Source organism: Camelus bactrianus, chromosome 14, assembly GCF_048773025.1.
Source record: "Camelus bactrianus isolate YW-2024 breed Bactrian camel chromosome 14, ASM4877302v1, whole genome shotgun sequence".
Classification (NCBI taxonomy): domain Eukaryota; kingdom Metazoa; phylum Chordata; class Mammalia; order Artiodactyla; family Camelidae; genus Camelus; species Camelus bactrianus.
The window spans coordinates 6,300,030-6,427,015 of record NC_133552.1 but is presented as its reverse complement, the minus strand read 5'-3'; the positions used below and the strand labels follow the sequence as shown (position 1 = coordinate 6,427,015).

The 126,986-nt window shown below is 47.3% G+C and overlaps 2 protein-coding genes and 1 long non-coding RNA gene across 4 annotated transcripts; all 3 read right to left on the bottom strand.

Moving 5' to 3' along the window:
* Positions 1 to 4,301: 4,301 nt before the first annotated feature.
* Positions 4,302 to 24,609, bottom strand: TEX26 (testis expressed 26). Its single transcript, XM_010951621.3, is given in 7 exon segments — positions 4,302 to 4,885; positions 7,716 to 7,877; positions 9,581 to 9,757; positions 15,125 to 15,281; positions 16,494 to 16,659; positions 21,682 to 21,766; positions 24,357 to 24,609. Coding segments are annotated over 7 exon segments (951 nt in total). The 5' UTR covers positions 24,499 to 24,609; the 3' UTR covers positions 4,302 to 4,823.
* A 3,305-nt stretch (positions 24,610 to 27,914) lies between these two features.
* On the bottom strand, positions 27,915 to 44,174 carry MEDAG (mesenteric estrogen dependent adipogenesis). 2 transcript variants are annotated; one of them, XM_074378009.1, is made up of 5 exons: positions 43,317 to 44,128; positions 36,426 to 36,535; positions 33,535 to 33,647; positions 32,821 to 33,106; positions 27,915 to 30,596 (listed from the first exon to the last, which is right to left on the bottom strand). In XM_074378009.1, the coding sequence occupies exons 1-5, from the start codon at positions 43,991 to 43,993 to the stop codon at positions 30,472 to 30,474; spliced, it is 1,311 nt and encodes a 436-aa protein (XP_074234110.1). In that variant the 5' UTR covers positions 43,994 to 44,128; the 3' UTR covers positions 27,915 to 30,471. The 2 variants fall into 2 exon arrangements, with proteins under 2 accessions (XP_074234110.1, XP_074234111.1); XM_074378010.1 differs by having other exon boundaries at positions 30,455 to 30,596; positions 33,059 to 33,106; positions 43,317 to 44,174.
* Positions 44,175 to 52,144: 7,970 nt separating this feature from the next.
* Positions 52,145 to 109,940, bottom strand: LOC141579744 (uncharacterized). The gene is made up of 3 exons (XR_012511640.1): positions 108,781 to 109,940; positions 59,534 to 59,709; positions 52,145 to 55,160 (listed from the first exon to the last, which is right to left on the bottom strand). It is a non-coding gene; the product is annotated as an uncharacterized LOC141579744 (long non-coding RNA).
* Positions 109,941 to 126,986: the final 17,046 nt, after the last annotated feature.

Here is a 126,986-nt window from a genome sequence, read left to right as displayed (position 1 = left end):
AGGGGAACCAGACATGGCCCAGGGAGGCCGCAGTGAGTTTTCAGCTGACATCAGATGCCCGTGGCTGGAGTTGGGGGTGGGGAGTATCCCTGAAGTGAGATCCACTACCCTGGGAAAATACTACATTTGCTAACGTGTCTGTATTTTCCACTCCACTCTTAAATCTTTAAGAAGTGTTACTCTGTCTTTGATTTTGGTATCTAATATAACACAGTGTCTGGCACAAGAGACTTGAAAATATTTTAAAATAATGTTGAATGAAGGATAAAATTTAAACTCTCATAATCATACACCTTGGATTTTCTGGAACAATCCCAATTTCATGAAATGTGATTATTTTTTAAGATGATTCTCTAAATGAATGAATAATTTCACTTTATATTTTGTAAAGCATTCTGTAAAATTTCATTCAGAAATCATATTCAGTATACTTGGCCACACACTCTGCTTCTGGTTTCGGTTCAGAAAGCCCGGCTGCCTGTGTAGGTTATATTCTGTTTGGCCTCCAAATGCCCTTAATACCCTCCTCCAGCCCCCTCTGTGCCACTGGGGGCTGAGCCTTTGGGCTGCATCTCCCTCAATACCTTTCTAGTGATGCGCATTGGGTCTGGTCAGTGGGAGCCATTGGCAGGAGCTCAGACTGTATCAGAGGGAAGGAGAAGCCAGAATGGAGTATTTCTTCCCCGTCTCTCCCTGTTTTGTGTCTCTGGCCAGGGCTCTATCGCTCCCTGACCACAGCCCCCAGGGGACAGTGGCTCCCCTATGCATCTGGGTCTCACTGAGCTCCAGTCACACTGTCCATTCAGGCCCAGAGCTGGTAACAGCTTCCTGCCATTGCTAGTCTCTGCAAACCTCACCCTCAGAGGTATTCCTTTATTTAAGTCCCATCATGTGAAACAGGTCGGGGTGGATTCTGTTTCCTGCCTACACCTTGACTGAACCATCAGCTTAAACTTAGCAGGTGCGACTGCTGCTCCCCTAGGTCCATGGGGCTTCCTCTTTGCTGTGCATCAGAACCATCTGGGGAACTTTAGAGCAGACTGCTGCAGGTTCCATCCCTAGATTTTCCAATGCAGTTGGTCCAGGGAGCAGTCTGGGCATCAGGAGTTTAGAAATCTCTCCAGGCTCTTCTATTGTGCAGCCGAAGTTGAGAAGCATTGCGCTGGCTGGTACACCTCCCATACAGACGGGAGATTTTTAGCACATGATGAAAACTCGACTACATAGTCCCCATTGTGATGTTTCCCTTTTTATTATTTTTTAACAAATTATTGCAGTCTTCAGTTTAAAGTGATGTTACTCTTCTACTCTTCCATTCCTGAAAGCATTTTTTAAACAAAATAGAACAAGTTTAAACCTATTTATAGAACCATTTTTTTCAAGAGGTTAAAAACAAAGAACAGATGTTTCTGGAAAGCCTGGAAACCTGCTCGATATACTTTTTTCTGATTGGATGTGTGTGTGGTGGGATGGAGGGGGTGAGTTTTGCAGGAGGTTAGAAGGAGAATCAAAAGAGCTATCAGGGGATACCGCAAGGGAAAAAATTTCAGAATCGTTATCTGTGTTGAAATGCTGCTCTCTTTGAAATATAATAATGAAGGTACGCGTGCTACATAATTAACGCACGTCAACGGCACTGACTGATCCGGTCTTGACAATCTGCTCTGAAAAAGGAACCACATTAAAGCACTCATTCACAATCTTTGGCATATTAAAATAAGTAGTGGCCACTGGCCTCCTGAGAACCTTTGAAGTGTTCAATGTTTAAAATGCCTTCACCATTTGGCAGGTTTTAAAATACAAAAGAGCCACAGCCACACTCTCCTGTCTTAAAAGACAATCACTGTTTAAACAGTACACATTTGTCAGTGATGACCAGGCTTAATATTTTTCAGAGGGAAAACGGATTCTACCAAGCCTTTCACTTCATCTTGAGGGTTCTAGAGAAATCTCATCTAAATAAACACCGTGCCCTGGATCACTTAGCTACTGCTACAGTAATCTCAACAAAAAGCACTATTTCTCACGCACAGTCTGTGGGTCACGGTGGTAGGTCAGCTGGGGTGCCTGTACAAGCCCATTTGGGCTGCTATATTGAAACACCATAAACGAAGTAGTTTATAAGCAATAATGTTTATTTCTTATAGTTCTGGAGGCTGGAATTCCAAGATCACGGCACCAACAGATTTGCTGGTGGGTGGGAACCTTCCGGTTCAGCCAGCCATTTTTCCCCTGTGTCCTCACATGGCAGAAGGGAGCTCCGTGGGGTTTCTCTTATAAGGGCACTGACCCCATCCATGACTGCTCTGCCTCACGACCTGATCACCTCCAAAAGACCCACCTCCTAATACCAGCCTCTCACATCCTGCTGGCACCAGTAGGCAGCCCAGACTCATGTCTGCTAATATCCCATTGGCTAAAACAAGTCACATCACCAAGCTCACAGCCCAAGGCTCGGGGAATATGGTCCAGCTGTAGTAGGAGGGACTGCAGAGTCACACAGCCGAGAGTGTGGAGATGGGGAGAGGTGAAGAATCAGGGACAATAATTCAGTTTACCTTGGTGCCTAAAGAAAAAGTCTGTCAAGTAGTGCACCCCAATACTGTGTTTATAATAATATTTCTGGCTCTGGAGTGGCAGTCACTTACCTGTTCTACAAGTCTGTTTGTAGGATGGCTTTCTGTTTCCAGTCCGGTGGATGGTAGCACTCATCCATAGGCTGTCTGCTGCAAGGCAATGGAGATGATGCTGGCTTTCTTTTAATTGAAGCACAGTTGATTTACAATGTTGTGTTAGTTTCTGATGTACAGCCTAGTGATTCAGTTATATATATATATATATATTCCTTTTCAGATTCTTTTTCATTATAGGTTTACTACAAGATATTGAATATAGTTCCCTGTGCTATACAGTAGGACCTTGTTGTTTATCTATTTTATATACAGTAATGTGTATCTGCAAATCCCAAATTCCCAATTTATCTTCTCCACCCTCTTCCCCTCTTGGTAACCATAAGTTTGTTTTCTATGTCTATGAGTCTGTCTCTGTTTTATAAATAAGTTCATTTGTCTTCTTTTTTTGGATTCCACATATAAGTGATATCATATAGTATTCTTCTTTCTCTTTCTGGCTTACTCCACTTAGTATGACAATCTCCAGGTCCAATCATGTTGCTGCAAATGTCATTATTTTATTCTTTTTTATGGCTGAGTAGTATTCCAGTGTGTGTGTGTGTGTGTGTGTGTGTGTGTGTGTGGCAACTTCTTTATCCAATCATCTGTCGATGGACATTAAGGTTGCTTCCATGTCCTGGCTATTGTAAATATTGCTGCTGTGAACATTGGGGTGCATGTAACTTTTTGAATATGCCCAGGAGTGGGATTGCTGGATCATATAGTAAGTTTATTTTTAGTTTTTTAAGAAATATCCATAATGGCTGTACCCAACTACAGTCCCACCAGATGGTGGATTTTTGGGGCTGTCCTGCCCTTAGAATACCAAAACTGTCTCCAAAGAAGAAATGAAAGATATAGGGGAGGGTCAACCAGGTGAAGCAAGGGGCTACTTTAGGGTGCTGAAACAGTTTTCCCAAGCCCGGCAAGCTATTGCCCCATCTCTTCACGTGGCTGCCTCTTTCTCCTCTTAACCGGTCAGCTTAAACGAGGCCTCCCCACAGGAGCCCCCCAGTCACCGCACTGCTTAGATTTGTGTGTGGCACTTACATTTTGTAACTATACTGTTCACTTTTGCTTGTTTGTGATCTGTCCCTTCCTCTAGAACATAAGCCCCATGCATGTCTTTTCACTACTAGTGAATTCCCATTACCTACCACACTGCCTGACACATAGTAGGTGTTCAATAAATATTTATTGAATGAAAGGCTACTCATTTTTCAGTATTTGGGTCAAGATCCTGTTGGAATATGGACTATGCCTTGGAGAGTGTTATGAGGACAGGAAGCCCCGCAGCAAACGTACTAAACTAAGGAGGAATTCATATGAAATTACTGGTTGGCTACAGCTACAGTCCCCAATACTCCAAGAAAGACATAAACGGCAAAAAAGAAAAACTAAGGGGAAAAAAAATACCCCAGCATGAATGGCAACATGAGTACCAACTGAAATATAATTCAAGGTCAAAATCATTAACAGGGTCAAAGGAGAGCAACAGGTAATGGGAAAAAGTTACTCCATGAAGAAGCTCTGTGTAAGTCATAAGCATTGATAAACAACACAGCAGCCAAATCTATACAGCAAAAGTCCCAGAGATACGAGGAGACAGCGATGAAAACACTTTTCTTGTGGAATGTTTTTAATATTATGGTCTCAGATCCTGACAGCTCAAACATACAACGAAGGCAAAGATACAAGGGACTTGAAAAACACAATAAACCATACATTTTTTTCTTCTGATAGTCATGTAATACACAAAGTAATCTCCTACTTGGCTACTACTTGGCATAAAAAACACTTTGCTAATTTTCTCAAAGCAGAGATTTGTTTTTTAACTTTCAAATAGAAAATCAACACTAAAAAGTTTTTTTTAAAATCCTCTAATTATTGAAAAATTAAGAAATCTCTTCCACGTAATTCTTGGTTCAAAGAGGAAATCAAAACTGAAACCATAAATTGAGTGTTCAAAAGAGAACAGGAAAAAACATTATATTAAAATCTCAGCCTTAAATGATCTTATTGTTTAAAAATAAAACAAAACACATTTACACGAAGTTATATTTAGAACAATCTAGATCTTATTTTTCCTTGATTATTGAGAAAATAACCCAGTTATTTTCAGATTTTCTTCATTTGAACTATTTTCCTTTTTCATTCCATCACTTTGTTGACGTCACAGTGAGAGCGAATAAAGCGATCAAGAATCTGTCGGTCTGAAAATTATGAAGAAAAACAGGATGAAAATTTCCATATAACTATTTAACTGCTAAAGAGAGAAATCCTAGGAAGCAGGCAAATATCTGATAATAGTACTGTATATACGAATTTGATGAGACCAAAATAATCAAAGGATAGTGTGTCTAATAGCTAAAGGCACAATTGTGTAATTATTGATTAAAAAGAACAAGTAATATTCAAGGGTTCAGCAAAGCTTGCTGGAAGGCGCATGGATTTTGGAATGAAACAAACTTGGCTTTCAGTTCTGGGCTGACAAGTATAAGTGACTCACCTGCCACATCCATTTATTCATTTCATCTTTGAATACAGGTGATGGTACTCACCTAGCACAGTTGCTGGGATGGACAAGGCAGGCTACGTGTGATGCACCTAGACAGTGCGTGGTCCCTATAAGACACTCAGGAAATGGTACAGCCTTACCCTCTTATGACTGGGTGATGCCAGGAGACACAAAACAATAGGGTTTTCATCGAAGCCAGGGTTGCTTATCTGCCCACCAGTGTTAGCAGGCTTTGAGATCTTTGAGTGATAACTGACCATAGGAAGGCCTTCAACTCCCTGGGCCTCCGTTTGCTCATCTGGAAATTGATGAATCTTGTCTAATTCTGAGTATCTATGGTTCTCTAATCCTAATTACGTATTTTTAAATTGTATACTGTAAAACTTTGTCACTCCTAGCAATTGTCATCTGTGCAGCCAAAACTAAGAGAAAGGAAGATTGTGAGTGATAGATAGCATGTTGTCATGGTCAGTGTCCTTGGTACCATGCTCAGGGTCATGAGTGCCAGCTGAGGGCTAGACATCAGGGGGGTGTGTGTGTGTGTGTGTGCGCGTATGTGTGTTCCTGGTGTACTCTCCAGTTACTTTTGCATTTATTTCTTTCTGTGATCTCACATTTAATTTTCAACCATGCCCACCCTTCTCCATACCTTTCCTGACCCCAGACTTTTCATGAAGTGAAACGCACTGATCTTGCCTGTTCAGGCTGATGGGTTGACACCTGCATATGTGTAACCCACACCCACATAATGATATAGATCATTTCCACCATCCCAGAAAGACCTGTCATACTCCTGCCCCAAGACAGCCTCAGTTCTGATTTCCTTCATCATAAGTAAGTTTTGCCTGTTGTAGACTTTCGAATAAATGAAATTATATGAAATGTATTGTGTCCAGCTTCTTTCACTTAGCATAATCTTATTGAGGTTTATACATTTTGTTGAATACATCAGTAATTCACTCTTTTTTATTGTCTGGTAGTATTTCATTTTGTGAATATACCAGTTTATTTTTCCATTATCCTGCTGATGGAGATCTGGGTTGTATCCAGTTTGAGACTATTAAGAATGAAGTGATTATAAAAGTTCTCGCAGAAGTCCTTCTGTGGATGTATGTTTTCTTTTCTCTTGCATAAATATCCAGGAAGGGATTTGGGGTCATGAAGTCGGAATATGTTTGACTTTATCAGAAACTGTGAGATCTGTTTCCAAAGTGCCTGTGCTATTTGGTACTCTTACCAGAGACGTACTGCTTTGGATTGTCAGCGTTTGCTATTTTCAATCCTCTTCATTTGAGCCCTAAAATGCCTTTATTTTAAATCTCATACTGGAGTTCATTTTAAATGAGCAAAAAAATTTTTTTCTGATACCAAAGATAAGCGTGAAAGATGAACCAGGTTTGGCATGAATTTATAAAAAAGATGCGATTGTGTCAAATTAAATAACTGTTCAAAAAGGCTACCAGCTGTAATTCAGATGCCACCCGTATTCATCATGTTACAGAGGCAGATTCACGCCCCTGGGGTTTTGTTGATGCTGTTCTCCCTGCTTAGGAAGGGCCCTGCTTCTCCTGCCCCTTCATTCTTGACACTTAAAGGAAGCCTCTTCTGAGCAGCCTTCCCTGATCCCTGGTCGACCCACAGGGTAGGGAGTACCCCCTCTGCAGGCTTCTGATATACCCAGAGATGGCTTCGATTACGAGCTTATGACGTTACAACTACGTCTGTCTCCCACACCCAACAGTGAGTTCCCTGACAAGAAGCATTTTTTATTTATCTTTGTATTAAGCGCATATGATAAGGTATTCAATCAATGAAGTTTATTGAGTGACTAAATAAATGTCTTCTGAACAATACTGAAAGTTACACCAAGGAAGAAATACCCTTTGGGTAGCCATATTCATGGGAGTTTTAACTGGAGGAAGAGATGGGGAGGGAATGAGAGCTGAAAATTTCTGAAAATCAGATTTCAGATAATTTTGCCTTTCAAGGGGCGACAGGCTGGGAGATGACAGTCTTCACTGATGGATAACAGAGCCTAGAGGGCGAGTTGTTGAGTGGTGTGAATCACTGAGAAGAAAGCTGTGTTTAAAGCAGAACGGCCTCTGAAGACACCGAGTTCAATTTCCTCGAGTGATAAATACGAAAACTAGCCATACAGAGTTATTGGAAACAAAATATTTACCCTCAGGTACTCCTCCTTCCTTCTTTCCCAGCTTTATTTGTGGCTTTCTCTAAGCCCACCCTCACCCCACTAACCTGCCAACTCCCAGCCCCCATCTTAGGCCACTATGCTGAAACTTCCCCTCTCTTCTAAAATGTACCTGTTCTGGGCTCCTATACTGTCCAAGAGGAATAACCCAGTAAAATGATTTAAGTTGAGGTGATAATAATTCAGCCGCTTGTATCTGCCAGGCTGTTTATTCTCTTGCATCCTCACTCAGCCCTCCGCTGAAAAGCATTAGCCTCCATTCTGGACACTGGAAAATGACAAGGGGTTTCGGGCACAAGTCAAGACCTCATCTTACCTTTGTAGGAAACACTCTGAAGGTACTCTGTGACTTGAGAGGGAGTAAATGAGTTTAGAATTGTTAAGAAATCCAGGTAGGCTTTCCCGTAATCACTTTGGTACGTGGTCTGCTTCTTCGTGCGCTCCTGATTCCTCAAGTGGCTGTACAGGACAGAAGGGACTAGAAGAATGCAAAGGAAGGAAAGAAAAGGAGGCTGTCACTGAGCAGAGAATTTGTGCCTTTGTTTGTGGGATGCACCTGAGAGCCCTGAACCCAACTTGGGACTTAATCAGCATCCTTAATGGTATTGGAAAGGGTGGAGCTATATGAATGACATCTCCCATGACTGGTGCTGTGCAGAGCTGCTGGGATTCAGGACTGTTTCTGGTGGGAGTGGGAGTGGTTAGAGATGATGGCCAGAAGATTGATTCTGACCACTGTTTTCAGAAAAGAAGTTGTCCCTGAAATTGGCTCTGCTGCAGGTCAGCATGTTAGGATGGTAGCATGCAGGTCAGCATGTTAGGTTGGTAGCATTCACCACCTGCTGAATAAACAGAAGCTTCCTTCTCTTTCATGCCATCTCCTGTGCAGATGTGGACTGACAGACAGACAGGCCTCCTTCAGGGATCTAGGGTTCTCAGGATGGACGGTTTGGAAGGATGATAATATTCACCGTTAGCGTTCACTGCACATCCCCCAATGGAGGGACGAGGTGCAAGCAAAACCAAGCCCATACATACTTGGTCCTGAATATTGCTCATTTCAGGTGGGTTCTGATAGTCATGGAGTCATCATGAGAAACAAACAATGAAGACCTAACGTGAGTATCTAATTTCTGCAACCTGCAACCTCTGTCAACTTCAGGGATGTCTTAAGTACTGCTTTCAGGTGTAGGCGTCCCTTTTAGAGGGACTGTTAACCAGTAGGAGGGACCAGGCACTGGTGGGGACTTGACGCTATATCCTGAGAAGAGTGTTTGTAGGGTCTGGAAATGATTTAAGTGGAGAATATGGAGGGCATATAGTCAGGTTTTCACAGGATAGTAAATTCATAATAGTTAACCTCTGTGGGAAGAAATAGAACCAATGGCCAGAGGTTTAGCAAGGAAAGTTCCAGCTGTTGAGAACTTTCAAACAGGTGGCGAATCCAAGCACGAAGGAGCTACCTTGGAGAGTGGGGCAACCCCCGTGAAGAGTTTGAACAGGTACAGTATCACCCTTGGGCAAGGATGGGGGAGAAGGGGCTCATACATTACTTCTAGGCTGCCTTCTAACCCCAAGATGCTCAGCTTCTATTCTGTGGTTTTGTCTGTTTAAAGCACTACTTGATCTCAGCTCCATGCCAGGAGTGAATCACTGTCTCAAGACTGACATCAAATTATCCTCTTAACCAGGAACTTGAAGGTGGCTTGGTCATGGAACTTTTAAAAACTTTTCTGTTGAAAACAATAGGAATGAGGATCATAAAAGAGCACCTAAGTAGAATGGTTGCTAAATCCCAAGATGCCTGAAGGATGTGCCATGTGGATAAACTTCCAGTGAATAACTGACAAGTCTAATTGGATTCCCATCTAAACTTTTCCCCCATCGTTTTATAGCCGATAAATCCACCCTTTTATTTGATGAGGGGAACGTGTCCCCCAAACCCAGTGACTGTCCCTTCCAGGCAGAAGATGTACTCATTTCACGGCATAAGCAGTCAGTTCTCTTCTGAGATTTATTCAGCCCCCGGGTTTGAGGCTTGGTGCCACAGTCACAGTTTTAATTCCATGCAGGGATCACTGGCATTCTCCATGATAGTCTATGAATTTGTTTTAAAAGCTACAAGTGTTGTAAATCAACTATACTTCAATTAAAAAAAAAAAAAGCCACGAGTGTGCTTACCTAGACCTTGAGAAGCAATGGATAGGCTTGAGTGGCATCCGTATTTGAAACTAAAATCCTGAAACTCAGGAATTTTAGCTGGAATTTGGTAATTCCGTCGAAATTCAGTGTCTGCTGGTTGGGGAAGTAACTTTTTCCTTTCTAGAAACATCTGAGAATGCTGCTTAATCTTCTGAGCTGGGGTGGGGGTACAAACAGAAGGCAATAATTACTCCTTGTATGCTATTTCCAAATAGCATCGTATTTTCATTCTGCTTTGCTTCTGGCGGTAGCTTCCAATTCATCACACTGAAACCCACTCTTCTTACATTTAGAGGTATGGTCAATGTACTTTTTATGGATATTTCAACCAAGAAATAATTTTCTGCTTTATCAGGCACAGGAAGTATACGCTTAAATGATTAAAAGCAGTTTCTAATGCAGAATTTCACATCAGTTAGGAGTGCTCTTTTGCTGCTGAAAGCATGCCTCCCTCCAGTGGTCTTGCCTAGTCCCTGGGCCAGGGGTTGGGGAGCAGAGGGAGAGATTTTAGATAGGCTATGGTTGCCATATAAAAATAGGATGCCAGTTAAATTTGGATTTCAGATAAGCAGTGAATAATTTTTTAGTGTAAGCATGGATGAGCACTTATTTTTTATCTACGATATATCACTATTTAAATTTAACTGGATGTCTTGTATTTGCATTTGCTAAATCTGGCAACCTGAGTTGGGGGCAGAGGAAAAGAGCCTTGCCGATGGAGGGTTAGGTAACAGCACTGTCATTAGCAGATGAGGCACTATTTTTTGAAATAACTGTGCTAATAAATATTCATTAAATATATGATCATTAAATACCTCTGAAGCACTGACTAAACACCAGTTTCCACGAACACTACCAGATTAGCCAAGGAGAGAGTCATAGAATGAGTTCACCCCGAATTCTTGCTGCAAAATGTTGGTTCAGACACACATCACACAACACCAACTTTAATCACAACACCAACTTTAATGAGTATCATGAGCAGTGTCACTACAGTGCTAATTACTGGTGACACTAACTCAATTCTTTTTCCAAATTAGTTTTTCAACAGGTCTTTCCAGAATAAACTCAAATGCACATTGTATATCAAACAATATGTGATGTCATCTACTGGCACCCAAGTGCATTTTAATATTGATTTTTAAAAAATGACCTCTGTCTAGATCAGCACAGTGGGTAAGAGTTTCACTACATGCCGCCTCTTAATTTAGATGACTTAGGAACACAGGACGTGGCTACCGAATGGCCTTCATAACGACCTCATAAACCGCCCGAGGAGAGGACAAGGTTACAGGGAGGAGAAAACTTGAGGGATGAAAAATCAGGACATTCCTTAAGATATTTTGGAAAGTCATCTGTATTGTTTCCGGGAAGCACCACCTATAACTTGGTTTTTGTAAATTACTCATAGCTTTATTCATAAACCAGTTCCTGCTGAAATGCTTAATGCCTATCCATCTCCCCCAGCTACCACTCAAAAGAAAATGTTTTCAGTTCCTATATGTATTCTGTGCCAAGGTTAAAGGTAATTAAGTCATCATTCACCTCAAACTGGTATGATTAGAGAGCTACGTACAGGACACACAGATATGGAATGTCATATCTTGCAGCCGTAACACTTGGAACTGTGGTTCTCACCTGGAGATGATACATCACAATCACCTAGGAAGGGTTTTCCAAAATACACCCACTGAACCTCATCTCAGACATTGAGAATTTCTAGAAGTGGGACCCAGGCACTTATATTGTGAACAAGCTTCCAGTTTGCTTAAGAATCACTGACTCTAAGCTTTGGACAAGGTGCTGCAGAAGCCCGGAGACAGTGTGATGGGCTCTGTTGGTGGAAGTGGAGGAAGACGAGCATCAAAAGGCAGACGCAGTGGAAGGCGTGTTTTGACGATGGGTCGACACGGAAGCAAAGATGCACAGTGTGCTCGCCAAATGTGGTCTAGCTGGTGGAAGTGTGAGGCGCCCAGGGCAGGGAGGAGTAGCTGAGGGTGAAGCAGGAGAGGCGAGTTAGGAACCAGGTTGTAAAGGGTCTTGAGATGCTGGTCCAAGTGGGCAAGATGGACCAGCAGAAAAGACAAAAATCAGGCTTTAGAGTTACTGTGAGCTCCTTTGAAGATAAAGATTAAGTCTTATTCTTCATTGACCCTCAGTACTTATTACAGTAATAGACCTCATTAAGTATTTACTAAATTAATGAGTGAACAAAAGAGAAAAAATGGAAATGTAATTGCCATGAGTTAGCAATTAATCTGAATCACACTCTAGTGACCGCTTACGTGATATATGCTTAAGGTAACTCTAAGTTCTTAGTCCTTCTCAACTAATGGTTTTATTATCTTTGTAAAACTTAGTGTTAATGAGTTCCTTCAGGACTATTAAGAGGAGAAGTTCCTGAAGCAAAAGGACCTGACCAGCACCCGAAGTCCATGTAGGGGTGTTGAAGTCTGGATAGAGAAGATAACCTGACCCAGTGGTATCCATGCCCCTGAGGCCTGGACTCCTCCCGGGGACCAGCCCCGCCCCTCAGGAGATCAGCACCCACTGGTTTTTTTCCACTTGATAAAGGTGATACTGAGTAGTTCTAACCAAAAGGGAATAGCTGGCCCTTTAAGATTAGGCAGGACATCTGCAGAAAGGCCCCTTCCAAAAGTAAATCTACAGCAAGGACTGTTCAGAACCACTAGGACCATGGACACATAATCTATAGCCAAGTGAGAGCTTAGTTCTGCTGTTTTTCTCTGCTCTTCTAATTCATCAAAGCCAAGTTCTTCAAGTCTGAATGTGGAAATAAGCACCTCAAGTGCGCCTCACCCATTTGCCTTAATTCAATAATGAGGATACAAAGACAAGACACAGTCCCTGTGCTTCAGAAGCTTAAGGTATTAGAGAAACAGATACAAAAAAAGATAATCAGTATATTATTTGATAAATGCTGCAGAAGAGGTAAGAATGGGGTCTAAAAAAAAAAGGCAAGGCCACCAATTCAAACCTGGGGGATCAGAGAAGGGAAATAAATCTAACATTTAAACTTAGATTATGGACAGGTGTCAACTAAAAGGAGGAAGGGAGAGGTCTTCATGGGGAGGAGGCAACGTGTGCAAAGGGCACGAAGCTGCAGGGGTGTCGTGAACCTGGAAGGCAGAAGGCAGTTGGTTTCAAAAAGCGTATGGGGACAGACAGGGGCCAGATTATATAGGGCTCATCTTAAGGAATTTAGCTTTTATCCTGAGAATGATGTGGGGCCGGGGGTGGAGGGCTCACTGAAGGATTTTAAGCTGGACAGTGATGTCAATTTGCATATCTGGAAACTCACAACGGTGCTAGGGTGGACAGTGGACTAGAGGAGACAAAGCTGGAGAATGGAGTGGATGAGAAGTCATCCAAGGAGAGATGATGGTAGCCTGATCTAAGGCAGTGGCCGTAGGGAGGGAGAGAAGCAGATGGAGGTAAGAGATTTAGGAGGGAGTCCTGACGGTCTTGGGTATTTATCCGCACATGGGGAAATGGTGATTTGTGCATGCTGAAAGGATGACTTTGATTGGAAACTCAAAGACATCTTTTAAGAATGCTGACATTTCAAATGTTTTTCCATGACCCTCAGTGTTCATCTGCAAGTATGAAGGTCTTTTAACTCCATACCCATCTAGCTTCAAAACATGTACTTCCATACATTCTCTCCATCATTCAGCATAATTTACAGATCACCTTCTATACACCAGACTGGACTACATACTGCACTAGACCCTGAGTGAATAAAGGTCTTTGGGGTGCTTACTGAATAGTGGAGGAAAGAGTAAAACAAAAACAATAGAGAGGGGAGGACACTAAGCACGTGCTCAGTGGTAGAGCACGTGCTTAGCATGTATGAGGTCCTGGGTTCAATCCCCAGTACCTCCAGTAAAATAAGTAAGTAAGTAAGTAAACAAACAAACAAACAAACCTAATTACCTCCCCTGCCAAAAAATTTTTTTAATTAAAAAAGAACTGCAGGAAACAATTACCATAATTGAAGGCATGAGTCTCTAGATTGAAAGGACCTCTGACTGTCTAATATAATGAATGCAAAAGATTCTCACTAATGTATACAATTGTGAAATCTCACAATGTCAGGAATAAAGAGAGGATGCTAAGAGGTTCCAGTGGGAAAAATACAAAAGAATCAGGAATCAAAATGGCGTCAGTGTTCTCCATAGAAATCCTGGATCTCTAGAGTCATTTGGAGGGATGCATTGAGGGAAAATGATTATCACCCTAGAATTCTATATCCAGCCGAACTATCAAACATGTGTAAGGAAGAAACAAAGATATTTCCAGATTGGGAAGAACACAGTCAAAAAAGTCACTCCCATTCATCCTTTCTTAGGAAGCAACTGGAAGATGTGCTTCAGCAAAATGAGGGAGAAGAAGTAAGAAAAAGAAACATGTGGATTCAGGAGGAAACCAGATCCATGTGGGCAGAGGCCAAAGAAATGCCCAGAATGATGAAATAAGAAGTCCCAGGGCCCAGCTGGGCAGCAAACCTACAGAGCAACCAGTCTAGATAGGAGGGGAATGTCGGAGGGTGTCAGAAAGATCATCTCCAGGAAAATACTCAAACTGATAAAATGTTTGAAACCATGTTTGGAGAAAATCTTGGTAAATGTGTAACAAAGTATTTGGAAAAAATAGTGACAGGCACATAGAAAACTAAGCATATTTTAAAAAGTCAATTATTAACTGATAAAAAACAAAATAAAAAAGGAAAACTGAAAGGAAACAATCATAAAATATCATTTGGCTCAGTGGTATATATTTACATAATCATGATATATCACATCATTGTAATCATAATATAAACACTAGCAATTGAATTAACCCAAAATTTGTAATATAATTATATTGAGAGGATGGATGGAGGGGGAGTGAGAAAGAATTATAGGAGGGCCAAATCCTCAGTTACTATAACAGGAAGTCAACAATAATGTCTAGAATTGATGAATCAAAAATAGCAATATAAGCATATGATTTTAAATATGGAGGCTCACATAAGAAGAAATAGTTGAAAGAATGGAAATTGCCAATGGGAGTAAAACCGGGAGAGGAGAGGGATGGGTCACGGAACTGCTATTTCCTGTGAGGCTTTAGGTAACTATTTACCTTTATGCATGTATCAGTTTAATAAAAGTAATTTTAATTTAAGTAATTTAAAAATAGTAAACAGCAGTTAAGAATTGAAAACAGCATGTTTAACTCGACCTTGTCCTCTTCTCCTGGCTCATTCATCCTTGTCCTTTGGACAACAAGCCTTTTCTGATCTTCCTCCCCACCTTAGCTGGATGTCCTACTGTGTACCCACAGCACCCTGCACTTCCCACAACGTGCACCTTTTTCTGTTCAACTGTTGTTCACTCAGTTGCCCTTTTCCGTGTCTATACTGTGAGTTCCTTAAAGGAAGAGACTACATCTGTGTTGCTAACCACTGTGACTCCAGTGCCTAACACATTGCCAGGGAGAGGGAAAAAAATGAACATTTACCTTCTGTTCTGTCCACAAAGTCTCTCCTTGTATGGGAAATAAACTGATTTAGTATTGCTTTCCTAACCTCGTCCATTGAAGCAGCGATTTTCCAAGGGAAGTAGCTCTTTACTCATGCTGTTGATTGACCTTGAGGTAGCGTCCAGAGAAAGAAGTCCTATCAATATAAACAAAATTTTCAAGAAAATCCACATAGGTTCACCTAATGGACATATCCTCAACCAACATGTCTTCAGCTGTGCTCACATTTCCCCCCAAGCCCTTCCCACCAAACCCAGTCCCCCTGCAAGTGCCAGCTCAGTGAACAGCATCAGTTCAGACCCAGCCATCTAAGTAAAAAACAAAACAGGAATATCATCCTGCATTCATTCCTCTTCCTTTTTACATCCTTTCAGTCATCAAATCCTGACCATTCTGCTGCCTTATTATCTATTGAATGTGTCAAGGTGAGTCCATTCCAGGTGGCACCATTCCAAGTGGCAGCCAAATAAATGCAACCCTTTCCTACAACTGAGCATTGCCTTTTATGATGGTAGAAGGGTACACAGCACCAAGAAAACAGAGAGAGGGTCAGTTACTTCCACCTAGAGGAGAAGGGAATTAGATATGACTCTCTCTAAGCTGAGCCTTGAAGAATCTATGAGTTTCTTTGGTGGACAGGAGAAGAGCATCTGGATAGTCAACAGAATGATGAAGGGTCTGGTGGTTTGAGAACGCTTCATACCAAATACTTGCACGTGCCTGTTCACAGTAGCTTTGTTCATAAAAGTCAAAAGATGGAAACAACCCAAATGTCCATCAATAGATAAATGCATAAACAAATGGTTGTGTGTACATGCAATAGAATATTATCCAGCCATGAAAAGGAATGAAGTACTAACAGATGCTACAGTGTGAATGAACCTTGAGAACATTATGCTAAGTCAACACACAAAAGGTCACATTTTGCATGATTCCACACATTGAGTGTCCAGACTATGTCATCCATAGAAACAGAAAGCAGACTGGAAGCTGCGAGAGACTAGGGGAGAGGGAACTAGGGTTTCCTCTTGGGGTGATGAAAATATTTTGGAGTGAGATAGAAGTGGTGGGTGCAGGACGTGATGAATGTACTAATTGCCAGTGATTTGTTCACATTAAAATGATTCATTTTATGCTATGTGAATTTTACTTCAATTAAAATATTTTTTCTTATTCAGGGGGATAAGGGAGATGTAGTTAGAAATAACTGTGAGAAGGTGGGCAAAAAATAGTCAAAGAAGGACCGTAGCTGTAGGTGATGTAGGATCTTTGGGATATAGTCACACTCTCGTTCTTATGGGTTATTGATACAATATTAAATTCAAAAGACATGTAGATATTAGCTCACTTTACTGAGGTGAGATTTGTGGCTCCTGGTTCCTCTTGAAGTCCCAGTGTTGATAAAATCTTCTTTAGAATATGGTTTCCAAACATACTCTTCATTGTACTGTGTCTGGTTGTGAATAGGATCCCTAAGTGAATACACATATCTGAATCTTCTGGTGCCTTTTTGACTACAAGGAAAGAGTGGAAATTAGAGTAAGTGATTAAATATCAAATCTCACCACAGTATACTTGTCAAATAGTTTTTAAAAGCTTGGTTGGCTTAAGACTTGATGCCAGAAACCATTTAATTTCCAGATCTCCCTAAAAAGAAGCAATCCTGTATCTTAGGATGCTCCTAACAAAAAGTATGGGAGTTCTAATATGAACTTAAAAGAATAATCTGAAATTTATTAACTTTTAAATTAATTTTTTAAAAAGCTGAGTACTCTTCCTTAAAAACAGTACTTCAGTGTAACCAAATACTCGGTGAAGAAAAGTTACTCTCTACAGAAGCATTCCAGTTAATAAAAGGAAGAAATATAAGAACTAGGATACCACTGGCTTGCAAGTCCCCAGTGAAATAATGCAACTAGGCCATGATCAGCCACTGCCACTCACATTTCCAAAAGAGGGACCAGCAGAGAGTGTGTGCTCTGGACACACATACACAACACCACCTATTAAATATTTTTGCTAAAACACCCAACCTGAATCAGATGAAGTCTTTGGAATACCACATTACAGGAAATACATGAAAAGGATATTTTAAAATGACATGAGAGGGATGAAGTTAGAAAGATCTGGAACAATGATCTGTTTCTTCAACAAAGAAATTCTTGGGGCGGGGGAAGCAGAGGAACCTGCAGATTAGATGAAGTAAGAGAATGAAATGCATAGACCATGTCTGGATTTAATTTCTAAACAACTGTTGCTTTTTTTTTTAATTATCAGGCAACTAGGGAAAATTTTATTGCTGATTGGCTATTGGATATTAAGGAATTGCTTTTTTAGGTGAGATAATGGTATTGTTAATTTTTTTTCTAAAGAATCCTTAGGTCTCAGATATACATAAAAACATATTTAGAATCGACAGGATGTAATGTCTGGAATTTGCTTCAACATTATCCAGGGGGAAGGCTGGATGGAGGATGTACATAAAAAAGTCCACGTGTTGTTGATTATTGCAGCTGGATGATTGCTGGGGATTTATTGTATATTCCTTTGTGTATGTCTAAAATATTTCATATTGACTTTTTTTCAACAAAGGGGGCTTTTTTAGATTCAGGTTACATCTGTAAGAAACCAAACATCTGGAAAGTGGGATACATCTGGATGCCGGACTGTCTCACGTGTCTCTGAGATATGCAGATTCAAGTAGGACTGTGGTCCTAAATCAAACTGAACTCATCCAAGGTAGATGAAGATTTTCCAAGGAGAACACAGCACGATTAGCTTTAAAGGGATCGATGATCACATCTCCATTTCTCAGTATACACTTTCCTAACATGGATCTACCGGAGAACAAAGCTGCATCTCTCTGCGGGTCTTTTCTTTCCCTCACCGCTTTCTCCCTTCCCAACTTGACTAAAGATCTCACTAAGGTGCATTTTACCCCTGGGTGTAAGCCTCCAACCGTGAGAGGGGTGCCTGGCAAAGGGAAACTATGTTATAGTGATTTCAGGGAACCCCCTTGTAATCCAAATTCCGTACACCTGCCTAGGGCTTGCTGTTCTAGGTCAAGAGTGAAAGGTGGGCTATAAGCAGAGCATTACGACCAGTGCGGGGATGTTCTGAATGTAGGTCCGCTGTAGACTGGTGTGGCTAAGAATAACGTCTCATTTTCCCAGTCCTAACAATTATAAAATGTTCATCCCTCTTTAAAGAGAAGCTTAAAAAGCAGAGCAGAGAATATAGAACATAGAACGCTTAAAATGGTTCTTTGCCCCACATATTTAAAAGTAAGCATTTTTTCCAGCTTTTTGAAAATCCCTAGGATATGTCATTAGCTGGAAAGAAGGGCACCTCTGAGGAGACGAAGCAGTACAGGGTGGCAATGCTGATTCTTTTCCATGTAACTGGAATCTTTTCTAAGACAATCAAATTTTTAAAGATTCACTGCATAAAACTGGTACATAAAAATCTTGTGATCTTTATTTTTTCAGATTTTGTATTTATCATTCAATAAGGTGTTTAAATCTAGTGTTTTAACCCAAACACATTATGAAATATTTACTCCCATATAGCCAGTCCTCGTTTTATTTTATGATGTAAAATATTTAACAATACATGAAAGTATATGCAGATTTGCCAGACTATTAATATTCACCATACATAACCTTCTCTTTCATTAAACGCATAGTAAATGTTTGATATGGTGTCTAAAGAAATCAATGAATTGTTCCATTCATGTTTATGAATGATATTATTTAACTATTTCCCAAAGTCAAGCACCAGAGTTCTACACACATGAGAATGTAATCAGCTAAGGAAACTCATTTTTTTTTAAATCATATTCACTTCTCAGATAACTTACATATTTAGCTACACACTTCGTTGCATTATTTTTATTACTTGGACATAATTAATCATGTTAGATCTGAATCTTTTTACACTTCTGTGTAATTTTAATAATCTTCTCTAAAATATGCATTCCATAATTTATTAGTGGTTTTCATAATATTCCTCAAAACATATATTACGGCCAGTGGGGGATGTTCTGAATGTAGGTCCACTGTAGACTGGTGTGGCTGAGAATAATGTCTTGTTTTCCCTGTCCTAACAATTATTAACATTTATTTGAGCAGGAAGTATAGTCAGATTTTTATTTTAACAGGAAGTAAGCTTAATTTCATTTATTTGGACAATAAGGACTGATTTTACCAGCTAGGTAAACATGATGTAAATTGTATGAGTTGAATCTTCACCTCGAATATTTTGATAAAAATACATTAAAGGGATGTCACAACAAAAGCATTTTTACTAAAAAAAAAAGCACAGATTATATTGGGAAATGTTTATTGAAATTAATGTTCCTATTTTCCAAGTCCTTTTTGAGTACATAATATTAAACAAGTTTCTCCCAAGTGAAGGAGTAACAGATGTAATTTAATTATCATTTGATAAGACATGCCTTTTTGGCATATTTCTCAGAAAATAAGATAGGGAATAACTCAATAACTGGATGACAAACCATCTAATTATTTGCTTTCAATAAAACTGAAGGCGCACCCAACCAACCGTCTGCTGATCAATCATTAAAAGCTGCCTTGTGATTTTTGGCATAAAACTCACAAAGAGTTCAGAGTATTGAATGACAGTACTATACTAAAACTCGTTTCATTCACATTGACTTAATTATGTGAACAAGGTTTCTCAATAGTAGCATTTATAAACTGAAAAAAAAGAAAGAAGCAGGAAAAAATTGGTGCAGAATGTGGTCTCATTCCAAAAATAATAACACTCAAATCTGGAGACATAAAGTGATTGAAAACAAAACAACCCCATTTATCTCATTAAGATGCAATTCCAAAAAAATTCACTTTTTGCATTTAGTAATTATTAACATTTGTAATGTATTTATTGCTTTGAGCAATTCTGTACCAAAAATAATTGTGATGACTCAATACTTAGGATCATATAACATGTTTAAAAATTAATTTCAATTAATATACTGAAATAGTTGCAAAGAAATATAATGGAGTGATCAATAAATTGCTTTCAAACACAAAATATATTAGAGCAGGGTAAAATTCTATGGAGGAAGTGGAGCGGGAGTAACAACAGTTCAAGAAGGAAAGAGAATGAAATATATTTTCTATTAAAGAAGAGCTTGTTTGTATGTATTTTTTAAAAGGACCAGAGTGAGTATCAATTTGCTTAAGGTGGTTATATTTATATCCCATTGCTTATGTTTAAAGAAATGATTTAACGGTTTTGTTTTAAAATGTCAATATTTAGGAGGGCCTGGAAGTTTTATGTTTTACAACTATTTTAATTTATGATGAGAACTTAACTTTTCTGTGAACTTAAAAAATACATGAATTTGAAGACCACTGACCTAGACTCCGTAAGTACCCATTTGGTTTTGGCTTTCATCCCAAATGTTTCTTCTTCAGACAACTGTTACCATCTGGGAAGCTGGAGTAATTGTTACTGTCAGATGATAAATCTCCCAGTTAGGGGACATAATGTGACTCAGTGGGATAGCCAATAACTCAGGAATCAGGAGTCTTGCAGCCCTGAACTTTTTGGAATTCTGTCTTATATTATGCTGAGGAAAAAAATGAATGAAAAAGTTTGAGATAACTTCCTCATGCTAGTCACCTGTCTAGAGCTTTTAATGCACCCTCAGAACGACTACCTTAGACAGGAATCACCCTTCCCACTTAGCCAACCATAAAACTGAGCCCTAGATGGCTTGTTCCTCGCCTAAGGCAGCAGAGAGAATATGGATTAGAGCAGGGAGCTGAGGTTGGAACCCATTTTTTCCTGACTGCACCGCCTCTGTCTTTCCAAGACTCTGTTTGGCTTCTCAATAACATGAACGTTTAAGGTGAAAAGAAGCTCCATATTGGAAACAATTTACAGAGTAAACACGGGCAATGAAGGTCCCCCATGCTGAGTTCCCCCTTACCACCGATGCAATGAAGGACAGCAGCTTTCCACACCCCGCCCTCCCTCAGCCGCCAAGGAGCTTAGAGAGACAGCGGATGGAGAGAAATTTCCACCACCCTCGGTTCAAGTGGAATTGGAGGAGAAGTTGCTTTAGGAAGCAGTATTTGGAAGAATGAAGGTAAGGGTAAGGGGACTGTGGCCTTGTTCTAGCCTCCAAGACTAGTGTTAGTGATGGGAGTGCTAACAGTGAATCACTTATCTATTCATTCCATCTGCCTACTATACACCAGGTAATGGACTCAATTCATGCTCCATGTTTAGGTAGCACAATTCTATCAGTAATATACTGTCTCTAGAGTAAAGCACAATACACAGTGACTTTATGAAGGATTCGTGTGTTAATTTCCTAATTTTTCTGTAAGAGATTGGGACACTGGAGGGCAAACCCTCTCTGATGGTTAGAGGAGACCTGTGTGTGCAGTGGGTCTTATCCAAGTGTATTTTCTATAAGCCTTCTCTGATTGCTCTCTGTTGGTTTTGGATTCTGAGCAATAGAAGACAAATGAACAAATGAAAGACTCAAAAGAGGGATGTACCGAATTAAAGCAGGCGCTGCTCCAGTCTTAGGTGTGAACGCAGTCTTCATGGTGGTAGCATAGGAATCCCAACTGGTATCAGCTGCTAAAAGTACAATAAAACAGTCTTAAGTGTGGCAAACTAGCATATTTTGATCAATGGTTTTAGTAATTAAACTAATTTTACGAGAGGCAAACATTTTGTGTAGGAATTTAGAGTCTAAAAGAATGCGCACCAACTTGTGACGTCTGCTAGGAAAGAGGGGAAACTCAGTTTAATTATCTGAGTTTCCTCCCTCTACTGTTTTTCTTGAGAATTCACATGAGCTATTTTAAAGAATTTAAGCAATACATGAAAAATAAAGAAGATAGTTCATTTGAAATTCTATCATCTTAAGATACTATCAATGTTTTAGTGCCTGACTTTTCATGAGTCTCGTGTAAGCATGCAAACTGATTTTACACAAAAGGGGTCATGGCTTACGTGCCAGGTTCTCTCCTGGACCCTTCTCCTTGCTCCTGCCTCTCCCTGCTTGTTATCCGTCTCCACCCCCCCCTCCGCATCCTCCCAGGCAGCCCACGTTAAGGACTCTGCATGTTTCTCTCCAAATTGTTATACTTGCTGATATAATCAGATACAGATGGATATAGAAGGATATCAATACATTAGCGTTTGGTTTTTAGTTCTCACCATTGTGTTTTACAAAAATGGGCTCATCTCACACAAAGTGTCCTTCTGTTCTGTCACCTAATGGCATCATATGGGAAACCCCTCTAACCCGTCTGGTCCAGCTCTAATTCATCCTTTGCGTAACGGTGCAAGACTCTGTGGTATAGACGTTCTTTAAAGCCGTGAGAGTGGATGAACTCAACAAGGGAAGGAGTGTCGTTAGAGGAGGTGACGTCTAAAGGCTGAAACCCAGGGTCCCCCAAGTTTGATTTCGGGCTTCTGGCCTCCAAAATGTGAGGAAATGAATTTCTGTTGTTTTAAGCCACCAGTTTGTGGTAATTTATGGCAGCCCCTGGAAGGAATACAGCACTTAAGAGCCCAGTCGATAGTAATAATTCAGTAGCAATTAGCTCAGAGTCGTCATCATCAGCCTCATCCTATTTTGAGACAAAAGCTGAGCAGCGACCCCTCAGGCCTGCCTTCTGGAGGGTGACCCTTCCAGCAGCGGAAGAGGAAGTAGCACAGAGCAGCCGTTAGAGACTCAAGACTGGCTATGAAGGGGCAGACTCCCCCAGGGGAAGCGGAACTCTGGAGGCAGAATCAGTGAGACCTGGTCATCAAATTGAAGTGTCAGTGAGGCTGCCCTCCCTTCTACTTGGAGCAGCTAGGACCCACCCCTCCCCACAACTGAGTTTCTAAAGTCTAGGAGGACAAGGGGTGTAACTGCGCACATTTTGAGCTTGAAGCCCTTTGGTGACATCCAAGTGCATCTGGTAGACGGATGGATATTTTAGTCTGAGAATTAGGGAGAGTGTCTGAGTTAGAGGTAAAGATTAGAGGGCTATTCATAGCACCTGTATGTAGACTTGAAGCCCTGTGGCAGGATGTGGCCGCTCACACGAGGCTGGTAAACCAAGAAGAATAAAGCTTGGAGTACTCCAGCTTTTCCAGACAAGAAAAGGGTGAGTGAGCAGACAGTGAAAGAAACCAAGACAGGGTGACTGGAAAGAGAGGGCGAGATTCAGGAGGGCTGCTGTGGGGCCAGTCCTGGGGAGGAGGCTCTCCACCACTGCCCCCCGCCCTGCCTCTCCTCTTTGCCTTGACGCCATAGAGAAAGTCAGTGTTGTAAATATTTTAGTATTAATTATTTTCATTTGCTATCCTTAATTTACAAAAGGATGAATGGAATGAAAGTATGCATTTCACTCATTCCTGGGAGACTGCAGTTCTAGGGAATTTGCAATTGAACAGTCCCCACTGCTCTGCAGCCTCCAGGGAGCTACAATCACCCAGCTAGAGGGCTGTGGTGGGTTATTATTGCTGTGAGGAAGGCCAGGACGGAGCTGACTACACAGTAATCATGCCACTAGCGTCACAGCTAGAGTGGCTCTGCCCTGGCTGACACAAAAAGCTGAGTTAGTAAACCAGCTGCATTTGCATGCAGAATGAGCATCCAAAGCACTCCCTCTGTCGAATACAAAATCACTTTGAAAGAAAAATCAGTGAAGGTTAGAAGCGACAGCTGAACAGGCAGAGTTCCCAGCCCCTGCTACAGACATGTGGGGGACGGGGCGCTGCCTCTGCAGACCCACCGGGAGGTCGCCTGTCTGCGTCCTGCACCTCCCACCTTCCGTGCTGGTTCCCAGATCCTGCCTGGGACCAGGGCTCCCGCTGCGTCTGCTCTCTTCAAAGCTCCTGATCTCCGTTCCTTCTTTGTCTTTGGCCTTGTTCTCCTGAAGGCACAAGTCCTTTTCTCCTGTCCCCTCCTGGGCATTTCATGGAGTATTTAAAAGCACCTGAGCGTTTTAGGGAGAGGTTTGGCAGAAGGTTTGGCATAGAGCTGGGAAGAGACAAGGTCATGAACACTCTCTCATTCTCCCTGACTCCCAGCCGCTCTTTAAAGTGAGTCCCACCCGTAAGAGCCAGGCACACACCCTTAAAGACGCAAGCAGCCTTGCCCAGGGTATCCCATCCCCAGGAGAGGCCCCGCCCCCGCCCCGCCGGCTGGCAGGGTCCGCAGACTTACTTGGCTGGATCTTGTGCCCATATTGAGAGGGGCACAGAGTCTCGGGCCCAGGCTGTGCCATTCTTGCCCCAAGAGGCCGTCGCGGGGCCCCTTCCGCCAGCTGGACTGGACGCTGCGCGGCTGCTTTGTGACGCGTCGCCATGGAGACGAGGTCGGTACAGCCGCTCAACCAGGGGGCGCGTGGAGCGAGGTGCAGGGCGCTTAACCAGGCCGGCTGGGGGACCGGGTTCGGAAAGCAGAAGGATGTGTTCCCAGTAACATGAATACCTTACTTTCGTGTACTTGTATTGTTCATGCAATGAGCTTTCCTGCGCATTGTCTTGTGTATCTGGGGAGAGGAGCACGGGGAGATTAGACTGAAGTGAGCACAGGAATTAGGAGAGGGAGGAAGGTGAAAGAAAAGTGTGCTTGGAAAGAGGAGAGAGCAGGGATGTTTGTGACACCTTTCTCCTCCCAAGGCCACGTTCCTGGCACCGAAAACCGTGTTTTGTGATTATCGATTGAACTGATCTTCCGTCCCCACAGATGAAACTGTCTCCCACCCCCAAGTATGTTAGAGTTTTCCCAGCATGTGGAGTGCCTTTTATATTCATATTATTGGCACCTACCTGAAAATCTGACGCATAGTAGGTGCTTAGTAATATTGAATGCCTCCAGGTTAGGACGCAGCTATTACCCACGCGGGTGCACAGAGAAGACAGAAGTGTGCGTTGGAGATTGCTGGCAACATGTTTAGAAAGCAATTTACAACCATCCCTTATCCTTTCAAGGGGTTATTCTAACATAGGACCTTAGGGGAACAGTGAGGTGTAACGAAAGGGAGTTTATCAAAGGAGACAGAATAGGCATCAAAGTAAGGATCCCACGAATATATGCAAGGAGTTTCTTCAAAATGAAGCGCTACTAGCGTTTTCTGAGAGTCCTATCCATGTAATGGAATGAATACAACACACTGAGACTCTCAGATTTAGAGCAGTGAATAGTGGGACACATGAAGAGACCTAGATTTCTGTAGATGTTATTAGAAGGGATGAGTCTAAGTTAGGATTTGGTAGTGGCATCTAAATTAAGAAAGTAACACCCAATAACGGATTATCGTCTGGAAATAGAGCTAATTGGCATGGCATAATTTAAGAGAACTATATTTTAAAAATAGCACAGTGAGTACATAGAATTTTAAAAGTGAATTTTTATTAATATCCTACATTTGCCTAGTCTTAAGCAAGCCGTGCAATGGTGGGGTACGCACTGAATGAGAGTCAGAAGATGCATCACTTTCTAGCTGGGAGCCTTGCGGAGAGAGCAGATGCTGCTCGGAGCCCCAGCTCCCTTGTCTGTAAAGTGAATATACGAGAACGTACCTCACTGGGCTGAAAGGTGAATAATTCTAATGACAATTTATAACTCTTCAAGCCACACAAACCAAAGCTATTGCCCTTTTGTCTTACTGCTCTTCTGATCTCCATCCTTTTTAGAATCTTTCATTTCTGCTTCAGAATGGATTGCTGGGATGGGTCCATTGCATTGTGAGCAGTACAGCACTCTGCCTGCCTTTGGATTTGGATTCCTCAGGGCAACTCTGTTCAAGGATTAAGCAGAATTCTTTTCCTTTCTTCTTCCCCTCAACAAGTACTGAGCACACTCAGGGCAGTACCCGGTACCACGGGAGCCCGGGGGGCGGGTCCTGGAAGAGGAGCTGCCTGCACTGAGTTCTCAGGTGAAGAGGAGGAGGGGCCACAAGGCTGAGCAGGCACCCAGGAGGCCGGAACGGCCTGCGCCTGCGCACGCCAGGGTCCCTGACAGCCCGGTCCTGCCAAACTGCAAAGGGGCCAGAGAGCTGAGCAGAAGGCCCTGAAGCCTGGGCTCCACCTGGACACACAGAGAAGGCACTGAAGTGGGTTAGACGACAGAGCGGGGTCAGGTCGGTTAGTTTAAGTAAATCTTGGGCTCTTCTCCTGGAGCAAGAGAAGCGAGGTTCCGTATCCCACCAGAGTGAGTCAACCATACAGGTACAAAGACATCTAGGTCACCAAGATGGCTCTTCCAGTGTTTTGAATTAATCAAAACCAACTGAAGGTAGTTACACTGAATGGGTTAAATGTTAACTGGTTATTTCCAAGTGAAATGATTACAATAAATTTCTCTCTGCCACGCACACTACAGAGGGAATGTGATGAATAGTAGAGACGGGGTGGGTGGTGGCAGAGGGGACAGCAAGGATAGAAATTTGGGCTGTGAAGGAGGAAAGTCTAGCTGGAAAGAGGGAGTGGGTCAGGTAGACAGTTACTACTTGAAATGAGGGAGGACTAGCCAAGATCATAGGCCAAGGGGAAGGAGCAGGGAGAGAGAGAACGTGATGCTCCAGGAGAGAGCAGGTGGGGTCTGGGCCCGGGGAGGCAGGTGTGCCAGGAAGCTGCTTCCCACACTGAGTGCACCCACTGCCACCCGGGCATCTGACCAGAACACAGGCCAGTGTGTCAGCTCGGCCCGAGATTCTGCTTTTCTAACTAGATCCCCAGGTGATCCATAAAGTATGAGAAGGGCAGGTAGGTCTAGCGCCTTGTCCCAGGGCCGGCAGTCTGGGTACCACCTGGGAAACTGCTAGAAACGCAGCAGCTCAGGTCCCACCCAGACTTCCTGCGGCTTAACCGCCAGCAGACTCCTGGGCACATTCAAGTGTGAGGAGCTCTGCTCCAGGTAAAGGGAGAGGCAAGTTTGTCTCCTGAATGAGAGGGAGAATGGGGAAGAGTTGATGGGAGACTGGGTGGATGGCTGCGTCCAAAAGCCCAGAAATGGTCACAGACCTTCCTTAGCGATGCCACGTGCTTTGGATACAGATTTCCTGAGTGAAGTTTCTCTCTCTGGCTTGCTTGTTACATTTGGGGCAAAGACTTTCTATTACTATGTAGTATGTGCTTTTATTCAAATGTCTTCATGTTAAAAAAAAAAAACAAAACTGCCTTTTCTTTTTGTTTTGGCTGATTGATTAATTCATAAAACATTTTCTCAATTTCTGTGATAGACTGTATTATTAAGGGTTCTCTAGAGAAACAGAACCAATACAGTGTGTGGTTGTAGAGAGAAAGAGATTTCGTTTAAGGAACTGCCTCACACAGCTGTGGAGCCTGGCAAGTCCTAAAGCCGGCCAGCAGGCCAGAGACCCAGGGCAACTCCAGGCAGATCCGACCTTGCAGTTCAAGTCTGAAGGTCATCTGTGGAGAATTTCCTCTTGCTCAGGGCAGGTCAGACTTTTGTTAAATTCAGGCCTTCAACTGATGGGAGAGGCCCACTGGCATCGTGGAGGGCCATCTGCTTTACTTAAAGTCCACTGATCTCAATGTTAGCCTCATCCAAAAACACCCTCATAGAAACATCAAGAATAATGTTTATTGAGACATCTGGACACCGCAGCCCAGCCAGATTGACACATAAAATTAACCATCAGAGATCCGTGTCTTCCTGAGGTCATCTGGTTCATATCTGCCACTAAGAGGGGTTGAGGTTAAGCAGTCCATGAATGAATGCTATCCTTTCATTGAAAAAATCCAGAGAAGAAAATTCTATAATATTCTCTATTTTATTAGGACAGCCCAGTTTAATAGAGTAAATTCTAAGCTCTGCTTGTAGCTTGCCATTCTCCAAACTCGCTTACATTTTATCCAAATAAAGCCATGAGAGCAAGTTCAGACCTTGATTCTATCAAAACCTCATCAATCGTGTATAAATGTCACCTCCCTCCTGGGCCATCTCTGCTGTCTCTGATTCTTGTGTTCTGCTCTTCTCTGAACTCTTAAGAGTAATTACTAACACCTTGCATTGTTAGTCCTCTCAAGTTTATTCAAGCCGTGAATATCAAGTGTGAACAGTCATTTTAAATCTGTTATACCAGCATTTATCCATCCAAATGAATGTTCTCTTCTTCAAAGTAATCATTTATTCTAATGACACCATGATTGCTTAAAGCATTTTTGAAATTCTTTAGAAACTCCCTTCAGAAATTGATGCACATTCTTTTGAATGTCTTAAGTAGGGGCATAACTTTGCTCTTTGAAGATAGACTGGGTATTTGAAACAGTAAGAAGAAACTTGAGCTGATAATTAAGGTAGGCAATCAAGTCTGGCAATGTTATTCTTTGGCCAAAAATCAAACTATAACCATGAGGTAATAAGGAAAAAACTCCTTCATTCTGTAGATAATGTCTGGATTTGCATTCTTGTTGGAACAAATTAATACCTAATATACCAGCCTCAGTGCACTGCACACAGCAGGCACTCAATCATACCTGTTGAATGAATGGATGATTGCTTAGGCCATTCCTGTCCTATAGATTTCTAGTGGTCTTAGTCTGTCAAAACATCGGAATCAGGCCACATATATACCCAGATCTCTTCTACCCAGGAACATCTGTCCCAATAGACTTTTCACCAATTTTAAAGATTTCCCAATATTGCTTCTTTGTGACATTTGCTAATGAAATACGTTAGCACAGTGTACATTTCTTTAGAGGGAGTCGATAAAAGTTTGCTGAGTGACTTTCAAATGAGTGACTGCTGAGTCAACTGAAAAACAAATTTTAATGATAAAAGAAACCTTTCAGATCTTTAGTCCATTCCTGGAGTGGTTCCCAATGGTTTCCCCAAATTTAACTACTTTTGAAAAATCTACTTTGTCAGTTTTTGTGAATAGAGTTTCTATTTCCTTTGGGAAGCATATAATATTTGATATCCACCAGAGGTTTGTTTGCTCTGGTATAACATTTATGTTCTTATTCATACTCTCCATTTTGCACTCAGTTGAGTAACAAATGTTTGTCCTCTTCTGTTATTAAGGAATAGTTCCCTTTTCTGAAACATCAGTATCAATTTTTTTTTCTTCAAATACTTCATAGACCTGCTCTTCAAAAGGCTCCTCTTCAGAAAGTAGCCGTAAGACCACAGTTCCTGCTGTAAGTTAGTAAGTTACAAGGCAAGCACACCCCCTGCGGAACCCAGGGAGGATCGCACACGCTTGGTCACAAAGTTAATCGATTCTATGCTGAATGCTAAGGAAACATTTAACTGCACAAATATAGTACACAACATTTCAAATATAAGTGAAAGGCCAATTAGTAGTGCTATCAAAACGTATAATACAGAAATATTTTTTAAAAGGATAGAAAAATTATACTCAGGACCCATACATCTTCCTCATTATAACACATGTAGCGATTCATTCGTGCAGGTTTTTGTATGTAAATAGGATGATTTTTTTTTTCTTTTTGAAGAACTCCACTGTAGCTATGAGATGAAAAATGTATTGATGTAACAACGTATTATGGTAATGGTATAGCTTTCTTCAATTTTGCTTTTAGTGTTAGGAAACTAAAAGCTTATAAAATACCCAACTGACATAATGTGCTTTTAATAAAGAGGACACTGCTGTATACATTACCCTTCTCCTGTCATGTCTGGTATCACATCACCTGGCCTCTTTCTACACAGGCCACGTTGATAAAAGGGAGGCCAAGGGAGTTCAAATTGCAGGCAGTGGGGGGTGGGGTTACCATCCTATCCACCTGGCCAGTCCTCCAGCAAATCGTACCTTGAACGTTTCTCCTAAGGTGTCCTGTGGGCAGGATGAAAAACAGACTTGCCTTTCAATGAAAGATGTTCTGGCTTTTTGCCCAGCCAAGTTCGCAAGAGAACAGCACTGCGAACCCCATGCTTGCTGGGTGTGGGTTCAGACAAGGATGTTCCAAGCAGAGGGCTGAACCCAAATTTATGAAGCATCACAGGGCAAAACCCAAGTCAGACGGCTCCCACAAAGGCTGCCCGGGAAGTTCTCAGGACGCCAGGGTGTCAGCAAAGTGTTCAGGGTGGCAGGACCTGCCGCTCCCTCTGCCTCTTTGGAGAAGTGTTAAAAGGAGAGGACACCACCCCCCGCCCCAGGCCATGGGGCCAAAGCCCCCCCATCCTGAAGTCAGCTGCCAAGGCACTGCCCGTGGACATGGAAGAGAGGGGCCTCTGTAGGAGTGGAGGGCGGAAGTGCCTGCCTCCCACCTCTCTCTCTCGTCCCCTCAACCTAGTTGTGGCGCAGGCCCGGGGAGCAGGAGGAAGCCCCGAGTGTCCAGTCCAATCAGATAAATTGGTTGGGTGTCTCTTCAGATTCCAGAACACATGGAAATGGCAATTCTGTCAAAAGAAGCTCCGCCAAAGATGATCTGGGTGACAGACTACAGTTAAAAACTTCATCTATTGAACCTGAAAAAGGTAAACAGGGCAGGCGTTATTACCATCACTGGGAAAACAAAACCATAACCCAACAGTGCCTTAAAACCCGTGCAACACCCAGCGTAACCATTTCAATAATGAACAGCGAATCTGGCTTCCCAAGAAAAACTCAGAAAGATGACAGAAACGTGTTGCTTTCTGTTTACCTGCAGGATGTGGATTGTCACCTGTTTTCTCCAGGGCCTGGAGATGCAGGTACCCTTTCTCATTTGATGACAAAAGGCCCACAGGTGGGGGACAGATGCCGGGACACAAGTCAGTTTTTGAGTGGAGATGGAGCTGGGCTAACTGATCACAAGGGCAGAGCCGGTGGAGCTGTCTGCTGGGAGGCGGTGGGGGCTGCTGTATCGTGGCTGGGCCACCTGTGGTGCATAATGATGGCTCCGTGGGCCTTGAAGTGTCCTTCTCACTGCCCTGGAGTGGAAGTGGCCCCAGGGCTGGCTCAGAGGAAACTTTGCAAGGAAGCACTGCCCAATTTCACGTGCCCCACAGTGTCCCCAGGATGTGAGTGGACATCCGGGCAGCATATAGGATAGAGGGTGAGCAATGGTGAAACAGTGAAGCGCTGCCCAGGCTGCGGTGGCCAGTGGGTGAGGCTGGAGGGCGTCACAGGAAGGACCAGGCATCTGGGATGGCTGCAACCAGGCAAGGCAATCTTCCCCAAAAAGGAAGAGCGTATAACCACCCACATGGCTGCCATGGAGCAGAGCAGAAGGGCATCTTTGTAGGAAACAACCAGCAGAGGAAGCTACAGCAAGGGGTAGGGGGTGGGAGGGGGAGGAGGAGGAGGGAGACACAGAGAAACTCATTCCAGGATAAGAGCGAGCTAGGAGTAAGCATTTTTGCTAGAAACACTGGAAGAAAGGAACTGTCATCAAATACAATTAATGAAACCTTTGGGTTTTTTTTTTTTTTAACTTTTTGAAAACTGCAGGTTCATAGAGACTGGTGTTCTTTTGTTTGCTTGTTTTTGTTTGTTTGTTTGTTTGTTTGCAATTAGCAGCAGGAGTTCTGGTTCAAGGACATTGTCTTTCAGCCCAGACTAGCCTGGGACAGAGAAGGGCTCAGCAAAAGACAAATCCAGACAAGACCTGACTGATGCCACCTCCTTAACCACATCAGACTAGTCCTGGGTGGAGGCGCTGGGTATTCAAAGCTAGAACACACCCCATGTGATCTGTAGCATTCTCAAGAGTTCTTCTTCTTCTTTTTTTTTTTTTAACAAGTTTTAAAAACGTTTATTCTTCACTGGTGCCTCATTTTTTTTTTAATTGAAGTATATCCAGTTTACAGTGTTGTGTCAGTTTCTGGTGTACAGCATAATGTTTCAGTCCTACATACACATACATATATTCTTTTTCATATTCTTTTTCACTATAGGTGACTACAAGATATTGAATATAGTTCCCTGGGCTATACAGAAGAAACTCATTGTTCATCTATTTTATATATGGTAGTTAGTATCGGTGCATCTCAAACTCCCAATTTATCCCTTCACCCCGCCTTCCCCCACTGGTAACCATAAGTTTGTTTTCTATGTCTGTGAGTCTGTTTCTGTTTTGTAAGTAAGTTCATTTGTGTCTTTTTTTTTTTTTTCAGATTCCACCTATGAGTGATATCATGGTATTTCAGCCATAAAAAAGAATAAAATAATGCCATTTGCAGCAACATGGATGGACCTGGAGATTGCCATTCTAAGTGAAGTAAGCCAGAAAAAGGAAGAGTTATTCTTTTGTGGTCTTACAAACTCTGGAGAACCCTTCCAAATATTTTTGAAGATAGATGTCTTGACCAGGTAGCTTCCTCCCCCAACCAACACTTTTCCTTAACATTCTGTTGCGCTGAATAATCACATGAGGAAAGCATTATTCTTTTATATTTAAATTATTATTAACAATACTTAAATGAGTTTAACATGTATGTACATTAATAATATATTTTAAAATTATTTTCTAGGTGCACTGCACAATAGAACTGCTGTCAGAAGACTTTAAGGAGCCTAAAAGGAAAAGTCACTGTGCTGCTTTTTGGTGGTAAACATTTCTCACGTCTTACTTCCTGAAATATGTGATATTACACTCACCCTTTATCAAGAGGCTTTATCTTTTCAATTAACTGATTCTTCTCTCCCATGATACTATTCTCCCCTTTTATTTAACCGTCTTCCTCAGGTACTTGAGAGCTTTTAACATACCTCTGGAAGTTACACTGAATTTTCGGTCAGAGAAACTGCTCCTTCGGATTAAAGGCTCACTCATTTTTTCCAGGAATAATTTAATGGTCTCCTTCTTTTCTGGACTTGTACTTGACAAATTCAGGACTTTTCCATTCACTTTTACAGTGGAATTGCTGAGCCCAAACCAATAGAAGAAATCAAATAACGCATCAGCCTTGAATTCATACGCAAAGCTCAAATTTTCTCCATTAACCACCTTGTTTCCTGGAGGGAAAAAATTCTTTACTGCCTCTTGAAAATCAAACTGAAAGAGAAAGAAGCAGTTAATGGATTTCATGGATTATATTACAGACATATTTTATTATAGAATTATATTATAGAATTAACAATGGCCAAAATATCCAAAATATAGCACCTCTTATTTCTCTTTCATTCTGATGTATTTTTAAACATTTGCCTTGATTTTTTTTTAAACAGACCTTTGCATTTGCTTCAAATTCCATGTAAAGACCTTGAACTGCTCTGTCAAATTTATATTTATTCTTACCCGTGTCTAATAAATGGCTAGAAACTAAGCTCATTTTCTTGGTTGTGTAATGAAGCAATGGAAAACTTCTATGCCTGCATTCAGTTAAGTTACATTTGAGCTCCAGGGACTCAGCCCTGGCAGGTAGAGAGCACAGATGCCCTCTGTGCATTGACAGCCCTGGATTCAGACAGACTGACGCTCACCTGAAGCCGGTAGCTTTCTCCAATCACTGAGGAAATGACCATGTCCATCCCCTGCTCCAGCTGTCTTCTTATCTTGGGGTGCCTTGTATTCACAAGAAATGCATATGTTCTTTCTAGAAATTAGGACACAGAAGTCAAAGAGAAGGGTGCATGTGTGATGTAAACATACTTCTGACAAAGCAGTGATTCCCACCGTGTTTGGAGATTTTATGTGTTTATAACTTCCCTTGCTGCTCCCTCAGGACCTGGCTGCAAAGCCTAACCCATCTCTAGGAATGTTTCTGAGAAGTTTGCAGATGTAAATGTGAAGGAAGCTCCAGGATCTTGTAAAGGCAGCTCAGAAAACCAGCTCCCCCCAGGCTGCACTTTGTTACTCTTGTCTCAGAAATTGAAAATTCCGTTCCCTAATTATCACAGATGAGGATTGAGTCGCCGCTGCACGCATCCAGTGCGGGGAGCCAAAGTGAACACGGGTCCCCGCCCGGCTGGGTAAACAGTGACTTGGCTCTCACCTACGCTTCCTCATTTGCAAAGCAGAAAATCAGCAAAGTCCAGGGAAGGAGGCTACCCCGTGGCTGCCCCTCCCTCTTCCTTCCCTGCCCTCCCCTAGAGCCCTTTGCCAAAGGGCTAATCTGGGTTCTAAGGACCGAGGCAATTTGAGGGTGGTTCTCCTCCACACCCAACTCCAGCAATACTAGCCCATGGGAAAGTCTCTCCCGATGTTTAAATACTAACGCGTCTATGTTCTGGAAGTTGTTTTTTGTTGGTGTTTGTTTGGTGGGTTTGGTTTAGTAATCCCTTAAATCCAACTCTGTCCAAATCTATATAATCTAAGCAAAAGGAAGGTTGTTCACTCACTAGGAAATTTGCAATATTATTAACCAATAATCTCTTAACTTTTCCAGCCCCCAGAATCAAGCTCTATGGCCTTCATTACTCAAGCATTTTTTTCTAGGAAGATATATAACACAGGATGTCACCCTTTGTCTAAAGGCCATGGACCAGCCATCACATGATTTTGGAAACCGAACATTCTGCACTGGTTTTGAGCGTCAAACCTGTCGTCCACCAAGAGCAAGCGTTACGTCCTTGGGGAATACATTTTGAACTTAACTTTTGCACTAACCTTATTCATCTTATTTTTCCTACTCCGCTTTTCCTGTCTCCCAAATCATTTGGGGGACACTTTAGATATAAACCACCTTATATCCTCTTTGAGAAAAGATATAAATAATCAAGTAAAACAAGCCAGCTATTTGATACCTTGAGTTAACTTTCACATAAGCCAAATCAAGACCTTTGAGCTCATTAGACACTCGGGGCCACCACGCTCCACAGTTGTGCTGGTTGGGCAGGTTGCACACTGCACAATTCTAGAGGATGCCAATCACTTTCACATTGTCTATGTGTATATTTCTAATGACAGACTTTTGGGAAGGATCAGTAAATTGTCTGGCGTTAATGGTGGCTTTTTCTAAATTTGCACAAGAGTATATTTTGGGATAGAAGCAGGGCTGAACATGTTGCATCACAATTTTCATAACTTAACCTTAACCATATTAAGAGTCTATGTCAGAGAATTTCTTCATTTCATGGCTTTCCTTACAATTAACCAGGACTGGGTTTCAGTGCCTCCTTCCACAAGAGACACAACTGTGTACTTCTGAAGGCCACCCACAAATATTCCTTCTACCACTCCCTGTACTTTCATGAAAATGTTAAAATGGAGAGGTCTCTTATTCTTTCTTGAGATTCCTCCTGAGAGATCGATGCAGGAGGTGTACTTGATACATCTGTGAATTGCATTCTTAGAGAATTCACTGGCTTTCTAGTCACCATCAAGCCAAATAAGATCAGGGGCTCAGAGGCTCTAACAAGCATTGCTTGTTACAGTGCGATCTGTTCCCAGCCCCTCCTGCAGAGAAGGACATCGTGACTTTGAATGATGAAATGAGCAGGGAATCTGAATGACTCTGAATGAGACAGCAGAGAGTCAGCTCCACGAATCTGAATGAGAGGGCAGGTTTGAGGAAGTCTGTTTGGAATTTGTAGATCAATTCTTATTCCCTTGGGCTCATTTTAAGAACGTTATTTAGAAGTAAGTTTAAGACATTCTAACTCTATCACAGAGCATTATGCTCATGACTTTCACCATATATCACTTCAGCAGGAGGTAGAAGTTAAAAACTGAGATTTTTCATATTGAAATTTGAGTTAATATAGTTGTTATCAGTTAGTCTGATTTCTTGGAAGAAAACGAGAAAGAGATATGTCTAAAATTGAAATTTGAAGGCTATAACATGAAATATAAAAGCATCGAAATCATTTACCTTCTTTATCTTAGTTTTCTCCTTTATAAAATGGGGAGAATCCAGGTCCTTTCTCAGGCAGGATGACCATTCATCCTAGCTAAGCCTGAGTCTCTTCCAGTTTATACCTCTGTAGCAGCATAATTATTAACAGTACCTGCTTTCACGCTCAAAAACGTTCTCCTTTGGATGATATGCCCAGCAGGGCTGTTGGCAAATTAATGACATCAGAGCATGCCTGGCACACGTGTTTGGGATGCGGTAAACAGTAACACAGATCATCCTCTTCATCACTCCGGTCATCTTTGCAACCCCTGTAGGCTCAGAAATCACTCCCTGCTCAGACAGGAAGCATGAAAGAAAACTCAGGAGACAGATGGCTTCAGCCGGAGGATCATTCAGGGGTTTGCTCTGCAGGCTTGTGCTGGGCTTTCGGTGGCCTAACATGGCAGGCTTCTCATTTCCAGCCTGGCACGAGCTGATGTCCACCCTGCTTTCTCCAGGCCCAGCGTCTGCCTCAGCAGCTGACCACAGCCCACAGCCCAGCAAGGCAGAACCAAGCGCAAACATCTACAGACCTACCTTTTGAGGCGTCCTTTTGGGTTTGCACGTTAATAAAGAACAGCATTGGTTTGCTCAATATAGTTTCCCTGTAGTCTTTATAATCACAGTAGTTGGTCAGTTCCACATACCTATGAAGAAAGCAGAGAAGGCGGCAAGTGCAGTGAACCCTCCAGTCACAGTCAGGAGGGGACATGCTGGACAGGTGCCTGCAACATCCAGACTTTTTGAAGAAAGTCCCCTAACGTGTGCCCTTAGGGAGGCAGCCACATCTTGTACCAAATGCATAAATCCTTCCCCCTGGTCGGCAGACAGATCTGCATGCAGCCAAAAGGTGTCCGTGGTCCTGGGGGCACCTGGCACCAATGCTTGGCTCTCAGAGGCAGTCTTCACCAGATGCTGACCAGCACCGTCCACCTTGGGCTGTAAGAGTTAGTTTGAAGCTACAGGAGTGCTACGTCTCTCTGGACTGAGAATGACTTATACTCAATCAGTGGAATTCACTGGGTGTGCTCAGTGCAGTCATCCTGACTAACTGGTGGGTCTGAAATTTTCCTCTCCTTCTCCTCCCCTTTTCCCTTCTCTAATTCCAAGATAAACCCAGCACCCCCCCCAGATTACGCAATCGACCAGTATTCACCAGAATCGAACTAATTCACCTCTCCCTGACGGTGAGCGTGTGCAGTTGAAAAACAAAAACCAAAATAATGTTAGATTTCTGTCCAGGGCCCTATTAAATTTAGCCTCCTTGGTTTTAGTTCATTATTCCAGCCCAGGAAGAGCTTCTGGCTTTTTGACTCTTTCCTCCAGCACGTCAGCTTTCTCTCCCCACTCTACACATTTTCCAAGCAGTCTGCATCTCAACCTGCACGGTTGATAAACAAGACAGATGCGAGCGCAAATTGTCTTCCTTCAAGAAGATGGCTAATTGTCTAACTGAGCCCAAGCTCAGAAGCCGAGTGGACCTGGGCAGGCCGAGTGGTACCCAGCAGGCTGCGGGATGTCAGCCACAGTCCCTCTTCCAGACCACACGGCTTCCCGTGGACGGCTCTGCTGTGCGGGCTGCATGGAGTCAATGGGCTGCTTTCGCCACTACACCCTGAGCTGGCTTGTCCCGGGCGGGACAGCTCCCGCTTTTCTTTCCAGCCTGTGGTCCTTCCAGAGCCTGACATGAAAATCACCGCCTTGGGGAGCCCCCACAGCAGGGAGTTGTGGCCACACTGTCCTCTCAGCCTCCCTCCCCATCGCCCACTTCCCACAACCCACTTAGAGGGGCCGGAGCCCAGGACAGTGCCCCAGGCAGGGGTCAGGAGCAGTGGAGAATACCTAACCCCCAGCCAGAAAAGCACAGCTTCTGCTCGCAGGCCTCCAGCTTGGCTTCTTGGAAATCTGTGTCATCATTTTTTTCTGGGATTGTCAGATCTGATTTGAGATCCTTTAAAACCTAACCCCCACGGAGCATTTAAGGTGATTCTGCCTTCTATTTCCCCAGGCATTTAAGGTGGTCTCCACCTCCCAACCCTGGGCACCAGGGGTGGCCAGGGGGCTGGTCCCCTGGGGAGGGGACACAGGCTGATGCATCCAGGGGAGGAGAGGGGATGCAGGGGTTGATGTTCAGGGCTGCAGGTGCTGAGGGCTGGAGTAGGGGAGAGGAGGTGCCAATGGAGAAGAGGCAGGGGACCTAGCTGCGTTGGAGGGGAACGGATGGTAAGACAGTGCAGACGGGGTGTCGCATGGTTCTTCTTATGTGCCTCCTCCACCCTCACCCTGACCAGGCGGAACAGTGCGCGCTGAGACAGGGTGGGGCAGCCCCTGAAGGGGAGTGTCGCTGTGCTCCGCATCAGCAGAGAGAATTTTCCTGTTCTTTGTCCCAACTGACCAACTGCCAAGAGGTACTGGAGAAAGGAAGCAGAGGCGCAGGAATCAGAAAGGGAACCACCGTTTGCTGGGTTCATTCATTCTCATTCATTCATTCAACAGCATTCACTCAGCACCAATTATGTGCCGGGCATTGACATACAACTTACATATCTGAGGGGCTTAGGGCCCAGAAGATGGGGATGGAGTAACAGGGCAGCGGCACAGGGAGGGGCTCCCTCGTGCTCCCTACCCCTCTGCCATCCATCTATGCAGCTGCCAAGGACCTGGCACAGGCTGGCAAGAGTGACCTGGGAGGGGGGTGAGGAGAGAAGAGTAAGGTCTGTGGTTGCAGAGGGCTGCGGGGATGGGCAGAGAGAGAAAAGTCTTGTAGTCAAAGAGGAAGAAAAGGACGAGTCTGATTGGAGTGAACAAAGAGATAGATGCATGATGCCGGCTGGAAGTCGGGTACCACCTGTGAGCCATCCAAAGCAATTTTCACATTCTCCCACCTTGTTTATCATGGAGTTAATTTATAGTCATTTAAGCACTTAATATTTTCCTCAAGGAGATTCCTCTTCTCTCTCAATATCCACAGTCTAACCATCATTCTCCAGCACACGCACACGATGTGTGTGTACCGTACATCCAGAAAATCTGCAGTTTTGATTACTACTGTGATGACACAAATAACAGTGCGATCCTTGCCTCTGCCTACAAAATCGACTGACATCTGATTGGAGGTATCATCGGCAGGAAAAAGATAAAAATTGCAACTTGGAAATGATCACTGGTTGGGAAAATAATCAGTTTTCCCCAGAATTCTGTAGAAGGCTTTTTTGAATGCTAAGGGCTCAGAGAGCTATTTGGCCTGATCAAAGGAGGAGGACTGGGCAGGGGGAGGAGGAGGGAGAATCTTCTGGATAGTCACATATTGAGTTTAATGCATACCTATACATGCATCGCCTCTTTTGGAGTCTGAATTTAATAAGATATCCTGAATAATAAGACTATGCTCAGCATAATTTAATCTTCCTTTGATGATTTAGAGGCACGTTTAGGATCTTAACGGGGCTGTAAACATCATCACAGAGCATGGCAGTTATCACTGTACCACAGATGCAGGAAAATGCTGCTCACATGAGAGCTCTGATAACAGAATTTACAGACAAGAGGCTGTGGCAAGATCCCTACTTAACTCTCTATTTAAACAAGGTCACAGATCAGAAATACCTCCTTAATTCATCCATTCTCAGCCTCCAGTTATGGTCCAATTGTTAAACATCCCAAAATTGCAGCGAAATAAATAAATGTGAATATCCCTTTGGAATTCACTGGTGTGAGATTTGGATAAGTATGTCACTAAAATACAAAAAGACTGAGGACCTAGTTGTTAAGTCTCACAGGTCTTAAAGCACCTGACATTCAACCCCCGATTTTATTTTAAGATAAGCCTGGCCAGACTACATTAGGGACTAGTTATCTCATCTTTAATCATGCATATTTCTAAATTATGAATGCAAATACTGCTTCTGTGTCCTGGATATTTATGATATTTGCTGAACTTATCATTAGGGATGAGACACAAACAGTTTAAGAGAGTTCCTTTAAACTCTCATCTCTTCATTGATTTTATCCTGGCCCCCAAATGCTGCTAGGCTGAAACTTTCTACGCCTGGCTTTAATCCGAAGACTGAAAGGCAGAACAACGTAATGGAAAGCTTGGTGATTCCAGATAAGAAGATCTCATTCACGTCCTGACTGACTGGCTGTGTGAACTCGGTCCCAGAGCCGCAACTCACCACGACCTTGAGTTACTTAACCCATCTGGACTGGTTCCCTCCTGTAAAAGAGATATAGCACTGTTGCCTTCTACTTGATGATTTAATGCAGTGCCAATAGCATAGATGTGCGTACTTGGGCTGATAGTAAATACTTAACAAACATCATCAGTGTCTTTAATTCTGGCCAACTCAGCTGGCCTTAGGGTGAAGCTCTGTAAGCTTCTGACACACAACCAGCGCTGTGTTCATGTGAGTTGCCAGGAAAGGAGGACTGTATGAGTATCTGAAAAATAAATGAGTAAGAGGTTCTCCTTTCTTGCTCCAATTTCTTTCCTCATCTTTTCAGTTTGGGAGGCAAAAGAGAACAGCTTAGCCAAGGCAATGTCTGAAAGATGGGACCAAGAAAGCACTTTGAATTTTTGCTTCTCGCAAATCAGGAGTAGCTGAAACATCACTCACCCTTTAGGATGTCTACCCAGCATTCTCTGCAGATTTTACATCATCTCTAGCATGACTTGAAAAGCTGCTCCAAATTTCCCTGGATCCTGACAATTTAATGTTCAAATAGGAATTCAAACCCATGGCTTCCATCTCTGTGTGTGTGTGTACGTGTACGTTCATTTTTAAAAAATATGAAGAGAGTAGCAGAGAAAAGGGGGAATATACAGGAACAGTCCTTGTGTAAAAGGCCCAGAAACTGCTTATAGCTACCATAATCCTTTGCTGTGACACTAAGCAGAAGTTTACAGGAACGTTCTGCCCTTGAGAGTACACAGGACGGCCCTGCTGTGTTTCCCGGGTTAACTCACTAGCTTTATGCAAAGCCTCCCTTTTGCTCTCCAACAATTCCTTCTGTTCACTCCCTCGCCTTCTTCTTCTGCCCCTAGTCTAGTGAAATAAGCCAAATTTTCAGATTTATCACTCTCAGGTCTGTGACTCTAATCAACAATACACACATTCATTTGTGCAATAAACATTTACTAGGCACCTACTATGTGCAGGGCACTGGGGACACAAGATGAAAAAGGAAATAGTTTTGCTTTCCTTTTTCAGAAACATATAGTCTATTGGGAAGACAGATAAGAAGATGCACCATTTCAATGTGAAATGACAGATGTATGTAAGACCTTGTTGCTTAAAGTATGATCGCTGGGCCAACAGCACAGGCATCATGTGGGAGCTTGTAAAACTGCAGAATCCTGAGTCCCTCTTCAATTTTATTCAATCTAAAATCTGCATTTTAACAAGATCCTCGGGAGACTTGCAAGCTTATTTAAAGTCTGAGAAGCACTGGTATAAGATGTGGCCTCTTTCAGGGAGGGAAGAAGGAAATAAGTGACTGCTTTGGAGCAAATGTTGAGAGAGGAAGTTGTATGCTCCCTCCAAAGCCAAAGACAACTGCTTAAATCTGGCCAATTTGAGGAGCAGCAACAAAGACACCTGAATTCTGACTGCACCTCACTCCTGATCCATGAGGGCAAAACCTCCCACTGCTGTCCACAACTGTCTTCCTCCTCTTTCTAGAAGGCTCTCTCCATTCAGATGCGGTTCCCTCCCAGTCATCTTTCAGACCTGCACACCCAGTTATAAGGGGCTACTTCCTCTGCCGCAGCATGTCCTCTGGGGGGAAGACAGGTTCCTTCCAGCTCCCAAACTAGTCACAGATGCTCTCTGCTGCTCCTGGGGGACAAAGGCCCTCACTTGATTGTGTAGACTATGAGAACCTTGTATTTGCTGATCCCTGTTTGAACCCTGGTCTCTGTCACCTGATCATTTTTATTCTAGACTCTAAACTGCCAGGGAACCATGCTGTTTAATTTTCTTCTGTGGAGGAGGTGTTCAGAGCAAGAGTCTAACAATCAGACTTCAAAACCATTTGAAGTTTTGCAACACTGTTTGCTGAGACTAGGGGAGCTGACTCTTGTCAAAGGTCTAACCTATAGCTTCAATTAATTCTGGACATTTTTTACTTTTCATACTCTGTTCTCAAATACAATATTTATCTTCTTTTAAAATCTTTGCAAACTGATTTCTAACTCATTTCTTCCCATGGTCCCCTGCTTATGTCTTGGAATTTTCAATTCACTAAGAAAGGACGAAGAAATTTCTTGCTGGGAAATGGCTTTTCAGGCACTCAAAGCCCTCGCTATCTTTGTGTGGAAAAGCAAGTTTTTCCCAGCAGCTTTGAAGGAGGCATTTTAAATCTCTCTCTCTCTCTCTCTTTTTTTTTTTTTTTTGCTTGCTCTCCTGGCTCCATCCCCCACCACCGCCTGCTGTCTTCCCCAAAGCAAAGGCCTTCCCTTTTAATAGCTGGCCGGCTTACTCATCTCTGAATCAAACTCTAGACTGCACTGCCCGCTTCCTGGCACTCAGCTCTGCCGCAAATTTAAGACCTGTCCGCGTGGAGCCGCCGATCCCCCCACCCACACGCTGTGGCCTCTGGTGGCAAGAGGCGCCGCAGAATCCAGCAGTGAAGCTGCCTCCTTTACCCCATCAAAGCCCGCTCCAGCCTGACTACATCCCTGGTGGCTTCTTGTCTGGTAGGAAGTGCTGCAGGCACTTTGTCCACAACACTTAGGCATCCTGCGCACCCTTCATCCAATTAAGCTCAGCGCACGCAAGCTCTGCCCCAGGGTCCATGGAAGCAACACTCATTGCACTTACTTTCCCAGAACTGAACTGCCCACTTGACAACCCACATGGCCCTGGGTTGGACTTCACGGGGCTTTGGTCCCTTCTCAGCCATGGTTTATTGATTTTTTTTTTTTTTTAACTAAGTGAGGCCAAAGACAGGAAACTTTAAATTTCTGCCCTTGGGTCTCCTCACTAGATAAGCGAGCATCGCACAAAGTGGAACATCCTCTCCCCTCCCCTTCCCCCCAGTCTAAAGCCAGGGTGTGAGTCTCTCCTTAGCAAAGGGTGTGCCCCAAACTGGAGCTCATCAGACCCAGTTAAGGAGCCAGAAAGGGAAAATCACCCGCCAGTTCTGTTTTCCCCACCCTGCCCTTCCCCACGCGCCTGCCCTGATGCCCACCTGGGCGGCTCACATGGCCGCAAAATGTCAGTGCAATGGGCAGAAAAACCAGGGCGGGGGTAGGAGGGCTATGCACCTCCAGGTGACGTTAGCAAAGAGCAAAATTTCGAAGTCTGACTTAGGAGGGAGGTACAGGCTGGGACTCGGGAAGCGAGGCCAGGGACGGGGCCAGTAGCGAGGGGGCAGGCCTCGGCGGGGGCCAGGCGGCGGGCCGGGGCGCGCGGCGAGGCCACCCACCTCCTGATGTAGCTGCTGAGGCGGCAGAGCTGCCCGTCGAGGCGCACGAGGCCATCGCTGAAGACGTTGAAGCCGCCGCGCGCGGCCGCGGGCTCCGCGGGGCCGGGCACCACGAGCTGGTCGCCGCGCAGCTGGAAGGCGCCGGGCTGCAGGCGCAGCAGCTGTGCCAGCGGCAGCAGGGCCAGCTCGCAGTCGCACGTCCACAGGCTGCGCAGCTCCCCCGACGAGATGGACGTCAGGCTCGGCCTGGCTGCCGGCGCGCTCGCCGTCCCCGCCATGGCCCTGCCCGCGCTCCCGCCGTCGATGTCCCAGGGACGGGCCGGCGCCCCGACTCCGTCCGCCCTCCCGAGCTCGGGTCGCCGCTCGGGTGCCGCCCGCCTGCCCGCCCGCGAGGAGCGAAGCGCCGCAGGCACCGAGGGGAAAAAGCGTTCCCGGCACCGCGCGGCCCTTTTATCCGCCGCCGCGCCCCTCCCGGCCCTCGGGCACGACCCCAGACGCTCCGGGCGCGTTACAGCATCTCGGGGTTTGGCACGCGCCCGGAGGGCCGCGCCCGCTCGCAGCCGAGGGTTACTCATCCCCCTGGGGTGCTCCGCTCCACGCCCGGGGCTGGGCCCGCCCCCGCCTGGACACTGCGGGGCGGGGTGGGGGCGGGGGACACTGCCCGGGGGTGGGAGCATCCGTCCCAGGTGCGGGGTCTGGCCGGCCGTGAGAGCGAGAGCGCGCAGCTCCCGCCCATGCCCAAGACACCACACCTTTGCACGCCGGTTGGAGAGAGGCGCGCGCCCTTCTCTCCGCTCCGTCCCTGGGCCCTTGGGGTCGTCGGGGCAGTGCTGGACCTCTGATCTCCACTCCTACGCCCCGCGCCCAAGTTGGAGTCAATTGTCAGTATCTCCTAGCCTCAGTTTTCTGCTTTTTTTCCCTCCAGATCATTCCCAGCAGCCCCCATCCCCTCCCCACCCCCCCCACCCCTCGCCTTTCCCCGCAGTATTTCTTACTCTGGATGCCCTTCCGTGTAGAAATCCCACTGCTCATTGTGTCACTTTTCCATCAAGGCTTCGTGAACGTCCCATGGATTTCATCACTTTGCTCTGTTTGCTTCTCCCGCGCGGTGGACCGCAGGCGCAGTATGCCCAGCGGTGGGCACAGAAAGGACCCTCCAGTCCTCTCCCTCCCCTGCCTCCGCAGAGGCTGAACCCTTGAGCCCGGGAATATGCTCACATTCAGCCTATAGATATTTGAGGGCTAGCTGTGTGCTGCTTCTGCGGACATGCCGAATGTGATGAAGTCTCCTGAGGCCTGCAAGGAGGGCTTTTCCCACTCCATTTAATTGAACAACTATTTCCAAAACACCTGCTAGGAGACAGACAGTAAGCTAAATTCTGAGAAGAGTAGGATGAATAAACACACGTCCTGCCCTTGCCTAACTTACCGTCTAATAGAGGGATTGGACAAGCAGTCCAGCGGGTATAATGCACTGCATGAAAATCTCTGCTTAGGAGAAACCTGGATTTGTAAGGGAGAATCCAGCCCAGTGCTGAGGAGCTGGGGAGGCCTCCTCAAGTACTGGAATTTAGGATTGACTCTAAGCTCGATCCTAAAAGTTGAGTAGAATTTAGAGAATATCTTTCATTTGTCTTCATATGCCCCTACCAGGACCCTGCTATAGGTTTAATCATGTTGAACAAAGAATCTTTCTGTCACATCTCATTAACTCTCAGAATATAAATGAGCTCCATTCACTCCTTTCTCCAGACATGGGTCCCTTTGCCCCAGGACCCGTCCCCATGGCTGAGTCTCTCTGAACAAATCCATTTTGCCCAGCATACACTGATACTGAATCTCACCCCAAACCTGACCTAGTCACTGCTGTGTATGAACCAGGCACCATCTTAAGTTCTGATGGCATCAAAAATAAAATAAAATAGAGAACCCGATCAAGATGAAAACTCTAACCGATGCACAGACCAAGCCCTATGAGAGCAGGGTCAAGTGGCTGGTTCCACCTGGGAGGAACCAGGATGTATTCTCAGAGGAGGTGACAAATGAGCTGGACTTTGAATACAGCATAGGAGCACCATCAAAAAGTTGGGAGAGACCTGAAGATCGTCATTCTAAATGAAGTGGGCTGGAAAGAGAAAGAAAAATGCCATGTGACATCACTTACATGTAGAACCTAAAAAAAAAAAAAAAAAAAAAAAAAAGGCACAAATGAACTGCTTATTATTTATAACTTAGATGATTGATTTCTTGAATATGTGTAAGCACATTTGACTGTCCTGTATGATTGGATTACTGCATTCTGTTGATTCTTAATTTGTGGTTGCCTTTATTCCTTTGATAACTATGTAAGTTTAAAAAGCTAAAGCTCTAATCTGTTCTTAGAAACAATGAACAGTATTCACATGCAATATAATGTATATGTGCAGTCAAACTGTAATAATTCTAGCTAATAAAATGGAAAAAGAAAAAATAGAAAGACCAAAAAAGTAATAAAAGACAATGAACAGGAAAAAAAATATTGGGAGAGAAGATTCTAGACCAACCTATGCAAAGAGAGAAAGTATGATCTTTTTGGGGAGGAGTGGAAAACGTGTGGCCCAAGCAGAAAATGCCTATTTAGGGTGAGAGGGTGAGTTTTGTAAGAGATGAGACCAGAAAGCGTTGTTGCCAGTTTGTGACAGACCCTCTGAGTTGTCTAAGAATTCAGTTTCTCAGGGCAATTGGGAGCTCTTGAATGTCTTGAAGGAAGGAAATGTTATAATTATGACTGAGTTAAAATAGATGCCTTCGGTTATGGTCACATAGAAGAGGTCTTGGAACAGGCAGATTGAGGCAGAGAGACCAGGTAGGACACTGATGTAAGAGTCCAGGTAAGGTATAATGAGGTTTGGAACTAGTTCACACAGCAGGTGTAGGGATGGAGATGACAGGATGCACTTGGGATATTTTTGAACAAGAGTCAGCAGGATTTCATGAGCTGATCAACAGAAGAGGAAAGAATGAGGCAATGAAGAGGGAGACATTTAGTCTCTCTCTTGGGTACATAGATGGTGATGGCCATGAATAAAGTCAAGGGTCATGGGAGGAAGTGGATTTGGGGAGGGAATAGGAGAAGTTTAGGTGGAGACATTCTGATTTGAAGCTACGTTTGGAACATCCGGGTGGAAAAGCCAAGAGGGAGCTAGTTTGCTGGGTCTGGAGTTTTGGGGAGAAGACAGGGTTAACAATTGAAATTTGAAAGTCATTAGCTCAAAGACAAGGATAAAAGCTAAAGAAGTGAATGAGAGCATCTAGCTAATAAGTGATGGGGTAGGAATCTGAACCCAAGCCTTTTGTTTACCTCCACAAATGTTCGTTGAGCACCTGCTGTGTTTCAGGGCCAGCAGTTTGCTGCAGATTCCGAGATGAATGAATGGAGGATGGTCCCATTCTCAAGTAACTGGGAGAAATGCAGGGATCAGCACAGCTCATCTGATGGCACCACGGCCAGACTTGTTGCTGAAGTCTACTTATGTTTTGCTTATAGCATGTCTCTGATCTACTGGTGGAGTACATGCCAAGAACAACAACTGCTCCAGAAAGAAGTTGCTTTCCCAATTATAAGGTCAATGAGGGCAGGTCCACTGCAGAGCCCCACCCAGCTCCACATGGACCAAGCTCAATACTGTTTTATCACCCTTAATTCTGCACTGTTTGTGGATGATTTGGCTTTGTTGAGGGGTGAAATCTAACCAAGTTCTGTCAGAATTATATGCACTTGGTTAAGATGAACATAACGGCCCCTCCCATCAAAATCTGGTTCTGTTGCAGTGAAGTATCAACACTTATTACTTGCATGAAGAATTAAAATGAGCTTTTTCTTTGCCTTTCTATAGTTTCCTGATTTTACAATTTTCCTGCGTTTTCCAAATGGAAAAATGATGTTGAACATTATTTAAAAAAACATTTTAAAGATGCTTTCCTGTGATGTGTTATCTAGAGGTTTCATTTGATGCATTTTCAATAAAACACCTGCATTTCTTTGTGGATAATTTATGTATTGCCAAAATGCCAGAGAAAGATAGGAAAAAGTGAACAGAAAAGAATAGCTTTATTGTGAGTAATGCCAGCCATTGCTAATCAGTGGAGAGGTATAGAAATATTTTCATGTGTGGTTTCTTTCCAACCAGGCAAACAATCAAGGCTAGTAAATATATTTTGAGCCTTTTTTACATTGTTCACCTGTTTGCACCATTGTGTTCACAATGTAGAATTTTCATTCCGCTGTTCTGCTTTAAGACTATATGTATGTCATGTTTCAATATTTGTCTTTGTAAGTATTATTTTAAGCCACTATGTTATTTTCTATCAAGTGGATGTACTATTGTTTATTTAGACATTTCTTTGCTCTTGAGCTCTTAACTTGTTTCCAGTTTTTCCTTATTATAAACAATGCTGCAATGAATATCTTTGCACTTTAACTTCTTTTGATATCCAAACTCTCGAAAATGGAATTATTGAGACACGTGATCTGGCAATACACAAGTCTCTTGAAACATGTACCATTATTTTCCAAAAGAATTGTACCAAACTGTCTTCTCACCAGCAGTGAATTCTCATGGTTTCAAGTCTTTGGCACTCAGGGTATGGTACCTCGTAGCTATTTACATTTGTAGTTCTTAGATTACAAGTGAAGCTAGCAGTTTGCTGTGATGCTACCATATAAATTTAGAGATTGTTTTTAGCAGAACAATCACCTATAGATGAGTCTGTGGCTCTGTTTGCAGTTAAAACAAGAGAATCAGGATCCTGCCATTCTGCATATGTTCCCTTTGGGGTGACTACGCTTTGGTGACTTGAGCAGATTACAGGCTCAGTGACTCGGTTTTGGAGGTCCACGTCAGCCAGGCCCAGAGACCCTGATTCCAATTAACCAAACTCACAGCAGACTGAAAGTCAATTCTCCACCCCCAATACCCCCAGCCTTGGATTTTCTGTCAGCATACAAATGCCTGCAAGTTTCTTCCTCTTAAACGAAAAATTGCTTTTGGAACATTTTTACATCCCATTTCTCTTTTTCAGCTGCTCTTCCGTCTCTCTCCTTCTCTCTATAGTCAAACCCCCTGAAAGGATCATCTACATTCCTGGCCTGCTGTTCACTCTTCAAGATTTTACAGCCTGACTTCTACCCCATCACACCACTGAAACTGACCTTCCTGCGTCCCCAGTGGCCTCCGTGTGGCCAAATCTAATAGATGCCTTCTGTCCTAACCTCACTAGACGACACTTGTCCCTGCAATTCTCTCCTCCTTTAGCTTGTAAAGAAGTTGCACAGACAATGAAAAGTGCAAAGGTTTTAGCCAAAAGCCCAACTCTGACACTTACTAGCCATCTCGTCTTCACCTCTCTGGTCCTCAACTTTCCCATCTCTAAAATGAGTGCAGTACAGGCTGAGGCAGAACAGCAACGTGGTTCTGAGCTCGGACCTTGGTGCCGTATCACCTGGATTCCAGTCCAGTTCTAGCTCTCTGATCTCAAGCACATCACTCCTGTGCTGCCATTTCCTTGTGTGTGCACTGTAGGGCTTTGTGAGGGTTTGACAAGGTATCGCAAAGTATTCCGAACAGTAAGGGCTCTTTAAGAGTTTGCATTATGCCTACGACAGGGACTTCTGTAAGGGCTGCATAAGATTCTGTCACAGCGTCCAGCACAGCACCCAGCACACAGCAGACCCTCACTTCACAGGGACCAGCTCCCTGTCTTCTCCCTGTCCTCCTCTCACTTCTCAGCCTGCTCCTTTTCGTGAATCCCAGGGTTCTGTCCTTGGCCACCTTCTCTTTCCTTTTTGTTCAAACCCTGGGCTCCAACTTCTTGGCCCCATGTTAGCTGATGATTCCCGAATCTCTGGCTCCAGGCCCAACCTCTTTTTAGATTCTCAGACCAACATCCCAACTCCCTGCTAAAAGTTCCCTGTGGTTTTCCACTGGCACCTTTAACTCACCATCTTCCTCTCGCCTCCAGATGTGCTCCTTCCCCCCATTCCTCATTCCAGGAAGCATCTCCATCATTCTGTTCAGAACTTGGGAGTCATCCCACCTCTCACTTCCTCCCTCCACCCCCACCCTCCTCTGCTGTCCCTCCGCCCAGTCCTCCTGGCCAACTGGCTGCCTCCCCCTGCAGATTCTTCCACAAATCTCAGGAATCTCCTGCTCTCTTCTCATGCCTGCTGCTGCTCTTCATTTGGTCCTCCACCTCTCTCCCCTTGGACCCTCGCAGCAGCTGCCATACCAGCCTAACCTGCCTCCGCCCTCCTCCTCATGGTTTCTGGATGAATTGTGTCCACCCCACCCTCTAAATTTGTACACAGAAGTCCTAATCCCCCAGTACCAGAAAATATGATTGTATTTGAAGATAGGGCCTTTAAGGAGGTAATTAAATTAAAACAAGGCCATCCTCCAATAGGACTGGTGTCCTTATAAGTAGAGGAAGAGACACCAGACAGTCTTGCACGGAAGGATGGCCACATGCTGCGAGAAAGCAGCATCCATGGGCCAGAGAGGCCTCGGGAGATACCTGAACTGCTGACCCTTGATCTTGGACTTCAGCCTCCGAGCGGTGAAAAAATAAATGTCTGTTTATTCAGCCCCCTAGTCCGTGGTACTTGGCATGGCAGCCCGAGCAGACAGAGACCCTGCCTCAGCCTCATGTCCACACCCTCTGCTCCAGGCTTGTGGGGCAGGCCTTGCTGCTCCCTGAAGCACAGACAGACCTTCCCTCAGCGCTATGCACGGGCTCCTCCTACGACACTGTCCCCCCGCCAGCGTTACAGCGCCTTCAAGACTCACCCTTCAAGACACAGTTTACACCTCACCTCCTCGGGGCTCAGTCACTGCCCTCCTGCCTAATCCCCGGGACAGACAGCACCTGCTGTGTGTGCTCCCATCCAGGCGGTGTGCGTTGATTTATTCGTCTGTCTCTCCCACTAAACCCATGAGAGGGAGAAAAAAAACTGTATCTGATGCTTTTTTTTATTCCTAGCGCAATGTGGTTTCACAGAATACATCCAAGTTATCTTTGCTGAATGAATGAATCAATGAATGAAAGGCAGCATCGTGTCATGGATATATAGAAAGTTCTTAGACTGGTACCTGACACATGATATGGACTATTGAGTGTTTGCTCAATAAATGGCAAAAACATACTGAGCATGTTCTGAATCACTTCTTCTGTGACTGTATCTGTTGAAGTCTTAAGAAAGCTAAAGTAGGAACATATGGGAAAATAAAAGCCCAGATTTGCAGAGAGATTTAGCCATGCAAATCGGTTCAGACTCATGGTTATTGCACTGATTCCTGACAACTTTAGTCATGGCTGAACTGGAATGGAAAATTTTGCTTCCTCCCCTCTCTGCTGATCTCATCGGGCTCTGGCGGTGTTAATCTCTGAGTTCACTGCTTCTCTGAGTGCACTGTCTGCCCAAATAAACACTCCCTCTCAGCCGCAGCGTTCACAGGCAAGGCCCACCCAGGCCAGTTGGTTCATCCTGTTACGTTCTTTGGAGCTTTGGTTAAAACTCTTTAATTGCTGGCGGGGCACTGAGTGATGTGGGCCCAGAGGTGAACGTGGGCTAGGATGCTGCAGTGGCCGGAAGCATCTGGCACAAGGACAGCATCCAGAGGAAGCGCAGATGATCTGAGGCAGGAGGTGGCCCTGCTCCTGCACTCATTGACCCAGTCGTTTGTTCACTCCACGAACATTGGTTAAGCCCCTTGGTCCTGGTACATTCTAGGGGGGGTGAGGGGGCGGGACGCAGACTCCACAGAATCAGTAGTCACCTCTGGTCTTAGACCCTGACCAGAATGGCCAAGGCGCAGACTTAGAGTTTGGACAGACCTGAGTTCAGATCCTGATTCTTCCACTGGTGAGCTCTGCATGAGAACGGCTACACCAATGAGCCCGGAAGACGTGGGGATGCCCTTAACCCCTCCCGTTTCTGCGAGGAGTGGGCAGGAGAGGAGGGTGTGCAAAGCCTTTGGCCCTGGCCCAGGCCCAGGCCTGAGAGCTTAGCAGCCTCATGCCGCCGTCACTGTTGTTACTGAAGAATCTCAGCGGCCCCTCGCTGGAGCTGGTGAAGCCAACACAGGTTCAGAGACAGCAACCCCGAGTGTGTTCTCGCTTTCTAAACAATTTAATACCAGGAAACACTGTACTATTTCTAAGCCCCTTGGTATTTGTTACAATCTCAAGAGCCAAATGATTTGAGTCAGGAGAGAAAAATGAGAATTTTCCTCTTACCAAGATCCCCTGGGATTTTGAGAAAACACGGAGCAGAAGTAATAAGGTTCTTGGCTATGCCGGGCTGACAGCGGTGGGAAGAGGGTCCCAAACGTCAGGCCTGTGGAATGCCAGGCCTGGCGCAGGAATCCTTGCAGAAGGGAAAAAGGACAGGCACAGGATGTTCAGAAGGAAGAGAAATTTAGCAAACAAAACATCACACATTTTGTGTCTTTGTGAGACTTTACCATCACAGGCTTAGTAGGACAGTGGTTGGAAATCAGAACCGGCCCTTCATTAATCCTGTTTTGGCCTGTAAGTTCCCGAAACAGCAGATCAGCGGGGAGAATGAATATTTCCTCACCATTTCTGACAACTCTACAGCTTTGAAAAACGTGTTCTTCGTTACCACTAAGTGATGTGTGTTAAGTGCAGAAAAATCAGAATACGTTGATCTGATTTTTAAAAATTAATAAACAGATATCTTCCCTCTACCGTTTCCCCCACCCAGAGGTAAGCACTGAAGGTGGGTCGGTGTGGGCTCCCCAAGCCTTTCTTAACCGTGTAAAGTGAGGACACAAAACACACTTTTTCACCCAGTGTAGCCCGGCTAGTCGTTAAAACCAGGCACCTTGGAACCACAGGACTTGGATGGGAATCCAGGCCCTGCACCTTCCCCCTGTGGGATGTTAGGTAAGTGTGTTGCTCTTTCTGTCTCAGTTTCCTCATCTGTGAAGTGGATTTCTTTACAGCACCCACTTCACAAGGTTGTAGTGAGGATTAAATGGATTATTCCACGTGAAACACCAGGACGGTGACTGGTACTGTTCCGTGCTTGTGTGTGTGTTTTCATTAATATATACATGCACTTTGGCCAAATAAAATTACATCAAACTATTCATGGTATTTGGCAGCCCTTTTTAAAATAATTACATAAAACCCTATATTGTCAGTATTTTAAGTTATTTCTTCTTTTTCACTATTATGAAAAAAATACTACCATTTACATTTTTTGCACTTGGATCTTTGGCAGCTTGTCCAATTACTTGCTTAAAATTCATCCCTAGAAACTGGGTCTGGTGCTATGCTGTTTGTCAAGGATTTTGGTACATGATGCCCAATTGCTCTCCAAAAAGTTTTACCACTTTAAATTCCCAGCAGCACAGCATGAAGGTGACTTTTTCCCCCCAAATTCTTGCCAATACTGGATACTTTCAGTCTATTTCATTTTTTCCCCATCAGGTTGGGGAGTTTCATTTTTTAAATTTTTATTTATTTTGTTACCAGAAAGGTTAAACATTTTTGTTTATGTTTATTGGACATTTTAATTGTTTCCACTGGGAATTTGCTATTTGTGTCCCTTGTTAACATATGGATTAATCTTTACTTTATTGGATTGTAAGAGCTTTTTATATATTAAAGATTTTCCTTTTATTTTTAAATTTATCATCTACCTTTAGACTTCGTTAAATACCAAAGTCTATCAAACTATGTTTTTCACCATTCAGGAGTTGTGTGTGTGTGTGTGTTTTAAGGACTCAAATCCAGTAATATTTTCCACTATGACTTTTGTCCTGAAAGTCGTAGTTATAAAATCCTTCTCTATCACCACCCCTCGAATTATAACAATATTCTTGTTTGTTTCTTTCTCAAATATTTATGATTTCACTTTTATATTTTAAAAATTGAGTTTATATCAAGCTTAGTTTGCAACTTGTATCCAATACGTGCAGTTCCTCCTAGAGACTCAGCAATTCTTCAAAGTGATCGTTATCCAAGTTGGTTGATTTCTTTGAATATTAAATATTCTCCTCCAAAAAGTGAAGATAATGATGTCTCCTCTGCTTGTTATATTGTGAAGATACATGTTTTGAAAGGTATTAAGTGATACAGCAGTTTACATGATTATCAGCAGATTCAACCTTAGGATGTGAAAGGCAGGAGACATAGACGTGCAAGGTTTGAGAATTTCTTCCAAGACCTTGAAGAGAAGTGAGAATCTTCAGTTCTAAGTTTCCCTGATTCTGAATGACCAATGAGCTTATTCAAAGTTCCCAAGCCCAGTGCAGGGTGGCATCTGGGATTTTACAGCATAAAGGTATGGTTTAAGCATGTCAGTGACACTTTATACTTTTAGAGCATCACAGAATTGATTTTATATACTGTCAAAAAAAAAAGCAAAATTCAAGTTTTGTAACTTAAAGAATTAGGAATGGTTAGTTATCAGGTATTTTCAGCTGGAAAAAAACATGAATTTCCTAAATTGCTTTGATTCTCTGTAAACCTCATGCCAAATGTATTAGTATAATGCAAGACTGCCACTTCGGCTGCGCAGTATTTGCAGCCTGTTGTTTTCTCTAACCAGAATAGTGCAGATAAGGAACAGGTCAGAAGTGATTGGCAGGGCCGCCCCACTCCACCTCAGTGCTCTAGGCTCTGTTCAGAGCTGCCTCCACCCACACCTTAGCCTCACACCTGGAGTGGGCCTGCTCCAAATCCATCACCCGAGGGGGCGGGGGTGGGAGCCAGCAGCCACCCATCAGCCTGCCTCCTCCTTGGTCCTTAACAGGAAAAAATCAGGCCATTGACAGCTGGCGTGGACTCAGCTTCAAAGATGAGAGACCTTACCCAAGGGGAAACATCACAAGTTTATGACTAAACAGTTGAGACACTGTTGTTAAGGGTTCTGAAAGGCTGCCGAGAACCTGCTGAATAACCCTCAGTCATCCATCTCTTTTACTGTTAGTTTGCTCAAGGTCCTGCAAGGCAATATCAGAAACATGAGACACTTCGAGTGGTATTCGAGGATGTGACCAAAGCCTCCCTCGTTTTCTCAGATGAAAGTAGTAAGTTCAGCAGTAAGAGGAACATGAGGGCAATGTTCCACCCTCATCATGCAGCTATGATTGAATTTTGAGTCTCTGAAAAGTACCAGGTGTTTTTCATTTGCTTTTTCCTTTCTGTGCTATTAGACATTTTCTGAACATAAATTTTTTTTTTCTGATAAGAAAAGCAAGAAGTAAGTGCGACACTTTTTTAATGAGTCCAAGTTTGTCCCACTTATGTAAAAAGTACAAACTAACAGCTACCATTTCCTAGGTGCCTGGAATTTGCCAGGCATTTTACACACACGTATCTCACTGTTAAGGGACATGTTATCACTGCTTTCCAGGTGAGGAAAGGACTGAGGATTAAGTGCCCGGCCTGAATTGTCAGAGGAAGGATTCGGACCTGGCTCAGCCTCGCTCGGGGGCATTTACAAATCTTCCCACTGCTCAGGGCTGACTTTCCCAAACTCGACCATCAAAATGCATCCAACGAGCAGCTCCCTTTTCTCTGCTCTCAGGCAGAACAGGAAAAGAGGAAACAAAATCTTGCTGCGTTTTTAAATCGTGAAACCGTTTTCATCCGTCGATTCTGTGAATGTCATTCTCTGAGGTTTCTGAGGAGGGATGAGGATGTAAATTTATGGTTGTGTCTTTCTTCAGGTCTCCATCCATCCCTGGGGAATCACGGCTCATGCTCTTTTCCCAGCTAGTTGGCTAGTGCCTCGTTCCCGCAGGGCAATCTTCCTTCCACGTTCCTGTTAATCTAAAATCGGACAGAGTTCCAAATTTATATATTGCCTTCTCCCGTTATGTATGGATTTTCAATCTACTGTGATACATACTAAAATAGTAAAAGTCCACCTTGATGGCCCCCAGAGATTTGAATGAGCGGACCCCCTAACATCCTGTCAGAAGGAGACTCCGACAGCGAGGAGACAATAATTCAGTGTCTATGTGGTGTTCGGCTGCACCGAGCATGGGCAGCATACAGCCACAGACGTGTCTTTCTGCTCAGGAGGTATTCATCCTCAAGTTCAGTGAGGTGGAAACCACGGACATGTGCAACAGAAAAGAGAAAAATTCAAAACTCATGGATCCTCTCTAGCAAAACATTGCAGGACTTGAAATAATCTCTTAAAGGTTTGAAACTTTTAAAAGAGCATAAGAATATTAAAGACTTCAACAATTTTCTCTCTCTTTTGCACTTTGTTGAGACAAAGAGTATTTAATTTGAACACTTAGTCTCATGCCTAGTACATAGCAGGCATTTGGTAAAAATTTGTTGGAAAAAGGAATGAATAATTAATACAAAGCTTACTGCTCATTTTACTATTTCAATTATATTCTTAATTTTATTTCTCTTTTAAAAAGATTTTTTTAAATTCTTTTCATTTGGGCAGGGGAGGTAACTGTGTATATTTATTTATTTATTTGAATGATGGTACTAGGAACTGAACCCATGACCTCATGCATGCTAAGCACGCACCCTACCACTGAGCTGTACCCTCCCCCCAATTTATTTCTTTATTCAGCATGTATTAATCCAGTTGACGACACTATAAAGGACGCTAAGAATACAGCATACTTCCTGTCCTCACGTAAGTTTTCTACTTAACCATCTGTTTAACCTAGGGCAATGCCTTCCTGCTCCCTTTCTTCATGGAAGATGAGAGGAATTACAGCCTTTCTGAATATCCCTGTGGAGATGTTGTGAAAACCAAGTAGGATAAGATGATTTGTAAACTGCTAAGTTGTGTACTAATATGTCATAGATAAACTCTCTCACCTTGAATGCAAGTAATAGAAAGCTTCACTCAAAATGGTTTAAACCATCAAGGGAATTTGTTAGCTTAAGTAACTGAAAATGCTGGAGATAACACTGGCTTCACACAAGGCTTGATCCAGTAGCTCAACAATGTCACCACGAATCCAGTTTCTTTCTAGCTCTTTATTTTGCCCTTTTCAGTGTCAAATTCTAAGACTTCCGTCAAGGTCCCCTATAGCTTCCGGCAGCTCTCAGGCATGGTACTTCCTCACTGTGGTCCAGGACAGAACAGAGAGCATCCCTGCCCAGCCTTTCCCCCCAAAACCTCAAGATCCATCCTGATTGGGCCTCCTTAGGTCACATGCCCGTTTGGTAACCAACATCTGTGTCCAGAGGAATGGAAGGCACTGATTGGCTTAACATAGACTACATGCCCCCAATGCTGATGATGGACCTGAAATCAGCTTCCCCGGAACCTCATGGATCCCCCAGGAGAAAGTGATTAGCTGCTGGGTAGAGAATGAGGATGGAGGGGAATGGATGATGAATATGCAACCAACTAACTGCTCAAGTAGCTGAATTTGAAGCAATTGTCAACCAACAGTGCTGCCTGAAATCCATTTTATAGTCCCAGGTGAACTAAAAAAACAAAAACAAAAACAAAAACAAAAACAAAAACAAAACAAAAAACTGAAAATTTGGGAAAATTAGAGGCATGAATTGACATTCTATGATGTATGTAAGGTCAGAGAAACATAAATAGTGTTCTAATAAATAAGATAATTAACAGATTCATTGACATAATCACCATTTTACTCCAAATAATAGCCATATAGTTTAAGTGAATTTTTGACATTTATAAAATTATTAGGAAAAAAATGAGTGTATGCCTGTCTGATAATAGATACTTCCAAAGATTTAAAAAAATTTTTCCTGTTTAAATATCTTATTCAAATCACTAGTCAGTTATGATGATTTCCCATTTCTTTAAAAAAAAATAAATAAAACCTCTAAATAATTTATCTGAATGAGGCCAGGCCACCCCGAGGTCTGAGTTACCTAGTTATACACCCAGAGTTTCACATAAAGCAGCTATAAAGAACCTCTTCCACAGGTGGAACTCACAGCCATTATATTCACTGCAGGCCATGTTTTCGAGGTTGGTCTATGTTGTAGCATGTGTCAGAATGTCCTTCCTTTTTAAGGCTGAATAATATTCCATTGTGTGTATGGATGACATGTTGTTTATCCATGCATCATCAATGGACATTTGGGTTGTTTCAGCCTTTTGGATATTTTGAATAATACTGCTGTGACCATTGGTGTATTTGTTCCAGTTTCTACTTTCAGTCCTTTCGGGTATATACCCAGAAGTGAAATTGCTGGACCATGCAATAATTCTGTGTTTAATTTTTTGAGAAACTGCCATACTGTTTTCTGCAGTAGCTGTACCATTTTACATCCCCACCAGCGGTGTACAGAGTTCTAGTTTCTCCACATCCTCACCAACACTTGTTATTTTCTGGTTTGTTGAGAGTATTTTAGGGTTTTGGGTTTTTGTTTTTTTTTAACAGTGGCCCTAATGGACAGAAAGTGGCATCTCCTTGCGGTTTGGATTTGCATCTCCCTAATGATCAGTGATATTGAGCACCTTCTCATGTGCCTGTTGGGCCATTCATATATCTTCTTGGGAGAAATGTCTATTCAAATCCTCTGCCCATTTTTCATTTGGGTGGTTTTCCTGTTATTACTGACTTGTAAGAGTTCTTCATATATGCTGGACACTGGTCTCTTGTTGGATATACGATTTGCAAATATTTTCTCTCACTTCATGGTTGTCTTTTCACTCTGTTGATTGTGTCCTTTGATACTCACGAACCCTTTCTTGTAGCACTAGGAACCCCCTCCCCACCTGCGTCTGGCCCCTCCTCGCAGACCCTTGCCCAGCCCCACAGGATCAGCTGGTATTGGGGGGCGTCCTGGGCCCTGTGTCCTCCTGCCCCTCGGGGCAGGCCCTGCCCTGGTGGCGGGCTGGGGGTGGGATGGCTGGTGCTCCAGCTCCCTGTGACTCCAGCCGCAGCAGTCCCCGGCCCTCTCTTAAAACCCCTGAAGCTAAAGACACCATCCTACCAGGAGAATTTGCTGGCAGCTTTTTAAAAATACAGAAATGGATTGTGCACTTATTTCAGGGACAAAATTATTTTAAAGAAAAAGCTACCTGTATATTATGCAATCTAGGGATTGTAATAACTCCTTTGCTCCAGCCTGAGGGGAGGGGCTCTGCAGTAGAGTGATTGGCAGCAATGGCGCAGGATAAAAGCCAAGTCTCTGCCTGAACCCTGCAAAGGGAGAGAGCGAGCCAGGATGCGGCAACCGAGAGCGAGCCTCTGCTGTGGGTTCACGGTGATTTTGGCCTCCACTGGGGCGAGGAGAGAGCTCAGCAGAGGGTGGGAACTAACCACTGAGCTGAGCTTAATGGCTGTGATCCGGGCTGTAACTTCCCTTCCCTGAGCCTCAGTCTCTTATATGGAAAATCGAATCAATAATTGTTATAAAATCATACGTTTTTGTTATACGATGCAATTGACACAACCCTTCATATGCATTATCCAATTTAACAAAGCACGACAGAGCACAGCACTTGGCCAAGAATAAAATGCTTAACATATGTAAGGAATTCTTTTCTTTCTTTGAAAACTGCTCGGGGTGGTTCTGCTATTGTTTGGTTAAGAGAATTATACAATTTTGAGACATGGTTCCTTATCTTGTGTAGACTGAAAGGCAATTAAACAAGTTTTCATGTCAGAATCTGAGGTAAGGAGAAGGCTGCTTCAAAGGGTCCACTTGACAAAGTGAAAAGCCTTTGAGGAGAAACAGAGAGCAGTATATAATTTCCTTCTGGAATATCTACTCCATATGGCCCACAGCAAGAATTTCAGACTCCGACGTGGAGGGATGGAGGCAGAAGTAAAACATCAACTTCTTCTCTCTGACTCTTCTCTCAGCCATTTTCTGACAAGCCTTTGGGAACCATCCATTCTTGTAAACAGAAACCAACTGGGAGGCTCCAAAGATGTTTGCCTCCGTGTATAGGGGTTGTTCAGTCGTGAATCAATGATTTTTTCCAAGAGAAGGCGCCAGCAACAAAAGTCGGTCATAAAAACGATGTGAAAGTTTAGTGTTCTCTTCGTGGACCCCCCTAATCCCAGTTGCCAACAGTATAGACCGCGCTGTAGGACACAGGAAAGTGAAGTCAGCCACTCACAGCCCAGCAGCCAGAAGGCTCCCGGGCAGAATATGAAAGTAACAGCCAACATATCCGCACGTAAATCAGCACCACCCTTGCCACCATCACCTCCTTCACTTCTCACCGTTGCCTGTTCCATACACACCGCATCCGAATGTCTCCATTTTAACGCCTCCTCCACCGGTGTCATCGTTCCCCTGGGCCCAGGGGTAGAGAAACCTACCCCCGGCCCATCGTCTGCTTCCACTTGTGGTCCTTCCCCAGCCTGGACCCTCAGCGCGCAGCAGGACAAATGCAGTCCTGCAAACAAACAGAATTTCAAAATAACTCCCATCTTTCACTCTCTTTCCTGAAAACCACGGGGGACCGGTAGATCTAGCCCACAGCATACTTGGGGGAAGTGTCCCCCCCTCCCCCCCAGTGCATTTCTAGCCTGCCACACAGCTTCCCGGAGGCAGGCGCGGGCAGCGCTCTGCTGGGCTGTGGCCGGAGTGTCAGGTGGGCGCAGTGGGTGGAGGCCAGGAACACTGTCCTCGCAGGAGGGACTGCACCGGCCTTGAGCTCCCTTCCTTCCTTGACCTCCTCCAAGCTTTCAACCTGGGAGTCATGGCAACTTCAAAGTCTGAGCTGCCGCCTAGACGCCTGGGGCGGGGGTGGGGGGTGGAGCGGGGGCAAAGATGGCAGTACAAAGGGAAGCTTGGTCTGAAAGACCTGGAGGCCACTAAAGAAAGTTCTCCTGACCGCCTTCCCACCCCAGCTGCACCCCTCACTATGCTGCCATTGAAATCTACTTCACCAGAGCAAACACGGTGAAGTGATCAGCTCCTGCCAAGGAGGAGTTTACAGCAAGCCCTCTGCATGGTCATGCCTCCCTCAGAGCATCACAGAGCCACAGCACTCCCTGGAACTCGGCCTGGGTGTAACTGAGGCCCACCAGTGCGCTCACTTCTGAAGTCTTTCTCATTGCATCCTTGGGGAGGTAAAGGGAACAGAACTGAAGAGGGTCTAGCAAAGTTGGAACTTCTTAGTTTAAGTAAATTTAACCTCGGTTCCAAGGACAGATATTACCATTTGAAATGAGCATTTGATGTGCCTGGGAAGCAGTGGTGTAATATGTGGTTTTTAGCGTTAGTCACCTTCCTGCTGGCAGAAACAGGTTAGAAGTCCAGAAATAAGGATATTACAGAACTGGACTGTATAGTTCACAAAGCCACAAGGGAAAGGGTGGAGGAGCCTTGCTTAAAGGTCACAAAGCATTATTTCTACTTTAATATTCACAGTCCAAGTGAAATAAACTGAGAGGTTAAGATCTAAGTGAAAATTAACTGACGGCAGCTGTGCCATTTGGACTCTGAGTCGCGCTTGCTGTAGAAGAACACAACCCGCCTTAGCTGTCTATCATTCCATGAGCAGAGATTAAAAAAGAAATGGCATTAATAAGAACAAACATAGAGAAAAATTTCTAATTATTGGCACAGAATGGCAAGAAAAGCTGGTGGAATCCCCTTCCTTGGGAATTCTTAGAACAAGACAGATGTGTGAGTCAGGTACAGATGCACCTGTAAACCATTTTCTTTCCCTGGGAGTGTGATTCTGCGTTGCGTGTAACCCCTGGTTCTCCAGGCCACCATAGTCCGAGTCACTCCAGGGGTGCAGGAGTCAAGAACCATGCTATTAGCAACCCACTGGCTCTGAGCTCCCTCCTAGGCTCTGAACTCCTCTCTCCTGGCTGAGTCTCTGAGAGGTCACATCTTCTCCCTGGTGACTAATAAAGATTTCTTGTCTTGTTTCCAGCTTGTGACTTAATGGGCTTAATCTGTCACCACTTCTGTTGCTGACAGTCACTGCTGTATCTGTATATTATCTCTGTCTCTGACCATTTTCTACCTGTAGATGCTGGCCTTCCTGCAGTGAATGCTCACAGAGGGGGAGGTGCTGCCTGCACCAGTGATTCCCAGTAAAAAGAGGGAACCCTGCATTCTCAGTCTGTTATTGAAATGCCCCTGGTGGAGCCACACAGGATTCCCCACAGTTAAAGGAAGTCTGGGAGCACTTTCTCCAGGACACTCGACACATGTCTCTCAACAGTCACCTGGAGTTCAGGATGCATGCTGAGAACAACCAGTCACTTCTGCACCAGACACCACGCCAGCTGCTTTACGTATTGATCAGTTTCTAGCTGATCTTTGCTTCAAGCCCACGAGGTACGCACTCTTATTGTTCCTATTCTACAGATGTGCAGAGACCCAGCACCTCAGCTCTCTGACCTCAAGGGGAGAGGGTAGGAGGTGGCTCGGGCTGCTCTTTGCTGCACTGCCACCACCAACCCTCGCTTTCACCATCCTGTCCCGTCAAGTGTCCATTGGGTCATCAAGGCAATAGTTCCCCAGCGGACATCACTGGTGTGCCAGGTATGTACATGGACACAACAGGCCTCCCTACTGTTGCACTGCTGATAGCTTTGGTTTTCTTTTAGTTACAGTGCAATTCAAAAATGTGAATAAAAGCTCAAGAAATAGGAAATGCAGTCTGACTGTGTAACTATAGTTTATGTGGTTAATATAACTACAATATATGCAATATAATATAACTGCAACTAGAATAAGAAGAGCTAAGATATTGAGTATTGAATATCTCCGTGCTCTGTTCTGTGAGGACTCAGCCCTCATTACAGCCCTAGGAAGTAGGGACTATTATTATCCCCATTTTGTAGACACAGAGAGGTTAGGTGACTGGCACAAGATTGCACAGCTCGTCAATGAGGAAGCCAGAATTCGAACCCAGCAATAGTGAGGGCCTGTTCCTTGCAAGTGCCAAATTCAGCAAGGCTTTCAATCTTCTTGTATGCTTGTTTCTTATCACACTTTAGAAAAGAATACATCAAACAGACCGGAATTAAAATGAGAAGTAGCTAAGAGGAGGGGCTGAAATCCAGGGAGGGCTGTGAAGTCCAGCCTATGTGCTTGGTCCCACTTTTCGGTTCAGCAGAGAATATGATGCTGCACCAAAACTGTAACGAAATGGAAAGAGGCAGGTGCCCCAAGAAGGACACAAATACAGCCCTGTGGGGGCTTAGTGATGCCAACTTTCCCCACCTACTCCTTCCCGACGAGGCACTGTTGAGTTAGGTCTGGAAGAGTCACTAGAGCCTCCACAGGTGGAGATGGGAGACACGGGTGGGAGTGCTATCTGCAGGAGGAGGGCTTCTGGTGGAAGTGTCTGGGGGTCCAGAAGTTACTGAGGTTGATGGACCAAGGAGGAAGTAATGGATGATTCCAGAAAGAGAGGATGCCTGGATTTATGAGAATCATTAGCAGGTAAAGTTTAGCCACATTTCCAGCACAAACGGGGCCTTCAAAAGCCCTTGGTAGTGGCCCAGGGGGACACAAAAGTTCCATCTGTCTGGGGGGACCCAATATGCCTGTTTGCCAGGATGTCCTGGTTCACACTGCTGTCTTGGCATCCCATCCAGCTAGCACCCCCATCCACTGTCATGGACAAAAAAATATACAGCTACCCTGTATCTGACAAAGGCAAGGAGCCAATGAGCAGGGTCCCAAGCTTAGGTGTATTGAAAGTGCTCCAGAAACCGTGTTTTTAAAAGCCTGTATCACAATGCTAGCTAAGAATGATAAAGAAGATGGGCCTCAGACACTGAACTTGTAGGCAGTTGCAAACACAGATAGTTTTGAAAGCCAGAATCAGTTGTCCTTCCCTCCATTTTATTTGGTCTGGGCCCAATTTTCTACAAGATAATCCCAGCCGGTCTCTATCACAAAGTTATGCAGGAGAAGCCAGCCTTTGATAAATAAATAGCCTCTCATCTCTCTGCAGCCCGTTACAGCAAGGAAAAAGCTTACCACAGGCTTAAGACACACACTCACACAAACTGATAATGCTAATTTTTATCCAGGAACACTTTCAAGTTTAAAACAACTCTATTCGAAGAAGTTAATTAAAACCACATAGAGCTGTCAGGGAGCTTAAAAATCAAATACACAGTACTTTGAAACAATGAGACTTACTAATTGTGGTAGACAAGTTGACTAGTTTTTGCAGGGGAGCCAGCTCATTTGTAGATGAGCTAAAATACTTTGGGGAAAGAAAGAAAATTGCAAAGGGTTTGCAGAGCTGAGAGCAGGACGAGGAGGAGGCAACTCTAACCGTCCTTTGAACTCGGACACGAAATCTGTCTACAGGGATCCCTTGGGGGTACGTGGAGGCTTTTGTAGCGAAGTCTTATGCAGTTGATTGATGCTGTGTCGTTGCTGGGGCTTATTACTATGTGACGTTGAAAGGCTTGTGTTAATGCATCTTCAACTTCAAGACGCGCCATGCACGCCCTCATTTAAGCTGGGCTGCGCCGAGCGGTGTGCTTTGATCGGCAGCAGTCTAGCTCGTGCGTTTCCGCCGGCTCCCGCATGCACGTGGTCTGACCCCTGAGACCGGGAGCCCGCTTTTTCTCTGGCTGATTTCTTCTGATTCTCCTGTTGTTTGTTCATTGTAAAATGGATAAATGATGACAAAGATATTAATAAGGGCCTCCCCAAGTCTTAGTTTTAAAAGAATGTGGAACAAAACCATGAAAAAAAAAGCCACTTGAACTAATTTACACTATGCGTAGGGAACAAAGACTTTGAACCTTCCCTAATTTTGGATTCCAGATTCCAAACATTTCATAAATAAAATATGACCAGCCGCATGAAATTGCAAGGTATGTACTGCGTGAATTACATTCGCAGGGAGAAGTTGTTTTAAATAGTTCCCACTGGCAAAGCCAGACTTCTCACTACCACTTTTAACCTTGTCAAATAAAATCATTGCAGATAGGGAGGTTGGCAAGACTTCATAGTATATTGAAAGCTTAAAATTTGCACTCCAGAGCAGGGGGAAATCAGATTATATTCATTTACTCTCTACAAGAGCATCAGGCACAGCTGTATTTTTAAAGAAAAAAAAGACATGTCACTTCCTTTGTATGCATATCATCTAAATGAAGTCAACATTAGGTGTCAATGAAATGCCAGATGACAGAAATGAGACCACCTACATGAAAATATATAATCATACTCTTATAAATGAGTATCTTTTTGTCTTAATAAATATTATGAAACATATACACAAAAGGTTATCTCATAAGTAAAATCCAACTTATTTTCAGATGCTGAGGGTCTGAGAAGACCCCGCTTCAGGGGAGAAAAAAAGACCTTCAAACATATTTGCTTTATTCCTAAATAATTCCTGCATACTTAGAAGGTAATAAGTTGAAACAATGGCATCAAACACTTTATCAGAACTCCCAAAGGGAAAGCAAGAAACTCTGTGTGCTAATTAGTCTGGTAGCTATTTTCATAGTCAAGGATGCTGAAGACACTGAGCTTCTTCCAAGCACAAACCACCTTTATTCAGAATCGAGCAGATAGAACACCTGGTTGCCAGGTTCGATTCCAACTCATCCAGCGCAAATACACAGACGCCTTGCTGAGCTGTGACTGCCTGCCAGGCACTGTGAGATCCTGGGGATGTAAATGAGCAATACCGTGGGGCCCCCAAAGCGAGGTCCACATCCTAATGCCTGGAACCTGTGAATGTGATCTGACTTGGAAGGATAGTCTTTGCAGATGTAAATTAAGTTTTAAGTTAGGGATCTTCAGATGAGATCATCTTGGATCAGCCGGGTGGTGCCTAAATCCAATGACCAGCAACTTTCTAAGAGACACACAGAGAGAGACACCAGGGAGAAGGCTGAGCCTGGAGAGATGGAGGCAGAGGCGGAGCCAAGGGATGTCTGGAGCCCCCACAAGTTGGAAGAAGTAAGGAAGGCTCCTCCTGTAAGGCCTACAGAGGAAGCGCGAGCCTGCCAGCGCTTGATCTTCAGATGCCTGGCTCCAGAACTGTGACAGAATAAATTTCTATTGTTTAAAGCCACGAAGTTTGTGGTCACTGGTGATAGAAGCCCTAGGAAACGGATACAGGGACCATCTCAACATCCAGGCGCTTAAGAGCAAAATGTGGGGCAGAGTGAAGTTAGATCAAATCTACTTTGTAAGTATCTTCTTCCCAAGAAAGAGAACAACAATCAGAAAAATAGGAAGATTAATTGTATGTGTGATTTTTAAAAAACTTCCAGCTAGATAAGGACCCACGTATGTATCTTCTGGATCCTCCAACCCCAAGTGCTGGAGTCCTGGGCTGCCTGGGGTTTGGCATGAAGCCTGTGTGCTTCATCTTTCCAAGCAGAGCTAGACTCCTCTTTACAAAAGGCCCTGAAGAGCAGACTGGAGTAGGAAATACTTTCTTTTACATGCTTATTTATAGGCAGCGTATGTGGAGTAGAGGACTGAAAACTCGTGTGCACATTGTGGCAGCCTCGGCTTGGGCTGGGTGAGCCCACGGTGGGGGTTCAGCTGTACTCGGTGTCTGGCACACTGGTGAATTGGATTGGACCAGAGAACAAAGCAGTACTAAGAAAGTTCTTGCAAGAAAATTCCTCCTGAGGCTGGATTCTTACCCAGAAACCCAGCTATCAGCTTCCCAGGTCCGTGAACTGGGTTTGTCTGCGAAATGCTGCGTGTATGTATGTACTCTTCTGAGAGAGGGGTCAGGGCTTGTAGTAACTCTTTGAAAGGCTCTGTGACCCCCCAAAAGTTAAGAAACTGTGTCCTAAGAACCCAGAGGCCGCAGAATTCAGATCACATTTGTTGTAAAGTCATTGCCACTCACACACGCGAGCATTCAGGTGACACACCACTATGACACAAGATTTGCACCAAAAAGATTATGCAAGTGTATTTATGTTGATCAATTCTCATTACACTGGGGACAGAGTTTAATACTTAGTCCCATGTGGAAAAAAAATGTGCTTTGCCCTGAGCATTATAGGAGAATCGCTCTGTGAGTATGGAGAGCACTGGGGACAGAAGAACACACACATCTCTGCCAACTGTGATTGGACGGTATTTTCAGACTTCTGCTCAACCTCTGCCGTGTAGCTGGTGGGCCAGAAAGGCATTCCACTCTCTGGGGCTGACGCTACTGGTATCTGTGTTCCCGGACAATGGCAGTTTAACCAAGGCCCTTCCACTGAGATAAACAGGAAAATCAGACTGTTTCTCAAAACACTGGTAGAATAAAAAAAAAACAAAAAACCTCACAAATGCAGTTTTTGTTTTTTATGGTCTCAACAGAGGCAGTTAAAGACCAGAGTACATATTGATATAGAATGTTTTTTGACAAAATAGGAAAGGAGCTTAGGGAGTTCCCATTTTGTGATTTGCTTTAGAAACAAAAAAGCCACAGCCTCAGCCCTACTTTTTACTGAAAAAGAAAAAAAAAATCAGAAAAGAGGAACTAGTTGGAAAGTGGAGTGAATGCTGGCTTCCCTCCGGCCCTCTCAGCCCTGTCACCATGGAGACTCCTGAAGGTTCCAGGAATGACTCACTGGATTCGCTGGTGAAGCCTTTGAAATGAAAGCAGCACCACAGCACAGAGACAAACTTAGTCTGCAGCCCCTGAGGAAGGAGCCTTTGACTTCTGACTGGTGGCCCAGGATGTGGAATCTGGGCTTCGGTGCTACAGACAATGTTCTGGGTCCTCATTACTCAGGGGAACTTGCCTCCAAGAGCAAAGGTCAAAAAATGCTTTTGTCTTGGATGAAGCTTTTGCACTACTGTTGGAGTAATGCTGGTGTGAAATTCGAGAGCGTGAATGCTGGGAAGGGGAGGTGGCAGTGCCGGGGGCCGGGGGGGGGGGATGGGGGGCACCCGCAGACGCTGGGAGGGTGCTTTTCAGAAGCACCGAGCTTGGGAGAGGTGTGCAGGGGACTGAAACTGTCCCCTGGCTGCCCCTGTGGCTGCAGGAAACTCACTCATGTTATGTTGTTCAGAACTCAGGGGTGCGGGCTCCCTGCCGAATGGCCTTAGGTTTCACCTCCACCTTGAAAGGGTGTACAGACACAGAAGCAAATGAAGATGCTCAAAGGAAGACGTCCTCTGCACAGTTGGATCTGCTGAACTCCTCTAAAATCATCCTGCACAGCTGTAATCCTGGGGAAAGCAGCTGCCCGGGGCTCCCAGGAACCCACACAGGATGACTTGCCTGTGTCCAAGGAGCTCCTTTCTCGGCGGCTTGCCTGTGTAGCCGGACTTCTTCCCGAGGCTACTCTGGGGGCCATGCCAGCATCCGACTCAGTGTCTCCTCTCTCCCCTGGTGCCCAGGGCCCTGTCCAGGGATCCCAGGTCCCACGGGGACATGTGTCAGGCTGGCTGTTCCCCTGCCCCCGCCCCCGCCCACACCCAGCCCATCAGCCACAGAGGAAAACCTGAGGAGGGAGAGAACCTCCTCACTCAGGCCCAGGTCTTGTCTCCGAATGAACAAAACCAGGGAATTTTGCAGGGCTGCCTCCACAACACCTCCATAAACAGAAGTTTCCCAGGGCTCCAGGGTTGAACATGCACGGAAATGACCCCCTTTCTTCCCACGAAGGGGAGAGCCAAGGGGAAGGCGTGTATTCTTTCCTCCTCGGCCCTAAATCCACGTCCTGGTGATGACAGACCCGCCTCACCAGGAGAACAGAGAAGAAATAAAGGTCTGAGCAAAGCCGCACTCGCCTCCTCTCAAACTATTTATTCTGATTTCTCGACAAGTGAGTTAATTGGATGGGCCCCCGTGACAGACATTCCATACTCGAATTCATAGCTTTCTGCCAAAACAACATATTGCGCGCTGCTATATTTTCCGCGTTGGAACTGGGAGCTGACGTGGGTCCCGAGCAGGTCCATGTGGGAAGGGGGGATGCAGGGCGCAGAAATGAAGGCGGTGGCTCTGGAGGTGCCCAGCCAGCCTGGGAAGAAGAGCCACCGGTCTGTCCCCTGCCCTTCGCAGCAGCACCTGCTTCATTTGCTGTTTTACTGTGGCTCTGGCTTTGCCGGGTTCAAGTTCAAAGGAGGCCACAGGGAGAGAAGAACAGAAGCTGGTTTGGGCGCGTCCCCAGCTGGGTCCCTGCAACCAGGGGAGGACTCGGGCTGTCTTGGTGGCCTCGGTGGGCCCACCTGCCCTTGGCGCCAGGTCCCTGCCACATGGCCCCATCCTGTGTCTCCGCCCAGTGTGTCCACACACAGCCACCTGGATCTTCCCGACAGCACGGTGCCCACCGGCTGCTGCTTCCCCAGGGAGGCAGGGAGGTCCTGGCCGCCCAGAGGGAAGGGCCAGGTCAGGCTCAGGGCTGCAGGCATGTGCTCGCTGGCCCTTGGTGACCATCCGCAGCCTCCAGCGCTGTCTGGTGGTTTCCTCTCCCTTTCAGCAAAACATAATGGCTGCTTCCTATGGTGCAATGATGTTTCCCCTCTGAAACACCTCTCTTCATTTCCTGGGATTTTCCAACCCTCTCTGTGTTCCACCATCCATCCATCCATCTGCAAGGGTTCCTTAGTATCCACTGTCCCTCTGCCTCCTGGGCCCTTTCTCTGGTCCCCTCACACTCAAGGAGCCCCATGCAGTGATGCCAAGGCCCCGGCTCCCCCCAGCACCTCCTCTCCACTCTCCGTAGCATAAGTTGTCAGCCCTAAACAGGCAAAGAGGGGCCGCTGCCTCCCTGGGAGACAGCAGCCGGAGCCTTTGCTCCCCACTCAAGCCCCAGAACGCTCAGCAGTGAGCAAGTGAACGCCACCCTGGAGTGCACTTGCTGGACACAGACGCCAGCCCCCACTCCATCCCACAGAGCCTCCCAGAGTCCCCCAGTGCACTCCAGTGTGCACCACTGAGCCGGGTGCGGTCCCCAAATCTCTGCTGTCACTGTCCCCAGAGGGCCTCACCTACAAGACCCCTGAGAGCCCTTCTCCACAGCCCCTGGGGGCACTGAGCAGCACCACCCGCACACTAGACTGGAACGCCTCTCAGGTCCTTCCCTCCTCCTCTCAGGTCCTTCCCTCCTCCTCTCAGGGTTCACCTCCCTGAGAAGTCTTTTGGTTGTTGCAAGGGTTGTTTTGGCTTTTTCATCAGAGTGCAGACCTCGTGAAGATGGAGCCACATTCTCCATTTCTCCGTTGGTTCCCATGAAACCTTTTCTGGGGGTTCCTCCCTCGAGAGATGCAGCTTCTCCGTTCTTTTCCCTGATTCCCCTTCCACTGGACCTCTGGTCTGGGGTCTCAGTCCTCCTGGGGTCTCTTCTCCCCCGAAGATACACTTTCTCTGGGCAACCTCACCTGTGCACAGTTGCCACTGCTGCTTCTAAACTGAGACTGTCCCAGCCAAGAATCCAGACCCACATCTTGACTTCTGACTGGACCTCTCTACCTCAAAGTTCTGAGGTGACTTACTTAGCGTGTCAGGAATTAAGCAAATTACCTGTCTCCCAGGCCAGTTCTTCTCAGGTGTCCCCTGTCTTAATTCATGGCTCCACTCTCCACCCAGTCATCCAGAAACCTCGAGAGCCCTGAACTCCCTGCCTCCATCATGACACCAAGCCCAGCTCGTCCCCTGGGCGGTGCCTTCCAGACTCACCGCGCGCCTGCATCAGAGCTGAGCACTGACTCAGACCATTTCCCTTCCTTTTCACCAGAAGTCTACCATCACTCTTCCAGTCCCTATGTGACAGATGAGGATGCCAAGACTTAGAAAGGTGAAGGAATTTGCTCCAAATCACATGAGGGGCAAGGTGTGGCTTTGAGAGTCACCCTCAGATGAGCTGGACCCAGGGGAGACTGACACAGCTTCCTGCCCTCAGCCGGAACCTGCTCTGCACAGGAGAGGACCCCGGGGCGGAGGGAGAAGTCTTCCTGTAAAGGAGAAGCGGAGGTTCAAAGCCCTTGGCGGCCTGTCCCAGGCCCAGCAGAGCCCCTGGCCTCCCCGCTTCTCCACAGCATGAGCTCCCCGCGAGGAAACGGGGCTCCGGAGCATTCAACAGGCCTGCCTTCTGCTAACTGCCAATTGAGTTTAAAATTCTCGTGTGAGTTATGATTATTCCAGCAATGATGAGCGGTTGTCCTGAATTTCCACTGGCTGAGAATAAAAAGCAGGGATTGAAGTTGCAGCATGAAAGATCTAAATTTGAAATTAAAAAAAAGACCTAGATCTGGAGAGCTGGTAGACCTAGGTCGCCTCTGCCAGGGAGTCTGCGCCACCTCCCCGTCCCCTTCTTGAGATCCTCTTAAATGGCTCAGAGACCTGGTGTAGCTGGAATGGATTCGCAGGAACCAAAATGAAGGTAGCCCTGCCACTCAGCACCAGAGGTTGCTTTGGCCTGTAGGCACATTTTATTTGGCAGACATAGTGTTTCACAAAAATCCTGATTTCTGGCATCTTTTGACGAATCAGTTGGTATAACAACCCCAGGCTCTCGGTCCCAGTTGGGAAAACCCCCTCTGGAGCAGGTCAGCCCGTATTCCTGGACAGGGCCTCACTGCAGGTGGCCTCAGCCCCCAGCCATCCAGTTTAGCCTCTGATGTCACCTTCCTGACCTCTTCAGGCATGTGGGTTGGTGACCTCAGACGACACTAGTAAGGTCAGCCTTTCAAAGGCTCACTTGTCCACTCAGCCAAACCTGAGCAACGCCAGACTTTGTCAGACAGCATCAGAGCACGGACTGCGAGCGGAATGGCTTTTCCATTGAACTGTCTGGCTCCCACGCTCCTGTTTTCTTGCTCCACGAAAACACAGCCATATCAACTGATCTTCTTGCTCACCTTCTGGGGAAATCAGAAGTCTTCACCACGTGTTGCAGTAGAAGCTTCCGTCTCAGAATTGCCAACTTTGCCGCCCTGAGTCGCATGTTAATTTCTACGTAATGAAAAATCCAGAGCAGGCTGGAGTCTGACAGACAGAGCCCACTCGCCTGTTTACTCCGGTGCTAATCATGGTCATGTTTACAGGAAAATGCCCTCATCTGCTTCCAGCAGCTCCAGCCACTCAGCCATGTGAGCGCTGTCTTCAAAGTCAATTGCCTGTCATTTTGCTGATTTATGTGGAGCCACGGCAAGGCCCCCTCGAGGTATTTGTAGCCAGCTTGATGATTCCCGGCTTATAAAGTGGCAGTGGGCAGAGTATTTCAGTTCAAATTCCCATCAAGACAGAATTTAAATCCCCAGCTCTGCTGCTCATATTTGCAATGTGAGCACTTTAGATAAGCAGAAACCATCCTACCCTAAACACTGGGGGAAGCACAACCTGGGTTTCTTCAAATGGAGCCTGAACCCAAATCTTCCTTCAGACTTTGGCTGGAAAGGGATTCCAACAGTCTTTAAAATCACATATGCCATTTCCCAAGAAATATTGAGGACTGAGGCCAGGTGGGAGCTATCAGATAAGATTAGAGGAGCCTAAACGCCATGCCCCTCCCTCCTGTTTGCATTCTTAGCATTTCAACCAGCAGAATCTGATTTTTTAAAAAATAACTTGCCCTTTAAAAAGTTCTCTTTTAAAAATAAAAATATTACTAGGAGGGGTGACCTGTTAAAAGTTTCTGGTTTAGCTTCAATCTTAATGGAGCACAGCCTCCCTTCTAAGCCCATTCCCTCTCGACCCCTCCCCCCACAGACAAAGTGCTGGAAGTTTCCAGATCGGGGTGGGGGCGGGGGGCTGGCCCTCCTCTGCTGACGCTGGAAGGTGAGAAGTCAAGTTCTTACTGAGAATCAGCCACATCCTGCGGGCATACCTTCCCAGCTTTGTCCCAGCATGGAGTCGTGGGAAGGTGGAAGCAGATGCATCTTACGTGGTCTCGTGCTGCATTTGGAAGCCAGATGCACATGATTTAAGGATTGCCCACGGCTTACATTGCCTGTGTTTCTGCATTGCTTGTTTGCTCAGTGTCTCAGATGATAAAATCACACAATGGTCAGGCTGAAAGGAGATTTAGAGATCTTGCTCAGCTTCTTCGGGTAAAGAAACTGAGGTCTGGTGACCTTCCCCCAAAGCCCAAGACGGCCTTAAAAGCCCAGACATGTCAGAGACTGAGTCATCCAAGTGGAGGCCGACTCCAAAGAAGGCTGCACTGACTCATCTTTCTCCAGCTCTCACTTAGAAGAAGGGTGTATTTCTTCTGTTTAGAAAAAGACAGCTCAGTCATACCACGTCTTTACCTTCTCTAGTCTTCTCTCTCTCTACCCCGGCCACCTTTCTCGGTGTTTCCAACTCCTGCACTATTCAGCCCATTTCAAACTAGCTACCCTAGAAGCGTGCTTTTCTGCAGCTGGGTCTCTGGGTCCTAGACCAGCTTTCACAGCCCTCTCCCTCTTGGTCCTTTAGCTCAGGAAACCGGTTCCCAGCTCCCTGGCTGTGTGCTGTTATGCCTCGGAAGTGCCACTGGGTGGCAGTGTTTCAGAGCATTCCTGAACCTGCGACGTGGCTCTGGGCTGGGCTGGTGGTTTGTCTCGTTTGGCACAAACAGGGCCGTGTGTGAACAGGCAGAGCTGAGACTCTCCCTGGTAAAATCAAGGGTGAGATACTATGATAACCAGAACAGAGGTCTGCGGACTCTGTGTGCCCTGTCAGAGCTCATTGGAGCCACAAAACTGACGTCTGCCATCATCCTCACAAAGGAACTTCAAATCCTAAGGCTGTCTGGGAGGTGTCCTTGAAAAGAACAACCATAACCCTCTGCCCTCCCCGTTTTGATTTTTCAACCCATCACTGGGCCTGATTCATCCATGAAAACAACATCCAAGGGGGAAAAGGCAATCCTCCTGAGTGTTGTGTGTTTGCTGGACAGGATGGTAATGGCCTAACCCTTCTAATGGCTTTGGTCACTGCAGGATATTAGCTATTAGAGGGTCGGCTGAAAGGGGGCCGTGGGGAAGATAGGGCCATCTGCTGATTACGACGCGGGAGGAACAGAAAGAACATTTAAAGAGACACTGTCTGTCTCCTTGGACACAAGTAATTCGTTTGTCCTTTAAAAGGTATATTTCAGGCTTGAATTTTAGTATCTGAATTAGTTGCACGGCTTAAACTAAACGCAGTGTCGTGGGCTGGAGATGGTCCCAGGAACTATTTGCTTCCTCCCCTCTTGCTTTCTGAACAGAACTTCTCTGGGGACCAAAAGGAATGTGGCCTGAAACACTTCAGCATTTACATCATAGGTTGGATTCTGTGGAAGTCAAACCAAATGTTTTTATTATAAACAAGCCAGCCCAAGACCAGACTGTGAAGGACCCGTTTGATTTCCAAGCCTCCCACCCCAGCCTTGGCCTCCACACAGGAAAGAGTCCCTGTGTCCCCATTGGTGGCCCAGCACCCCCTCTGGTTCCTGTCTTGTTTCTTTTAGTTACATTTCACCTTCTCTCCCAGGCCCAGCAGGAAACTAAAGAAATCAAGCTCTTCCAGAGTCAGGACCTGTCGGAAGAAGGCGGTCTCCCCGTGGGGAAGCTGGGGGCGGTCAGCATCCCCGCGCAGGAGGGTGCAGTCAGGACCAAGAGGTGGGTAGCGTGGCTCTGGCGGTGCCGTCACCCCGCTGTCCAGTCCAGTTCTCCAGATTGGGTGATTCACCCTCAGCTGCCTTGTCTGAAGTCAGACTCCCAGGAGAGGACCAGAGAGGTCCAGGGGCCTCCACCCAGCACAGCGGTCCCGTTGGGCAGGTCTTTATTCCAGGCCCCCTGTGCTAGCTGCTCGTGAATCAAGCGCCCACCCATGGGCCGACAAACTTACTGGTGGACTTATGCATAGATCCCTGATTGGGGGACCCTCAGGGTGGGGAGAGACCCCTTGAGGATTCTGAGAAACAGAAAATACCCTCAGCCAGCACCTCACTCTGCTTTTCCAGTATAAAGCTTCCAAAAGGCCAGACATGAGTCTGAGTTACAGCTGCAGATGCACCCGGGGATTTTAAACAGGATGGTGACAAGTGGAAGCAGTGGTTTTATAAGGAAGACGAATCTGGCAAAAACAAGTGGGGACGGACTGGAGAGGGAAGAGCCTGCAAACTGGAAGAGTCACGAGGAGCCCACAATAGGTCCTCATGGATCGGGGAGCCTGGACTGGGTGGTGACTGTGGGGACAGAGAGGAAGGGCAAGTTCTCAGAGTCAAGGCTGGAGGAAGCACTGACTAGCCAAGGGAGGAGAGGGAAGAGGACCACCCAGGGACAACATCAGGGACGGAGGGAAGATGCCTTGCTGAGAAAAACAGCGAAGATGCAAAGGGACTAGATATGGGGAAGGGTTTAGATCTGTAAAGTTGCATCGGGTGACAGACACTGATAGCCCCCAACAGCTATGGAGTAGGAAAGAGTGTGGCCCCAGCAGTGAGGCGTCTGGCTGAGCAGACAACCTAGTAATGTGCTTATCTGCTCATGAGTCCAGGAGCTCCGTGAACACAGCCCCCACATCCCTGGATTTCCCCAGGTTTTCTCCAAGGCTTCAGAGTCCAGGCTCTGGGTTCCCAGTAAGAAAGGACCAAGCACACTTCTCTGATATCCTCCACCCACCTCTGACCAAGTGATTTCTTTTAAAAGGATTTTTTAATCATTCAAAATGTGACTTTCATACAATACATACTGGCACCTGCGAAGAGGTTTTTCTCACTAATGAGGAAGCTAGCAAGGCGCTGAAACCGGTGCAAAGAGCATTTGTGGGACCAGCATTCATATGCTCTCCCAGGAAAGGACTGGTGAAGTAAGCTTGCTGCGTTGCGCGCAAAGCAAGTTTGTGTCCTACAGGGCAATGCAGCTGTAACCTTTGAGGCTATCTTTTCCCCTGCACAGACATTTTGCATCTCTATAGGACAAAAAAATCTTTAGCAGCTGAGTGACTATCAGTTTAACCCTGAAAGGTCATTCAGTCATCCTCTTGCTCAATTTCCAAGTTTTGGACAATTTTAACATCCCTCTTCCATCCTGCCTTAAGTCATTAGATCTCAGCTCAAACATCATTCTTCAGACAAGCCTTCCTTGACTTCCCTGACAAGGTCAGATCCCCTACTGGCTTCCACAGCGTCCGGTATCTCACCTTCCCAGCAGCCAGATGAAGGAAAACCTTATTCTGACACTTGTTAGAATGGTAAGGAAGACTTACTCAGGACTATTGCAATAGGTGTGGAGACTTGCAGTAGGAGAGCGAGCAGACTCATCTCCCAACACAAAAACAAGTCGGGGGTTATAGCCAATGCGTAGAGTGAGGGGGTCTCTTAATTTTCCACCCACTGAAATTAAGAGGAGACATGAGGGCAGGGCTTTTTGCTAAATTGACTTGATAGGAGTCTAGCTGAAGGCAGGCCCGTGATCAGGCATCAAGGGTTGGGGGTGAGGAATTTGACCAGACGTCTAGGGTGGTCAGATGTCAAGGGCGGAGGGGGGCTCACTATACTAACTCAGTGGGATTCTTGCTAAGACGGGGCGATGCAAGCCAGCAAAGGGAAGACAGGGGCCAAGGTTGAGGCTGGGCCAAGGAAAACATTTTTGTCAGTTACCACCACCCTACATGTTCCTGCATCTGTTTGGCCATGTCACTCGTGTCTGCCTCCTCTTCCAGACTGCAAGCTCCTTGAAGACAAGGCCATTGTCAGCCTCTGCTTACTGTTGATTCCCAGCATCTACACTGGGCTTGAGGCATAGAAAGTCTTCAATAAATATTTCCTGAATGACTGAATGAATAAATGGATGGATGGATGGATGCCCAGCATCCTAAGTTCAGGGGATGCCCTGGAAAGCAGGAAACAGTCGTCCACACGCTGCAGCCCGTCCACTGCCTGTCTGTCATTATTTTTCTTCTTTGTGTCTATTGCTTAATTGCATCTTTTCTTATTTGACTGCCTGGCTGGGAAGTCAGCTCAGGGGGACTTGGAGCAAAGTCAAATGGTTCACTCCTGTGGCTGCTGGTGCTGACTCAGCCGGCCCTGCCTGCTGCGGGGAAGCAGCAGATCAGGGGAAGCAGCGACCCTCTCTCCCTGGGATGCAGACACGCCCTGGTTTGTTTGCCTGCCCTCTGCCTGTTTCCCAGGACTCCCTGCCAGCCCAAAGCCAAGGGGAGACCGTGAGGGCTGCCAACCAGCTCATTGTTCGCCATTTAAGTTGTTGGGGATGGGCACAGGGGGTGGTGAGCTCCAAGGATTGGGAAAACCTCCTCTTTTCAGTGAACAACCTCTTAAAGACCAGGACACCGAGAACCTGCCGTGGGGTGTGGCTTGCAGCCTGCTCCTCACCTGCACCTCCGCACCGCTGTGGCCTGTCTGCCCCCCGCCCCTCCGCTTCCACCTCATCCTATGCATCTCTGATCACTTGCAGCCCACGCCACCCATCAGACCTCACCGGCCTGCCTCGTCCTCCTTTGCTTGTTCCTTCCCAAACCCTGATGCCTCCAGCTCAGGCCTCAGAGCTCCTCTAGCCTAGACGTTCACTCCTGGTGGCTGGTCTCTAAGCAGCCAGGCAGTTCCCAGCCCCCTCCCTGGAATCCCAGCTTGCATCCTGGAGCAGCCTCTCTGGAGACCCCCATGGTCCCCCCACCTGGTGTTTACCTCCCCTTGAGTGTGGCCTCAATCCAGTAGCTGGCATGGGACAACAAACTGGATAAAGCCAAAGTGACGGGCTGCTGCTTCTGCAGTTGGCTCTTGTCTGCTGGCCCTCCTGTTCCCCCCATCACTGGCTACGTGGAGGCCACCTGCATGCTGTGGGCTGCCCTCAGGAGAGGCCCACGTGGCGAGGAGCTGGGCAAGGCATCTGGCCGACAGCTGTGAAGGAAAGTGTTGTAGCCCAGAGATCCTAAACCACAGGACCCGGTCAAGCCACACCCGGAAACTGTGAAATACTATTCATTGTTTTAAACCCTTAAGTTTAGCGGTCTTTTGTTACACAGCAATAGCTTGCTAATACCGTATCTAACTGTCTCCTCTACTTAGATGTGGAAGGGACATCTCAGATTTAACACTGTTAACCTAAATCTCAGTGTCCTCTCCTAAGAGGAGAGAGAACAGAATACACCAAAGATAAAGAAACACAGGCTCTGAGCTGCAGAGGGAGCCTTAGGAAACTCAAGGGGTCAGGTGACCCAACTACCTAAAAACTCTCACAGGGGAAAGCTGCATGAGTGACAGGCAGAAAACAAGAATCAGCCCATAGATGCAGAGTGGGTGCCCAACTTAGGGGAAAGCTCACTGAACCTCCTGTTGATTATCCTGCCTGATTGGGTGGGCTGGTCAGGGCAGCACTGACCCTGCCCAGTGGACTTGCACAACCAGAGCCCAGAAAGGATGGGTGTCACCACAGAAACTCAATACCGGGTGCACAGTGTTTGGATGTTTCAAAAAATCCACCCAAACCCAGTCACACCATTCAAACGCCTTCCAAAATGAGCCCCCGGCTGATCACTAACTCTCTTGATGCTGCTTTTGCTTCCTCCTAATGTGAGCAGTCGAGTGATGTTATTCCAAGTTCCTCTGGATAAAAAAAATGGCAAAATATGAGCTCATTCCTGACACACCTCCTTTCCAGGCAGAGCTAGGAGAATCCAAAAGCTGAACATGGAGAGGTACCCTCCCTCAGCACGCTTTGTGTTTTTGTGACACCTTTTATTGAGATTGTGTGTGAAATAAAGTGTGTTTTTTCACATATGTCAGCCCATTTGAGCCTCACACAACCTGGGAGAGGAATGGAAAACATGGCTTTTTTTTTTTTTTTTTTTTTCTTTTTGCCATTTTAAGGGGAAAACTGAGGCTCCGAGAAATTGGAGACTCGCCTAAGGTCACACAGCGGGTCCATTCTGGAACTTTCCCTGGACTCACGTTTCCGGGTCCATTCAGCTGTTCCTCTGCAGTGGAGGCCCCTGACCTTGCATTCAGCCCAGTATTCATCCAACTTGTAGGGACATCAGGACCGTCACCGTGACCACATTCACTGAGGTTCATATTAAAGAAGCCACACTGGGAGAGGAGGAGGTGGGGCTCCCCACAGGGCTCTGTGGTCAGAGGGAAGTGAGGGAGGGAGGCTGCTCCCGCACGTGGCCTGGCAATGGACACCAGGCTGGTCTCCCAGGCCAGCATCTCAGGGGACTGATGGTTTAGCCAAACACTCTGGGAGACGCTAGCACAAAGAATGGGATGCTAGTGCCAGAGTGCCTCCTTTTAAGAGCAGAGGGCCTGGCAGCCCTGCTCTGCTGGGAGCTCCAGGGTCTTGGGTGCCACACTGAGTAGAGGTGGAGGTAGTCCAGTGTGGGCCCCACAGGATCCGCACCTTGTGGTCTGCAGATCTTTGCAAGAGCAGCAAGTACCAGGAACCACTGCCGATGCTGAGTTTGGGAGCCAGACTGGTGCCTGGTGACAGGGAGGCAGCACGGGATGGGCTGGGGAGAGAGAACCGAGGGCGGAGGTCCCGGGGCTTTACACAAACTCAGCAAGCACTTTGGATGTCCAAGCTGTCCAAGTGGAGGTTCAAGGTAATCCTTTCTTAAAAATCCAAGGAGGCCCTTGATGACCAGTTGCCCTAATAATGAAAATAAAAGCCTGGAGGGTTTAAGGACTTGCCCAGATCATCAAAACCCCAAGCCAGTGCTCCTCTTCCTATGTCGTGATTTTACCTGTTCCACTGCATCACTCAGCTCTGAGAATCCCCCAGCCGACTCCGGGTGACCGCCTGACAGTCACATGACAAACACCCAGCGCTCCCTGCCCCCGTCTGGCCCAGCTGGCTCTGTCTTGAGGGCCTGTTTCTGCCTGTTCTGCAGAGGTTTACTGAGTCTAAAGAAATGCTCATTTTCTAAAGGTTTGCCCTTGTTACAGACTCGATGACAGGCGTTTGCAAATCCATCCCTAGCTTATTGATTCTGACGGCAGAGCAGGCTCCGAGGGGCGTGCGGTGACCGCGGATTTCCTGGGTGAAGGCCACCCAGGAGCAGGCTGAGTGATCGGGCTGTGCCTCCCGGGCCGGGGGGTGGGGCGGGGCCAGGCAGAGTCTTCACTGATAACAGGCAGCAGGTTGCTCGTTCCTTCGCTGGCGGCTCATTCAACAGCTGAAATCTGAGATCTGCTTCCATAACGATGTCAGGTCATGGGGCTGTTGGCCCCTTTCAGCACTTTCCTGGAAATGGAGGATGGAGACAAGTTCAAATCACCCTGCGAAGTGGAAACACTCAGCAGCCGTTCCTGACTTCCTGTGCCAAGCACTGCGCTGCATGCCTGGAATTCCCTGGAAAGCAGGATGAACACACGGCCCTGCCCTCCAGAGGGACACGCTGGGGAGACAGACCAGTGAGCAGTTAGGCCCAGAGGCGGCGGCTGTGCTGGGGGAGCAGGTGGCCCCGGTAGCTACGGAGGGGCAGGGCCCCACGCCGGCCAGGACGCACACCTGGTTAGCTGCGGCCAGGAGAGCGGAGGGCGCCGACGGAGCGGCCAGAGTTGGTTTGTTAGCAATGTCAAGGTTGTGAAGCAGCTGGTTCTCTGAGAATTAAGTCATTCTTCAACCCAAACTCCTGGGCACCCTCCAGCGAGTGATTACAGAGCTGACGTGCCTACCTCAGCACTCCTTTCTCCAGAACTGGCTGGACTTCTGTTATTTCAGGCACCCTGGTGAGGCCACGTATGGTGACATTTTAATCGCAGATTTTGAAAACAGACAGACCCAGCTCTGCCTCTTACTGAACTGTGTGACTTTGAGGAAATTCCCCAACTCAACATCTCTGAGCCTCAGATTCCTCAATTGCAAAATGGAGCTAATCGTAGAGCTGTTGGAAGATGTATCTGAGTTCTCCAGAAAAACAGACTAGCTCTTTCTTTACCTCTCTATATAGAGATATCCTTCATATATATTAAGAGATTTATTTTAAGGAATTGGCTTACACGCTTATGGGGGCTGGCAAGTCAGAACCCACGAGTCAGGCTGGAAACTCAGGCAGGAGTTGATACTGCAATCTTGAGGCAGAATTTCTTCTTCTCTAGGAAACTTTAGCTTTTGCTCATAAGGCCTTTCAACTGATTGGATGAGGCCCACCCATCTTATTGGGGGGGGGGTACTCTCCTTTACTTAAAATCAACTGAGAGCAGACATTAGCCACATCTACGAAATACCTTTGCAGTAAAACCTAGATTAGTCTTTGAGTAAACAGCTGAGTGGTACTAAACCAACCGTCACAGAAGAATTAAAATAAGTGCAACACGTAGCCCCGTCTCTGGCACAGACAGTGCTCAGTCTATTGAAGCAACTCTTATTTTTATTTTATTTTATTCAAAAAATATTTGGGCACCTGCTGTGACTGGTGAAAGCATATCTAATTCCTCACCCATCCTGAGAGGTTACTAGTGCACCCAACTGCTACCAAGTTGGTGTGTCCAGGTCCCAATACCCTGCTCCCCCCTAAGCCAGCCCCTGACCATTTGTGCCTCCAAAGCCTCCCTCTGTGCCCACTGGCCCTGAAAAATTATTATTCATGGCAGTCTCATGTCACAGAGCAGCCACACATTTGCCTTGGTCCTCCTGCCCCAAGTCCACGGAGCTTCGTGACCAGCCCAGATGGGAGCTGTCCCTCAGCAGCTGAGAAGCCCAGGGTCAAGGGCCTGTGCCCTCTGTGTGAGCAGGAAGCCTGGTAGCCGGCAGCTGACACGCTGCCCCCCTTCCTGGGGAGTGAAAAGTTCCAGGCAGTTACCTTGACCTATTTAGGTGTCTGTGAGATGGGTCCTGAGGTCTGGCATACACAGCAGGGACAGGCAGGGACAGGCGGGGACAGGCGGGGACGTCGCCCCCACGCCACAGCCTCTCCCGACATCTCCATCCAGCCAAGTGGTCTCTTCTCCCAACCTTGCACCGTCTGAGAACTTCTTAAATAACGTCCTTGTTACTTTGCAGACAACTGAAATCCTGGCCTGAGAATCACATCTCCCAGGCAACCCGTCTCTCTCACAAAAACATAACACTTCTCAGAAGAGCAAATTAGAATTAAATATAAAAGCAAGGCTTTTCCATTTTTCTCCATGTGTCTGGGCTACACTGACTTCATTTACAGAGTCACTGAGGCCAAGAAAGGTATCTGTTTGGTCGGGAGCTGGGGGATATATATACACAGTGGTTCTATGTAGCTCTTAGAGCAGACGGCTAACAGATGTGTCGGGCGGTGGATGTGTTGGAATATCTCTTAACAACATAGCTCCTAATGCTTTTTAAAAGGCCATTAAACATTCCTCCTGTAAGCATGGTTGAACTTCAGGTCACCTTGGGGACACAGTGTGGGAATCTGTTACACAGGGTGGCAGTTCATTGACCAGGTCTTTTATGTTCTATATTCTGATGCTTTGGCAAGTGGGCCTTGCTGACCCTTGGAGTGACTGACCTCCGCGGCCGCCCTCCCCGCCTCCCCGCCTCCCCCACCCCAGGATTAGTCAGGTCCTAGAGCCAGTAAACAACCCGCCCAGGAACACGCTTTCCAAATGCGAACCAACTCATCCACAGCCCACAGCACCACCACCTCCATTATTAGCTCTCAGATTCTGGGCCACTATCCTCCTGCTCTAATCAACCCCCTGGGAACCAGGCCACTGGGGACAGTCCCCTGCCCCAGAGCCCTCTGAAATCTCCCACCCTAGCCGATCCTAAGCCTGCTTGCCCTGCCTGGCCCGCTCCTTCCCTTGGAAACCAGGATAAAGGCTCCTGCCTGCAGCTCTCCCCTCCCCCTCTGCCTCCTGACCAGCCCCTGGGACCCCGCCTGCGAGGCTGCTGTACCCCCTCTTCCCGGAAACTGTGAGTAACAAATGATCTTCCCAAGGACAGTCATCTCCTGATGTGTTGGCCTCACTGTGCCTCAGATTTCCTACTAATACACTACCTTTTAGAGCAGACAGTAACATTTGCACTTGGGGGAAGACCTCTGGGGTTAAAAGAGAGCGAATCCAGCGCTTGCCTGGAAATGCCGAGGGGAGGCTGCAGCTCATCTAACACAGATACCTGAGACCGGGAACCAGATCCACCGCCCCCGATATCCCTGCTGGGTGTCCCATAGGTACCTCTCCCTGCCCTGTGCATCGGTAGAGCTCCCCCGACACACACACACACACACACACACACACACACACACACACACACACACACAGAGTCTACCCCTCCCCCAGCCTCCCTGCCTTCATACATAGCGAAGCCATCCATTAAGTTGCTTAAGCCAGGAAATCTACTGTCATCCTTGACCCTTCTTCTTCCTCCATTCCAATCTGTCACCCGACTTCATCAATCCTACCCCCAAGATGCCTCTCAATTGCACTGTTTCCCTCCATCCTTACCACCTACCCCTATTTCAATGGCCTCTTCGTCCATTTCTCTGAACAATAACACAAAACACTATTTTAAACAATAAATCATACACCCTGACTCCCTTGCTTTAAAACCTTCAATTGTACAGAACAGAACAGAATAGGATAGAACACGTAACCCTTCCTGTGTCCAGTCTGAGCCCTGATCACCTTTTCCATCAACTCTCACCTTTGCTCTCTACCCTCCATCCACCCCTCCCAACCTCCACCCCCATCTCTGAGCTCTTTTCCTGCCTGCGATGCCCTTCTCCCCACTCTTGGCCTGTGTGGTAGACGTTAGCAGCACTCACCAGCATTTCTGCTTCTCTTGCCTCTGGGCTCATGTCCCCTTGAAATTGGGCCTGGCTGTGATATTTGCTTTGGCCAGTGAAATGCCAGTGAGAGTGACACACGTTACCTTCCAGCAGAAGCGCTGAGAGTGGAGCGCATTCCACGGTGCCCCACTCTCTGCAGTGCTGCTGTCGGGGGACAAGCTAGCGTGCGAGTGCTGGCAGATCAAAGCCTCCGGGACCCCGAGCTGCATGTGGCCGGCAGCTGCCCCGGGAGCCGCCCGGACCCTCAGCTGATTTAGTGTGAGTGAGAAGTACAAGTTTAACGGGCCGAGTCACAGAAGTTTGGGGGTTGGCTGTTACTGCCATTTTGCCCAGCGCAGCCGGGCTGAGAGATTTTCAGCCTTCCATGAAGAAGCCTTCCCCGACGTTGCTTACAGAATCACACACAACACACACACACACCCACCCCTAATTCAGTGCCCCGGGTGTTATTCTCACAGCCTGCTGTACTATTCCTTCACCACCCTTATCACAGTTTGTAATTCAACATTTAATTTGTATTTATTTGCTCATTATTTGCCTCACCTACCAGATTGTAAGCTCCAGCTGGGTAGGGACCGTGTCTGATTTGTTCATCAGGGAACCTGCACTGAGCCCGCACATAACAGACACTCAAGAAATTCTTCTTGAATGAATGAATGAGTGAATGAGCGAATGAATGATCACCCCGATGAAAAGGTCGTAGCCTGTGGTGGACAAAGCGGTTGGCAGCCCACTCCCCACCCCTACCTCCATCCTCCCCGTCCTCCTCTCCCATCTCCGCTGCTGTTCCTACCCCCTCCCTCTGCCTTTACCCTCCTGGTGCCTTTCTTTCCTCCTCTTCCCTTGCTTGCCTTTTCTCCAGCTCCGCCCCTGCCTCGGAGGGTGATGCTCACAGCTAGGGGGTTCGCTCACCCCTGCGGGCTGGGCCGGCCATGGACACCAAGGTCTGGGATTGCTGCGCGCCATTCTAACTCCCCAGGGGGTAAACTGTTGATCCCTATGTCGGTAGAAGAGAAAGCAGCTGGACGTCTGTTTTCCTTGTTACCCATCTTGGGCCTCTGAAGGCATTTCCTGCCTCTGCTCCTCTGTATTCTGCACTTGGGCATCCACAGAGGCACCACCCAAGGCAGCCTCCCTCCCTCCATCTCAGAGAGCCGCAGGACCCCCCTCACGGTGCTCAGGCTGGAATTCTGACTGCATCTCAGGCTCCTCTCCCGTTCCTGCCACGTCTAATCTGTCCTTCAGCCGCTGCTCTTCATCCCCGAAGCACGTCTCCTGTCCGTCCCTTCCTTTCTCCCCATCTTGCACCAGCCCATGGCCCCTTGTCCCTGAACCCACTGCATCCCTTCCTCACTGGCCTCCCAGGCACTAAACTCACCCCATCATGACCTCTGACCCAGCCTGACTGTGCTCAGGCCCGTGGCTCCTCTGCCTCCAAGATGAGGCTCATGTGCCGTCCCCTGGCCTGTGCGGCCCTCAGCCAGGCGCAGCTCATTTTCCCACCTTCTCTTGCCCCACCCTCCAAATTCTAGCCATACGGGATACTGGCAGTTTTAAAAATTCTCCACGAAATTTTATCTTCTGTTAAAGTCATTCCTCTTTGGGGGAGAACTACCTACATTGAGCAAAATGCCTAGATAGACTGCTGCAGGATAGACGCTAAGGCTCTCAGACTTGGTTAGAAAAATAAATGAGAGTGAACTGTATCACGTAAGTAATGAACAGGGATTTTTTTCCTCCTCTTTTTAATGTGGGGTGTATTGTGTATTAAGAAGAGTAAGTCATGTGTGTTCAAATTACGAAAAAATTATAAAGCCAAATACCCGTGTACCCATCACCAAAGTTAAGACATAGAACATGATCTCAGAAGCCCTTCCCTGGCGAGCCCCTCCTGGTCACAGCTTCACGTGAGCAGGAGTTTGGGGTGGTGAGAAACTGGAGAAGAGAACACAGGGGCGGGGAGGGGCCTTGGTAAGAGGCTACAGCAGGAGCTGGTGGAAACGACCGGGAGGGTTTTTAAGCACAGAAAGCCTGGTTTCCACGTCCCGGTTACCCGGTGCACGGTGCTGTGATGCAGGCCTTTCTGCCTTTAGCCTCAGTTTCCAGTAGAACATTTTAATGTATCTGACAATGGGGAGGGAAGGGGATGCTGCAGGGAAATTGAGGGGAGGGGGTCTGATCCTGAGCCAGAGGCCAAGGAGTATCTGCAAGATGCCAAGAGGAAACTGAAAATTCAACGGAAACTGGGAGCCAGAGTCAGGGAGACCTGAGGCACCCAGCGTGGATGTCCACCCTGGATGCCTTTCCCCACACTCTCATCCTGACCTCAGCTTTCACTGGGTCCTATTCCACGTCAAGGGCAGGTGAGCCCAGGGAAGGAAAAGAGCAAAAGGGAAAATGCACATCTCTCCCTCCTTCCTTCCTTCCTTCCTTCCTTCCTTCCTTCCTTCCTTCCTTCCTTCGCTCACGCCTTCCTTCAGCAGGTGTGTGCTCATTGATGTAGGCACCGTCTAGGGCTAGGGGCTCCACGGGGGGTGCTCACAGGGGTTGTTCTCGGTGACGGCCTGTGTAGGGCAGAGTCCCCAAGCCCCTCCCCTGGGCCGTGGTGGGGAGGGGGTGTCGGCTACACTGCAGGAGGAGGCCCCCTTTGCCCTTTCATGTGTCTGATTCCTTTGGGAAGTGATGGTGCTAATTCCACTAGGTAACATGGCATCTTCACTGTTTTCGTGTTTTATGATCATATGGGGTGTGTGTGTGGGGGGGAGAACTGGTGTGTAAGGGGATGATCAGAGCTGTTCCCGCCTCCCCTGTTCTATCTGTGGTCCGTGCATTCTCATGTCTGCCTCGTGTGTGCGCGTTTTTGGATGTTGGCTGCTGGGGAACATTCATACGGACCTAAGTGCTGAGAATGTCGGGGGCCTCTGGATTTATCAGGGTCCATTTTTGGCCTTAAAACAAAAGTCATACATCAAGAGTCTACAAGAAGGGGACAGGAAACCCCCATAAATAAATACTGAGTTCACCCCTCTTCCAGTGCTGTTGATCATGGCTCTCACTCTGCTTATTCTGGGATACAGGTTGTTATGGAAACGGGGGAGGACTGAACTGGAATCTGGGGGAAATATGGCAACATAGAGAAATTTACTGGCTGTGTAAACTTTTGTGAAAGTTTGCTCCTTTGAGTTTGAGGTATCAGATTGGCTGCAACTGGCAGTAGCTGGCATCTAAAATTTCATAAGATTCTGAAAATCGGGTTGGTTTCCCCCTTCCCCACGATGTCCCAGGAACTGTGGGGAGGACATGGCCAGCTGGAAGGTGGGGGCGTGGGGGGAACTCAGGGCTGGATGAAGCCTCTGTGATGGGAGGATGAACAGACACAGCTTGGAAGAAGCATGTGCCTCCTCACCCCGAGCCCAGCCCGGGGAGGAACAGTGAGATCAACACTAGAGGAGCAGCTGTTCTCGGGACACTGACACTTCTTGAAGGGCCAAAAGGCAGAACCTGCAGGGACCTCAACAGCACTGAGATGGCTTGCAAGGTTTGAGGTGGGGTAGGGGTCCCCCCAGAAGGGCACTGCTGACCAGGCAGAGGCTGGCAGGGCCCTCAGCCCAGCAGCGTCCCTCGTGGTCACCTATCACTTCATTCCCAAGGGTCTTTAGCAGAACCTGCATCAGTAGAGGTGCCTGGGGGATCAGCCTAGGTGCTGGAGGCTCAGGAAGGCCCTTGGACATTTGACACTCTGTGCGCTTCCCACCCCTGGGACGCAGCATTTGCTGTGCACCTTCCCAGGGTGGCATAGAGACTCTGGAGGTCTCTGGAGGAATGAGTCAGTTTCCTGCATGGGGTCTGCTGGGAAAGATGAGCACAACTTGAAAAGATCTCAGGCTTTCATTCCAGCTGCTAGAAGCAGGATGTAAAATGCTAGATTCTACTAACATTTGGAAGGAAGCCAGAAAACAGCAATGTACAGAAATGTCTAATACCTTGCACTTTTGATTTTTTTTTTCCTTTCGAGTTCCTCACAAAGCCTTTACCACATCAAAACCAACTGGTTCACTGAAGGAATCTCTGTGCCATGGGAGGGGGCTGGAGCCTGGCGCTGTGGGAGATCCAAAGATGCATCAGATATGGGTGTGCCCTCAAGAAGCCGGAAGCCCAACGGGACAGATAAAGTGGGGTCACGATTACTGCAACACCAGACGGAGAGTGATAAACAGAGCTCTACTGCTATGCGGTTTAGAGGAAATGAGAGATTTATAGATAGGGTTGGTAGATAAAATATAAGCTGCCCACTGAAGTTTGCATATTTTGTTAGTATAAGTATGTCACAAATACTGCTTGGGATATACTTGTGCTAAAAGAAAGATGCATGGTTGCGGGGATAGCTCAGGGGTGGAGCGCATGATTAGCATGCATCAAGTCCTGGGTTCAATTCCCCACACCTCCGTATGAAAACAATGCATCGTTCAGCATTCTTCGTCTGACATGCAAATTCAACTGTGTGCCCTGGGTTTTTATGTGCTAAACCTATCTACCCTATTTATGGAAGACTTCATGGAGTGAACAATATTTCTTCTAAGATTTCAAAGATGAGGGAGACGTGGGCACGTGGAGAGGTGCACTTTCCCGTGTCCCTCTGACCCCTGCGGGGGCCGGGAGGGGTGGGTCAGTGCCGCAGTCCCCATGGGCTGGGTCACACTAGGTGGCAAACAAACCCCAGTGCCAGCCGCCCGTGTCCCCCCCCCCCCAGAACCCAGGCTGAGAGAGGGGGGAGCAGGAGGGGGAGGCACTGTCTAGGACATCGCCAGTTACCATGGCAAAGGGAAGAAGCGCCGCAAAGCAAAGCATAGGCCTTGAAAACTCACACTCAGGAGCGACGCAGCCACTTCCACGCAAATGCCCGAGTTCAACAAGACGAGCAAATGCCATCTACGTGTGCCCGGGAGGAGGGAACACAGAGCTCTGTGAACAGCTGTGACGCCCAACTCAGTCAGCTCCAATTTTCAGTGGTATCAACAACCTGGCTTCAAATCTTACTGCCAGCTCCACCCCCGCCCCCCCACACTAGGCCAGGAGTCCCCCAGTGCCAGGGCCCCCAGCGCTGGGCCCCAGGGCTTCTGGAGGAGCCCATGCAGTGCAGGGCTGTCACATCAGTGCTGAGCGAGCAGTTTGACTGCGGTCATCCCTGTTCCAAAGGCAAACGTGACCCACGTCTCCCTCCAGAAGGCAGCCTAGGGATGGTCAAAAAAAACCAGGAGTTCTGAGCAGCCTTGCAGCTGGGGAGACCCACCAGCGCCAGCGCTGGGGCAGCACCTGCTTCGGGAACAAAGGGGCCGGCTTCAAGGTGACTCTCCTAAGTGGCCAGGGACTCAGCGGTTTGCACTTATGTTGGAGCCTTCGGGAGCATGTGTGTGTGTGGTTAGGGGTGGTGACAGCAAACTGTTCAGCTCTGCAGGGGGCGACGTGGTGACCGGCCCCCTGGAGCCAGAGCAGCAGGGAGCCGACCCACGGCTGACCCACAGAGTCTCCGTCGGGCACCAAAAAGCAGCCTGCCTTTAAAACCAGCATGGAAAGGAAATGAAAAACGCTACCCGGGGCCACCCAGACCCAGAAGCGGCTTACAAGGCGGTTTCTGGCGGAGGCATGACTAACGTTACGGCTGAGAGTGGCCTGGCTGCATGCCAGCAGGGCCGTGGCCCCTTGCTGTGCGCAGGCAGGTGTGGGCAGGGACAAAGGGGCCCTCTGTGCGTGGCAGGGACAGGGGCGTGGGGCAGCCCACATCCCGGCTCCGACCATGGGTGCAGCGGCGGACAGGGGACACCGGGAGGGGTCCTTGGGCTGCCAAGGATGATTCACACCTGAAAAGAAAGAATCCAAGCCCACAAGGAACAAAAGGCCAAATGCGGAGCCCTGCCTTCTACCCTTCAGCCTGGTGCCCAAACGTGCGCAGGGCCCTTCGCTGAGCTCACCTGTGCTGGGCCCTGACTTTGCTGCCTTTACACCCCATTAGTTAATCTTGCCCTCACAGCAAACCCTGCTAATAGGGAGTTATTATCCCCAAGTGACAGTGAATGAAACTATGGCTCAGAGAGGTTAGTGACCTGTCCAAGGTCACATAGCTGAGGCTGCAATTCAAATGCAAGTCTGTCCCACCTTAAAGCCTGTCCCAAAACCATAAGCCGCACACAGTAGGGCTGCAGTAAATGTCACTTCCCTCCCGAGAGCAGGGCCAGGAGGAGAGTGACATGAGTCTAACTGGTTTCTGGTGTAAAATTGAACTGAGCACCGAAACCACAATGGTGATAAATAATATTTTAATGCAATATTTTAAAAATTGAAATTAATGCAAAACATCCACGATGAACCAAATATCAAAATGGAAATAAAGACAGGATCCAGCCTGCCATTGTGGAACCCGAGGGTGAGTCCTCCCTCTGCTCGCCCTGGACGGGGCCTGCCCCAGAGGGCGGCTGCCTCCCTGGTGGGACAGCGTGCACCTGGGGTACACAGCCTCCAAACGTCTTCATCCCAGCAGAGGGGCATCCCTGACCCTGCCTCCCACACTAGCTGAATCACATCTGGATCTGTTAGGGGTCTCCAGATCTTCTCTACTCCAGCACAGCCAGCACTGGACAAAACCATAAAGGTATTTGGCCTCCAAGTTCCCCCTCAATCTAACATCGGCCTGCACCCCAGCACCAGCTTTGCCTAAAGCTGGCTCTCAGCGCTCAGACTCAACTGACGAAGGTTTCAGGCTCACGGTCTTAGTCGTGGCTGCACGTGAGGATCAAGACACACAGCAACCTGGGCCCCACTGGCCCTTTAAGCAGAGCCTCTGGGCTGGGCCCCAGAATTTGTGTTCTTACAGGCTCTCATGGTGATGCCCAAGGGAGGCTGAAGTGGAGAAACAAAAATGAAAGGAATGACTTATTTGGGGCAGTGAAGGGAACAGGGTTGCATTTCCACGGTGGACACTGAAAAGCAAAAAGTCCTTGGAGACCAAATTCTGCTCTCAAATTACATGGGATTCAGGCTTCAGTGGGCAAGGAGACCCTGCCCAGCATCTCTCCATCTACACACACAGGCGGGTCTCACTCCGAGGAGCAGCTGTGCCTTGTATCTCAGCTACGTGTCAGCCACGGAGGCCATGACAACACTGAGGCAAATAAAACGGCAGCAACCCCCAGTCTTATTTCATCCAGTGGCTGGAGCCCCTCAGAATGCCAACAAGGAGCAAGTTCCCGGAGATCTCTGTATCTCCAGAACCTAGCACTGTGCTGACCCCAGATTTGCTGAGTCGATGAGTGAAGGACGGTCGTTGTGTCTCCTTTATTGGGCTCTCAGGCTGCAACTTGGGGCTGTGCTGGCTGTGTCCCCACCCCTCAGCCACTCAGCCCCCTGCTCTCTGCCCCGGGGAAGCTCACCTCTCTGAGCCCATCAGGGGTTCCCTCACCCGCTGCTTTCTGGTTGGATGTGGTCAGTGGCAGCCCTGGCAGATCTCAGAGGACAGCAAGTACGGTCCGGTCCCAACCCCCACGCTCACTCGCTGAGTTCTTGCTTCAGACTCTGTGTCCTCTATTCAGGGGTCACTGCCCTCCCCAGAGGCTCTCCCCTCCATGACTGTCTTCCCAGATTCTGGAGATTGCTGTCTCCCCACATCTCTCCATCCTCCCAGGACCCAGGATGCTAAGGGCCGTGCTGTTACTAACCCAGGACACCACAATACCCGGTGTGGTTTTCCATATCCCACCCACATCTTTGTAAACAAACCCTCGACAAATTGCCCTAATATCAGTGTGGCATTTGTTTCCCGCAGGGACTCTGAGAGGTGGAAGGGAAGGGGGAGGACTAGAACAAAATTCCCTGAAGTCCCTTGTAGCTTTAAAAAATGCAAATCCATTCCCACTCTCTTTCCAATTAAGTTCCTTATTAGGGAACAAGCTCTCTCTGAGGGAGAGTGGCTCCTAAGCATTTCTGAACCCTTGATGAGGAGAGGCTGAAGGGAACGGCCATGACCTTGCTGAGCCAGCCAGACCAATCCCACAGCGAGGCCACGAAGACTCAGTGACCAGAGCAGGGAAGGGAGGGAGGCGAGCTGTTCTCCTGAAGGGCCATCAGGCCCTTGGGCGCGTGGCGGCCACAGGAGGGCACCATTCAGCTCCCCTTTCAAGAGAGCCATTCGAGGAGCAGGGTTGACGGACCGCCTCTGGATCCCCCAGGCCTTCACGCTGAGCCCACACTAGACCCCGGCTGCTCCCAGGACAAAGATGAGCACAGCGGGGGTCTCAGAGCCGGACCACCGCTGCCCAGCACGGCGCTCCTCCAAAGGACACACCTTGCTTGGGTCACCAAACCCACCTGGCCAAGACTTTCTCAGAACCAACCGTGCTGTAATCTGAGGTCCTCCTACCCAGCCCCTCGCTCCCTGCTCAGGTGAGAACTATGCGATTTACAGAACGGTGGTATAGTACATTTGTGTTGTTTTAAGCCACTAAGTTCGTGGTCATTTGTTACAGCAGATAGAAAACCCACTTCCTGTTCTCCCAGTGACCAATCTGGGGACTGGACTTCATCCTTTTGGGCTGCTCTAACAAAATGCCAGAGACTAGGTGGCTTATGAACAGCAGAAATTTACTTCTCATGGTTCTGGAAGCTGAAAGTCCAAGTTCAGGGTGCCAGGAGGGCCTGGGTTGCTTCCAGATACAGACTTCTTGTATCTACATGGAGGAGGGGCAAGGATCTGTCTGGAACCTCTCTTATTAGGTATTCATCTCAATCATGAGGGTGCCGCCCTCATGCCCTATTCGCGTCCCAAAATCCCTATCATCTCCTTGGGTATTAGCATTCTGTGATATTGTAACTTTTTACAGGAAAAATATACTTGGTTTTCTTCCAGGGTTCCCAGCACATTGCTCCTGAAACCTTTGTAATCTCCTAAGTGATGAGAGTTATAGGGGCATCTTACAGTCCCAGCTCCTGAAATAGGTCTAGAGTGATGAAGGTGAAATGGGTGATTTATGTTATTCGCAGCAAACCCCTTTTAACCACACCTGAGTTCATTTTAATGAGGTGACTTTTGGAAAGTCTCGAGGATGGGGCTGGTTGCCAGGAGAACCAACTATGTGGTTAGAGGGTTGAAACTTTCCGCACCTCCCTCCACCCCCACCTCCAGGGAGGAGAGAAGGGTTAGAGATTGAGTTCAATCATCAATGCCAATGATTTAATCAATTAGAACACCATAAAGAAGCTTCCACAAAAACCTAAAAGAACAAGATTCAGAGAGCTTCAAGACTGAAAAATAATGCATGCAAGTGCTGGGAGGGTGGCACACCCCAAGTCCATGGAGACAGGAGCTCCTGTGCTCAGGACCCTTCTGGACCTCCCCTTACGTATCTCTTCATCTGGCAGTTGATGCGTATCCTTTAATATCCTTTATAATAAACCAGTAATGTAGGAGGTAAACCTTTTTTCTGTGATCTCTGAGCCACCCTGCAAATTCAAATTCAAAATCACACCCAAGTTAATCTGCACCTCCAATTTACAGCTGGTTGGTTGGAAGCACAGGTAATAACCTGACTTGCAGTTGGCCTCTGAAGTGGGGGAAGGGCAGTCTCGTGGGACTGAACCCATAATCCATGGGGCCTGATGCTATCTCCAGGATTGTCAAGATTAAGTTAAGTTGTAGGACAGCCAGCTGGTGTCACAGAACTGCTGGGGTGTGGAAGTGAAGCAGTGTTGTCATAGTGGTTTTTTCTCTAGCAAACTTTCAACAGACGAATCTTGAACATTTGGATCACAGCAGGAACTTTGTACTTCCTGTTCCTACAGTTCTGGGCTCTGCGGGGTTAGAGAGCCTGGTCCCCAGAGGGGTTGCACTTTTGCCAGGGGACACCACAAGGGAGGGTCCATGGATGTACAGGTTACAGCTTATGTCCACCAACCAGTAGGCAAGAGGAGGACTCACATCTTGGCAGAGGTAATTGATTCTGATCAGCAGGAGGAGACAGGGCCGCTCAGGCAGGAGCATGTGTGGGACCCACGTAATCGCCTGGGTGTCTCTTGTTCCTTCCTGACCCAGTTACAACTGTAAATGAACACGTGCAGATCCGTCCTGGCCTGAGCATAGCCTGGTAACCAAGAGCCCACAAATGAGGGTATGGGCCACACCACCAGGAGAGCCACCAAGACCTGTCCACGTGACAGCTGACGGAGAGGGGCTTGTAAAAGGCAGAGCCAAGACAAAAGGCAATGGATCCAGGTACCGCACTGCGAGACCAACTGCGGTGACAGAGGAGGTGGTTCTCCCCACATCCCTCCATCTCCTAAGTTTCCCCTTATGAAGAAAGGTCCCGGGGAACCATCTTCCCAAACCTGCTTGCAGGAGTAAATCGGTCCAGCACAAGGGTGGACTGTGGCTGGGGTGGAGTGAGTCATTCAGCTCCCCGTCAAGAGGGCCTGCAGGGAGCACGGCTGGCTGACAGCCTCCAGCACCTTCGGACCCTGGGGGACCTCTGCTGAGCCCACATCCCTCCCGCCTCCCCAGGATGCTTCCAGCCAATGGCTCAGCACAGGCCTCTTCCGACAGGCACACTTTGCTTGAGGTCAACACAGAAGACCCTCTGAAAACTGCAGGAGAGGCTCCTCCCACCCACCCGTCCTCCCGGTCCTTCGCAGGCGGCAGCCCTGCCCCCGGACTGCAGGCCCCGCCCACCTCCGGGCCTCCAGCGCATCTCCTCCTCTGCTGGTGGCTGCTTTCTGGAAGACCTGAGCTGATCAAAGGTGGACGTGTACTGTCCCTTGAAAGGATTAACGTACCCGCAGCTCGTCGTGCTGGGGAGCAGCCAGCCTAGGGCAGCAAGGAGGCTGCGGTGAAGGAAAGGTCCTTCCCAGCAGCCAGACTTCCGCCGTGGCCCTGATTTCCGATGCACGAAGTTTCAGGGACATTTATGATGCCCTTGGAGGCAAGTTTGGAAGAAAGCTGGAGGCCTGCCCGGTAAGAGGTGCCGAGGGGATGGGCATGTAAGCGTCGCATTCTCGATATCTGCTTCCCTTCCACGTGTCCCTGGACCTTCTAGAGCCCTGTGGACGATCTCAGCCTGGTCTCTGCTTTGTGGAGGGGCCTTAGGGCAGGTCCTGCCCCACACCAGGGAGAACAGGGTCCCCTCCCCACTCCGCGGTCACAGTAAGGGAGCAGCCGTCCCAGGAGGGGCCTCGGCAGCTGGCGGGAGGATGAGAACTGAGTGACAGCTTCTGAAGGGCTGGGGAAAGGTCGGGAGAGGCGCCAGTGTCCAGCCAGAAAACACTGGGAGCTCGTGATGATACAACTGAGGTTACAAGGCACCCATAAATCCTCCCACTGGGTAATCAGAAACTGACCCCATTCATTCCACTTGGCTGCCTGATCCATCCAAGATTTTTCTTCTTGGTTTCCTGTCGTCAGAACAACTCTGATTTTCCCAAGTCTCTCACTCCAAGAATGCTCACCCTTCCAAGCCCTGACCCCCTCAGCCTTTTAGCCAGAGTCTTCTGCAAACTTTAACGACCATGGAATCCCCAGGGATATTTATTAAAATGTGAACTCTTGAGGGGATCCAAGAGATCTCATAAGTCGGAGGTTGGCCCAGGGTGTGACTTTCAACAGGTAGCCCAAGGTTTCAAACGCAGGAGGGCTGCCCTCCAACCTCAGTTGAAACCAGTGGTTCCCAAACTTCAGTGTGCATCAGAGCCTCCTGGAAGCTTGTTAAACACAGACTGTTGCCCCCTGTCCCGTTATTGCTGTAGGTCTGAGTAGGCCCAAGAATTTGCATTTCCAACAAGTTTGCAGGTGGCCATCATGCCGCTGGCCCGGGACCACACTTTGAGAATCTTTGCTTTAAGAGCTCCCCTCCCCTCCCCCTCAACCCCACATGCCAGGAAAGAGTGAGCCTATTACTTTTACTTCTCTGGACCTTTCCAGAAAGACAACAGGTGCCACAGACCCCTAGCAACTGCAGGATTGCCTGAGGTCAGGTCACAGCTTTGCCATGCTACCTAACCAAAGTGTCAGGTGACAGTCCTGGAGCAGGCCATGACCATGTGACCACTATCAGGGAGGAGTCCGCTGCCAGCAGCAGCCCCCTCCCCCCACCGCCCTGGTCCAGTTGTTAATTTATGCCTCATTTGTTCATGCAACAAACACTAAATAATACATAAGCATAACTGAATCACGATGCTGTATACCAGAAACCAACACAATGTTGTAAATCAACTTTACTTCAATTAAAAAAAAAGCCTTGCAGCGCGGACCTGAGCCTGGTGCCAGTCTTCAGAAAACAAAGCTGAGAAGCACAGCCCCCATCCTGGGGCCGCGGCCCGGGGTGCGTCACAGGAACATGACGCACAGACGCCGCACAAGCACAGCTGGAGACAGAAGGACACAGTGCCACGGGGAGCCGGGGAAGTGCCCCCACCTCAGGCGGCTGGAGGAGGCTTCATAGAAAAGGCGATGGGAGAGCTGGGCTCGGGACACAACGGGGCTGCCCCGGTGCACCCAGTGTGAGGATTAGCAGGCACGAGGCCTGGCCCCTCCAACTTCCTGCCACCCCAGGGCAGCCCCCACGCCCCTGGAGGTCACCTGCCGGCTGCTGTTGGCACCACGCTAGGCAACAGCCTGTCGGCAGGAACTTCACAAGTAGAATTGTTTTCAAGCTGGGGAACTAACAGGTTGTTCCCGAGCGGAGGCAATTCCAGCACGACCCCCACCGAGGTGCTGATTGGCTGGGCCTCGGCTTTCAGAATTTTCAGGAAGCCTAAACACAGGAACAAGCCCCCAGTCTGGAGGAATAAGGATCATGGACCGTTGCTGCACTCTGAGATGTGATGTGAGGACATTGTGCAGAATCGCCCAGAACCAGGGGGACAGCTTGCTGTGAGCAAACAAGTACTAGAAAAATAGGTAGGTAGGTAGGTAGGTAGGTAGGTAGATAGATAGATAGACAGACAGACAGATAGATAGATAATTTAGACTTGTGATAGACAGCTCATAAATTAGAATCTATAGATGATGGATAGAAAAGTGATTGACAGATTAGATATGGACAGATGATAGATACATATGTTAGAGACATATAAATTAGAATGAAGAGAGAAATAGACAGCCAAATTGGGGGCACCTAACCCAAGATTTCTGAGGTCTCTTAAAGTGACCCAGTTTTTACAACAAAAGTCTCTGCACAGTCATCATTTTATTTTTCTGACTTGTTTTATCATCAGGTTTTACAAAGGCTTAAAAATGAAGCCTTGTTCATTTTGTCATATAATAATTTGTCTTACTGGAAATGTTGGATGACATCAAATCAGGAAATCCAGGGGTACAGAAACCAGAATAACACCAAATCAGAAATCCGCGCTGGGCCCTAGCCAGGGATGGGTCTGACTTTGGCCCTGGTACAATGATGTGGCACCTCTATCCAAGGAAACCAGAAAACTGATATATTTGAATGTATTTTGAGCACTATAGTGGAAAACAAGTCACTTCCCTGCCTCTTTGAGCCCCATCTCATCCCTGCCTCATGAGATAGACCATTTATGGGAACCGAGTCCCTTTTACTAATGCCTCAAAGTAATTACCAACACTTCACCAAGGCACCTTTGCTGGGAAGAATGGCTTGGACGCCTGAAGAGAAAGGAGTGGATGAAGCACCAGAGGCCAGGGACTCAGGGACACCCTGAGAGCAACAGGCTGCCAACCTAGGGAAGCCGACATGAGACCTATGGGTGGTGTCACTTGGACAGCAACTTGCCTGCCCGTGTGACAATCACTCCTTTATTCAGGGATAGCCACAGGGTCAAAACAACTCATTGATCCTTTAAGTGAACACACTGGCTGTCTTCTTTAATAAATGGAAAACTGCCCCAACCGAGGGCTCTCTCTCTCTCTCTTTTGCTCCCTTTCCTCCTCATCCTTATTGGATGAATTTCTCTCCCTCTGTTTTCCCCTTCATGTCTCCATCCCTTCCTCTCTTTTTCTGATATTCATTCCTACTTGAAAAGACACAGAACTTCAAATCAAGTGCCTGCCACAATGTTTGTAAAATCCTGTTCCCCAAAGTGACACTAATGGTCTGTGGAACTTCTCTGGCCCTAATTACTTGGCAGTAGAAATCTCTGTGGGCTGCTTCTCCCGCAATCAGTTGGTTCGGTAATTACCACAAGCCAGAGCAGCTGAAGCCACGTGCTGAGGAAGGTGGCATCGGGTCAGGGGGAAATGCCTGCTGCTGACTTCAGCGAGTGTGCAGAAAAACAGCACTTCCAGGTGAGACACGGGGGCAGGAAGGGACAGACAGAGTCACCACGTTTTAGAAATCACTTTGAATAGAAAAAGAGAATTTGTTTCTGCAGAACTAACGCCATTATCCCATTAGACCAAATCACCATGTCTTGGATGGTTTCAGATCAACTCGCCCAGAGTGAAGTCTTGACATCTGGGCTCTGGAATCCTGTCACGCAAGGAGATGAGCTCAGAGGACACCAGTGACCAACGGGCAAGACCTGGTCCTGTTCTGCTTGTGCTATCAAAGAGGAAAACATCTAACACAAAATAGACCAAACCTAAAATGAGTAATGGTGCCTCTGCACGCGGACAGTGTGGTGAGGGAGGCTGTGGAAGGGACGAAACCTAGTTGTCACTACAGATCTCTCTAGTAGTGGGCTACTTTGAACCTGATCGATTCTGATTGAGCCGATCTCTGTCCCTGTTTCTCATGGTTTCTGGGACCTGGAAGAACCATTTCAAAAGCTTTACATTTACCTTCCTTTAAAAGTGAGCACTTAGTACGCGATGAGGGACATTTATTGCTGTACCCCCAGCACGAAGGACAGAGCCTGGTACACAGGAGGCGGTTGTCACATCTCTACTAAATGCTGATTGAATAGAATAGAATGGAGCGCATTCTGGGTAGTTTGTTTTCAGGCTGTGGTTTTCTGACTAAATATTCCAATAAGCATTCCATCACCAAATTCATTAATTCAACAAATATTCATGGAAAGCCAACTCCCAGGCAGTCTGAGGCTCTGGGGCCCCAAGGATGAGCCAGGCAGGCAACCAGCCTTGTTAAAGGCACTGTGAGGAACCACGGTCTCCACCCTTGAGCTGCTTATAATAGGGTGAGGGAACAGAACAGATCGGAAGCAATTAGAAAACAATTAAGTGTTAAATTATATGCCTCTGACTAGCCCAGGGGATTCTCAGAGGGAGAAGAAGCTAATGTAGTCATTGCTGTTTTCGTGGAAGGGGTGGGTCTCTGGCTGGGCCTCGAGGATGCTTTGGATCCGGGGAAGCAGCACCGAGCAGATAAAGGAGAATGTTCCTTCCAGGAGGCAGTGACCCAGAGCCACCCAAGGAACACTGCAGCCTTGGATGTCCAGGTACACACTGGGCCGGAATTGCTCCCAAGTAAAGAACCCGGAAATGCTCTAAGGACCTAGAAGATTCTGAATTGGACTTAGAGATAAAACTCAGTTGCTGCCACAAAAGCTACTTTTCCTTCCTCTAAAACGTGGCCCTGGGATTATTTCCTTCCAGCCACTCTCTTGGGAGAGAAGCTGGGGCTTCTTCCAGTTGCTGGCCCCGGCTGACTGCATCAGCATCTCCTGGGGACCTTTGTTCCTGGCCCCACAGTCAGGAGAGTTTCTGATTCAGTGGATCTGGGATGGGATCCAGGAATCTGTATGTTTTTAAAGCCCCCCAGGCAATTCTATTAATCAGCTTGGTTTGGGAACTACACTCTCAGATTTATTTCAAAGACGTTCCCTCCGTTTCTGAGATTTGGATGAAAGAGTAGGCACATAATAGCCAAGGAAGTAGGTGTGATTTATGGCTACAAACCCTTCTAACAGGCGACCTGGAGACGTCACAGGGGAAAGAAATCAATCGAACACTTTCTACTTCCTTGACCTCCTAAATGAGTCAAAATGGTCAAAATTTGGCCAAAATGAATTAAATTTTGCCTTTATGGCATAGGCACAGCCTGATGAATGAAAATGAGAGATTTTCTTTTTATTTAAAATATTAGGAAGCTGAAGCTCTCAGTGAATTGGAGCTAAACTAGATTAATGTACTAGCTTTCCTTATTTAGCTGTGTCAGTCCGTGTGTTCAATTCCTGAAAAAGATCCATTTGTGTATAAGATGTTCCAAGCATAAAAATCAGGAATAGTGTATTTCCTTGGTCACACACACTGCTCGGAGAGTAACGTCACATCTGTCAGCACTAAGAGGATTGAGAGGATGGTTTTGGACCCACTTGTTAATAGGTGATGCTTATTAATGTCTTCCCCCTCTTAGACCCACCTAGCAAATCCCTGTGTCCATTTTCTTTTACGTAACTAGTTTACACTCTGTCTTGAGGATTTGTTTGCATTTTGCTCTCTTTGTCCAGGTGTTCAAGTCCTATTACTGTCAATGGGATTTACATGCTAGATTGAAGGCTTAAAATGTACCTGCAAATTCTTTCCTGGCTGACACACAGATACACCTGTCACACGAGCTCCTCCCCATCCTGCTGTGTTCTTGACCCTTGTTTAATCCAGGACACCGGTGTCAGTTTATTTGTGACATTTCTAAAATCTGACTGAGGCTCCCCTGAGGTCATCACAGTAAGAGGAAATTAACTACTTTCTCCCATTTGGAAGCTGTACTGGTTTCCAAAGTCTTAATGGCTCAGAGGATGCACTTATTCTCTGTAGACCTAACTGTATGACCTAGTTTATTATTCGTTCAGGATTAGTTCTGAATCGCTGGAAGCAAATCTCAGTGTTTCCATCATTCTCTGCTTAGAGCAGGTTATCACATGATGGCACCTAAGTCTCTTCTGAAATGTGTGTCTATATTGTTTTAACAAATCATCAGCCCAATAATTATCATGGCGTTAGAGTAACAGTGAACAGAAGGGACATCACAAGTGCGCACACCAAAGAGCTCAGTCGTAAATATTCCACATCGTTATCACCGTGATGTCACTGCAGTTCAGCCTCAACTTCAATGAAAGCTCAGGATTCAAGATTTACTTCCACAAAAACTGATAAATGCAAAAGGTAAGGCACAAACACTGTATATCTACAGTCCTGTTACATTAGTCACAGTCCTACAGGAAAGGAAACATCAAACTCGTCATTAAACTGACAAGCTATTCATTCTAGACTCCGTCTCCCTAGGATGTGTGCCTTAAAGTTTCAGAGTGTTCTCTTCTGTTAGAATTCTTCTTCATGGAGTCTAACACACTTTTTTCCAGAGATGCCTATTTTAGATGATTCTGGTGTGTTAGCACAGACTTCAGAGGCCGTTTCTGGAGGTGATTGGTTTGCTTTATTCACTCAGTCTGCATGTATCAGGCAGGCACATGGTGCCAGGCACTGTGCAAGTGGCAGTGGGTCCAGTGGTAAAAACAGACATGGTGCCTGGTCTTGCTCTGGGCTAGTGAGGGAGAGATGGGATTGGACGATGACACATGCAAATATATAACCCCAAGCTGGGCTGAGTGTTAGCACAGACGGAGCAGCTCTCTGAGAGCAGGTGACCAGACACCTGCTCCAAGCTGAGGGCCAGGGAAGGTGTGACCGAGAAAGGGACATGCCTGAGCTGAGACACAAAGGATGCTTGGGGTCAGGGAGGCCACAGGAGCAGCCTGGGCAAGGACGGAGTGGGGCAGGGTCCCAGCCCTGGGATGTGCTGTGAAGAACACGGGGGTCTCCTGAGCAGGAAGAGCCAGGAGACGCGCAGACAGGACGCGACGCGTTGGAGCCGGGAGTCCCCTTCAAGAACCGGTCTTTATCCGAAAGGCAATTGGAACCCATCAAAGGTCTGAAGAAGGGGTAACTCAAGTGGGTTCACACACAGAAATAATGTTTAGGTGGCAACGTGGAGGATGGGTCGAAGAAGTGCAGAAGCAGAGGAAGACTAGTTAGGAAGCTAGTTAGCCGTAAGTGGTTGGTACTGAGACAGGGAAAGTCGGAGGAGAACAGATGGAATAAGGGGTTGGATGCAAGTGTCATGCAGGAGATGAAATACACAAGCACTGGGAACAAACAGATTTCTGGGAACGAGGGGGAGGGGTGCGTCAGAATGGATTCCCCTGCTTCTGATTTGTGTAACTTAAAGGTTGTGGTCTCCTTCACCAGAAGCGGACCGGATCTGCAGGATGGGGTGGCAGAGAAACATCCAAGGGGTGACGCTGAATAGCTGTTTGGGGATGTGCAGAGAAGAGATGGGAGCTAGAGATACAAACTGGGAATTAATTCATCTCTGTCTAGATGGTCATTGGTGTCATGGGCATGAATGAATGAGATGAGAAAGAGAAAAGAATGAAACTCGGGCTTCTGGGAAATGCCTGTGAAATGTGAAGATGATGTGACGCACGTAAGTTCACATCAAACTTCCTGAATTTCATATCCACACTGATTCATTGTTCTAGGCAACTCATTAGGACGTTAACAGCCAAGTCAAAGGACCATTGTTATTTCTACACAGGAGAAACCTTAGGGAAAAGGCTTAGGGCAGACCACCAATAACACAGGCTTGCAATTTTTAGAAACTCGTTGATCACAAAGTTTCAGTCAGATGTGCTTCCGCGTGCCCCGGACAGTCTGGAGAGATTGTGTCCACACAGCAAAAGGGGACAGGGATGGTGGGGCGGGCTCACTGTCAGCTGCGGGCGAGAGAAAATGGGCCGCAAAGTTTTATTTTCAGGGCTCTCCTGCACAAAATCCAGAAGCTTGCTCCAGGCTGGCTGCTCATTTGCCTTACTCACTAATTTTATTAACCCCCATCAAGCAGGTCCAGGATATATTTGATCTGGGGACAAAGATCTTTATTTTTGTTTATTGGCCCCTCCCACCGAACATGCTGATGGAGATGTAGTGTCATTATTGGCCCATTAACTCACAGCCAACTTTTTATTCTAGTAAACAAAGGCAAATTCAGATTCTTAAACACTCGAGAAACATTTTTCCCTTTCTCTCTCTTCCCAGATACAGTTTTCTATAATCAAATCACGGCTTAATCTGCATTTTTTATGTTGCCTTTAACTGGCAGGCTAGCACTCAGAATTCCCTGGTACACCAGTCACTATCAGATTTTGGTCCACGGTGGCTCCCACCAGGCTGGGAGAAGACATGTGAAGACCCCCTAGAGACAGGCATTTCTGCCTACGTGGGAAGTATCGGGGCGGGTAACACCAGGCACAATAAGGAGGCAGGACCTGCGACATTGATGATCGTGTCACAGACTTGGATTTCCAAAACCTGGCCACCCAGAGACTGCTGTGGGACTGCTAAGGAATCCACCTGCAGTTCCATTAACTATAACCACGCAGACCACAACTTACATCTTCAATGCCCATGGCTCCTCCCTTGCCTCCAGAGTTTCCAGAGGTTCCTCCCAGGACCCTCTTCTCCCTTGTCCTTCCCCTGGGCGTGTCTAAGTCTTACTCACCCCTCACCCTCAGCTGAGCTGTCACTTCTCCCAGGAACCCCCTTCTGTCCTCTCTTTTTCTTTAAAGCTCCGCCCTTGTCGTTTCCATAGCGGCCCCCACTCCCGCATCCTCACCCTCGCCCTGCATCTGATGTGGACTCAGGTACGTGTACCCCCTCCAGACCAGGAGCTCTGAGCCTCTTCTTCACTGGCATTGGCCTCTTGCCCTCTGCCATTTGTCCAGTAAATGAATGAAGGAGGGCAATAGCCAAGGGCCATGCCCTCACCCTCAGGCTCTGCAGGAGAGGAGACTCCAGCTGAAAGTGGAACAAGGAAGCACCAAGAGCTGTGTGTGGAGGGCGAGTCCTGCACCTCACCTAGCCCATTTCTCTCCTCTTCTTACCAAAGGGGTGGAGGGGACTGAGTCTGGAGCTCTCCTGAGGGGCACTTTGGCCTCTGCAGTAACGGTTTATATGAGATGGTTGTGGGAGGATGAAAAAGTGCTCAGTGAGGCCCAGGCGAGGAGTGGTCCCATGAGTATGAAGGGCCCAAGTGTGTAGCCCCCCAGGGACCCACCCAGACCAGGCCATGGAAGATGAGCGAGTGACGGGGCCTTGGAGAAGTGGCTCCTCCCTGAGTTAAGCAGCCTCCGTCAAGCTGGCCCGTGGGTCACACGGCCTTGGCCGAGGCATCGAGGCCATCAGGGCCACCTAGGCAACTGCACTGCATCGCCAGCAGGTACCGGCGTCTTCTTCCCCTTCCCAGGTTTTGGACCTATAAGACCCTGTGTCCAGTGGTGCCCTTCCAGACATCAAGGAAAGACGACGGCGTCCTGAGCAAGTGTCTTCTAAACCAAAGAATGCTGAGGCCAGTCCAGGGCCACAACTTAGCCCTCCACTCTCCCCACCAGTGATGGTCCAATTTCAGACAAAATCTTTCAGCTCACAAAGCAATGGTCTGGGGAGACCAAGGATGAGGCACCAACAGGGAAGTCCTCAATAGAGCCAAATTTCCCATCACATCTGTTCCAAGAGTGCAGTGTGACCATGGATAGAGGAAAAGGCCAGGGATCGGCCATGGGGTGGCCCCATGGGGGCGCTGCAGCCCCAGGGAGCTGGAGCTACAGTCCACCGAGCTGGGACCTTGAGGTGCCTGGAGCATGACTCAGCCCGGCTCAGGGCCAGGCAGATGCTGTTACTGTTTGTCTGGTTTGGGTTTCCCTGAAACAACGCCCACACCGGGGACTTGGGTCTGGTGTGGTCACTTGGAAGGTGATCCCAGGAAGAAGGAGAGGGGGAGGCAGAAAGGAAGGGAAAGCCACTGACAGGTGAGCTACTGAGCCGGTTAGGGATGTGCCCGTGGGCTCCTTCTCACCAGAGGCATCCTGTGCCACTGAAGGACGTTGGGGGCTCCCGTTCCCATGGGCTGGGGGACACCCCAGAGCGTAATAACTATCCCACACTTCCGATCTGCACTGGGACATGCTTGGCAAATTTCCACAGCCACAAAGAAAACTCCGAGGCTGGCAAGCAGAGAGCCACTTGGGCACCAGAGGCAGGACTCCACGTCTTGCCCAAGGATGCTCTATGGCCAAGCGTGGAACTGGGGCTCCAATCAGCTCATTCTCTGTCATGTGCAGGACTCTGGCTCTCTGGGGCCTTAGTTTCCTCATCTATAAAGTCAGAGTGAGAATGATACCTAACTTCCAGTGCTGTTGCCAGAACAAAATAAAATATGTTGTAAGAAAACACTTCACACGCTTTACAAATGTAAAGGATGAACCTTTAAGATGGGGATTCAGGTTCTTTTTGCCAGTAAAATGTAAAATGGTACAACCCCTGCTGAGGGGAATTTGGCAGTATCTAGCAAAATTACATATGTATTTGCCCTTTGAAGCAGCAATCCCAGTTCTAAGAACTCATTCCAGAGATAAACTGGCAAAAATATGAAAAGACAAATGTGTGTAGCAATTTTTAAATGCCTAAACTTTTAAAAAGCAAAACCAAATGGAAACAAATAAACTTCACTCCACAACCTCTTGGTGGCATAACCACACAAACAGGACCGAGATCAGGAAACTTTAAAACACTGTATTTTATTGTATCTCTCTAATGGGCTATTACATTCTAAAGGCAGGGGCTAGAAAAGAAAAAGAAAAAAAACTGTTTTCAATAAATATATTGGTGGTGGTAACAGTGGTATTATATTCTGACGCTATTGTATGTGTACTGTGTAATAAAGCAATTTTAGCATGGAATAAAGGAAAACGTTACAAAACCAACAGGACTATGTGAAAACCTCATTGTTCTAAATTGAATGTATCAGTATAAGTTCATGATACATTTAATCTTAAACAAATGAAATGTATAATTCCAAACAGATGTGCATTTCAGTGGCATCTAAACACCATTTCCCCCCCTTTTTTTTTGTTTTTTTTTGGGGGGGGGGAGGGTGTAATTAGATTTTTTTTTTTAATGGAGGTACTGGGGATTGAACCCAGGACTTCGTGCATACTGAGTGTGCGGTCTACCACTGAGCTATACCCTCCCCCATGAAACACCATTTCCTATTAAAAGGAACCTGGGCTCCTTGAAGAAATGGCTGGTAACAGGTCAGAGAAGGGATGTGTATAAGATGAGCCTGGACCATTTCATCCCATAAGGACAGAAACTATCAAAGACCACGGGTCATGTCAGATGTCAGCTGAAAAGGCCCCAGTGCTACAGAGACAGTTTGCACCAACAAGGATACTAAGTACAATAGATTGAAACACAAAATATCTTTCATAATAATAATTAAAGAAAGTATCACATAAAGATATGTTCTTTCCTAAAGGATCCAGTCCTCTGAATACCCAAAGAGTTGATGATGGGAAATTTTTTATACAGAAGTGTCAGCTAATAAATGAAGAATGAATGATAGAATATCACCATTCTGCAACTCCTAAAAAAATGAATGGGCCTGCCCCAGCATGAAGAATTGAATTTGCAATGAAAAGCACAATACTATTTACATTAGCATCCAAAAGATGTAATAGTTAGGTAGAAATCTCACATAATGTGCACAGGATCTATCTGAAGAAAACTACAAAATTTTGATGAAAGAAATCAAAGAAAATTTAAATAAATGGAGAGAGATTTCAGATTTATGGATAAGAAGACAATATTATTAAGTCAATTCTTCCCAAGTTGATCTATAGATTCAATGCTATCTCAATCAAAATTCCAGCAAGTTATTTTGTGGATACCAAAATACTGATTCTAAAGTTTTTATGAAGAAGCAGAAGACCCAGAATAGCCAACAAAGTACTGAAGGAAAATAAAGCTGGAGAACTGATACTACCTGAATTTCAATACTTACTGTAAAGCTACAGTAAATCAAAACAGTGTGGAATTGGTGAGAAAATAGACAGATTGATGGAACAGAATAGAAAGCCTGGAAGTAGACCCGCACAGATACAGTCATTTGATCTTTGACAAAGGAGCAAAGGCAATACAATGGAGAAAAGATAGTCTTTTCAACAAATGATGCTGGAACAACCGGACATCCACATAAAATGAATCTAGACACAGACCTTACACCCTTCACAAAACTAACTCAAAATGGACCATAGACCTAAATGTAAAATACAAAATGTAAAACTTGTTGTTTTCATAAATAACAAAGGAAAAAAAATCTAAATGACTTTGGTTTTGGTAATGAGTTTTCAGATACAACACCAAAAGCGTGACCCAAGAAAGAAAAAAAACAAATAAACTGGACTTTATTAAATTAAAAACTTCTGTGAAAGACATTGTGAAGACAAACTATAGTCTTGGAGGAAATGTTTACAAAACACAAATCTGAAAAAGGACTTGTGTCTATCATCTATAAAGAACTCTTAAAGCTCAACAACTTAAAAAAACTCAATTTATAAATGGGCAAAGACAGCTCATCAAAGAAAACACACAGATGGCAAACAAGGATCTGAAAAGATGCTCTACATCATGTCATTATGGAAATGCAAATTCAAACAACAATGAGAGTCCACTGCACACCTATTAGAATGGCCAAAATCCCAAAAAGTGACAATCTAAAAAGCTGGCAAGGATGTGGGACAAGAGGAACTCTCACTCATTGCCAGTGGGAATGCAAAAATGATACAGCCACTTTGGAAGACAGTTTGGCAGTTTCTTAAAAGCTAAACATATTCTTACCATACATTTCAGAAATCATGCTCCTTGGGTTTTGCCCAAGTTAAAAACTTCTGTCAATGCAAAAATTTGCACACAAATGTTTATAACAGTTTTATTCATAATTTCCCTAAATTGGAATCTTTAGTAGATGAATGGATTGACAAACTATGGTACGTCTATACAATGGAATACTACTCAGCAATGAAAAGAAATGAGTTATCTCGGGGGAGGGTATGGCTCAGTGGTAGAGTGCAGTGCTTAGCATGCACAAGGGCCTGAGTTCAATTCCCAGTACCTCCATTAAAATAAATAAATAAATAAACCTAATCACCCATGCCCCCCCCCCAAAAAAACAACAGAAACAAAAAAGAAATGAGCTATCAAACCACAGAAAAGACATGGAGGAAACTTAAATGCATGTTGTTAAGGGAACAAAGTCGATCTGAAAAGTCTACCTGCCTACTGTATGATTCTAACTACATGAAATTCTGGAAAAGGCAAAACTATGGAAACTGTAAAAGGATCGGTGGCTGCCAGGGATTTAGAGGTGCAGGGGTGGATGGACAGGGGATTGTCAAGGCACTGAAACTATTCTTCATGATCCTGTAATAGTGGATACATGTCATTACGCATTTGTCAAAACCACAGAATTATATAAAACAAAGTGTGAACCGTAATGTAAACTACAGACTAAATAAGAATTTATCAATGTTGGTTCATCAGTTGTAACAAAGGTACAGGCCAGCGCTGGATGTTAGTAACAGGGGACACTGTGGGTGGCAGCGAGGGTGTCTGTGGGAACTGTCTGTACTAGCTGCTCAACTTCCCTGTAAATCTAAAACAGCTTTTTAAAAAAGTCTAATTATTTTTCAGAGAGAGAATTGATCTAGGCAACAATCATCAGTGGCAGCTAACGTACAAAGAGAGAAACAACCACAGGCTATGTGCCTCCTGACGGAAGAACAGAACACCACCCTAATTGCACCAAAAAACAAACTGAAAACATAATAAAACTTGAATCTCATCAAGCCTCTCTCCCTAACTTCCAATGGGCAGAAAATATCCTTGCACTATAGAAAATACACAGAACAAAGCAACACGTCCAACCACAGCTCCGGGATGCAACCAGCAAAATGCAGACTCTAAGAAACAAAACACAGAGAACAAAACACAATTTCTCTAACAAACAATGTGTAAAGAGAAACAAAACAGAGAGAGGAAGAGAACTCACAGATTAAAAGAAACTCGAGAGATCCATCAAGCCGTTGTGATACAGGGAACTTGTTCAGATCCTGACTGAAACAAACAAACTGTAGGGGAAACAACTCAGAACATGTAACAATAAACATTGATGAGACAGCTGAAAAAACTGAATATCAATTGGATATTTTATGACATTAAAGAATTATTGTTAATATTTTTTGATGTGAGAGTGATATTGTAGTCTTATGCTTAAAATAGGAGTCCTCTTTTGGAGATCAACACTGAAATACGAATATGAATGAACTAATTTGTTGATCAACATTTGCGTCCAAGAATCCAGGGGAAGGGAGAAGGAATAGGGGAAAGAAATGAAACAAGACCGTCCATGAGTTGATTTTGGTTGAAACTGGCTGATGGGTAGAGGGAATCCTTACACCACCTCAAGGGTCAGGTAAACCATGGTCTGTGGGTTAGCTCTGGCCCGCCAACTAGGTTTGCGCTGCTTATGAACTAAGAATTATCTGTACATTTTTAAATGGCAGGGAAAAAAATTAAAAGATTTCATAAAATGTGAAATCACGTGAAACACCAATGTAGTATCCACAAATAAATCTCTGTTAGAAGCAGAAACATCATTTACGTACCATCTGGGGCTGCTTTGGGTGTCAAAACAGCAGAGTTGAGTAGTTGAGGCAAAGAAAAATACCGCTCTCCACTGAACCCTCTCTCAGAGAACGCCCCACTTTTGCCATTTGGCAAAACCACCCCTGCCTCATCTCTCTTCCTGGACCCGCTCCCCCGCCCCTAGAAGACTCTCCAACTCAGAATGTATCTGCTGCATCGTGAATATTATGTTTCACTAAATTAATCTTGACCTGAAGTCCAGGGTGGAAATGGCAACATTAGCACATATATGGCTTGGCCGCCCCGGCTGGATTCTTGTATTAAATTCTCCACCCAGAGCCATCCTTTGATGATCTGCACCCAGACGGCTAGTCCCGCAAACGAAGCTGTGTATTAAAGCTACGTACGTTTTACGTGACCCGTGGCAGCCGTACGCTCGCAGACTGGCGGGATTGCACGAAACCTGCCAATTTAGACCCATTGCTTGTGGTTCTGAATTCTTCAGCTGCAGGTGCTGGCGCAGCTCCGGGTCCTCCGCTGTGGGTTTCTGCTGAAGTCAGGCTAACTGCGCGAGGGGCCCACGAGGAGGGAGCGTCTGGGATCCCAGCCTCGGCTCCAAGCAGCCGGCTCTACCAGCCCGCATCTTGTCGGTCCTCGGGATGAATCGGTCCTCGGGCCGGGTCTCTGGGGAGTCAGCTGGGTGGGGGTGAGGGGGAAGGAAAATGGTAGAAGGGGCCACAGGATGGAGGCTCCACACCTGCCCGGTGGCCGGCGCCTGCCCTGCGGCGGCCGCCTGTCAGAAGCAGTGGCTTGTGCGACAAGGGCTGGTTGGACGGCTGTGTGAGAGCTCCCGGGGCAGAGCTCAGCCGCTGCTGCTGCCCAGCAACTGCTGCTGCCGGCTGGCTTCAGAGGGCGCGTCAGGCAGGCGCGGGTCGTGCCTTGGCCTTGACCCCATCACCCCGGGCAGGGCGGGCTCACTGGACACCACGCCGGGGGGAGGGGGCAGCTTCAGACCCGGCCCTCCGTGCCCCCAGGACGGTACCTGATCAGTTTCCTCGGTAGGTTACTCCCCGCTGGTGCTGGCTTCGTGGTGTGTGTGTGTGTGTGTGTGTGTGTGTGTGTGTGTGTGTGTGTGTTTTTCCTCTAATCCCCAAAGCAGTGTGAAGCTTCCTGGCAGCAATGGGCTGACTTGGCTCCTTGGGGACTGAGGATGGAAACCTCTGGCAGCAGTGACCAGGTCCAGTTCCCCACAAGCCTGGCTCTGCCCTGAATGTGGCCGGAAGCCGTGCCCTGTGACACAGGGACTGGGTGGGGACGTGCGAGCTGGAACCCTCAGTGGGCAGCCTCATCCAGCAACAGCTCTCACCAGGGGACCATGAGTATTCCTGCCGTGGCAGCAGGTCACACAGCCTGTAGGAAAGAAAACTCCCGTAACTGCTTGACCTCCTGCCACTTTTCACACCCTCTTGGAAGAGCCAGGGCCCCATAAGCTCTGGGCACCATCCACACAGCTACCACTCCCCTGGACCTGTGGACCGAGCAGACCTGTTTAAGAGCACGAGAGACTTTTCAGGTACCTTCCGCAGCCCTCGTTCACTGCTTCCTTCTTCTGGAAGGCTCTAGCAGGTGGCAGAGGAGGCCCCACTGGCTGCCCTGCATCCCCTACTCAGGGGAGAGAGAGAGGAAAGGACCATTTACCAATGGAGCATCTCTCCTTTCATCAAATTCCCCCTTTGCAACTTGGCTTAAACTGGGGGCTTGGAAAAGAGCAGTCCTGCTGGGTTTACTCCTGGTAAGACATAATGGGTGGACAACACAGCCCACTCTGAGACACCTGCCTGTAAGCAGGAGGTGGGTGGCAGACACAGATCCGTGCAGACAGACCAGGAAGGACATCAGCCGCCACTGCTGAGGGGGTTCCATTTTGGTGGGAGGTCTTCTGATGCCTGCTTGAGTGGCACCAGGCAATCGCCTCGGGTTTTCAAATGTGAGTTGTGTGACTGTCCAGGTGTGGTCAGGCCAGCAGATCAGGAGATGCGGTCTGAGACTCCCGTTTCCAAGAGCAGAGGGAGCAGGGACATGGAGGCGGCGGGGGGCTGGGGTGAAGCACAGGTCAGTCCAGAGGCAGAGGGAGAGGCGGGCACTGGGGAGGGACGGGCTTTCATTACGGTTCATGCGCAGGAAGGAACGGACAAGGCAGTGCACGCGGGCTTAGGACTGGCTTCGGGGAAGAGTTTCCACAGGCTCTGAGGTGTCGGGGCTGTCCTGAGCTGTCTGTGCCGGGGCCTGGGGTGCTTAGGGCCGGGGAACGGTCGTCCTGAGTGTAAGAGCCCTGTAGGTAAAGGAGGCGCTGGGCTGTGGGCTGTGGGCTCCAGGTGGGTTGGTTTGCATGTGGAAAGCATGCTCAAGGGCCAGTTGTTACCTCTTTCTAACCCTGGGAGGGGCAGTCCCTCCAGGACCAGCAAAGCCTGCAGGTCAAAGCACCAGGAAATAGAGAAAATAAAAGACGGGATTAATACCCGTCCTCCAACCAATAAGCTAGTTCGTGCAGCTCAGCAGCCGAACCCCAGCTAGCGGCAAGAGGCTCATTTGGAGATAATGACTTGCCTTATAGTCCTTTGTGCTGACCCCTCTCCTCCCTCACCCCCACCTCCAGTCCACCAGCAAGTCCAATGGGCTTCGGCCCCAAAACACCCCCTCTGACCTCACGTCTTCTGCCCTCTGAGCCACGCCCCACAGAGCCTTGCCAGAAACATCACAGAAACCCTCCAGCTGGGTTTCCCTCCCAAGTCCGTTCCCCAGAGCAGCCAGAGAGGGTGTTTTGCTATGGCTTGGTTTTGTCTGTTTGCAGTTTAAAGGATTCTTTTTTCCCCATTTTGTTTCTTTTGCAGTTTAAAGAATTCTTCTGTAAACATTTATCACAGCAACGTTCAAGCCCACACAAAACAAAGCGAGTGTAATACCCCCCACCACCCAGCAGCAATACTTAGCAGCTCAGGGCCAGTCTTGTTTCAACTAGACCCCAACTCACTTCTCCCCTCCCCCACACTATTTTGCAGCAAATCCTTGACAACAGGGGATCTTTATAAACAAATTGGATCAGGTCACTTCCTAGCGTAAAAACCTCCCAGCTTCCCAAGGTGAAGTCCTACACATCACCAGGGCACTCGGAGCCCTGCTAACCCCTCTGATGGCATTTTTTCACTCCTTTCTGGCCAGGAGGCCCTTCTGTTGTTGGACTCACTGAGCCGATCCCTACCTCAGTGCCTTTGTACTTGCCGTCCCGCTCCCTAGACTGCCTACTGCCCTACATTTACGTGGCTGGCTCCACCTTGGCATCTACATCTCAACCCAGACTCTCCTCCCTCTCAGAAAGGCCTCCCCAGTGAGTCCCTCTCAGGCATCTCTACCCTGCTACTCTCCACCAAAATACTCTGAAATTAGTTCACTCGATTGAAAAATACACTTGTTCTAAAATAAAAGCTTCAGAAAAGCAGAAACTTTGTTCAATATTATAATCCCATGGCTAGACTAGTGCTTGGCATATAATAAGCACTTACAATTTGTTGAGTAAAGCCAACAGAAAAAAGAAGAAAAGTGAAAACTAATAACTTAGAAAGAAACTTTCCTGGGGCACTTATAATTAAATTAACTGACTTAATTAAACATCATTTATTAGGAAAAATATACAAATTTGTGTGTGGGGGAAGAAAACCCAACTCTGATATCTGTATCTGTGAAAGACGCTAAGTGACCTGAATTCTAATGCTGCAAACACGGAAAGAAAGTCAAGGGTGAAATAACTAATTTCAGTCCTTGGAATTAGCTCATCCTTCCAGCTAAAGGGAGGAACTTGTGGCTTATAAAGTTCACTTAGATGAGAAGGCTACCCTTGTCCTCTAAGCTCTTAATGCCTTGCCATGCCAGGAAAACAAAAAGCCTCTAAGGAGACAAGATTAATGAATTCTGATGAGAAGTAAAAGATTAAAATTTCAGTTCATTCAAGAAAAGCCTTCATTGAAAGCCTTTGAGTATCTGGGGATCATTAGTTGATGGAACTCAAAATTATAAAGTGAAATTACCTTGTGCTTTTAATTATTTCACAACCTGTTTTTAAGACAAATGCCCACATAATTTATAAAATCGGTGAGAATCCATTCCAAAAATCCTCTCTCCCCAGCCCTGCGCCCCTTTACTCTACGCCTCACAGCCCGCCCGCAGCCCCTGCCTCTCCCGAACCTCCCCGGTCTGAGAAGCGGATGCCCTCTTCTTCCTGCCTGCAGAACCGTTTTGGAGAATGAGGTTCGACTTTCCTGAATGTGAGTGAGTATCGCTTTACACCAGGCACGTGTAGTAGAAAGTTTCGCGTTGATTAAATTTGTATTGATCAAGGGAGTTACACTCCCTCGAAGTGTGTCCTTTTACAAAGCCAGCGGCGCCCCTTGTGTGAGGCCCCGGCTGGGCTGATGGAAAGCAGGCGGCCCCACGTGGGAACGGCCTCCCCTTCCAGAGGCTGGGGCTGGGCCGGTGACAGGGCGCCCTGAGCCTCCTCCCGCGTGCCCCTCGTCTCCGAGGAAAACAACGGCACTGTTGGCTCAGGCGCTGGTGGAACAGTGCAGGGGCTGCCACAGGCAGTAAACCCTTTGAAGACAGAGATGCCCAGTGACCAGGAGAGCCCACGGGCCCTGCGCCCAGCGAGGAATCGGGAAGACACACGCCTGGCCCTTAACTCCAAGGTGGCCCCAGGCCTCCTACCCTCAAGGCCCTCTGCAGCTGGGCTGGCCTGGGCTGGCCTGGGAGCTTTGGGCCACAAGTTTCTTTGAAGGAGCCACTTTGAGTTCTGTGGCTTGCATATGCCCGAAGACTCTGCACACATACAACATCATTTTGAGCATTTTCTGGGTGCCAGCAAAAGCCCTTTACATGACTAGCTCATTTAAACCTCACAGGTCTCTGAGAGGTAGGATTAATATCATTTTTACACTCAGTTGAGAAAACCGAGTCATGGAGAGGTATGAAACCTACTGCCATCCCACAACTAGTAAGAGGGGGAACCAGAGACGTACCCAAAGCCACTCAACAACAGCATCCAAGTTCTTGACCATTAGCAAACACAGAGCCAAGACAGCCAGAGATCAAGAACACAGACCACCCCCCTCCCCACTGCCTGGGATCAAATCCCAGCTCTGTTGCTTTTAGCTGTGTGACTTTAGCAGGTTGCTAAACCTCTCTGTGTGGAATGGGAATAATGATAGGACCCATCACATGGGGTATATACAAATTAAATCAGTTGCTATAGGTGAGTGCTTAAATGGTGCCTGGTATACGGTAAGTGCTCTGTGTCTGCTCTTGTAAGTCCTACAATACTTCTTCCCATCTTGCATAATCCTATCTTGCTGGCTCCTTTCTCCCCCTGTTCATGGAGGACACCTAACCCCCTGCAAACCAATGCCAGTTATTTCAGGAAGGGGGACTTCCTGGAGGAGGTCCTGTACGATCCCACATCCAGGCTGCCATCTCTTTCTCTCCAGTTGCACATTGTTTGGTGATGCCCACTTTCAAGGATGCTGCCTCCAAGGGGCCTAAAACCTTGTCTCCAGGGCCCAGTGGACATGGTGGTCTCCCCAGATAATGTGGTAGCCACCCACCCTGGCCAGATGGGCGGCTGGGCCCTGACACTCAGGCCAAGCCAGCTCTGTTCTCTGAGCTCTCACTGTGTCAGATCCACACAGGGCCAAGCTGGGTGGCCTGCCTGCAGGGCCTTGGAGAGCACTTAAGGGAACTGGCTTCCGATTTTCTCTCACAGAATCCATGAGCTCATAGGAGGCTGGGCTGAGGGTCGCATCAGAGGTAGAAATTAGAATTAAGCCTTCTCTCCAAATGCCTGAAGCTCTGTTACCATTCCTCTATCCCCACCTCCCCGACCGCCGCCCCTCCTGTCCCATGCCCTCCCTCAAGACAGGGGTTCTCAGCCTGACTCAAAGGCCCAGGGGATGAACCCAGGAGGTCTGCACTGGGTGACCCTGAGTGCATGTGCATTTCTGGGAAGACCCCCACAGTGATTGTCATGCTCTCAAAAGAGGGTCATGAACCGTAAAATACCAAGGATGCTGGCTTCCATAGGGTCAGTCAATCTGTTAGGCTGACTCTCCAGGCAAGAGCCTGAGCGGGAGTTAGGCAGACAGAGGGCCTGTAGCTGAGAAGCTCCTGTGGGAGGGGAGCCATCAGCAGGAGGGGGATCTCAACAGGGATTCTGGAGAACGACCACCTAGGAGCGGAGTCCCATGTTGGGCAGAAATGCTGGGCCTTTAGACCACAGCCTTGCTCTGAGGTGGGCCTGGGCAGCCCTAAGGAGAGTATGTACAATCGGGTCTGAAAGCTGAGGCATGTCCTGGAAAGGCCAACAGCTGGAGGCTGTCAGCAAGCACACTCCTTGTAATGGGCCCCATGCCCTTTCTGGAAGGGAATCTGGGCGGTGCATCTCTGTGCCTGCTAAGTGCCCTGGGCAGCCACCACACTCAACTCCCGGCTGGTCCACTCCACAGCCCAGCAGACTTGCCCAGGCAGACCTGAAGCCAAGAGGCCCAGCCTAAGCCAAGCTGGGGCCCCTCACCCCTGACTTAGTAAATACCATGTCCCAGAGTCCTGGCCCTGATCTTGACCTGGGGAAGAGAACCAGGAGGATGCTGGGCAGGAGACCTTAAAGACAAGGGAAGTCTTTATCTTATGAATAGAACACGTTGGTTGTTTAGAATATGGAATATGTTTGCTCATGGAAATCGTATTATAAATGGTTCCAAGGCTTTTTTTGCAAAAACATATTAAATTCATAATAATGTCGACATCGTAAGAAGGGTCATCCTGAGCTCCCCCCCCCCCCCAGGCCCGGAATACCCCGAGGCGGAGCTCCTCTGAGTCGCAGAAGGAACCCTGCAGAAGCAGTCTGGGGGGAGTCAGGGCTGGCAGGGCCGGTCCACGGCGAAGGCACTAGAGAGACATTGAGCAGGGTTGCAGAGGGACCAGGGATCTGTGGCAGGAAGGTCCCTGCGGCAAAGACGCGCTACCCTTGCAGGGAGGTTACGCGGCCTGTTTATTGATCGAGTTTCTTGCCTACCGTCAGCCCAGGACCCTTTGCGACCACCCTCACGGAAAGGCTCAGCCAGACTGGAAGGAGAGCGCGAGACCCTGCAAGCTCTTGGTTAACCTCTGGAATGCCGGTGCCTCCCATCCCAGAGCGCCTGGAGCATCAGGAGCGCGCCCGCGGGGGACGTTCTGAGAGTGGCCACTAGGTGGCGCGTCCGCCCTTCCCTACTCCGGGAGCGCGGGAGCGCGGGCACTGGGCGAGGAAACCAGTCGTTTAATTGCCCTTTAATGAGAAGGCTGATCCCAATGTGCCTTCCTCCTAGGGAAAGCTCCGGGCTTTTATCAAAGGGAACGGCTTATTTATCCTCTTACATGAAGAAGCATCAGTTAAACACATTTAATGTGACCAGAGGGGGAAAGCATCTAAGGGATGGAATACAGAGTTGTTACCATTTAAAAATGTCAAATCACCCATTCTGGTATCCCTGGCGGGTAAACCGGACCTGGGGTGGGTCTCAAATGTGCCTCGATCCCGTGTAGTCTCTCCCCCTCCCCAGACAGGCTGAAGGTTGGAGGCTTGTCCAACGCTCCGCTCCGCATGTATCAGGTGATCCTTCCTTCACATTAATTTTTCTTCTTAGTCTCACATGGACACTCATGTTGTCAGGAGGTTCTTTACAATTGTGGGGGTTGAAAAATACGGTCACTGTCTACTTGATCTGTACGGCAGATTCTGGAAGGTGCCATTGTCTAGACCAAAGTACGCAGATCCAACTGACTAAGTATGTGCCCAGTTATGAGGTATTTGGCAGCAAAGTATGCACCAAGAAGAAGTGAATTGAAGTCTTAAGCAAGTGCCACCGTTCTAAATTCTAAACTATTTGAGGTGAGGTCAGATGCAGGATGTTATTACGGCTGTGGCTTAGTACATAACACAGATGGGCAGGGAAAGGCCCTTAGGAGAAATGCCTGTCTTTCCTTGGTTCCAAAAATAGTGATCTCTGAAGTAATTGATTGCTTTTATGTTAAACACTCATCCGTTTCCCTTTCTTCATTAACTCCTAGTGCCAAATTTGTGGCCCATTGGAAGGAAGTCTATAAACCTGCACAGTATACTTTTTATTTTCTCTCTCACTTCCCTGTTGGCTCCATTTTTATGCCATCGCCCTTATCTTTCCTTTTCCCTTTACTCCTGTTTTTAGTGCAAACTTATATTTTGTTTCTCTTTCGTAAACTCCCTTAAGTCCTTATGGAACAGAGCAAAATTAAAATAAGATAAAATTAGACATCAGATGCATTCTTTCTGTGGCATAGCATTAGGTCAAAGGGCTCTTGAGTATTTGTTACCTGTAATCCTTTGCCCGAATGGTCACATTTGCCAATACTACCTACTTATCAGCACCTTTAATTTTGCTTAACCTTTCATTTTGCTTAACCTTTAATTTGAACACCTTCAAATGGTGTCTTCTAAACTTTTCTCTTTTATATGTAATACACAAAGCCTAATTTTTCTGATTTTGTAACTTCAGAAAGTATATTCTAATTTCTCAGAGGATTTAGGCGGTAGATTCATTTAAAAAAATTTTTTAATTAATTCACAATGTTATTATAAACGGTTTCTAGGCTTTTTTGCAAAAGTCCATTAAATTCATAATGACGTTGAAATAGTAGGAAGGGTCGTCCTGAGTCCGGAAGATGCCCCTGGCAATCCCGTTTCACTAGTCTAGCTGGCGCCTTCAAAACATTTTAAGAAACAAAAAGTCATGGCAGGGTTGACTCAAAAACTCAGATAACCCCCAAGAAATAGAAGTTTTCGGCTGCTGTTGCTATGACAAATATTCAGACACTTTTTGAAGGCCCCAATTTCTGAATCTCAAAGATTCACCCCTAAATCTGAACCCAGTATGTGCTCAATACTATTTGTTAAATGAATAAGTGAGTTCACACAACCAAACCAAGACCCTGGGGAAGAATGGCTGAATCCCTGGTTCAGGCCTTGGCAGTTCCACCCCCTGGGGTCTTCAAGCAGGACTGGCCAGCTTTCAAAGACACGAGGATTTGCTAAAATGATGTCACCGTGGTTTTCTGAAGGAGGGAGTAACTGGGCAGGAAAAGGCTGGTCTCTGGGAAAGGCTGCCTTCTAGGAGAAAGACTTGGTGGGCCAGGAAACTTCTCTGGAAAAGCGCTTGGAATGCGGTCCTTATATCAAACCAGGCCCTCCCCCCAGTTCCCCACCTCCCCTCCCTCAGGAGTCAGGAACTTGCCGCGTGGCTGCCAGCAATGCGTGACTGCGATCCCAACTCCCATGCCTCCTTCTCAGTGTCTGTCCCGAGAGGTGTTTTTATTTCCAAGGGTTTTATGTCAGGGGCCGGGTCTGAAAGTTTAAAAGAGCTCTCAAAAGAGGGTAATTAGTCTGCGAGTCTGGGCCACGTAAACAACAGATTTCTCTAATTCAGTTCAAAAACTGGACTTGCCAAGGACACACATTTTTACTAAAAATATGCATTTATGTTAGAAAACTTCACCATTGGTATTTTTTCAACTCAACAGACATGTCTCGTTCTCCCTGGGTCCTGCCTCTTTTGCTTTCCCTGCAACTCCTTTCTCAGGGTTTTTGAGCTCCCAGCACTGTGGGGCCAGCTTTACCAGAAGCAGACGGTGCTGGGTGCAGGGCTTCTCAGCAGGCTGGAAACACTTACTTTCCCATCCAGACTCCCTCCTTGCCAAGGAATCAGGGGGCCTGAGGGAAACGCTTTCCCTACTATGTTTACAAAGCACTAAATTTTCAGTCATTAATTCCTTTCCTAAAGAAAGGGCCTAATGGAGTTTCCTACTAGTCACTGAGATAGCGGTTATGACCCTGAAAGATCAAGAAAGCCATCAGGACCTAAAGTGACACAGGAGGGAGGGGACAGACGTCTCCGGCTTTAAAGGGAAATGTTTTTAATTTCTCAGTCACTACCTCATGCGCTTGTTTGTTTTGTTTTCCTTTCCAGAACATTCAGAAGTGTTGTGTAGATGCTGACCCATCCCTCCTCCGTGCCTGTGTTCTTTGTCCTGAGGGTGTGGGGCTAACCTCTTCCCCACCCCACACCCCTGGGGGAAGGCGGGAGGGGAGGCGCAGGGTCTCAGCCCCCAGGGACAGGCACAAGAGCTGGGGTGCCCAGAGTTCCAGACAGAGAGGGCCCTGTTTTCCTGGCACTCAAATTTCTCCTTGGAATCCGGGCTTCCAGGGAGACCCTTAACCCTTTCAGGGCCAGCAGGCTGCAGGGAGCTGTCCTGCTCTGAGCATGCACCTATCCATCTCTGGAGGAGCCCAGGCCACCCACTCCAGATTCTGGGGCAAGAGAGGGACACGATTCCTGGTTGAGGCCCTGCTCCCTGTGCAGAGTCGCAGGAACAGCCCTCCCCCTGGGCCCTAAAAGCTCAGCAATGAGCCCGGTGAATATTCCTCTTGACTCCAGTGTGGATTCATTTTCTAGAGAATGCCCTGAGGCTCCAGGCGGCTGGGAGTGTCACTGTGGCCAGAGGGGATGCAATGAAAGCTGTGTTGGCAGGAAAAGCAGCAATTTTCAAAATACGGCCCACAGACTTCCCACATCAAAATCCCGGGGGAAATATGCAGACTCTCCCCGCCCCCACCACCAATCCCACCACCTACAAAATCAGAATCTTCCCAGGGGTTGGGGAGTGACAGATCTTTGATACAGGGAAGAGACCTAAAGGGTTTCTGCACCAGCCTCTGGACCCCTAAAACAGGCTGCCTCCTGGGCTTCCGTGAGAGTCTGAGCAGACTTTCCTCCCACGTGTGGAAGTACTCAGCTCCCTGGGAGGGAACGCTGCCTGGAGGCTGCTGGGGACTTCGAGGCACCGCTTCCGGGGCAGTGGTCCGCAGGCTGTGCCTGCCTCCCCTCCAGACTCTGCAGTCTCCCTGTGCGCACTGGTGTTTCCACCTTGATGCCCCGGGGTAGAATCTAAGAGAGATAATTTGAATCCCTCCAGAAATCCCTCGATAGCATGGATTTCAGTTACCCTGGCGATAGCCTTGCTCGCCCTGCTGCCTATTTGGCTTTGGATCTGGTCCTATCCTGTTCGCATCCCTAGAGACACTGCCCTGAGCAGTCTCTGATGGAGGAAACTTACAGAGAGGCCCAGAGATCGGGGCTGCCTTTAGCAGAAGAAATTCTCTACTTTTGTTAAATGAAGCCAGGGCCTCTTGGCCACCAGGGCGCCCTTTGAGACCTATCCCCTCAATGAGACTTTTGAAAGGATACTGGAATATTCTTCTTATGTGAGTCTTTCCTCTGTGCCATGCCTGTAGAGACAAGAAGCCAGGAGCCAAACCCTGGCCCTGCTTCTCAGAGCTGTGTGGCCTTGGGTATATCACTCACCTTCTCTGAGCCAGAGATTTTCTTATCTGTAAAAGAGAAATAATAACAACAATAAAGATAATGTTCCTGCAGCAGCATCAGTGAGATGAAGCTCGAGCCAGGTGCTCTGCTGGTGCTGAAACATTTGTCCCTCCCTCTTCCTGCCAGGAGCCCACACCAGGAATTTAGGTACCGGGACACTCCGGGAAATGGTACCAGGGAGCCGTTCTAACTGGCTAAGTTTGACACCCGATCTGTCCCACCTGATATTTATTCCTGAGTTTGGGGGAGATAATTATTGTTAGTATTTTAAAGCAGCAGTTGTCCAGTCTGTGGAAGATCCCTCCCAACAAGGCATATGCTCCACCAGGCTAGGAGCAGACGATGCCAAAGCCGTCTTGCTTCTTGGATTCTCTCCTGAGCCCCGCCGTGCTGGGGTGACTCTGCACAGAGTTAAATATTTACGTACATGTCTGTGTAACAGTCACCAGTCTGGATGCACTGGGAGCCGGGGTGCGACACACTGGCCTCCACCTAAGTGTCTCAGCTTCAAGAGACTATGTTGAAGCCAGTACCCGGAGTCTGTTGGCCACCAGTGGCTGATGGGTGGCAGAACTCTGTGGCCTGTTAACTGGCTTGGAAGCGAATCCTTGAATTGGGAGAGAGAGAGAAAGGAACTGTAATTAAAACTTCCCTGGGGCAGAATTTCCCAGTGACGGGAATTGGCACATTTCTTATGAGCTCTTTAAGTTCCAGACATTAAGCTGGGAACTTTACATATACAGATCTTCCTCGCCGGATGGTGGGGTAAAGCCATCGTAAAATGAAAATATCTGAAGTCGAAAGTGCATTTAATACCCCTAACCCACTGAACATCACAGCTTAGCCCGGTCCGCCTTCAACGTGCTCAGAACACTTACATTAGCCGACAGTTGGGCAAAATCATCTAACACAAAACCTATTTCATGATAGAGTGTTGAACAGCTCACGTAATTTATCAGATATTGTACTGGAAGTGAAAAACGGAATGGTCGCCTGGGTCCAGAATGTGAGCATATCTGGGGTTGAGCCCCGTGATCACGTGACTGACCGAGAGCCCAGCATCACCAGAGAGGATGCGCCTCGTATCGCTAGCCCGGGGAAGGCTGCACGCTCACAACGTGAAGTGCGGTTTCTCCCGAACGCGTGATGCTGCTGCTGCGCAGTCATAGAGAGGACAAGGCCTAAGTCGAACCATCTTAAGTTGGGGACCGTCTGTACTGAATCTTTTAACCCTTACAAGAGCCAAAGAAGGGACTCTTATTACTGTCACCAAGAAACGAAGGCTCAGAGATGGTAAGTGATCTGCTCAGAGAACTGGGGGGTATGGGGTGGCCCAGAGTCGGGCACTGTCCCTGTGGAGAAAGGGAATCAGTGCTGCTCTTTTTAACCCTGAAGCCTCGTCAGGAACCTGCTTTCAGAGACCAGAGAGAAGGCTCGTGTTGAGGGGAATGCCTCCAGGTCTGTCTCAGGCCCATGCTAAACCACTTCCTGATGCTTCATGGATGCCCCCTGGGCAAGTACCGTCTGTCTCACCGCAATGTATATATTTACTACGACTCAAGGCGATAGAAAGACAGCAGAGACAAGAAAACAGAAGAACGCAGGATGAAGGTGAAAAAACCCAGGAAGCCACATTACAAGCGAAGAACCCACTTCGCCCTCACCTCCCCCTGCACCCCTCTGGGCATCCTCCCTCCACTCTGCACTCTGACCTCGGGGCTCAGCCACAGCAGACTCTTCCAGCCTCTGTTCCCTGGGTTGCTTGCAGCCACACCGGCATCCACGTTTCCTTCTTACACAGCTAGGTGCTGGGGCTCCCTAGACACCCCAGGCGACAGGTACAGCTTGCTTGTTCCCCCCTGGTTTATGCTCCTTTGTGCAGTGTCGTAATCGCACGTTTGGTCGTTTGTCCTCCTCTCTGACCTAACTGCAAGGCCTTCGGAAGACAGGCCTTCTCGTATTCAGCTATGCCACCCCCATACGTCGTCCAGAGCTTGGCACGTGGAAAACACCCTGTAAGTGCCGAATGGCAGAGGGGTAGAATGCATGGTGACCAGGGGAGAGAAACATCGCATTTTCGATCCATAGTCTGTGACAGGAAGGGTCTGATCATTGCTCTCACCGCAAACTTAACGCAGTACCTTCTCACGCAAAGATAGCGAGACTCGCTTCCTCAGATAGCAAGCAAGGCCTCCCCGCCTCCGAGCGCTCTCCTCCAGAACAGCCGGGGACCAAGCAGTGACCCAGCGTTCACAAGATCCTAGGTGAACAATAATAAGGAAACCCCTAGAGTTCGAAGATAATTTTTAAAAACCTGGAAAACTAAATTTTAAAATCTTTAAGCAGATGTTTTAATAGATGCTGGGCCAATTCATTTCACTTTTGAAGAATCACTTCGACTCCAAAGTGTACATTGAGCACCGCCAAAGTGCTTGAAGCTCTGAGGAACATTATTAAGACTTACTGCTTACAAACTGCTTTATGCTTCCCAGCACATTTTCACAGAATTCCTCCTGTATTTCTCCGTTTCCTCCTTGTGGTGAGCAGAATAGTGGCTCCTGAGATGCCCACGTCTGAATCCCGGGACCCTGTGTCTGTGGCCTTACGTGGTAAAAGAGACTTTGAGAATGTGATGAAGGACCTTGAGATGGAGACCATCCCGGTCCATCCAGGTGAACCCAATGTCATCACCAGGCGGGTCCTTATAGGAGGGAGAAGGCAGGGGGTCAGACTCAGTCCTGAGAGATGAGGTGAGATAGCAGATGGTTGGGGTGACGTAGCCCTGAGTGGAGGGAAGCAGGGGCCTCCAAAAGCCGGAAAAGGCCAGGGAGGGATTCTCCCCAGAGCTTCCAGAAGGAACGCAGCCCCACCGACACCTTGCCTGTAGACTTCTGACACCCAGAGCCACGCGGTAATGAATTTGTGTTGTTTCAAGTCACTGGGTTGTGGTCATTTATGACAGGGAATTTAATGCACGCATCTTTACAATGCAGATAACACTAGTCCTTAGTGCACGGGCTGTGCCTTTAGCTGAGACACACACGACAGAGGCTTAGAACAGGCTGGCCACGTGGCCATTTTGTTATTATTATCACAGAATTACTATGTTATTGTTACTTATTTGGGAGATGTTTGTTCTCTTGTGAGGTAAGCAGGTCCACTTCATATTCATAAAATGAACCTGTATTAAGTCCTTGCTAGACACCAGGTCCTCCAGGAATGCTGGGGACCTGAGAGGACCCCTGGGAGCTCCTGGCAGGTAGGGGAGGCAGATGACTTGGCAAGGAAGGCCAGCACGGGGGACAAGACCAGTGAGCATTGTGCCCAGGATCGGAAGGGGCCCAGAGGAAGGATCTCTGGTGGGGCGAGGGGCTGACTGGGGAGGTCCTTCTGATGAGGAGAGCTTTGAGCTAAAATCCACAGGCAGCAGAGGCCACTGAGCAGAGAAGGGGAGGTGGCCACGGGCAGGGGGAGCTCTGCATGGAGGAGAGGAGGGGCGGCTGCCCCAGAGCCCACAGCCGGCAGCAGACCTGGACCCTCTGACCCCTGCCCCTTCTGACAAAATGAGAAACAATGACAGGCAAATAAAGACCTAACATCCTGGTCAGTCAAATCACGGAAACCTGTGGCTTGAAAATATGAGACACGGGTGAAATCAGGTGAAGTTAGCGTCCATGGTCCTTCAGAAATTTGCAGACATTGCCCCTAAGTGACTATGAATTCGGCATCCACAGCAAAGGGTAAGTGATGGACCAGTCGTTGGTGACTCCTCTGACCAGCTGTTAAACCTTGGCCATGGACAATCCCACTTGTTGAGAAGAAGGCTTTGAGGGGCGGGGGTAGAGCGTGGCTCCCTCTGGGGACAGCTAGGTTGTATCCACATGTGTGCCGCCTTCCTCCACCGTTACCTCCAGAGCCTGCCCTGCTGTTTGCAATTGTTGTAAATCCTCTGGCCCCACTGATCCCTAATTGACCCCAGATTCCTGAGCGCCAGGAGCCTGCCCGACTTGGGTACCGCCAGCCGCCGGGCCTGAGTGGCCACCGCGCACGTGTCCGTGGGCTGCGGTCCGGTGAGCTCAGCCTGGAAGGCCTCCCCCTCGACAGTGAGTCCGTGAGCCCTCGGCCGGGACCCGCGTCCTCCGGCCGCAGCAACGACAGGCCGTCCGGGAGCGAAAACGCGCGTTGTCTCTTCTGTGAAGCTATTTAACACATGGGCTTTAATTTTCTATGTCTCTGGCCGATAAAAATTCTGTCCGCCTGTGATTATCAAATAGCTAGCTGTTACCACATGGGCTGGTTATAACCTAGAGAAGTGTGGAACGTGGCTTCACCGCATGCAGACAAACTGTCCCTTTGCCCCAGGGCCCACTTTGAGCCTCAGCCAGCTGGCTTTCAAAATCTCCCATGGGTGAGTAGGTGTCTGGCTGAGTACAGCTTGTCCACTGCCCCATCCCTGATGACAGGTGGCCCCAGTGTTGCCTGGAGCACAGAGAAGAGTGGGTCACTGCGTTGAGAACTCGCTCTGCACGCAAAGAGAAAGCCAGAGCATCGTCTGTTCCCGGAGGCTCTGCCGGAGCAGGCCGGGGGTCTAGGGAGTCACATTGGCTGTGGACTGCAAGCAGCGGTGTGGTCAAAGGTACTTTGACAGCCTGAAGGAGGCTGCATCTAAGCCCTGCACTAAAACAACAAGGCCTTGAAGCCAGGGGTTTATTGGGTGTTTCCAATAAAGATGCAGAGCCCAGCACTCCCCGGGGAACCCCCAGCACAGGAACACAGTGCACATTTGTCGGCGACATCTGCACATTTAAGCTCTCAGGCAGATCCAGACTGGGGGCCCCCGTGCCCTTCCAAGCATCCTGTCGGCCTGTCTCTGAAATCAAAGCTGTATGGTCAGATCCAGACAGAAGAAGGAGTGGTGCTGAGCCTCAGAGAAGCATTAAACACTCAGAGAGGAATGGCTTCTTGATTGTAGACAAAAGTATGCTTTCCTCTTAAACCACGAACCTGGAATGTGCCCTCTGATGATGATTACAGGCCGAATCAGCACTCAAGTAATGGAAACCAGGCCCTGTCTCTGCTCACAGTGTCCAAGCTGCAGGGCAGCTGTGGCCTAATGAGATCCAGGAGCCCTGCCTGGCTCGCCAGCAGGCGCTTGGGGGCTGGGGCACACAGTCGCTGTTCTGGGGGGCTCCCTGCTCAGCTTGCGGGCTCGGCACCCCAACTGCCTGACCCCCAGGCTCCACAGGTGTGAGCCAGAGTCAGCTGTTCCCACACTTGGACGCCTGGCTCGGGTGACAGGAGGGGGTGTGGTACTGAGGTCAGAGCATCTGAACAAATGGAGTCCTCCCCTGGACCACCTCCCCAGCTCAAACCATGGCCTGTCTGCATCGGAATCTCTCATTACCACACTCACTGGATCTGCAAAATGCAGGTAGAGTTTGCTCCCTTTGCACTTGGTGGAAATGATGTCTTTATTCCACACAGAACGAAGCCCCAAGATAACACACCCGCAGTAACAGTAGATGGCTCTAAAGGGAGGGGTGAGGGATTCCTGCCCTCTGCACCAAGCTCACCTGGCCATTCCACCTACCCCATTATAATACAAGCTCACGTTTGACGAGACTGAATTTACTGTATTTATTAAGAACCCAAAGCAAAGCACGCAGGTCCGCCCTCCACCTGCTGCCAGGGCGGCTCTGGTAAGATGCTGCTGTTGACGTTACCACGGGAAGGAGCTCCGATCTGAGATGCCGTGGTCATTGTCTCTAAAAGCAGTGGTCCCCCAGATGGAGTGTCAACAGATGAAGGCGATGCACGTGGCCCTGGGGATGACATTCAGTCATCAGAGGCGCACAGGCAAGGGGTGGGAAGAGGGCTCAGTGGAGACGTCAAGGCAGAACACTGTTCCGGTCCCCACAGGACAGTGGACCCAGACCTGGCCCTGTGAATGGGAGGGAAATGCGGCCAGTGATTAATTCTCTGTTGTTTTGGGTTGCAGGGCAGGTTCCTTCCAGCCTCGTCTCCCCCATCACCGTGATTGGAGCCACTGGCCCTGAGACACAGAGCATTCTCAAGAGGCCAGACACCTGCTCATCACTAACCTCACTTCATGTCATTGCAGATGATGTTCTTAAAGGAGCTCTGATTTCTGAACAAGAAAGAAACGTGCCTTCTCCACAGCTTCAGCACAAAAGATGACCTTCAAGAGGAGACATCCAACTCTGGGGGGACAGGGGAGGAAAGCACTGATTTTCCACAGTTAATGGTCTTCAGACTTTCTGGCAAAGAAATCACAGTACAATTTAGACCTGGCCACACTCCTGGAGGAAGTTTGCTTCTCTGTCCAGAGTCCTGAGATCTGTGGAGGGCAGCAGATCTCTCCAGATGCGGCTGCAAGGCCTCTGTGGCCCCCGGGAGGCTTCCTCAACTAGATAAGTCAGCAAACTCCACCTCTCCCTCAAAAGCAGCATCTTCTCACAAATAGAACAGGAACTTCTCTCTGCCCCCTGGCTTCACCCACAGGGAGTACATGCCAGAATATACTAGATTGTTCCAGAACTTCCTAGGAATTCTGAATGCCTGTACCCCCTGCTAGGCAACTCAGCTCTCTGCTCCAGGCACTTCCAGGCTTCAGAATCCCCCAACTGCGGTTTCTTTCCCGACATGAACGGAGTTCGAGTCCAGAGACCAGGTGTGCTTCGTGTGTGTAACAGTCAGTGCTCCAATGTCCCTGCTACTCTCTGCACTGCACTCACTTCTCCCTAATTTCCACTTACAGTCCGCAGCGGACGTGTGCGGGGCAGGAGGGCCCCACCTGCAAGCCTCACCCAGGAGTCGGAAGCAATTGTGTTCCACGTGTCTCCTCTGTGTCAACATTCAACAGAGAAGCTCAGCACGGCTCATACCACAGGACATGATGCCTGCTGCTCTGCCTTCCCGGGGAGGTATCAGCTGTCATTTACTGAGTACTTCCTACCTGTCAGCGTCTAACATACATTGTTTCCAAACCCATAAGATGGGCATTATTTTTCCTGATAACAGATGAGAAAACCAAGGATCAAAAAGGTGAAGAAACTTCTCTAAGATCTCACACGTAAGCCAAGAAATCGAGCATCAGT

Bases quoted from the DNA above. Each gene is read 5' to 3' on its own strand.
- MEDAG (XM_074378009.1), bottom strand. From the start codon at position 43,993: ATGCTCCCACCCCCGGGCAGTGTCCCCCGCCCCCACCCCGCCCCGCAG. The intron at 36,536-43,316 runs GTGGGTGGCCTC...CTTTCTTCATAG, and splicing joins CTCAGCAGCTACATCAGGAG to GTATGTGGAACTGACCAACT. The intron at 33,648-36,425 runs GTAGGTCTGTAG...CCTAATTTCTAG, and splicing joins CCAAAAGGACGCCTCAAAAG to AAAGAACATATGCATTTCTT.